This window comes from Amphibalanus amphitrite, unplaced genomic scaffold (assembly GCF_019059575.1).
Source record: "Amphibalanus amphitrite isolate SeventyFive unplaced genomic scaffold, NRLGWU_Aamphi_draft 000097F_arrow, whole genome shotgun sequence".
NCBI classification, from domain to species: Eukaryota; Metazoa; Arthropoda; class Thecostraca; order Balanomorpha; family Balanidae; genus Amphibalanus; species Amphibalanus amphitrite.
Window position 1 is genome coordinate 800,004 of NW_024881592.1, and position 120,817 is coordinate 920,820.

The 120,817-nt window shown below is 48.0% G+C and overlaps 6 protein-coding genes across 8 annotated transcripts; 4 read left to right on the forward strand and 2 right to left on the reverse strand.

Annotated features, from left to right (window-relative positions):
• Window positions 1-3,195: 3,195 nt before the first annotated feature.
• LOC122380380 lies at window positions 3,196-51,731 on the forward strand. 2 transcript variants are annotated; one of them, XM_043363497.1, is made up of 35 exons: window positions 3,196-3,345; window positions 11,445-11,512; window positions 12,217-12,315; window positions 12,616-12,722; window positions 13,202-13,345; window positions 13,743-14,876; window positions 15,237-15,434; window positions 15,967-16,124; window positions 16,529-16,665; window positions 17,597-17,795; window positions 18,389-18,768; window positions 19,098-19,211; window positions 19,439-19,605; window positions 23,028-23,172; window positions 23,591-23,715; window positions 24,031-24,169; window positions 24,662-24,735; window positions 25,164-25,272; window positions 25,706-25,875; window positions 26,842-26,955; window positions 27,167-27,260; window positions 27,609-27,704; window positions 28,095-28,431; window positions 29,030-29,144; window positions 29,666-29,783; window positions 30,233-30,421; window positions 30,972-31,116; window positions 31,491-31,711; window positions 32,101-32,182; window positions 33,290-33,383; window positions 33,788-33,920; window positions 34,549-34,650; window positions 35,172-35,339; window positions 36,203-36,329; window positions 51,186-51,731. In XM_043363497.1, the coding sequence occupies exons 1-35, from the start codon at window positions 3,271-3,273 to the stop codon at window positions 51,258-51,260; spliced, it is 5,952 nt and encodes a 1,983-aa protein (XP_043219432.1). In that variant the 5' UTR covers window positions 3,196-3,270; the 3' UTR covers window positions 51,261-51,731. The 2 variants fall into 2 exon arrangements, with proteins under 2 accessions (XP_043219432.1, XP_043219431.1); XM_043363496.1 differs by having other exon boundaries at window positions 3,242-3,345; window positions 12,616-12,782.
• Window positions 51,732-70,252: 18,521 nt separating this feature from the next.
• On the forward strand, window positions 70,253-73,619 carry LOC122380381 (keratin-associated protein 19-2-like). 2 transcript variants are annotated; one of them, XM_043363499.1, is made up of 5 exons: window positions 70,253-70,404; window positions 70,753-70,856; window positions 72,708-72,721; window positions 72,752-72,902; window positions 73,267-73,619. In XM_043363499.1, exons 1-5 carry the CDS (start codon window positions 70,396-70,398, stop codon window positions 73,283-73,285), a joined length of 297 nt encoding a protein of 98 aa, XP_043219434.1. In that variant the 5' UTR covers window positions 70,253-70,395; the 3' UTR covers window positions 73,286-73,619. The 2 variants fall into 2 exon arrangements, with proteins under 2 accessions (XP_043219434.1, XP_043219433.1); XM_043363498.1 differs by having other exon boundaries at window positions 70,259-70,404; window positions 72,708-72,902.
• A 6,753-nt stretch (window positions 73,620-80,372) lies between these two features.
• LOC122380382 (keratin-associated protein 19-2-like) lies at window positions 80,373-82,005 on the reverse strand. The gene is made up of 4 exons (XM_043363500.1): window positions 81,974-82,005; window positions 81,629-81,732; window positions 80,971-81,264; window positions 80,373-80,605 (listed from the first exon to the last, which is right to left on the reverse strand). The coding sequence occupies exons 1-4, from the start codon at window positions 81,980-81,982 to the stop codon at window positions 80,581-80,583; spliced, it is 432 nt and encodes a 143-aa protein (XP_043219435.1). The 5' UTR covers window positions 81,983-82,005; the 3' UTR covers window positions 80,373-80,580.
• Window positions 82,006-87,351: 5,346 nt separating this feature from the next.
• On the reverse strand, window positions 87,352-89,264 carry LOC122380383 (keratin-associated protein 19-2-like). The gene is made up of 4 exons (XM_043363502.1): window positions 89,161-89,264; window positions 88,672-88,775; window positions 88,041-88,337; window positions 87,352-87,660 (listed from the first exon to the last, which is right to left on the reverse strand). Exons 1-4 carry the CDS (start codon window positions 89,167-89,169, stop codon window positions 87,636-87,638), a joined length of 435 nt encoding a protein of 144 aa, XP_043219437.1. The 5' UTR covers window positions 89,170-89,264; the 3' UTR covers window positions 87,352-87,635.
• A 4,777-nt stretch (window positions 89,265-94,041) lies between these two features.
• Window positions 94,042-98,969, forward strand: LOC122380384 (transient receptor potential channel pyrexia-like). Its single transcript, XM_043363503.1, has 2 exons — window positions 94,042-94,179; window positions 95,945-98,969. The coding sequence occupies exons 1-2, from the start codon at window positions 94,143-94,145 to the stop codon at window positions 98,548-98,550; spliced, it is 2,643 nt and encodes an 880-aa protein (XP_043219438.1). The 5' UTR covers window positions 94,042-94,142; the 3' UTR covers window positions 98,551-98,969.
• A 3,126-nt stretch (window positions 98,970-102,095) lies between these two features.
• LOC122380385 (C-type lectin domain family 17, member A-like) lies at window positions 102,096-105,790 on the forward strand. Its single transcript, XM_043363504.1, has 2 exons — window positions 102,096-102,226; window positions 104,877-105,790. Exon 2 carries the CDS (start codon window positions 104,884-104,886, stop codon window positions 105,547-105,549), a length of 666 nt encoding a protein of 221 aa, XP_043219439.1. The 5' UTR covers window positions 102,096-102,226; window positions 104,877-104,883; the 3' UTR covers window positions 105,550-105,790.
• The last annotated feature ends 15,027 nt before the right edge of the window (window positions 105,791-120,817 follow it).

The window sequence follows — 120,817 nt, forward strand, 5'->3', positions numbered from 1 at the left end:
CCCAATTTCGTTGACCTAGGTCAAACTGATGACGTCACAGGTCAGGTCAAGTGTCGGATTTTCACCGTTTACAGGCATTTCAAGAAATGCGTTATAAAATCGGGTAAAATGCATTTCGTTGAAAAGTATCGATGGGAAAATGTTCGTCAAACGCATATTTTGCTTTTTGAGGTCACCGATACCAGGTCAGATCACAGAGGCCAGGTCACTGAGGGTCACAATATGAAAGTATTATGTGAGGCATGTTTTATGGTCCATTTTATATGCCAAATACGATTATGTGGGTCAGGCAGCCTTTGGGGTCAGTTAAGATTATGCTCCGGTGAAGGTCAGGTCAAGGTCAGGTCAAATTAGGTCAAATTTTAAAGTTGATATTTTTGCATAAGATGGGTATCGATTTGATGCAGCTCGTCACGGGGAGTTCAATGGTGGCTTTTGTTTTGCGCTACGTGGTCTAAAATTGCTAAAAGTTGAATTTAACTATATGACGTCATTAATTTTGAAGTTTTCGCTATAACTTGGCCAAAAAAGGAGGTATTGATCTAAAATTTGGTATGTATTGGTAAAGAAGAGCACAGGGGCTATCACAAATATTCCGTTTTTTTTAGAAATTCGGAAACACTGATTTTTTAGTTTTTCTAAAAAAATCAGTTTTTTGAATTTTCGGGGGTCAAAATCCAATAATTTTGAAAATCCAAGATGGCAGTTTTGTAGCGCTATTTTTTCTACATTACCATATAAAGAACTTTGAAATTGCTAGGTAACTGTAGCTTTTGTGAGCGTTTCAACATTTCATTTTTTTTGCTCATTTTTGCTCGAACATGACCTCAGTTTGACCTCAATAACTCCTGGCCTAAGGTGACCTAAGACTTGAAATATGGTTTGAAGGTGTCAAATTGATGCCCGGAAATGTACTGAAAATTTGGCGTCTTGCTATTTCGGAAAAACCACAAGGGGGGCCAAATTGCCCCCCCCCCAGCGGGGCGAGGGCTATAACATCGAGAAAAACACATTTTATCGAAAATCAGCGATAGGGCGTCAGTTGCCTGGTACACATACTGATTAGAGGTCACTGATAATACCAGGTCAGATCACAGGTCAGGTCACCAAGGGTCAGCACATTAACCCAATTTTACTAGGGCTGTGCGATGCATGTCTTATGGCCAAAATTGTTCATTTCCAACTCAATGGTGCTGGTTATATAACCATCAGAAACGGTTTAGGTCACTTCCTGGACCCTGGTGGAGGTCAGGTCAATAGGTCAATGTTAGGTAAAAAAAAACGGTCAAAGCATCGGACCTTGTAAAGAGTACCTACATGAAATCACGATTCCGTGTGCTTTACATAGTTCGAGATCGTTCCCGTCACTAAAATGGCAGATTTCACTTTTCCCCGTTGACTTGTAATGGTGAGGTCACCTGACCAATCTGACCTTATGTGACCTTTGGGAACAATCCGAGATATACAAGGTGTGAGACCCCAGGGGGTTACTACATCCTGTAAGTTTCATCTCCCTGTGAAAGCTCCCCTGGCACTTCGAGGGCGCCTCGAGGGCGTTGCGAAGTTGTGACATCTGAGGACCGTGCAGAGGTTCACTTATGACGTCAGATGTCAGTGACATGGACTGACCTGAAAATGCAGTTGGTATCACAAGATGCGCCTTGGATCTGTATGCCAGCCAAGAAAAAAAAATGCTGATATGCTTACTTTGAGCTGACCTGTGACGTCATCGGGGACCTTGAGTTCAATGAAATTAGGCATCGTTAAACAGTTTTTCCAGGGCTATCAGACGCCTTTTGAATTTTGACGATCGGACCAGTTTCAGAGAAAAGAGGAGGGGGGCTCTGTAGACCCCCCCCCCCCAGTCACTCGCGTTATTACGAGCGAGCGAGCGAAGCGAGCGAAGCGAAGTCTTTTCAATATAACGGAAAAATCTTAGTATGAGCGGCCCGGCCCGGCCCGGCCTGTAACGCTTTTGAGAGGCTTATATCTCAGCAACCGCTGGACCGATTGGCCTGCGGTCTTTTTTGCTGGGTAGCCCCATCCCTTCTACCCCGTAATTGACTACTTTTGACACATCTCAGTGACCGTCGTGGCACGTGGCACGTGAAAAGTCAAGGGTGTTCAAGCTGTTTTGAAAAAGTAGTGATTTTGAGAGGCTCATATCTCAGCAGCTGCTTGGGCGATTGCCTTGCGGTAATTTTTGTAGGGTACCTGCATCCCTTCTACCAAAGGTCGGATACTCTTGATCTATGTGAGTGACCCCCACTGCACGTGCAAAATACAAAAAGAAGAGGTGCCAAATTTGTTCCCATTTCAATAACTCGGTAATTACTGGGGCAATTTCGCTGAAACTTGGCATACAGGTAGGCACCCACCAGGCAATGCATTCCCATGTGTTGCGGTTAGGGTGCTACTGCACGTGCGCACGTGCAGGGGGCGCTTCCAGATCTCGAGAACGGCTGGGCCGACTGCGCTCAAATTTGGTAGACGGTTGGGGACCGGTTAGTAGGGTGCCGTGCAAAAGTCAGTTTGGACCCCGTTTGCACGTGCGCACGTGCAGAATGCCGCTTCCAGATCTCAGGAACGGCTGGGCCGATTGCGTTCAAATTTGGCACACCGCTAGCGACCGGTTAGAAGGGTGCTTTGCACAAGCCCCGTTGGAAGACCCTCTCGCCCTTCCGCACGTGCAGGGCCCACTATCTCGCTCGCTCGTTCTTCGCCCAAAAGGCGTTTTACTGGTGGAAAATACGTCAGTCAATAGTTATGCGCGGAGTTGGGTCGTTAGGTCATAGACCCAAGGTCACAAAGCTGGTCGAAGGAGGTAATATCGCATTCGGTTACCATGAGATTGCGAAAAAACTATGGGGCCGGCACCCGCCCCCCTCCCCCCTCGACCGTCGGGGTAAACTGAATGTCCGACTCTGTACTGGTATGCTGATGCAGTCTGCAACTTAAAGGTTTTACAGTTGTGTTCATACATTAGTCAAGACTACGATTGCTGCAACTTTTCTCACTTATGTCACTCATCTCACCAGACCTATTGGTTTTCTACATAAGCGCCGGCCGAGGGGGGGGGGGTACGCCACTCTGTTTCGCCCCTGACGGAGCTAGAACCTCCCAGAAATGGCGAGCGTGCGCGTCCGACCGTAGTTATGTATGACGCGGTCCTGACCGGCTGACCCCGGCTAGCCTGGGGCGGTGGGCGGCGGCTGGCGGGCGGCCGGCCGCCGGCAGTCTGCAGCGGTCAGGCCGGTGGCGCGGTGCGTGATGTCTGTCCGTGAGTCCCCCGATCATGGATCCAGCGGCAGCTATGACGTCCAGGAGGCCGAGAGGAGGGAAAGGGTGAGTGCCCGGAATGGGGGTCATGGAATGGGTGAGTTCGCGGAATGAGTGAGTTTTTTTTAGATTGGCGAATTCGAGGAATGGACGAGTTTTGGAATGGTTGGGTGATGTGTTGTAGAACGGGTGAACTTTAACCCGCGCGGGGCTGGGGGGGGGGTAAATTTTACCCCCCCCCCTCGCGAACTTTTGCGATATCTCAAAAACGGCGGCGCGCAGCGCCGCCAAACTTTCAGTACCTTTTCTTACATCAATTTGACACATTCCCTGAAAATTTGAGCGAAATCCGTCGGAAAATTTTTGAGAAATTGACGTTTTAGTGACGTCATGTTCGCCATTTTCGCCTCAAAAACGGCAAAAGTTCAAACGCCGCTAACATCTTCATTTTTAAAGGAATCAAGACGTAACAAAAAAGGTTAAACGTAATTTTACTTTGTCTATCAAATGGCTATCTCGGTTTTTTGAAAATTTTGGATTTTGGCCTAAATTTTTTTCAAAAAACTGACTTTTTTGGGAAAAGCATTATAAAATCCGAAATTTTGAGTCTATCGAAAAAACCGGAATATATGTCAGAGAAGTGGTCTATGTGCACCTACATACCAAATTTTAGAAGAATCGGTTCAAAAATGTGGGAGTTATTTAAAATTTTATGACGTCACGACACACAAATTTTTTGAAAAATGACTTTTTAAGAAGTTCTAGACCTCGTACGGAAACAAAATTAGCACCATTCGATTCGCCGTGAAAAACTGCATCAGATAGACACCTTTTTAGGCCTTAACAACCAACTTCAAAATTTGACCTCACTTGACCTGACCTTGACCTGACCTCGACCTGAAATTCATCCAGAGGTGGTCCATGTCACTTATTGAGTGTGCCTATTGAATTCTATGAGTAAAATGACCCATAAAACATGTGTCGCACATGCCCTTTTCTATATTTTGTTTTTTGGTGACCTGACCTGACCTGACCTGACCTTGACCTTGACCTCTGAATGATATTGTATGCAACGAATATTGTCTTGGTAGCCTAAGAACACGTTTTGGGCGATCAGTCTCAGTCCATGACTCCATTCTTCGGCAACTACGGTGCAAGGCCGATACTGTAGAAACTTGCAATTTGTACCCTTGACCTGACCTTGACCTTGACCTCAAACTTTAAATTAAGTACATGTTTTTAGTAGTTCGTGATGAGAGCTTTTGATTGGCGTTTGAATTTTCCAAATCGGACCATTAGTTCGGGAGATAACAGGGGGGTAAAATTTACCCCCCCCCCCAGCCCCGCGCGTTCGGCTGGAGACCCCAGCCCCGCGCGGGTTAAGGGATGGTTGAGTGATGTGCTGTGGAATGAGCGAGGAATGATTATGTGGAATTTTTGTGGAATGGGTGAGCTCGGAAGAAGGATGAATCGTGAAATGTTTTAGTCGCATGCACTTGAATCATTATGGTTAACCCGGCAGGCGGTGGGCCTCCCGGCCACCTTCCGCGCGGGGGGGCATTCCCCCCTCCCGTATCTCCGAAACTACTAGACGGATCCGTTAAATTCAAAAAGCGTTCGATAGCCCTGTCACATTTGTCGAAGGAAATTAAATTTCATTGAACTCTGGGTCACCGATGACGTCACAGGTCAGTAGGCGGAAATATGGTCAAGCGTGCCCGATTCTGGAGATATATCGAAACTTAACCCGCGCACCGACGGGGCGGGGGGCGGATATCCGCCCCCCCTGAGGTTTTTCGTGAATAGCGGGAAAACCGCGGCGCGTAGCGCCGCGAAATTTGGTATGACTATTCCCTTATCAATTTTACACATGGTGTGCAAGTTTGAACCTCCTACCTTTCAAGGTCAGGTCACCAGGTCACTTTGAATGACCCAACCTCAAGTCACTTTTTTGCAACTTTGTCACCGTGCCAGACCTACAGTAGATGTCGGAGGCCTTTGAAAGTCGCAGGATGTTATTAGGTCATTAGTAGCTACAACTTGTATATCTCGGAATTTTGATATCGGTGACCTAAGGTCAGGTCAATTTCGCGACCTCCCCATTATAAGTCAATGGGGGAAAAATCAACTCCCTGTTTTTACCACTAAAACGGGTCGGAATGGCCCCATATACCATACATGACTTCATATACGATCAACCTTCACTACCTTGAGGTCTGTTTTGCTGTTGGGCAGCTGTGAGGTCATGTGACGTCATCAAAGGTCACCAAAGGTTTTTGGCCAATAACTCCGTACAGGAACAAGATACAGACGCGTGGATGGTCTCATTGTGTTCAGCTCGTCAAGACGCATCGAATGATATACATGATGACCTCGAGGTCACGTGACCTGAGGTCAACCTTTGACCTTGACCTTTCGAGGTCAACATATATATCATTCGATGCGGATTGACGAGAGGATCACGATGATGCCCTTAGTTTGTTCCTATCTTGACTAATTCGAAAGTTATTCGAGAAAAACTCTCTCCATATTTAGCGCCGCCATTTTGACTTTTTCGACCCCTGTGACGTCATCTTTGACCTGACCTGAAAATGACCTTAGTAAAAATTGTAGATCTTGACCGTGCGTATCCGATGCCGTTTACCGCTTGTCGCTATCTTGCTTCGTTCTCGAGATCTCAGGGGGGGGCGGTCATCCGCCCCCCCCCGTCGGTACTAAGTTGGCGCAGACCCCCGTCGGTGCGCGGGTTAACCCTCGCCGGCCGAGGGGGGGGCGGGTGCCGCCCCCCCCCCCATAGGGTTTTTTCGCGATAGCTCCGAACACGCTGGCGATAGAGAGCTGAAACTTGGCATACCTGACCTTTGATCCAAGCCGCATCTTTTGACACCAACCGCATTTTTGGGTCAGGTCAGGTCACTGACCTATGACGTCATAAGTGAACCTCTGCACGGTCTTCAGATGTCGCAACTTCGCAACGCCCTCACTGCCAGAGGAGATGTCACAGGGAAATGAAACTTGCAGGATCTAGTATCCATTATGAGTCTCACAACTTGTATATCTCGGATTTTTCCTAAAGGTCATATGAGGTCAGGTCATTTTCGTGACCTCACCATTATAAGTCAATGGGGAAAAATTCAAACTGCTATTCTGGCGCCGGGAACGATCTCCAACTATCTCAAGCACACTGAATCGTGATTTTATGCACTCCTCGCAAGGTTAGATGCGTCTTTTTTGCAATGTTGACCTTGCGTGACGTCATTTATGACGTCATCAAGGTCATATTAGTTTTTCGTCAATAACTCTTGATCAAATTGAGCTAGCGAGCCGGGAAAGCCACCAATGGACTCAGGAAGACCTGCCGAATCGAATGATATGCGACATGACCCCTTTCGACCAACTTCGTGACCTGGGGGTGCTGACCTGACCTTGACCTGAGGTCAACACCCCAAGTTGACCTGACCCGGACAAAAAGTATATCATTCGACGCGCCTGAGCGAGACGAACACGATGCTGCCAAAATCGGCGCTCTGCGGCCGTTTTTTGCGAAGTTATTCACCAAAAACTGAACCGTACCTTGGGGCACTTGACCTGACCTCAGAGGTCACCGGTTGACCTAGGACCTTAAAATCGGGTACCAATCTCTGCGTCTCGTAACGGCGCACACGCTCGTTTTTTCCGCGACGCGCTAGCTCCACCAGGGGCGAAACGGCGAGGGGGGGTCGTACCCGCCCCCCCCCCTCGGCCGGCGCGTATGTAGAAAACCAATAGGTCCGGCGAGGGTTAAACTAAAGGGGGGGGGGGGCAAAAAATGCCCTCCCCCACCGCCTGGAAGGTAAACACTCGCGGGCTCGAAGGAGGGCTTTTGATCTAGATTGATCTAGAAAAAATACTAAAGTAACTTTGGTGCCCTGAGGTTAGAATTCAGGTTGATGCCCCCAAGCTGGGGCTACGGAAAACGCAGACCAGCACGGCGCGGGTTTATATCAGTGTAGGGCAGTATGGTGCATATGATAAAACATGATACAATACGATTCCCTTCCCGTGTAAATATGAGCAGTAGGGTTACTTTTACGTGCTAATAATCACTTTAAACCTCGCCCTGGCAGGGCATTTTTCATAACACGGCCTGGCAGGGGGGGGGGGGTCGATGCGACCCCCCCCTCGCGATTGGCTCCTATGGCACCTAGAAACACCAAATTTGGTAGGTAGGTGGGCCCCCTGGAGTTCTCGCCCCTGTGCAAATTTGGTTGCTCTAGGTCAATATTTAGGGGGGTTTTGGGGGTATAAATGTAAAAATTTCGCTAAAAACAGGTCAAAAGTTTTTCGCTTATAACTTTTGATCTAATTCAGATAGAGCAAAAAGAAAAGCACCAGTGAACTCAGCATGTCAAGGCGCGTCGAATGATACACTTCTTAGCTTGCTCAAGTGTACTTAAAGTTTTTCTTAAATTTTAAGTAAACTTAAATTAATAAATTAAGTTCAAGTTAACCAAATTGCATCATATTGCATATCATTCGATTCGGCTGATCACCAGGAACACAATGATACCATTTTTTAAGCTTTAGCGTCATTATGTGCCAAGTTATTGGCAAAAACGTCATTTGACCTCAGTTGACCTCATTTGACCTGACCCATGGATAAGTACACCAAACAAAGAAGCACCAAGTGACCTGCTGTTAATTACTGTGGTTTCAAAGCACAAAAGTGATAGAACGAAGCGGATATCTCCAGTATTTTCCGAATTTAGTATTTTCCCATAGGCTTAACATTATGACGTAATGACCTCTAACTGACCTCAGGTCAGTGACCTCAAAAAAACCCGAACTATATGTTATACAACTCGGTGAACCTAGCACATCCTGAAAGTTTGAAGGAAATCAGTCCAAAACTGTGAGTTGGACAGGTGCAAAAAGAAAATTGAAATTTGACCATGACCTTGTACCGGTTTTTCTGACCTGGTGACCTGACCCAAGGTCACCCGGACCTGAAATTTTCAGGTCACATGTAAAAAGGTTGCCCCATAGGCTGTGCCAAATTTGGCGGCGCTGCACGCCGCCGTTTTTACGCTATCTTCGAAAAACCTTAGGGGGGGGGGGTCGCATCGAACCCCCCCTGCCAGGGCGAGGGTTAAACCCTCGCCGGCACAGGCCATTTTGCGTCCTTCGACGGCACAGGGGAGGGGGGGGGTACGACCCCCCTCGCATTTGGCCCCTGTTCGAGCTAGAGCTTCGCCGAAAAAAGAAGCATGTATGTATGTATGTATGCATTGACATCAAAACAAAATCCCTCCACATATCATATGGCGTGGCGAGCGTGTTGCCCGTGACAAGAGGAAGCCGATGATACCCCATTTTAGGGTCCTAGGTCATAGGTTGGCCTTCTAGGTCAGGTAATGGTTGCTTAATTCGAATTCAGCTCCAAAAACTGGCCTAGAAACATGCAAAACTCGAATAAGTGGACCGTGGTCGCCAAACGTCAGTGACCTGACCTGACCTTCAGGTGACCTTGACATCCTCCCTGATGCATGGGAGCAACATCAAATCGCATGTTTGAACGCTTGAAACCACGAAAAGACTGCAAACGCGCGGCTAATGCGAGCCGACAAGCGCCGAATTGCGATTCCGGCCAAACATGGTCTCGGAAAGTAAGTCAAAGGGCAATTGGGTGTGGGTCATGAAATTTTCAGAGTGGTTGTAAAATTGATCAACGCGAGGGTACTGAAAATGGCGTCGCAATCGGCCGTTTTTTACGCAAGTTATTTGCGGAAAAAAACTTAGGGGGGGGGGGTGTTGCATCAACCCCGCTGTGCCGGCGAGGGTTAAAGGTAGTGTGCCACCTTTGAAAGATTTCCCATTTTATTTTTCCTAGGATAAGAAGCTTCTGTTTTTACCTAATATCGCAAAAAAAATCAAAAACCTGGAATAGGTGCCTTTTTCGCCTAAAAGTTTATCGGTTTTTAGATATGTATAACAACTGTAGCGGGCTCACCTGCAAACAGGCGTCGGGCAACATTCGCGAATGCGGCGCACTTGTGACAATAAGCAAAGGTCATTATAGTGTTACGACCATACGACGTACGGGAATGAGTTATCAGCTGTCTAATCGTAGACAACACAATGTCGAGCCTTAAACTGTAAGCCCGTATTGGTATTGTTTCTTTTATTTGGCTGTCGAACATTATTTATGGTTTGAAATATGATTTTATGTAAAATAATTGATATGAAAAAGCCGTCTTATAAGTTATGACCCCATTTCACCACACGCAAGTGGCAGAAATGACAATGATCAGCTGACGCATTTTTCTTGGCCGAAGTCAGAGCGCGCGGCCCGACGCACCACGCGTATTTGGAAATTCCGACCTCGACGAGCATCAGAAGCCAACTAACAGGCGTGTTCGAAACCGCAGGAGCTGATGATGAACGGGTTTATCGAAACTTGATTGGATGAGCATATCGGTAATAGCGATTTCAGTGTGTGCATTTATTGTTCATAGTGGTGTGAAATGTGGTTGGGGTACGACCGACAACCCGTCGGGGCGAATTTCGCACTGGGGTACTCAAAATTTGAAGAATTTAAGACGTTTCCATGAGTTTTGAAGGTATGGATAAGTTCTAAAAATCCGGTTCTCCTTATCTGGGCCATTAACTCCATACGGTCCAAGAAAGCTGGCACACTACCTTTAAGTAAATGTTTTTTTCATTTTATACTTTTACAATATGACCTTTTCCGACCTTCCTGTGGCGTCATAGGTCAAAGTAAGTTGGTCAAGGAGGTTTCTATGGCGGCATATAAATGACATGCCTTCATAAAGACTTGAATATTCACAATTCAGATCTCGTTCCATACGATTCCCGCAAGTGTCATCTGATCTGTTTGCGGAGGCTGACCTCTTGTGACGTCACAGGTCATAATACATTCAGATGACTATCCATATGCCAGGTCTAGGATCCATAATCAGGTCCATAATCATATTCAAACTCATTTTGGAAACATGAACTTCTTTTTACGACCGACTTCTATTCATTGTGAATTAGACAATTTGTCCTTGTTTGACCGCCCTTTGACATCACGGGTCAAATTTCGAGGTCATCTTGCAGCATCTTGATAGGACTTTCGAGCGCCGTATGAATTTTCCGATCCGACTGGTTCTGGAGATACGACGGAAGGCGTTTGCCCCCTCCCCCCCCTCCCCACACGCACAGGACCTGGAACCGGCCAGACTTCAACGGAGCGCGGGTTAACCCTATTAGTGGCAGGCTCCTGGCTACCCCCTATTAGTGGCAGGGGGGGGGGGCTGTTTACGACCCCCCCTTGATATCTCGAGATCTAACGGGCCGATTTTCAAAATTCAAACGGCATTCGATTTCGCTCAACGTGATCTACATTTCTAAAAAATAAAAATTAAAAAATGTCAATAGGGGGGATAGAGGGGGGTAAAAACGGGCAAATTGCAGATACATTTTAGACTGTTTATCACGGCCAGGTTTCTGAACCAATCTTAACGCAACTTTTGCCGATCGATAGAGAATAAACCAGGAATTCACATGGATCCTAAAAATATGCATTTGCAAAAATCATAGGCGGATACAGATCATTGAGATTGGGGGTGCACAAAAAGTATAGTAAATAAGGTTTTTGTTGGTACTGTTTCTAAAAAGGGTGGTAATGGTCTTGTTATGTTACAATTTTCTTATGAGAGAACGACTACAATTGTATTGGTCATGCATAGGCGGTGTCAGGGCACCTATGTTGGGAGGTAAAACATAACCCCCCTTTTTGGACGCCTGGATCCGCCTATTATAGCAAAAACGTGTCAAAAGAGGATGTACAATAACTGTATATGTTATCACATGATACCTTTCATTCACTGTTCGTAAAACTGGTGCAGCATCGTGATCTTCGCCCAAATGACTCGCTTCACGAATAGGACCCCCAATTCCCAGTGCTCTGGAGCCGCCCCTGGTAAAGTTATGAACTTGAAATTTTCAGGGAATGTGCCCAATTTAGTTTTAGGAAAAGTCAGAAAATTTCAGCATCGTAGCTTCAGCGGTTTTGGAGATATTCCCGAAAAACCAGAGGGGTGGATAAAAACAACCCCCCCCCCCTGCCACTAATAGGGTTAATAGTTTCACGTGCGTGTTCACGTTTTCCGGTTGGTTTTCAGGCCGCTCAGAGAGTACTGGTGAACTCCCCCGCTATACCGTCCGGCCCGCTGCGGGTACACCCCAGATGGTAAGCGTGCTCAGCAGGTAGTAAGTGTACTAACCACCGGGTAAGAGTACTACTCGAATTACCGGCCTACTGGTGTGAATTAGCCGCAGTGCAATATATGGCAATTTTATCCTTTGACACTTCAGTAAAGCCTGGCATAGGTGATGTATTCGTGGTATTCGTGGTATACCTAATATGTAGTTCGTGATGAGCTTCTGTGCAGTTTATCGAAGCGACAAAATGTAACACTCGTATCCACATAAAACAGCATCTGAGCTTTCTTGTCCTGGCCTGAGCTTTCCTGCCCTGATCTTGCCTTTCCTGCCCTCACATTACCTTTCCTGCCCTGACACGAGCTTTCCTGCCCCTGCCCTGCACTGCCCAGCACTTGTCCGGAACTCCAGTCCCTGGCCTGACATGTCATTGAGCTGGTGTGACCTCTCCTACCCTGACCTTAACGCCCTCCCTGCCTTGACTTATCCTGCTGTCCGGACTTTTTCTGAGCCACTCCTACCTAATTCTGACCTAACCTGTCCTGTCCAGACCAATCCTGACCCAGACATGAGTCTTGACCGTGACCTGACCTGACCTTGATCTGACATTGATCTGACATTGATCTGACCCTGACCTGAGCCTGACCTGAGCCTGACCTGACCCTGACCCTGACCTGACCCTGACCTGACCCTGACCTGACCCTGACCTGACCCTGACCTGACCTGCCCCAGGCTGCAGCAGCAGCGGCTGGTCTCCGACGAGTCGCGGACGGACTCCACACCCACCTCGGACGTCTTTGAGCCCATCAAATCGTCCGGAAAGAAAACCAGGTAGGTGTCTTCAGAGAAATGAAACATTTCCCAAACATTCATTCCACTAGCCCATCCGAGATTAAAACTAATAAATACAGGAATACAGGAAATATCAGGACTATTTTCCAATAACCTGCATATCAGAGGCTGCTAACATGCATTTCACATTTATCCCTAGGTTGCATTTGCTCCTTATTATCTCCCAGGCTTTGGATGCCCGATTTTTTTTTCTCAGGGTCCGTATATATTTTCCTCAGGTTCCATATAATCCCCTATTTCTCCCAGGGGCAGGTCTCAGATGCCCCCTATTTCTTCCAGGTTTCAGATGACCCCGCACCCTATCACGGGACAACATCTCATCATACCGCCGGGGAGGACTCGCTCCAGCAGCCGCACCACGCCGCGCGCCCTACGCACCGGTCAAGGTCAGGGGGGCTGTCTCATAAATAGACGCCTCACGCCGCGCGCCCTGCGCACCGGTCAAGGTCAGGTGACCGGTCACTGGGGCTGTATCATAAATAGACGCACCACGCCGCGCGCTGTGCACCGGTCAAGGTCAGGTCACCGAGTCCATGTCATTAGAACAAATTACGTCAAATGTGGCTACAGTGGGCGATTCCTTCAGCGATTTTCTACGTTAATCTGAATAAAAGATTGCTTATAAACCAATGTTGCAAGTGATAACTATTTTCATTCATCCATTTTTTTTACTTGCTCGGTATCTGTTGTAAGATATTTTTGCCATAAATCAAACAGTGTTATTAATCACGACTCCTTTATTTTGCACTTTTTATTGAACAGTGCAGTCTAAAAAACTTTCTTGTAGTTTTCGTACAACCCCTTTTCTGCCACTTCTCATCATGGGCCTACTCATGACACCGAGACACTCACCGCCCTCCCACAGGTGATGACACTGACTGCAGCCCCGCCGCGGCGGGGGCGGGGGCGGGGGCGGACCCGCGCGGCCGCCGCCTCTGCTGCGTTGGCCTGGTGCTCGTCTCCGTCCTCCTACTGGTTGCACTGTGCGTCGGAATTTTGGCCAGCCACTGTGAGTCTGGGTGACACTGTGCGTTGTGATTTCGTGCAGCACAACTTGTAGAACGAGTTTATTAAAAGTCATGTCAGGTGAGGCCATGCTAGGTGACCTCGCCTGAAAAAGGAAATGCCTTACCCTAACCAACAGCTACACCGCCTTCTGAATTGCTTTGAAACCCAGCGGTTGATGAGGGAAAAGGCTGTATCAAATTGGAAAATAGGATATATCGTATTGTTCGTTATATCGGTGACCTAAGTTCAAGTCAGGTCAAGTTAGGTAACTGTAAAACGGTGTATAGTATGTAATTGAAATGTAGCTTTGCGTAATATCTGAGTACCTATGTGCAAACTTACTTTTCTTACTATCATTAAAAGTCTGTCAATATGATAAGATTTTCCGTTATTTTCAGTAAATAACGACGGCAGTCGGGCGTCCCATAGCGCGGCCTCTACCAATGAATCGGATATCCTGCTACCACTGCCTGCTGCGCCATCTGGCGTCAACGCAGTGCCGCCACCTACCGCCGACTCCGGGAAACCATCGACCGTCACCGTAACAACCGAGAGTGAGACAACTGAAAATGTGATCGCTGATGGCGTCTTGCCTAGGAATGGAGCCGGAAGGAAACTCGACGATACTTCCACAACTGAAACGAGCGTGTCAGATGCAGAGAAAAACTCGGAAGAGACCCCGAGGACGGCAAAGCCGGAACCAGAAACAACAAAGGAGGCGGAAAGGCAGACGCCGGCGCCAACCCGCTCCTGGGTAGACCACAGACCTCCGGGAGGATGGTCCAACGGTGATACCGACATCCCACTGATGCCCAGTCGGCCTCCGTGGATCGGGGTGACGTCACCGGCAACAGCCAATCAGAGTCCGGCACCAGCTCCAGCGGCCAATCAGAGGCCAGCCGAGAGCGTGAAGGCCAACGAAGGAACAGCTCAAGTAGTGGGAGCCAATGAAAGAGCTCAAGCGGAAATTGCATCCAATGAGAGTCTAGACACCCAACCGCAAACCAATCAGAGCCCTGATCATCGGCCGGGAGCCAATCAACAGCCAGCTCAGCGCCAGCTGTCAGCCAATGGTGATGTAGCTTTGACACCAACGCCTCCTGACGATGTTGTCGAGTTTTTCCCCGCTGCCGACTGGTCAAAGCAGCCTCCTCCTTTGGAGTTCCAGCCTTGGCTCAACGAGTACAATGTGTCGAGGGACACTGACACCCAACCTGACTCTGCACCGTCGGAGATCCCTGTGGTTTTAGACGTGATCCCACTAAATGCCACCGTCGGCCCTCCAAAGCCGGACTCCTACCGCACCGTCCGCCACACGGTGCCGGAGGGTGACCTTGACCCGCGGTCGGGGTCACTGACCGCCCTGGACCCGTGGTTGGGTGTCAGCGGTGGCCTTGATCCGGTGTTTGACCGAGCTCTGATCAAGGCGCGGAGTTCAGATTGGGAACTGTTTTATGACCCGGAGTGGCTGCCCAAGTCGATGAGGAAGACCGCGGACAGCGCCAAAAGGATGCTGGAAACGGAGGAAAGAGGTGAGGGCGGGTTCAATTCTCATTGAGGGCAGACATTTGTTATATTTTAATCGATAAAAATATGAGATTAGCTGCCTTTTTCAACTTTATTCGACAATATCCTATTTTGTGCCACACCTATAGAACATATCAAACAAACAAAGCCTGTAGTTATAAAACTTTTCATTGATACATCATGTGCATTGTGCAACATGCACGGTAGCTATTTTTCGTAACCAATTTGTGTTTGACAAGTTAACAGATTACTTGATTGATTACATAGTAAATATTTAAGGGGATAATCAAATGTTTAATCAGAGCATCATTATAAAACTGCCTCGTAGTATACCAGTGTTATTGCCCCCCCCCCCCCCCCGGCAGTATCATCGTGTTTCGAGGCACGCTCGATGACCTGCCCGGGGGAGCAGCGGCGCTGCGCTGCCCGCTGTGACGGGGTCGCAGAGTGTCCCGACCTCTCCGACGAGCGCGACTGCGCCTGCGCCGAGCGTCTGCTGCCCGTACTGCAGTGCGACGGCTACTTCGACTGCCCAGACGAGAGCGATGAGATGTCCTGCGACGGTGAGTGACGTCACGTCAGTCCGTGACGTGTGACGGCGGGTGCCTATCAACATTTGCATGGAAGTAGAATCAACAGTAGACATGTCAATCGGATACCAATTTTTTGGTATACCGATGCCTATCAAACCGATACCGACTTCGTATTTGGTATTTCGAGGCTAACAGATTTGGTATTTTGTTGGTATTGTATTGTGAATCCTTGCTAATGTAAAAGAGGCTGTGAATTTGGTAAGAAGTTGGTGTTTCCCTGAAATTTCCAAGTCTGTTCGGTTTCGGTATTTTCCCGCGGTTCCTGTTGGCGTTTGGTTTGGTATCGGTATCACAATTTTCTTTAATTGACATCACTTATCAACAGTTGCGTAACGTTTATGCTCCCTCTTCTTTCCCCGCCTTTTCCCCAGACTGCGCTGTTTGGTGGCTTATCGTGCTCCAGCCTGTCCCAGACTTCACCTCCCCTCCCCATTCCTCCAGACTGCTCGGTGGGCGATATCTCGTGCTCCAGACTCCCAAACCTCACCCCCTTTTCTTCCAGGCTGTGCGGTGGGCGAATTCTCGTGCTCCAGCCTGCCCCACCTGCGCGGTGGCCGCTGCGTCCCCCGGCGACACCGATGTGACGGAGTAGAACACTGTGACAACGGACGGGACGAGCTGGCCTGTCTGCACCTCAGCGATGACGTCACTCCTCTCCAGGTGAGAGGGGAGAGAGGCAGGGAGGAGGGAGTGATAACAATAAGCTGGTAAGCGAGAGTGAGTTACAGGTTCAGGAATTTCTTTATCGGCCTGCCGCCATTTGCGATTTCGGTCGCGGCGAGAGTGAGAGAAAAGAAGCAACAATTTATACTTAACGACGACGGGAGAGAATTGTCTTCGGAATTACGTACAAGCCAAGGTGCTGCTGAAGCTAAGGTTTTTATGTGGCTATCGTGAGCTGAATCGCCAACCTAATCCTTTCACATCACCTGCAGGCTCACCTAGTGCCCTTTCTTTTATCATTTCCCAGTTAACCACCCTCAGGTCAACCCCACCCCCTATTACCCTCTATCACCCACTTGCGTGCGCCTGATGACCAGCTTTCCCCCCTCTGCTACCCCCAGGTGTACCCCCTGGTCACCAGTCACGGATTCCTGCACCGAATGGTCTCCGGCGAGTGGCTACCCGTCTGTCACAATGGCAGAGACATGACTCAGCAGGCTAGCGAGGCGTGCGAGGGCATCGTCGGACAGTATACCATGTGAGTTGAGGTGTCAAACAGCGGGAGGACAGAGTCCCTGATATGTGCAGTCTGTAGCTAGTTTACCTTGTTGGCAACATCAGATGGGAGCCAACAGCTGGCAGGAGAATAATGGTTTGTCTGTCGGTGTTTTTTCTTCTTTTTTTCTAAGGTATACCTTTACCTATAAGAATGCCATCCGGGAGCATACCTATACATGTACATGTATGTGTTCCAATTTAGATAAAGCAAGCAAAAAGACTTGCAGTTTCGAAATGGCAAGCTGCTGACACTTTTTATTAACGCGTCAACGACGAAAACCCGTGCAGTAATTGTTCTGTATCCGGCGCCATGCGGCACAGTCTACCATCAGGCGTCGACAGCTCCTGCCACCTAGCGCCAGTATCAATAACCAGCGCTTGAATTGGCTGCCGTAAGAGTATACGACAAATCTGCATTATGCCTTTATTCTGAAAGTGCGTTTGACGACATAAGAAGAGACTTCTCTCGTTATGGTATTTAGAAAAAAAAAATGCCAAAGTTGCGAATGCATCGCATGCTGTGACTACTGACTTGTTGACTCATAAATGCATTCTGACGAGGGCGATGATTCGATGAACTGGGGACTTGGGGAGCTCTTCCGACCAAAGCGCCAACTGCTAATAGATACTTCTCTCGCTAGGTGGCAGCAGAAGTCTGCGCCTGAAGCTAGACTGTGCCGCATATCCCTGACTGGGAAGCCAACGATATGACAAAACTGTAACGTTGCTTTGATTTGATATTTGATTATCCTGCATTTTGTTTGCATACACGGAGGTACATTAACTATTTGCCAAAGAGTTCATCAGTCTGCAGCAAGCCTTTACCGTTTACCTCTAGTTTACCGGACGACATCCCTAATCCAATGTTGGCCCGCATAACCGCTTCACTTCTCCTCCCCCCCCCTCCCCAGCGGCGTGGCCACGGCCGGTTCGCGGGCGGTCCCTGGCAGCTACGGCGGCCCGTTCGCCGTGCTCGAGGGGACGTTCTCGGCCACGGCGGCGTGCTCCAGCGGCACGGCCGTCTACGTCCGCTGTCCGCCTCCAGCCTGCGGTCACAGCTCGCGGCAGCTGACCTCGGGCAGGGAGGCCAGCCGACGGCCGCGCAGTCAGGTACGTGGGGAGGGGCACTGGGCACGGGTCCAGTGACCTGACGTCCGGGCGGGACGTGGGACCAGTGACGGCAGTGAGAAAGGCTGGGGATGAGCTAGACAAGGGGTCGTAACTGTAGACGGATAAAGAGATTTTAGAGCCACAGACTAACAAGGTACACGGGAACTGTCTCTAGCTTGAAAATCACTATTCGTTAGCAATTTTAATCTGCTGTAACAACCCAAAACCAACATATAGCGGCATGACTTCTTCAGCGCCGTTGTATCGAAACAAGAAACAAGAAAGGAAACAAGGCACAATAAAGTTTTCTTTTTCCTTGTTTCGATACAACGGCGCTGAAGAAGTCAATAGACGAATATAGCGGCATCTTTGGTGACGGACCTTATACACGATACGACACATAATAAAATGATATAACCGGGATAAAAAATGTAATTCATCTGCAGACTGACAGGCTCCTCCCCCTCTCTCTCTCGCTCTTTTTTTTTTCTCTCTCTCTCTCTCTCTCTCTCTCTCTCTCTCTCTCTCTCTCTCTCTCTCTCTCTCTCTCTCTCTCTCTCTCTCTCTCTCTCTCTCTCTCCCCCCGTCCACAGAACTCTGCCGCGCAATCAGCCCCCTCTACCCTCCCTCCTCCTCCCCTCTCCCCGCTCTCCTCCCTACAGGACCGCTCTGCTCTCTCCCTGGACGCCTCCGAGTGGGACCTGTGGCGTCCCGGCCCTCCCGCCCCGCTCCCTCCGGTCCCCTCCCCTCTCCCCGCGGACGTGGAGCTGGTACCCGTGTACCACAGCCGGCCCGACGGAGTACACCACCGCCTGCTGGTACCTGAACATGACGGAAAGATAGTGGGCGGCGCCCGCAGCGCTCCGGGGAGGCACCCCTGGCTGGTGGCAATCTACAAGGATGGTGTGTTTAACTGTGGAGGCACCGTGCTCACGGCCAGATGGGTGCTCTCGGCGGCGCACTGCTTCGAGAGGTGAGGGGGGGTGGAGGGATGGAGGGAGCGAGGGGTGAGGTGGAGGTGAGGGGAGTACCTAGAGGGATGATAGGAGATTATGATTACACTGATAAAAAATTAGCATGGAGACAAAAGGAAGATGAATGCCGAGGTGGATAAAGGGTGCGTGATGATCCACTCTTCTTTAGATTTGAATTCGAAAACAGTACCTACTTACCTATATTTTTTATCATTGATTACCAGCAGTTTTTTACGTTTAGTGACTATATTTCTGTCGTCGCCTATTCGCACAAATGCAGTGTAAGTGTTTCCATTACACATTCATATAATTAATTTCCTCTACTCAGGTTCGAGAAGTACCGGTACGAGGTGCAGGCAGGGATGCTGCGGAGGCACAGTTTCGCGCCGTACGAACAGTCGCGGTTGGTGACGCACATCATCATACACCCCGACTACAACAGGTAAATTAACTGATTCAGACGACCCTATTGCACGTATCATGTGCAGGTGAAGAGGTTTCAGTTTGATTCTCATTACAATAACTCGGTTCTTACTTGGTGACGAAAACTGATCATTTATGCCGTTTTGTTACAGTTGTTTCATGTTTTATACGCCCACGATATATCGTCAGTAGTCAGTACGTCTCTCGCTGGTATACTGACCGGGGGTTACCCCCGTTTTGTTACAGTCGTGTGTACGCCCACGACCTGGCGCTGGTGCGTCTCTCTCGGCCGTTGGTTCTCACTCAGTGGGTTACCCCCGTCTGCCTGCCGGGACAGGAGGAGCCCCTGCTGGAGCCGGGCTCTCAGTGTACCGTGGTCGGATGGGGGCAGACCAGACAAGATGGGCCCGAAGGTAAGGCAGAGAGATGGAGATGAGAAGGAGAGGAGAAGGAGAGGAGAAGGAGAGGAGAAGGAGAGGAGAAGGAGAGGATAAGGAGAGGATAAGGAGAGGATAAGGAGAGGATAAGGAGAGGGGAAGGAGTGGGAAGGAGTGGGAAAGGAGAGTCGCGGAAAAAACGCGCGTGTGCGCCGTTACGAGATGCAGAGATTGATATCCGATTTTAAGGTCCTAGATCAACCGGTGACCTCTGAGGCCAGGTCAAGTGTCCCAAGGTACGGTTCCGTTTTTGGTGAATAACTTCGCAAAAACGGCCGCAGAGCCGCGTTTTTGACGGCATCGTGTTCGTCTTGCTCAGGCGCGTCGAATGATATACTCTTTGTTTGGATGAGGTCAACGTAGGGTGTTGACCAGGTCACGGTCAGGTCAGCGTCCCCAGGTCACGGCATTTGTCGAAGGAGGTCATGTCCCAATCATTCGATTCGGCAGGTCTTCGTGAGTCCATTGGTGGATTTCCCGACTCGCTAACTCAATTCGATCGGGAGTTATTCGATAGGCGTTATCACAAGTGTATTCGCGGCCATTGGGGCGCGTAATTCTTTTTTCCACCCAAAGGAAGGCGCTATACGGAGAATATCCCATTGCGTCATTGAAAAGTGACTTAAGGCCTGGCTACACTATGCGTTTTCTTCGTGCGTTTTTTGCGTGTTTGCGTGTTTTGCGTTATATCGTTCTAGAAAAAAGAGCGATATTACGTTTTTGTGATGTTTTTCACCTTAAATTCTAGTTAAATAAGAGTTATATTAGCTTTTGTATATAACCAAAGTAAAAATTATATTGTTTATAACATTTTTCCTAGAACGATATTACGCAAAACACGCAAACCTGCAAAAACGCACGCAGAAAACGCATAGTGTAGCCAGGCCTTTACACCTAGAGCCGATCAGCCGGCTGAGTGGTGTAGTGGATAGCGTACTCGCCTCATGGTTTGATAACTAGGGTTCGAATCCCGCTGCCGGCCGAAGTTTTTGGCGCGTTGTAGGTTAGGTTGTAGGTTTGTAGGTTGTAGGTTTGTAGGTTGTTAGGTCAGGTTAGGTTAGGTTATGTTAGTTTTTGTTTGGTTTGGTTACAAAGAAGCATCTTCGGGTACAGCGCCTTCCTTTGGTTGGAAAAAAGAAACACGCCATTGGGGCGACGTAAGAAAAGAAGAAAACAACTGACCCCAAGAACTTTAAATTATCAGTTAGCATGCACATTTTCCTTGATATGTAGAGAATTTACCATTAGGGGAAAGCGGGGCCAGTTGAACCACTTTTTATATATTGACATGCACAGCGAGATTTAGTTGTCATATCGAAAAATGCACAATGCCATTAAAAAATATGCTCTTTTGGCTTTATTTTAAGATATGTAAAATTATGTTTCATACATATTTTGCTGCCAAACGCAAGCTTATAAAACAGCTCTACGCCCGTTTCAAATGACCCCGATTCGAGGGTCAATTGAACCAGCCCATGGGGTCAATTGCACCTATCCTTAACAATGGGATGTTTTCCTCTTTAAGGCCACTTTATTAAGGAGATATTTTGTCCGGTTTACTTTTCTAAATGCTACATTCAATAGGTCGTTGAAAAGCTTAGAGTGCAAGGTTCCTCATAATAAGTGACATAAAGTACATAGACTATGGTAAAATGGGCGGATGAGAAAAAATGAGAAATATCTCAGGCTATAGTGTGCTTTCAAGCAAAAGGCTGGAGAAAAAGGGGTCAAAAATTGGGCTATTAAACTACTATTTCAGTTTAAAAGCTCATTTCAAAGGTGGACTATTTCCTTTAATGTTTACAGCCCCTGAACAATAACCATTGCAAGGGTCACCGGGGTCCATTGAAACGGCCTGTGGCCCTGTTTCAACTGACCCTCAGAGAAGCGTTTCAATTGACCCCATCCGCTCCCGCCATCTCGCACGCGCCGTAAAGCACATGTCAAACGAGCTGGAGGGACGGCATCATGCTGAATGAAGGGCCAAATAAGGTTTATTCCGGAGCCAGGAGTTCTTCTTTCAGCAAACAAAGGTATATGAGATATCACAAAATATTCATAAAAACGATTTCTCCCAAACGCCCCTCAAAAACACAAAAACAAGTGTCAAATCAAAATTACCGTCCGTTCGCCGCCCAAACGCCGTTGACAAAGGAAGTGGTCGAGCGCGGATGTGCAGTGGTGTCGGCAACGCCATATGTTGCATACTGTTAAAAATAAAGCCATGTTTCATCTGACCCCGTGTTTCAACCGGCCCCGCTCTCCCCTACTTGTTAGAGAAAATTGCATTTAAAATCTTCCATTTATGCTTTTTTCATCGTTTGCACAGTATGTTCTTTTACTAAGCTAGAAACACTAATTAGAAATAGTTCCCGCATCATCAAGAACAATAGGGAAGGCTTGAAGTGAATACAATAATCTAAACGGTTTTGTAATCCATGTGAAGACACTTCTAAAATTGCCTGTAGAAATATTAAAGGCAAAAGTTCAACTTTTTCACAAGACGGATGGCTATAAACCTATTCAACGTGTGACAACTCAGCCGGTATTTCGTCGCCTACAGCCCAGCTTTCCCTAGTGACCGATAGAGGCGCTGCTATCGATGTCCGCCCGTGCCGCCTAACGTGACGAAAAACTAATATGACCCACATGACATCATAAATGACGTCACGCAAGGTCAATATTGCAAAAGTGACGCATAGAACTTTGCAAGGAATGCATCAAATCACGATTCTGTGTGCTTGAGATAGTTGGAGATCGTTCCCGGTGCAAGAATAGCAGTTTTCATTTTCCCCCATTGACTTATAATGGTGAGGTCACGAAAATGACCTGACCTCATTTGACCTTTAGGAAAAAATCCGAGATATACAAGTTGTCAGACCCGTAATGGATACTAGATCCTGCAAGTTTCATTTCGCTGTGAAAGCTCCTCTGGCAGTGAGGGGGTTACGAAATTGCGACATCTGAAGACCGTGCAGATGTTCGCATATGCAGACGTCATAGGTCAGTGACCTGACCTGACCCGAACATGCAGTTTATGTCAAAAGATCCGGCTTCAATCAAAGGTCAGGTATGCCAAGTTTCAGCTGTCTATCGCCAGCTTGTTTGGAGCTATCGCGAAAAAATATGGGGGCGGCACCCGCCTCCCCCCCCCCCCCTCGGCCGGCGAGGGATAAAGTACTTTTTTAGCGATCGACCGCTTTTTGAGCGAATTATTAGCGAAAAACGAGGGAGCGTCCATCCGACCACTGCACCTACACGTGCGAGGGTGAAGATCAACCTGGGGCAGCAAGCTGTGAATGCCTGCTACCACGCTCGCACACTAAACGCTACAGGATTCTGCCCCGTCATGCGACTGACCAAGCTATACTGACAATGTTCACCTGCCCTCCCCACAGTCCAGGACCTGATGGAGGTGGAGATCCCGGTGCTCTCCTTCTGCCCGGAACATTACGACAACATCACGATCCAGATCTGCGCTGGACCGCTGCAGGGAGGCAAGGACTCCTGTCAGGGCGACAGCGGCGGACCGCTGCTCTGTAGGTGAGACAATGAGATAAAGACCCCCGAGGCAGGGAGGCAAGGACTCCTGTCAGGGCGACAGCGGCGGACCGCTGCTCTGTAGGTGAGACAATTACCTGGGCTACATATTTTGGTGCATAGTTCTGCGCGGCTTTGCAGTTTCGTAATTACAACGAACACGAGCTTGCTGCTTACTTTTTTCGCATTACTCTTTGTCAGGCAAACTTGTGTACATGAGCCAATGAAAAGACAATCAGTATGGTTATTTATCCTAGTCTCGTTACCAATAGGATAACACTATGTGACAAATGAGATGAATTCCGATGACCCTTGACTCCGTAACCGATCTCTGGCTACACTTAAACTGCCCCCTGGTTGTCCTAACACGGCAGCACAAACCATTGACCTGGCCCCTGACCTGACCTCTGACCTCCCGCAGCACGGGAGACGGTCACTGGACACAGTATGGCATCGTATCCCACGGACGGGGCTGCGCGCTGCCCAACTCCCCCGGGGTGTACACCAGGGTATCGTACTTTCTCCACTGGATTCTCCCCCTGATAGGTGAGTGGGGTGATTGTGTACACCAGGAGTCGCAATTATGATTACCACGTGTTACTAGAATCCTCGGCGGTCGACACTGTCTGGTCGAACCGGCGTTACACCGTGTTACCGTTACCCTTTCCCGTGATTGTGTTTGTATAATGTTTCCCAGCATTGTGGGCTCCGACCGGCTCCGGATTCCCCGTCCAGCGGTGTTACATTGTGTTACTCTGTGTTACTCGGTGTTACTATGTGTTTCCCCAGCGGTGGACACGGTCGGCTCTGACCGTTTCCCCGTCCAGCGGTGTTACCCTAAGTAACCCCATGTTTCCCCAGCGGTGGACACGGTCGGCTCTGACCGTTTCCCTGTCCAGCGCTGTACCACTCGTCTATGTCGTCTCCGCGGGGGGATGTGTCTCAAAGAGTCTCAGCTCTGCGACAAGCATGTGGACTGCCTCGACCTAGAGGATGAACGGTGAGTGAGGAGTGGGGAGTTTTTTATTAGCGGTATTGAGTCACCGATGCACCTATTGTCGCACAAAGGAGGGGTCAAGTGCCTCCCCTGACGCAGGAATGGCCTCTGTCATTAGATCACACGCACGCGCATCCGGATAACTATTTCTCCGTTCACACGATGGCCTCGACAAAGTAGGCGCTTCAGTTGGAGCCACAGATCCAATAAAACTAAGTCAACTCATCCATGCAGTGTCTTTTTCGTCAGCCCATTGGTATTTGTTTCGTTACGAAGCTAGCTCATATGATATGAGTAAAAAGTTTTGTTGACTTTTTTATATGACGGTTTTCCTTTCTATCAAATATCGCTAAAAATATGTCCCACTTATTTTAGTCTTTGTAACAAATTATACATCACTAAGCAAATGACACGATAATAGCGATGCTTTTATTCTCCGTTTGTTGCATTGCATTGCATTGATGAATCACGAGGTTCTCCCATTCCTTTTTCCAGGTTTTGCGGGCCGAACGGTGACGAAATTCTCCCAGTGAACAGACCGACAACGCCGACCACCACCACTACGCCGAGTAAGGAATAAGTTATAACTGATCTGGCAAAACCTTTAGCGGCATTTTCATAATAAAAATGGTCTCTTTAGTCATTAGTGTATGTATTTTCATTGCGCAATGGAGATTTCTGATGCGATGTATTATTTTGAGATGCAAATACACTAATATTTGTACTCTTGAGCATCAAATGAACATCTTCTCCGATTTTGTCATCGGTCATTATGTTTTGCATAGTGATTTTTTTTTCATCACACTCACTTCTTCAGTTGCCATTCAGGGTAGCTAATGGTCACTCTGGTGACGGCTGCTGGCGGTTATTAGTCTGTCGTTCAGCTGACACTGTCTCCGCTGACAGCCTGCTGCTGTCTCCAGTGACAGTCTGTTGTGTTGTCTCCAGCGAGACCTTGCTGTCTCCACTGAGACGCGGTCTCTGTCTCCTCCCACAGAGCCGTCTCCGTCTCCATCTCCGTCCCCGTCTCTCCCTTCGCCCGTCGGACCGCCTCCGTACAACGGATCGGCAGCGGGCTGTACGGACGACGAGTTCCAGTGTCTCAGGTGTGTTACAGGGATCTATATTAGGGCCCATAGTCAATACCCTATAACGGATCGGCAGTGGGCTATACTGTACTGACAACGAATTCCACTGTGTCAGGTATGTAAAAGGGCTATGCATTAGGTCAAATAGGTACTAACATAATGTTTATGCCGTGGGCTATATTTGTGATGCAATGTGAAATAGTTCAGCGGTTTTCAATGTAGCAGGTGATAATATAATGCATTTTGTGACTGTGTGAGCGAGTTTTCCTCTGAACAATAACAATTTGCACGTTTTGCACGGGTCAACTATTTCGCTTGGCGTCACAAACTACCTTTTTGGGCGACTTAAACACGCCAGTGGGGCTTATGTCTTCTTCGTTTTTTTGGACTTCCCACAGTGTCCTCCCATTCAATCACTAATTGCCACAATTTCCCCCCATTTCGCCACCAGTGTGTCTCAGTGCGTGCCGGCCTCCCAGCGGTGCGACACCCGGCCGCAGTGTGGGGACTACTCTGACGAGGCCTCCTGCTCTCTGCTCGATTACCTGGTGAAACACCACCCGGACAGGGTCTGTGACCGCCATATCGACCTGCCAGAGGCAGCCGACGAGGAGCTCTGCTGTGAGTTAATGTCGACCGTTAATATTTCAGCGTCAATATTTCAGCGCTAATATTTATCTGCTGAGTATTTCAGCGATTGCCGTCGCTGTCTCCGTCGTCGTTGCCGGTCGGAAGTATCGGTCGTCACTTGGGGGCATTTCATGCAATGCCTAGGCAACGAATATATGTACTCAGTTAATTTCGAACATATTTCAGCAATTGCCTAATGCCTGGTCTCCGCCTGCGCATTTCGTGAAGTAGCTTACATTTTCAGACGTTCGCTGTAACGCGCGTATATTTACGAAAGTTTCAGCATTTGCCAGCATTCCACGTAATTTAATTGAGTAGGAAAATACAAGTATATTTCATAAGACGGATACAGCACATTCGGGCGGACGCGTTTCCGCAGAGACTTTTCGATGCCCCTTCAAAAATAGAAAAGATACAAGTCTGATGAAATACGTCCACCCGAATATCTTGTATCCGTCTCATAATATTCCACGTAATGCTTAGCCATTTCATGAACAGCCGGATTTTTGCCGATGTTTACGATGCATACATGCACTAGCACATCTCGAATGATTTTGGTATGCTGGCGTACCACATCATACAATGTAATTGTAAATAACATGGGCTTGAGCTCGTATGCGTTCGATACGTGCTGAGAAGCAACGTTATTAATTACTTTTTTGCAGTTTAGAATGAAGTCAAATGTATTTCGCTAAGCACTGATCGAGGCTGCCTCGGTTTTCACTGACCTGCTCTCCGCTCGCTCCCAGGTCCGCCGGACGCCGGCCAGTTCCACTGTTCATATCGATTTGAACTGAGCCCCTGTCTACTGATACCCACCAGGTCCGCCGAACCCGTATCGGCTTGTACTGAGCCTCTGTCTACTGATACCCATTACCCACCAGGTCCGCCGTACGCCGGTCAGTTCTACTGTCCGTATCGGTTTGTAGTGACCCTCTGTCTACTGATACCCACCAGGTCCGCCGGATGCCGGTCAGTTCTACTGTCCGTACAGCCAGCGGAGTATCCCGCTGAAATGGTGCTGCGATCGCCAGGCCGACTGCGAGTTTGGCGAGGACGAGGCCAATTGCGGTGAGTTGGGAGTTAGACACTGGGAGTTACTGGAAGTTTGGCGAGGACGAAGTTTACTGCGGTCAGTTGGGAGTTAATTGAGTCATTGCGAGTTTGGCGTGGACGAGGCCAAGTGTGGTGAGTCAATAGTTAGGCACCGGGAGTTACTGCAAGTCTGCCCACGGGTTCGCATCAGTCACCCATTGTAATACTTTTGTTCCTTCTCTTTCAGTGGCGCTGGTGGACCAGAACTCGGGCGCGGTCGACCTGGACCGGCTCGGAAGACCGCTGAAGAGACGGACGGGGGTCGTGGCCATTAAATCCGAGTGAGTTATGTGAAACGCTGGGGATGTGTTGACTTGATGATAAGTGATGTGTATACGTTCTTGTAGTTTTGCACCATCTGTCGCTACTTCAGTTTTAACAAATTGGCAATAGTTATGCTTTCATTTAACTTTGCCCATATTCTACAAATTGAGCATTGCTTATCGATCCTTGCTTTGTATGGCCTAGTGGTTGATTTGTTACTCATTTATACCATTTCCAATGATTATCTTTATTGTAACTTTCCATAAAATTGTTTAACATTACTCCAATGCTGCCGCTAAGCCGACTGAACTGTTTTCTCGCTGGCACGTACGGCGTGCGGGTCTCATGTTCTTGTCATTCCCCAGTTACGCCTCTGGCGCCACGTGGTCTCCGATCTGCACAGAGTCCCACTCCTGGGTGCGGAGGTACTCTGACGTCATCTGTAACTACCTCCATCAGGGGTGGGTAAATCAACGAATTATATCTCCATTAGGGGTGGGCAGCTTAATATCCCCACCAGGGATGGGTAGCGAACCTAGCTTACAGAATCATTACCGTTATCTCCCGTACTAAAACTGTCACGTTTAAATCGGATGCCACTTCTGGTCAAATGTTTTTTTTTATAGTGTGACGCTTTCACTTCAATTGTCTTCTGTGATGATAACTCACCGTATAGAAATAGACACGTACCGTAAATAATACACTTGGCAATTGGCATTACATTTGGCATTACATTTGCATTTGGTTTCAATTGGCCTCACTCACCACTGATTTTTCTTTTTTACCTACATAAACGATTCGATCGTCATCGTCTAGCCTAGCACCGTCACCGTCTCACCGTCTCCCCACAGCGGCACAATTGTGGAGCGCAACGTACCGGTGGCGGCGGGTCTGCTGCAGCCCCGCTACCCCCTGGGACCTCCTCTGTACGACTGCGGGAGGGCCGAGCCCGGTAACCACGAAATCAGGAAGGAGAGCAACACTCCAGAGGCAGCAGGGGTGACGTATGAAGCAGACGCGGTGTTTGGAGGGCAGGCGTTTGAGGAGGACGCCGTGTTGTTTGGAGAGAGGAGCGCCGGAGCGGCTGAGGAGGGACGGAGGGTCGCCCGCGAGCTGAAAGGTGTCGGACTCAGCTCCTGGTCGGCGCATCCTCTGCTGGCTGTGCTACAGCAGCTGGATAAGGCACAGGTAAACACGGGGATAGGTGCTGATGTAGGGGCAGGAGGTTTAGAAATTCAGATGTGTTTGACTGATTGATGTTGGGGTACCAACACTCATGACCTTGGGGCAATGTAAAGATGGATTGGCTGCCTTTCATCTGTGTTATTGAACGGAAAATTGGTGAATGGTGGCATTGCAGTTATCTGATGCTTTTAGTTTGCAATACCTATGTTCAAAGATGTTTTAAAACGGGATTAAACTATGAATTAGATATTTCTTAACAATTGTGAGATAGCGTTGTTGGATGGATGCTGCCGTAAGAAATCAATTTATCATTTTTTAACTCGAGCATTTTTGAAGTATTTTTCCCACTCGGCTCGTAAGACCCTTCGGTAATTTTAATGCGGTGTGTTTGCATGTCCAGTTCCCACCCACTGTCGCTGTTTGACCGTGTGTCCCGCCCACCCAGCCGACCGGGTCCCAGCTCCCACCCACTGTCGCTGTTTGACCGTGTGTCCCACCCACCCAGCCGACCGGGTCCCAGCTCCCACCCACTGTCGCTGTTTGACCGTGTGCCCCACCCACCGAGTCTGTCGCTGTTTGACCGTGTGTCCCACCCACCCAGCCGGGCGGCCGGTCGGCCTGCACCGGCGTGCAGCTGACCTGTGGTGACCCGGAGCCCGTCTGTGGCCACCGGCCCGCCCTCAAACAGCTGAGGAACCTGGCCGGGCCCAGCTCAGGTCAGTGTAGAGCCCGTCCTCAAACAGCTGAGGAACCTGGCGAGGCCCAGCTCAGGTCATTGCACTAGAGAGGGATCAGGGACATGCTAACATTCATGAGGGTCAGCTGTTTTAGCTGAGCGGATTCAGGTCTCAAACAAACTGATGCAACTCTGATGAACCTCGCAGGCCTCATCTCTGGTCTGTAAGTGAGGGGACGTGGGTCCGGGAGCTCCACAGGTCTCAATTCAGGTCGGTGAGAAAAAATCAACGGCCAATTGAGAGGTCCAGTAATATTTATTGAAGCAATGCTGTGAATGTTGTTGTGAACAATGTAGAAGGCAATGTTGTAAGCGATGTTGTAAGCTGAAATGGGGTTGCAGATTGGTTGTGGTGTTGCAATGTAACAACACTTCGGAAAAGCTCGTTGCACCTAAAGCTTTCTTTGAGTGATAAGCAAATTGCTCTCCTCATGGCAACTGTAGTCAACCCCTCAGCATAGAACCTTTATCCGCAGAGTAACCCTTCGTTGACGTTTCCAGGTCGCGGAGTGTGGCCGATGTACGTCACCGTCTACGTCAACGGCGTGGAGGCCGGCGGAGGGACTCTGATCAGCGCCAGCTGGGTGATCCTCTCGCCGGAGGTGCTGGCCGGCATCAGGTCAGGTCACTGGAGGTGCAAGTTCAGCGCCATATCGATACCATTTGTCAGTGCCCGCATCGGTGAGAGCTAGATATGAGGTTGGGACTGCAGGTCCTGTCTCACGGGCCAGGGTCTCGTCACTAAAGCTGAAAAAATATTTGGAGGCAACTTGTACACTGCATTGGCCAATTACATACATAGACAGTGTGGTATTGAACATGAACATAAAACAAAATTTGGTTGCATATTTGTCTCATCCAACCCCTTCGCTCCGTTTCACAACCCCTCCACAGACTACATGTCGGTCCGCACGGGCCAATACCGGCAGATATATCGAACGCCCTCCGTTCTCCACTGAAAATATCCTGAGCTCCCTCGCATATTTTCACAGCGCCTCCACAGACTACGTCTCAGTCCGCGCTCTGGCCAGTGTCGTAAGATGCCCTATCTTCCTCTCTGTTCTACAGCCCCTCGACAGACTACGTCTCTGTCCGCGCCGGCCAGTACCGCCGTCAGCTGTTCACCACTGGTGACCAACAAACAGTGCGGGTCGACTTCCAGTCCCGGGACGGTCGGGTCACACTGCTCCATCTGAGCCGGCCGCTGGAGATCGGCGAGGACGTCTATCCAGCCTGTCTGCCGCCGGCAACAGCCAGGTGGGAACCGGGCTTTAGTGGGGATGGGGAGAGATGTAGGTACCCGGCCTGTCTGCCGCCGGGAACAGACGCGTGGGAACCGAGCTCTAGTGAAGATAAGCTCTCGCGTTGATAGCCGTGTCTGCTGCCCAAAACGGACAGGTCGTACCCGGGCTTTAGTGGAGGTATGATTGAGTAGGTACTTACCCAGTCTGTCTGCCGCCGAAAGCGTACAGGTGGGAACCGAGCCTTAGTGTGTTCACTAAAGACGTGCATACCGCCGGAGATGCCAGGTGGAAGCCATCCCTTACAGAGCCCGACTCGGGCGCTTCATTGGCTCTATAATATGGTCAGGTGCGAATCACGTCTTAGAAGAATACGACTCGGGGCGCTAATCGCGGTTACTTTTTTACAGTGCGTTCATAATCAAAGTACATATATCCTGATGTGGTGCGAGACACATGCGATGTTTTGCTGATATTCCATAATATGTTTTTACTTTAAGGCTACATTATCTTTCGTAACTTTTTATTGTTTTTTTTTTTGCATGGAACCCTGCCTTTCCCCACAGCGGCTCCCCGTCGCCGGACACGCTGCAGAAGTGTTACGCCGTCGGCTGGGACGGGGATGCGGTGACCAGCGTCAAACTCACCGTAAAGGAGGTGTGCCCCGAACACCACCTCTGCGTGATGCCCTCCACAGCGGCCAGCTGTAAGGTAAGGATAGAACAGGGTAGTGTAACGACCGTACGGCCGTACGGGGCAGGTGAAAACAAAGTGTGAAAGACAGGGACCATTCATTGTGTGCGTGCGTGCGTGCGTGTGTGTAAATAGTATAGTTGTGTAACGTCCGTAAGTTTGTGGGTGTAAATAGAAATAGGTGTACGAGATTACCTTTATATGTGAATACAAATAGGTGTGTAAGAACTAAGATGAGGACTCAAACCGCGCTAAACTGGAGTATGTATTGTAGCTCAATCATATGTCCACCATTTCCGACAGACGAGCGGTGTGTGGTCGGGCGCCATCTTGTGCCAGTCCTCTGGCCATCTGTCCCCTAGTTATTGCCTTGCTGTCCCCATTTCCGACAGACGAGCGGTGTGTGGTCGGGCGCCATCTTGTGCCAGTCGGCGGACCGTCTGTGGCACGCGATGGCCGTGTTCCGTGAGCAGGGCCCGCACTGTTTCCGCCGGCCGTCCAGCTGGCCGCGGCTGTCTCCGCACCACCTGCAGCGTCAGCTGACCTGTCTGAACATCTCGCTGACTGCGCCGCCAGAAATCGGAGAGATCTTCAGGGTCGAGCTCCTCGAGAGGTACGGAGGGAGGGTGCGGGATTCAGCTGCCACACGTACTGGAGCACGGAAATCTGAATGTCCTTTACAACAAGAGGTTTTGTATTGAGGTATCCACTTTGATCTCATTTTAAATATGAATGGAGCTTATTCACGTCACATTTTTGTTTATTACGAGTACCTACATTAGGAGTTGTAGGCAAAGAAATCGGTAACCTTACGGACTCGTGTATCCCTAGCATGTCAGCTGTTTGCAGCGAGGACTGATTGACACATCGTCGGATGCATGCTTGCCGGATGACACATGCATCGGTGTCGTTGCTGCTGCGGCCAGCGTTCTGAGTTTGCCGCACTTTGAGCTCGTTTTCATTGTCTGATTCCCTAACTGGCGTCTGTCTGTGTGTTGTCAGCTGCCCGCCGGCAGTGGCCATGTCGGAGCCGCTGTGTACTGGGCACCGGTGTCACCTGGGACAGTGTCTGCACCCCACCCAGGTGAGATAGTCTGGGACATTACATCCCACCCAGGTGAGATAGTCTCTGGGACATAACACCCCACATTACACCCCACATTACACCCCACTCAGGCGAGATATAGTCTGGGACAGTGTGTGCACCCCACCCCGGTGAGATAGTCTCTGGGACATTACACCCCACATACACCCACATTACACTCCACATTACACCCCACATTACACCCCACATTACACCCCACATTACACCCCACATTACACCCCACATTACACCCCACATTACACCCCACATTACACCCCACATTATACCCCACATTACACCCCATATTACGCTATACATTACACCCCACATTACACACCACACCGGTGTCAGCTGGGACAGTGTCTTCACCCGACCCAGGTGAGAAAGTCTGGGACGTTACACCCCACACAGGTGAGATAGTCTGGGACATTACACCCCGCATTCCACCCCACATTACACCCTGCATTACACCCCACATAACACCCCACAACGGTGTCAGCTGGGACAGTGTCTTCACCCGACTCAGGTGAGATAGTCTGCGACATTACACCCCACCCAGGTGAGATACCTAGTCTGGGACATTACACCCCACATACATCCACAATACACCCCAAATTACACCCCACACAGGTGAGATAGTCTGGGACATTACACCCCACATTACACCCACATTACACTCCACATTATACCCCGCCCAGGTGAGATAGTCTGCGACATTACACCCACATTACACCCCACCCAGGTGAGATAATGTGGGACGCTACACCCCACATCTGTACCTATCTTTTGGGCCTTGTCCCCATCCTTCACCAGTGAACCGATTTTCAAACGCTGGTAGTATGTGACTGACAAACACAGCGTTTGAGTAGAATGACTGTTGTCAACTTGTTCGTCTTATAAAGTCAGTATCTTACGTCTGTTCGTCTTATAAAGTCATTATCTTATGTCTGTTCGTCTTATAAAGTTATTATCTTACGTCTGTTCGTCTTATAAAGTCATTATCTTATGTTTGCTTTTTTATTTCATCGACAGGTAACGGCGTGCCCGCGTGTAATTCAGCCTTGGTCCTATGACGTCATCTAACATTTGTTTTCGTTCCTTCCACAGGTGTGTAACGGCGTGCCGGAGTGTGACGATGGCTCGGATGAGGTGGACTGCGACTTCAACATCACATCCTGTGACGTCACAGACGGGCAGTGCGGTCAGTAACTGACGTCATCACATTATTGTGACGTCACAGACAAACAGTGGTCACTGGACAGCTACGATGATGTCATTTGTCACCCACTCTATGATTTTGCGTATACGGGTGGTAAATCTGACACTCGCGATTTGACGTCAGGACTAGATGCAGTGTATCATGTAGCCTTTGTAAGCTATATCCTATGCGACCCCTTTGACCTCTGGCTGGCTCAGGTGTGCCCTGTGACCTCTGAATGACCTCTGCGACCTCACTTCTGACTGAGTTATGTGACCCCTATGACCTCAATGGTCTCTGACTGACTTATGTGACATCTGACTGACCCCTGTGACATCTGACTGACCCCTGTGTCCTCTGTGACCTCTGTGACCTTTGTGACCTCTGTGACCTCTGTGACCTCTCAGAGTGTGCCGAGGACCAGATCCAGTGCTCGGAGAGCGGCACCTGCTGGCACTACCGGGCGTTCTGTGACGGCCGCGCAGGCTGTCTGTCCGGTGCAGACGAGCCGGACGTCTGCACTTGCCGAGGCTTCCTCTGGTGAGATAGTAGTGGGAATAGTAGGGGTTCAGCTGTTGATATATCAGGGGAGGGAAATATCCACTAGTAAGCGTCCAGTGACGGATGGATTCCTCTGGTGGGAGGGTAGCGGAGGGGAGGACATCGGAGATATTCTGGACGGGGAGATATTCTGGACTTTGCAAGGCCTTTGATGGGATAGGGCGGAAGAGCAAGGTGGAAAAGAAAACGAGAATTCACGCAAGGAACTTTTGTTTTGGCTGGGTACGAGGTTACTGATCAGCACTGAACACTATAAGAAAGGCTTCAAGGATGGTTTTGATGTCAGTGTCACGGCAAATGCATTTGCCGTGACATGATAACGAGAAGGCAAACATACCACATTTGTTTGCATTACATGCATCCCTTCTTCGACCAGTCTTCTCTTTCCCGTTCAGACATCGGCTTCGGCCATTTCTGGCCTCATATAACTATTCCATTTGTATCCACCTATGTACGCCGTTTGTACTCCATGTATGTGCGTTTACACTTATCCAGTGTTAATGCCCTTCGTTGTTCACCCCTCCATAGAGAATGGCAGCCCCGGAACTGACCTCTGGCCTGACTGTAACCCCTCCCCTGCATCCCCTCCCATCCCCTCCCCTCTCAGGCTGGCGGCTCCGGAGCTCATTTGTGACCGAAAGGTGGACTGTAAGACCGGGGATGACGAGTTCGACTGCCAGTACGAGGTCGACCAGTTCCGGTGCTATAGGTGGGTCGGTGCTAACAGTGCTATGTGCTAATACGAGGTCGACCAGTTCCAGTGCTATAGGTGGGTCGGTGCTGACAGTTATATGTGCTAATTTTGGGTGCTATGGGTGTCCGGTGTTTATATTGGTTGCTATAGGGAAGTCAGTGACAGTGCTAACAGTGGAATGTGCTAATACGAGATCAGCCAGTTTCCATGCTATCAGAATGTTGGTGCTAACAATGTTGTGTACTAATACGAGGTGGATCAGTTTCCATGCTACTAAAAAGTATGTGCTGGCAATGACTAGTGCTAATGGACATTCATGGGCTTCTTGGATCATACGCTCTTGCTCTGTAGGCTGTCATTTTTGTTACCGCAGCCATATTACCGCAGGCATAAACCGTGGGAATCCCAGTCAAAGGTAACTATGCTAACCACCATAATGACTGTAACGGTAACGTTAATAGCAACGTTAATAGCGTGAAAGTGAGCGTCCCAGCTGTGCGCCGTCCCCTGCTGACGTCATATATGTGACGTCACAGGGACGCCACGGTGCACCTGATTGAGCGCTCGCAGGTGTGTGACGTCACGTACCAGTGCGCCGGTGGTGAGGACGAGGAGCACTGTCTGTGTCTTCTGGAACACCTGCCGCCGCTCACCCCCGATCACACCGGCAAACTGAGCTTCAACGTGTCCGAGAACCACTTCGGGTGAGCAGAGGGAGAGGGGAGGGAGGGGGAGGGGGAGGGAGGGAGAGAGAGAGAGAGGAGAGAGAGAGAGAGAGAGAGAGAGAGAGAGAGAGAGAGAGAGAGAGAGAGAGAGAGAGAGAGAGAGAGAGAGAGAGAGAGAGAGAGAGAGAGAGAGAGAGAGAGAGAGAGAGAGAGAGAGAGAGAGAGAGAGAGAGAGAGAGAGAGAGAGAGAGAAAGAGAGAAGGGGACCGGGAATGGAACAGCTGGGCAAGATAGGGAGGTAAGGTGGCTATAACAGAAGGTGCTAAGTAACTGAAAATATAAAATAAGGGGTGTCTGAGCCATGAGATTTCAAAACCCTTTTGAGGGGTATTTGGAGAATGTGAAGAATGAGAAGAGGTTGTACTAATAATAAACATGACTTGAAAAAAAAAAACACCAGGAATGAGAGACGTTTGAAGTCTGCATGATGCCATGATGCCTATTCCACTATCATTCTGACCTCTACCTGGCTTTTGTGCGACATTTAGCTAGTATCTGATACCCAACTGACTCCTGTGACCCGTGTTCTGCCCCTCTGGCTTGCCTCTGTCTACCCTTGTGTGACCCCTGCGTGACTTCTGTCTGACCCCTGTTTGACCCCTGTTTGACCCCTGTCTTACCCCTGTCTTACCCCTGTCTGACCCCTGTCTGACCCCTGTCTGACCCCTGCCTGGCCCCTGCCTGACCGCTCCGTGACCCCTATCTGACCCCTATCTGACCCCTGTCTTACCCCTCTGTGACCCCACAGCGGCACCCCGTTGTGATGCCTCCGGCCATCTTCTGGTCCGTGTTCTCTCTGTGACCTCTCTATGACCTCTGTGACCGGGCTCTGTGACCCTCAGCGCGCCCCGCTGTGATGCCTCTGGCCATCTTCTAGTCCGTGTGCGTGGACGATGGGTCGCCGTCCCTCAGGGAATGTGGAACGAGCAGAAATCGCGCCAGGTGTGCGCCAAACTCGGCTATAGAGAGGTGGGTGAGACAGACGGAAGGTATTACCGTATTACCATGGTAACCAGTACGTGTGGGCTAGACAAAAGGGTTTGGCCAATTACTGGTATGTACAGGTCTCGCGGGTTTTAGCGGTAGGTCGTTCGGCGAGCGGGAGGGCAACCAGTTCCGCCTCTGTATCGGTGACCATTTGCTCCGCCCAGTTACTCGCGAGCGCGTACTACGGCACATAGTAAAGTGGGGAGGGAAGAGTTATAGTGGCAGCCTGCGTAGAGGCTAAAATCGGTTTCTATCGTCTGGGCCGGCGACACGGCATGCGGTCAGGGGACGGGGAAAGGTCAGAGGTCACTCACAATGTGCAGTACCGCATCCCGTCCTCTCTGCGTGCTGACCAGCGCACGACCTCGGCCGTTGGCCAATCGGCATTGAAGGGTCAAGGTCACCCGTAGCCAGCGGGCGGGGTAGGCCGGCATCGTGCCGATTCATAGGCAGTCGTCAAAAGTTTTAGTCGAGGTCGGGAGACGACTGTAATGTTTATCTTGGGAACAGTTCTGTCATTTAACCCGCGCCCCCTTAGGGTCTCCCGAGCGTCGGTCCCATTGGGGGGGAGCATTTTGCCCCCCCCCCCCCTAAGATCTCGAGAACCACGCAAAATAACAACAAGCAGCAAACGGTGTTGGATGGCCCCAACGAGGAACTACCTTTTGGCTCAATTTCATTGACCTCGGTCAAACCGATGACGTCACAGGTCAGGTCAAATGTCGAATTTTCACCGTTTACAGGCAATTTCAAGAAATGTGTTGTAAAATCGAGTAAAATGCATGCCATTCATCGATAAGGAATCAATGAATGACAATTTTCGATGGGGCATTGTTCGTCAAACACATATTGTGCTATTTGGGGTCACTGATACCAAGTCAGGTCACAAAGGTCAGGTCACTGAAGGTCACAATATGAAGATAACTATTATGCGATGCATGTTTTCTGGTCCATTTTACATGACAAATGCGATTATGTGGGTCAGGCAACCTTTGGGGCCAGTTTAGGTTATGTTCTGGTGAAGGTCAGGTAAAGGTCAGGTCAAATAAGGTCAAATTTCTAATTTGATATTTTTGCATGAAATGAGTATCGATTCGATCCAGCTCGTCACGGGGAGTCTAATGGTCGTCTTTGTTTTGCGTTATGTGGTCTAGAATTGCTAAAAATTGAGTTAAAAAATTGACGTCATCAATTTTGAACAGCTTTTTCGCTATAACCAGGCCAAAAAGAGGTATCGATCTACAATTTGTTATGTAGCTCGAAGAGAGCAGGGACTATCATATATATTCCGTTTTTTAACTCGAAAAACTTTTTTTGTTATTTCATACCAATTTTTTTTTAATTTGGGGGGTCAAAAGCTCAAAAGTTTGAAAATCACAGATTGCAGTTTTGTAGCACCGTCTTTTCTACACGATCAGATAGAGAGATTGGAAATTGCTTGTTAACTGTAGCTTTTGTGAGCGTTTCAATATTTAATGTTTTTTGCTCATTTTTGCTCGAACATGACCTCAGTTCGACCTCAATAACTCCTGACCTAAGGTAACCTAAGACTTGAAGTTGTGTGTGAAGGTGTCAAATTGATGCCCGGGAAGCTATTGAAAATTTGGCGGGGCTGCGCGCCGCCGTTTTCCTGCTATTCAGGAAAATACACATTACACAGGGGCTATATTGCCAACCCCCAACGGGACGAGGGTTGACCGTGACCTGCTGAGGCTGGAGGTTGTTTCAAAACAAAGTTTTGTGTTCTGCCGCACTATATTTCCAAAACTTTGTCACAATACTGACCAAGAAATATGTTGCATGAATGAAATTGCAGTATTATCAAAAAGGAAACTAGGCGTAAAAGTTTAAGTAACATCACTGTATGCTTATTTTTGCGTTATTTTTAGAACAAAATCGATGTAAGCCACTAAAAAGCAAAACATAACATTGTTTGTATAGGAATATGCCATTACTCGCACCCATACCGGCGTTTTCGCAGGCGCTAACGTTTGGGCGGGGATGGATCAGACCCCACAGTTGATCGGCTTTTGATCAAACTAGAGCTTCTTGAAAAGAAGGAGCATGTTGCACGTGACGAGAGGAAGCCGATGATACCCAATTTATAGATAATTGGTCATTCGTTGATCATAGGTCATACGTTGACCTTCCAAGTCAGTTTAATAACCCAATATTCGGAAGGGTCTAGACCTGCCTGGAAGTTTTTGTCGTGAGCTTTTATGAAGCTTTCGGTATAAGATAGAGAGAGAGAGAGAGAGAGAGAGAGAGAGAGAGAGAGGGAGAGAGAGAGAGAGAGAGAGAGAGAGAGAGAGAGAGAGAGAGAGAGAGAGAGAGAGAGAGAGAGAGACAGACAGACAGACAGAGAGAGAGAGAGAGACAGACAGACAGAGAGAGAGAGACAGAGAGAGAGAGACAGAGAGAGAGAGAGAGAGAGAGAGAGAGAGAGAGAGAGAGAGAGAGAGAGAGAGAGAGAGAGAGAGAGAGAGAGAGAGAGAGAGAGTGAGTGAGAGACGAGAGAGAGAGCGAGAGCGAGAGCGAGAGCGAGAGCGAGAGCGAGAGCGAGAGCGAGAGCGAGAAAGAGAGAAAGAGAGAAAGAGAGAAAGAGAGAAAGAGAGAAAGAGAGAAGAGAGAGAAGAGAGAGAGAGAGAGAAGAGAGAGAGAGAGAGAAATTAGCCTTTTTAGAAAACGGTCGGTAAATATAGGTATTAAGCGACAATGCACGGATTTAAAATGAACGTTCATCCTTCTCACAGCTAGCCTGTTCAACGTGTTTCCAGTTCCATCGCTAGTGACCTCGCCTTTAGGCCATGTGACCGGAAACCGGCCTAGCTAAACAGCAGATATTCTATGGGCGCGGTCCGCGGAAACCTTGAAAATTGGCTGTGCCGCATTGCCATTCCTAGTGGTTTTAAACCTGGCTAGATTGGCTCCATGCGCTCCGCAGATCGGCAAATTTGTAGTTAAGCAGCCCTGAAGGCACTGGCCGAGTTGCTCCGCTGGTCCCGGCCAAATAAGACACAAGGGACCAAACACAATTTCACATGTTGCGGACGTTTCTAATCTTAAGTCTAGAAACGAACGGTTAATGAGACCTGACTCGCCGAATTTTGGGCTATAATGGGCTCTATGTAGAAACTGGTCACAGACCAAAGATCATTTTGGTCAAGGTCATGAAATTTTCAGGGTAGGTGTAAACTTTCAATTGCAGATGGCCTGAACTTATCCGACTCCTGACCGCATGGGTATTTATTTACTTATGGTGAGAAAAATAACTCACGGCACTGAAAGCTTCGCTGCTATCCGCCACTTTAAACGCAAGTTATTCAGGAAAACCAAGGAGAGGGGTTCATTTTATCACCCCTAATAAGAAGAAGGGTTTCCATTAAAAGAAAACGGTAACATCGATAAAAAACATCTCCTGTATATTTCTCAATTTAATGTGGTGAGTTTTCCGTAATGTTAATAAATGCTTATTAGGTAAACAATATTGTAAGTTGACATGGCACGTCATTTCCATTCTATTTTATCCCGTTCGTTCTAGCCCCTCTCGCCTGCCGCCCCCCCCCCCCCCCACACCACCACCACTACCACCACACCGGCTAAGTTGGCTGAGGCGAGGCTGGCGGAGGCGAGCGCCTTCCCTCCCTTCATGCCAAACAGCGCCTGGCTGTCGTGACCTCTGGCCTCACCGCCCGAAGGCTCGTCCGCTGTCCAAGGACGCCCTGCGCGGGCCGCAGTGATAGCCTCTGCCGCGTCCCGCCTCTATCCACCGTTCACCACGCGCTGGATTCATTCATGCCTCTGTGTTTCAGCGTCCTACCCGTTGGGTGGCACCACTGTAGTCATAGGCGACTGCAGGGAAGCCGCGGTCAGAATGCCCCAAACGGCGAATTTTGATGTTTTCTTTTAATTTCTCCGAAACTAGCCGGCATACGATCAAACCTTTTTCCATGATCATGGAAGGGAGCTATACGAATAAATAGGTCACATCTTCAAGCCTACAAAGCTGAAGACCAAAAAGATATAGCCGGAAAGGCAAAACCTACGCTTAAAACCCGCGGGACCTGTACCTAAATGAGCACGAGTTTTCAGGTTTTGCCAACCTTGCGATGTTCTAGTCAAATAGTAAAAGAGTTAACCCTCGCACGACCAGGCCATTTCTCATAACCCGCGACCTGGTGGGGGGGGGGGGCTATTTTTTGCCCCCCCCCCTCCAGACTTTTCGATATATCTCCAGAACCGCTGCGCCGACGATCGTCACCAAACTTTCAGTACCCTCCCGGACATCAATTTTACACATTGTGACCAAAAGTTTTCCAAAGGCTATGATAGGTTGGCCGGAAATGACGTCAGAGTGACGTCATGTTCTGCCGTTTTCGACCCAAAAAAGGGTTTGGCGGGAAGAGCTGTCAGGCCTATAGCTTTGCAAATACAGAAAAATGATTAAGACATAAAAGATTTAGAATGAACAGGGCTACAAAACTGCTATCTCGGATTTTTGAAATTTTTGGATTTTGACCCCCAAAAATCAAAAAATATTTTTTTTGGATATAATAATCGAAAAATCCAAAAAGTTTTTTGAATTTCGCAAAAACCGGAATATATGTGATAGTCCTTACCGTCTTCCATCCACATAACAAATTTGAGATTGATACCTCTCTTTTTGGCGAAGTTATAGCGAAAAAACTGTTCAAAATTGATGACGTCAAATTTTCAAACTCAATTTTTAGCAATTCTAGACCCCGTAGCGCAAAACAAAGACCACCATTAGACTCCCCGTGACGAGCTGCATCGAATCATTACCCATTTTATGCAAAACTATCAACTTTAAAATTTGACCTTTTTTGGCCTGACCTTGACCTGACCTTGACCTGCACTTCGCCAGAAAGTGACCTAAGCCGTACCTGATAGTCTTATAACCAACACCATTGAGTTGGAAATGAAAAATTGGCCATAAAACATGCATCACACAACCTTAGTAAAGTTGGGCTCATGTGACCTGACCCGTGACCCTTGGTGACCTGACCTGTGACCTGACCTGGTATTGTCAGTGACCTCTAATAGCAACATATCTACTAGGCAACTGACGCCCTATCGCTGATTCTCGACAAAATGCGTTTTCCTCGGTGTTATAGCGCATACCCTAGAAGACCCGTGAACGGTGAAACATTTCATCTTTGACCTGACCTGTGACGTCATCGGTGACCCTGAGGTCAATGAAATTTGGTTTCCTTCGACAAATTTGACAGGCCTTTCGAACGCCGTTTGAATTTTGCGGATCCGTCCAGTAGTTTCGGAGATACGAGGGGGGGGGGGGCAAAAAATAGCCCCCCCCCCCCCCACCAGGGCCCGATTCCACCAAGTGAATATATTCCATTACGGCGGCGTACATATTCACTTTTGGCATATTACGACATATTCAGTTTCACCAAACTCCGTACAGGGATACTTATTCAAGACAAAGACAAAGTATGACTGCATAATTCCGTCGTTTTCTGGCATACTATTACATTTGAGGTACCTCTGGTACGCCGATCTGCTTTTTCAACAGCTGTTTGCCGAGTTTGCTGGCATTGAAAGTATGCTACTTTTTGTGGCATACTTTGAGAAACAGCTTGGCATACATCAATTTTTTGTATGATAATGTTACAAATTTAATGACTTCGTCGATGCAACGTATGATAAAACATGCCACAGGCTACGCAAGAAGTTTTTGATGTCATAATGGTTATTTCTTGCTGGATATATAGGGTATCGTGTGTCAGGGCTTATATTGAAATTAAACCCCAGAACAGCTATTTTTATAAGGCTTATCTCATCGTGGCATCACTGCGATTAAAATCACCCCATCATGCAGAAACACAACAGGGAATTCCTTTTTTTCATTCGCATTCCCGATTACATTGAGTTTTCCACTTAAAAAAAAACGACAGTTCACATTGTATTTTGATAACACAAAAGGCCAAAAGCGTTTCAAATCTTTCTCACCGTGATTATTACACCGTGCTCTTTATACAGCGCTTTACCCAGGGGTGGATTTTTATATTAAGTTGGGGTTGCACGTGCAACCCCAACTTTGAATTGTGCAACCCCAACATCGGTTTGTGCAACCCCAACTTTACAACTGAAATAAATCGGCGGGCGACTCGAATGGCGCCGCCCCCATAACCCTGAGCCATCCCAAAACTCTATGCCACCCGTTGACTTGGCACCATCTTTCAAAAGAGTCCTACCCACCCCTCAACTATCTAGTGTAGTTGCCGCCTCCTCAGACCTCAAATATAGGTGCCGCCCCCTCTAAGTGTAGGCGCTGCCGCCTCAAGTGCAAATGCCATCGTCGCCCCCTCTAAGGTAAGTACTACCCTCCTCTCAAGAGCTTGAGCTGTCACAAGGCCGTACAGAGCTGTCGGACATGCAAAAATGACCAGTTAAAAAATCGTGGATTTCGATTCCTGGTGCGCCGCTCACCGCTCAGTGGGGAGTGGGGGTGGTACCCAGTGGAGGTCGCAGGGGGGCATCAGGGCCATGCCCCCCCAAAGACAAATCAGGGGCCATCATATAATTTGCCCCCTTAAGCAACCGATGGGCCCCGATGGGCGTAGGGGCCCTGGCTCTTACCCGATTGTCACGAGGCTCAAGAAACCAACGCCACGTATTATGTAACAGCCCTCATACCTGTCTTTGAGTATCCTGACTTCTGAGGGCGCTTCAGTGGCCTTCAAGGGCCCACCTTGACCGATGAGGGCCCATATCAACCTCTCAGGGCCCTCCACTGGCCCTTGAGGGCCCTAAAGCGGCATCAGGAGTCCCCCAACCGGCCTTTGAGGGCCCCACACTGATCTCTTGATGGCCTCATTTCTATCTCTGGGGTTCATGACTGACCTTTGGGTGCCGGTCATTAAGAGCCCGCATCGACCTCTGAGGGCCTCAAACTGGCCTTTGAGGGCCCTGTATTGGTCTCGAGGGCTCCCAAACTGGTCTCTGGGGGTCCACACCTCTAATGGCCTCAATTCTTTTTCTGGGGGCCCAAGACTGGCCTTTGGGTGTCCCCGAGGGCCCGTACTGACTTCTGAAGGTCCGATGCCGGTCTCTAAGGGTCCACATCGGCCTCTGAGGGCCCTATACTGACCTCTGGGGTCCAACACCGACCCATGCTGGTCTTTTAGGGCCCCACACTGACCTCTGAGGGCTCCACGCTGGCCTGTAAAATACCACACCGGCATGTGAGGGCCCACGTGAGGGCCCCATAGCAGTCACACTTTACGACGTTCTAACAGGTCCCGATTTTCCCGACTTTTTGGTCATTGACCTGACCTGCAAGGTCAACCAATGACCTAGGACCTTAAAATTAGGTATCATCGGCTTCCTCTCGTCACGGGCAACACGCTCGTTTTTTCCGCGAAGCTCTAGCTCGATCAGGGGCGAAACGGCAAGGGGGGGTCCAACGGACCCCCCCCCCCTTATACGTTCGCGGCTGGAAAAACACCAATACGGGCGAGGGTTAAGCTAACACACCGCCCCCCAGCGAGGGTCTACAGGGGCCCCTTTGCCAATTCGCCCCCCCCCCCCCACGCCAAGTTTACGACCGTACCTGGTGGCGCCCACTTCCGGACTATTGCGCCCCTCGGAACCGCTTTGGGCGCCCTTTCAGGGCTGTGCAACCCCAATAAAAAACAAATAAATCCACCCCTGGCTTTACCGAAGAGAAAGTAGGCGAGGGCTACTAAATAGCTGGCGAGGGCGAGAGGAAGGACTGAAGTCCAGTCCAGCAACGCCTTGATTGACATGCCCAGCATGTTGCATCACAAGTCACAACGCGTTTACATTCGTTTTCATCGCCCACTTTTGCTATTTCTTTGCAGTACCCATATGCTGTCCAATGTCCATATTTTTTTTTGTGTTGTGGCCAAATGATTCAATTTATCACCGGCTTCCCGCTTCCGTTCAGGTTTAGTCTGCCGAATGATTCCGAAATATTCTCCATATTTGAAGTCGTCGGTAGACCCTTCGATTATTTAAAAAACTTGATACAAGTAATATTTCAGATAACTTGTCGGCTAGTCGGCCGTGCTCCTTGCTATCGTCAGTGATCGGTAGTTAGATATAAGATAGGTGCCTCAAGTAATGCCATTTCTTGTTCGACTTTATTTATATTTGCTTTGAACCACTCCAGAATTGCGTAGAAGATGTGAACAAATATTGAAGCAATATCTAATGAGAAGTAGCTTGGAAGAAAAAATTAATATCAATTCAAAATCCAATAAAACCCACACACGCCAGTAACGTCAACTGTGCTGCGCGGCTTGCTGCCGATTGTTTACATTTTTGGCTTTGGAATGTCATGCTCCCAGCAAAAATCAAGAGCATTATTAGCAATATTTGTTTAGGTACTTCCTCTTGTATGATCAGCAAATTTAATTCTTATTAGTGTAGCTAGAAATTTTTTCCATAATATTGTATATCTGAGCATTTAAGCTCGTCGACTTTAAATACGGAAAAATATAGTGACTGCATGTCCCCGACAAGAAAAGATATATGCATGCGCGCCGGTGGCTCTCAAAGTACGTAAAGCGGGCGTATTGAATATATTCCTGTGGCGAAACCGAATAGTATTATCGTCGTACTTTGTCGGTGTACTTTTCCAAAGTACACCAAGAATATATTCACTTGGTGAAATCGGGCCCAGGTCGCGTTATGAACAGACCCCACTGGGCCCGATTTCACCAAGTGAATATATTCTTGGTGTACTTTGGAAAAGTACACCGACAAAGTACGACAACAATACTATTCTGTTTCACCACAGGAATATATTCACTACGCCCGCTTTACGTAGTTTGAGAGCCACCGGCGCGCATGCATACATCTTGTCGGGGACATGCATTCACTATGTATATTTTTCCGTATTTAAAGTCGACGAGCTTAAATGCTCAGATATACAATATTATGAAAAAAAAAATTCTGGCTACGCTAATAAGAATTAAATTTGCTGATCATACAAGAGGAAGTGTCTAAGGAAATATCCGGTTGTTTTTCAATAGAAAAACACAATTCTAACGAATAGTGTTTGTCTTTTCAAACAACCTGCGGTTATTGCTAATAATGCTCTTGATTTTTGCTCGGAGCATGACATTCCAAAGCCAAAATTGTAAACAATCGGCAGCAAGCCGCGCGGCACAGTTGAAGTTACTGGCGTGTGTGGGTTTTATTGGATTTTTAATTAATATTAATTTTTTTCTTCCAAGTTACTTCTCATTAAATATTGCTTTAATATTTGTTCACATCTTCTACGCAATTCTGGAGTGGTTTAGAGCAAATATAAATAAAGCCGAACAAGAAATGGCATTACTTGAGGCACCTATCTAACTACCGATCACTGATGGTAGCAAGGAGCACGGCCGACTAGCCGACAAGTTATCTGAAATATTACCTGAATCAAGTTTTTAAATAATCGAAGGGTCTACCGACGACTTCAAATATGGAGAATATTTCGGAATCATTCTCTGAACCTAAACGGAAGCGGGAAGCCGGTGATAAATTGAATCATTTGGCCACAACACAAAAGAAATAAGGACATTGGACAGCATATGGATACTGCAAAGAAATAGTAAAAGTGGGCGATGAAAACGAATGTAATGAAGCGTTGTGACTTGTGATGCAACATGCTGGGCATGTCAATCAAGGCGTTGCTAGACTGGACTTCAGTTCTTCCTCTCGCCCTCGCCAGCTATTTACTTGCTCTTCGGTAAAACGCTGTATAAAGAGCACGGTGTAATAATCACGGTGAGAAAGATTTGAAACGCTTTTGGCCTTTTGTGTTATCAAAATACAATGTGAACTGTCGTTTTTTGGAAGTGGAAAACTCAATAATGTAATCGGGAATGCGAATGAAAAAGGGAATTCCCTGTTGTGTTTCTGCATGATGGGGTGATTTTAATCGCAGTGATGCCACGATGAGATAAGCCTTATAAAAATAGCTGTTTTGGGGTTTAATTTCAATATAAGCCCTGACACACGATACCCTATATATCCAGCAAGAAATAACCATTATGACCTCTAAAACTTTTTGCGTAGCCAGTGGCATGTTTTTATCATACGTTGCATCGATGAAGTCATTAAATTTGTAACATTATCATACAAAAAAATTGATGTATGCCAAGCTGTTTCTCAAAGTATGCCACAAAAAGTAGCATACTTTCAATGCCAGCAAACTCGGCAAACAGCTGTTGAAAAAGCAGATCGGCGTACCAGAAGTACCTCAAACGTAATAGTATGCCAAAAAACGACGGACTTCTGCAGTCATACTTTGTCTTTGTCTTGAATAAGTATCCCTGTACGGAGTTTGGTGAAACTGAATATGTCATAATATGCCAAAAGTGAATATGTACGCCGCCGTAATGGAATATATTCACTTGGTGAAATCGGGCCGGCGCGGGATAACACGAACGACCAGGGCCCGATTTAACCAAGTGAATATATTCCATTACGGCGGCGTACATATTCACTTTTGGCATATTATGACCACTGAACTCTAATATTCAGTTTCACCAAACTCCGTACAGGGATACTTATTCAAGACAAAGACAAAGTATGACTGCATAAGTCCGTCGTTTTCTGGCATACCATTACATTTGAGGTACCTCTGGTACGCCGATCTGCTTTTTCAACAGCTGTTTGCCGAGTTTGCTGGCATTGAAAGTATGCTACTTTTTGTGGCATACTTTGAGAAACAGCTTGGCATACATCAATTTTTTGTATGATAATGTTACAAATTTAATGACTTCGTCGATGCAACGTATGATAAAAACATGCCACAGGCTACGCAAAAAGTTTTTGATGTCATAATGGTTATTTCTTGCTGGATATATAGGGTATCGTGTGTCAGGGCTTATATTGAAATTAAACCCCAGAACAGCTATTCTTATAAGGCTTATCTCATCGTGGCATCACTGCGATTAACCCTCGCCCCGTTGGGGGGGGGGCATTTTTGGCCCCCCCTGTGGTTTTTCCTAAATAGCAAGAAAACGGCGGCGCGCAGCGCCGCCAAATTTTCAGTACCTTCCCGGGCATCAATTTGACACCTTCACACCAAATTTCAAGTCTTAGGTCACCTTAGGTCAGGAGTTATTGAGGTCAAACTGAGGTCATGTTCGAGCGAAAATGAGCAAAAAACATGCAATCTTGAAACGCTCACCAAATATACAGTTATCAAGCAATTTCAAAGTTCTTTATATGGTCTAGTAGAAAAAAGCGGCGCTACAAAACTGCTATCTTGGATTTTCAAAATTTTTGGTTTTTGACCAAAAAAATTCAAAAAATTAATTTTTTTAGAAAAACTTTAAAAAAATCCAAAATTTTTCCGAATTTCGAAAAAACCGGAATATTTGTGATAGTCCTAGCGCTCTTCTATATACATACCAAATTTCAGATCGATATCTCGTTTTTTGGCCAAGGTATAGCGAAAAAACTGTTCAAAAATGATGACGTCAAATTTTTGAACTCAATTTTTAGCGATTCTAGACTACGTACGGCAAAACAAAGACCACCATTGAACTCCCCGTGACGAGCTGCATCGATTCGATACCCATTTTATGCAAAAATATTAACTTTGAAATTTGACCTAATTTGACCTGACATTGACCTGACCTTGACCTGACCTTTACCAAAACGTGACCAAAGCTGGCCCCAAAGGCTGCCTGACCCACATAATCGCATTTGTCATGTAAAATGGACCATAAAACATGTATCACACGACACTTTCATATTGAGACCCCCCGGCCCCGTGACCTGACCTCTGTGACCTGACCTGGTATCAGTGACCTCAAATAGCAAAATATGTGTTTGAAGAACATTTCCCCATCGATGATTTTCAATGAAATGCATTTTACTCGATTTTACAACGCATTTCTTGAAATGCCTGTAAACGGTGAAAATTGGACCTTTGACCTGACCTGTGACGTCATCGGTTTGACCTAGGTCAATAAAATTGGGTCACAAGGTAGTTCCCTGTTGGGGCTATCCAACGCCGTTTACCGCTTGTCGCTATGTTGCGTGGTTCTCGAGATCTTAGGGGGGGGCCAAAATGCCCCCCCCCCCAACCGGGCGCGTTGCTCGGCAGAGCCCAACGGGGCGCGGGTTAAAATCACCCCATCATGCAGAAACACAACAGGGAATTCCTTTTTTCATTCGCATTCCCGATTACATTGAGTTTTCCACTTAAAAAAAACGACAGTTCACATTGTATTTTGATAACACAAAAGGCCAAAAGCGTTTCAAATCTTTCTCACCGTGATTATTACACCGTGCTCTTTATACAGCGTTTTACCGAAGAGGAAGTAAATAACTGGCGAGGGCGAGAGTAAAGACTGAAGTCCAGTCCAGCAACGCCTTGATTGACATGCCCAGCATGTTGCATCACAAGTCACAACGCATTCGTTTACATTCGTTTTCATCGCCCACTTTTGCTATTTCTTTGCAGTACCCATATGCTGTCCAATGTCCATATTTTTGTGTTGTGGCCAAATGATTCAATTTATCACCGGCTTCCCGCTTCCGTTCAGGTTCAGTCTGCCGAATGATTCCGAAATATTCTCCATATTTGAAGTCGTCGGTAGACCCTTCGATTATTTAAAAACTTGATTCAAGTAATATTTCAGATAACTTGTCGGCTATTCGGCCGTGCTCCTTGCTATCGTCAGTGATCGGTAGTTAGATATAAGATAGGTGCCTCAAGTAATGCCATTTCTTGTTCGATTTTATTTATATTTGCTTTGAGCCACTCCACCGTAGAAGATGTGAACAAATATTGAAGCAATATCTAATGAGAAGTAACTTGGAAGAAAAAATTAATATCAATTCAAAATCCAATAAAACCCACACACGCCAGTAACGTCAACTGTGCTGCGCGGCTTGCTGCCGATTGTTTACATTTTTGGCTTTGGAATGTCATGCTCCCAGCAAAAATCAAGAGCATTATTAGCAATATTTGTTTAGGTACTCCCTCTTGTATGATCAGCAAATTTAATTCTTATTAGCGTAGCTAGAAATTTTTTCCATAATATTGTATATCTGAGCATTTAAGCTCGTCGACTTTAAATACGGAAAAATATAGTGACTGCATGTCCCCGACAAGAAAAGATATATGCATGCGCGCCGGTGGCTCTCAAAGTACATACGTAAAGCGGGCGTATTGAATATATTCCTGTGGCGAAACCGAATAGTATTATCGTCGTACTTTGTCGGTGTACTTTTCCAAAGTACACCAATAATATATTCACTTGGTGAAATCGGGCCCAGGGGGGGTTGTTACGACCCCCCCCCCTGGCGTTTCGAAACGGAAGGTCGTAGAGCTTAGCGGAAAACACCAACGGATTGCTCTCAACGAGATCTCGCGATTGGTGGTATATTTTTTGGTCCTAGGTCAACATTTGACCTACTTATGACCGGTCAAAGGTCAAATTTTTCGAAAAAAAAATCAAACTTTTTCAACTTTCCGCGGCGATTGCGGCAAAACGGTGGGAGATATCGACTTGAAACCTTCACTATCGTGTTCCTTGATCAATTCTCTATCGTTTGGTATGTATTTCGTTTCCCTAGCTCTAAAAATGGCGCGTTGGGAGCGCCGGAAGTCGGCAAGGTCACAGTCGGCGGCAGAAATTCGAAAAATCAAAATTTAAATTTTTGAAATCTGATTGTATTTTTGGATTTGGGAGGTCCATTTGCTCCCTATAGAAGCTAATATTGCTGCATATTCCCATTGAGGTGACAAGAATTAGCAAAATAGTGGTTCGGGCGCTTTTCAAAAATAGTACCGGACGCTGTTCCTCTTGTGACGTCATAGCTCCGTGACCTGACCTGACCCGGTCAATTTTCTTGCACCACACGATAGCCAATGCTTGCCCCAACATGCATGGGAAGTTTCATCATGATCCATCAAACAATGTGGGTATCACCGGCAGAAAACCTAGGGATTCGGCGCACACGTTTGGTAACTGTCGGCCGGAGGCTGTACCTCTTATGACGTCATAACTCCGTGACCTGACATGACCCGATCAATTTTTTTTCGGCAAAAAATGCGCAAAAGGTTGCCCCAGAGGGTATTGAAAATTTCAGCCCGCTACGACAAGCCGTCTAGCGTGCACTTCGAAAAAACCTCAGGGGGGGTTGATACAACCCCCCCCCCCTAGGCGTTCTAGGGTTAAGCGCAAAGGCATGCTGTATTCAATCAATAAAGCTGAGTTGTGTGTGTAAATCAGTAATATGGATAGCGACTCTTGCTATGGGAACAAACATACACCGAATGTCTGTCAATCACTGCTTTAAAATACCATGACGACTAGATAAGCTACCAGCCTGCTCCGCAGAAAGGTGCAATGCTGTCTCCAAGCTTCAACTCTCTGTCGTGACGAGACGTCCCCACTCAGACACAGCTCGCCTGTTGCCTCGGCGCTCTGTGGCACAGGTAGGCTGTGCCGCAGAACAGCCCCGTATTGCGGCACAGTCTACCCACGCCAGACGGCCATGAGCCGGCTGGTGCGGCTGCCAGGCTGTCAGAGTTTGAACACGCTGGAATCGGCTGGTTTTATTGAATTTGAATGTTTCGCTGGTAGGCTCAGGCGTATGGCTTGAGTGTTGAAGCGTGACAGGTTCAAAAGATACTGGCCGCAGACAACTCTGTCATCCAAAACAAGGTTGCTATGCCTGAAAAGGTGGTGACTCTACATATGTTTTGCTGTAACAGCGTTGGTGACTGATCATTTGGGTAGTTGTCACAGAGTCAATGCTGAAGTACATCTGTCTTGTATGTAACTGTCTTCTGACGTCATGTTGACGTCATTCCAGATGACCAGCTCGGAGATGCGTCCAATGCACGGCCACGGTAGTCACAAGTCGGCCATCTATATAGCGTGCGAGTGACGTCACCAAATGTCGAGCGACGCCATCAGACACCAGACCTGCCCCCTCTCTCCCTCTACCTCTGTGCTCCGTCCTCTGTCGCGAAGTGGGGACCTGTTGTGTTTAAATCCGTGCTTGGATTGTGGTGACGCATTGTTGTTAATCTGAGGCTGCTCCATGAGTTGTTGTGAGACCCGATAGTCTGTTGAGTTGACAATGTCTGGTAGTCCGTCAGCCTGTTACTGGTGGTGTTAAGTTGTTACTCTCTGTCTGATGTTGTTACGTGCACTGCACGAATGTAAAAACTATAGCAGTTTTGTACTGCGTTGACTATTGTTATTAATTTTGGTAATGTGAATGCTCCTTTCCATAATGTGATTGTGCAAATGCATAGACTTGCCACCAATAGTCATCAATTGTATTGTGATCAAAATGTATTTTTGTGAGGAATGTACACAATATGTGCGTCCAAATATATGCAGAGGATTGTTACAACAGCTATTTCGAATGGCAGTTCGACAGTTCACACGGACAAATACACAATACACATCATTCAAATGTGTGGTTGAGCTGATTATATCCCAAGGGTTGCATTGCTCTAGCATGCATTGATCAAAAGTTATTCTAAATAAGTGCTGGAAGTGGAGACCTTTCATAACATTAGATTTTTTTTATAAATTTAGTCCGAATCTTCTGATTGGAAGGATTCACAAGGACAGAGCTCCCGCTAAGCGAAGCTTGTTGCTTGTGTTGCCCCTGCCCTCTACCCTCCGATCGCGCAATTCCAGCTCTATGGCAGAATTTGGAGTCCAAAGTTTAACGTGTGCACATAGCCGCGCGCCGCCGGTCCCCTCATTGACTTCGACTGGCTACGGCCTGCCACTAACCGCAGCCATACCTGTCGGGAGGTCCATAAACGTCAAGCGTCGGTTGCGCTTCGAACCCGGACTGTTATAACCGGGAAAGCGTGCTCTCACCACGCGAAGTCCAACGCTCCACCGACTGAGCGACGTGTAACACCCACTTTGATTTTACCGTCTTCATCCGCTTGTAATGTCAATGATTATGTTACCGCCTCTTTTCGTTTTCATATCGCATTGCCATGTCTCTCGTTCAGCGCCGGCCGCGCGGGGCCGACTTTGCCGACTTTGCCGGCTCTCCCGAGCTCCGGTTGAGCTGCGCCAACCCCGCGTGCCGCGCCGCCGCCCAAGGCACGTCAGTCACGATGCCACGCATGCCCGTCTTAGGAGGATTTAGCGGCGCGCGCTATTCAACTATCTCGACTCCGGCGGTTACTGTGCAAAGCCTTAGATGTACCGTTTACATACCGGTACATCTAAGGCTACTTAGATGTACCGGTACTTGTCCATCATATTTAGTCACATTTAGCTAATGCCAGGTGCGCCTCGGGCAGTACATCGGTGTAAACTCCGCCCAGTACCCATTTTTCTAGCCACTAGCGTACTGTAACGTTTTATTTCCGTCCATCGCTAACCACTAGGATCGTAGGGCGTGGGATGCCCGAGGCTAGCCCGGGACATTCCCGGGAGTGCAGAGGCAGTCTCCGGCTGGCTCTCAAACTGTGCACTTACAGTGAAACTCAACTCTTGTGACCAGTGGCCCAGTGACTGTTTACTGCTCTTCAACCTGATCTTCGCTCTGCTCTGCTGTCGACAAGAAAATACAAGAAAATATAACTCTCAGTTCAACGTCTTTTCTTCGCGGGTCAAACACACGTCGGCCGAGCCCGACCCAGCACGATAAAACCGGCCGCCGTTACACACGGAACTGGCTACGGGACCTAGATGACCTCAGGGATAAGTAAAGAGAGGTAATGGGTACAATTATCCGATTCGATGTGTCATTATATTGCTACCCGATGCTTGAGTGTTTCGTATGATTTTTTCCCGAATAGCAGAGCTCAGTTTAATCCCATTGACGATGCGGGCATAATGGAGATCAGAGACTTCGCAAGATCAGAGACTTCGCAAAAAAAATGACATGACAATCTATCACCGGTCACTTGTCACAAAGTCACCAATATCGACAATCTGATATACACCGTGTAATACACCTCACCACTCTGATGAGAGCTGATGGTGTTAGCTCTGATCAACAAAGGGCATGCTGGTCTGATCAAAAGAGGGCTGTTGGCTCTGATCAATAGAGGGCCGAGGTGTTAGCTCCGACCAAGAGAGTGCCAGGGTGCTAGCTCCTATCAATAAGAGGGCCGGGAGTACACAGCATAGGTACACTCGGGGGCAGATTGATGTTCTACAACTCTTTATCCACCGGGTTCCTATGGCTCAGCATTGGCAGCAGCCGCCTGGTACCGGTAGACTGTGCCGCTTCACTTACTTGTCAAGCGGCACAGCCTACCCACACCGTATGCCACCGGTCTGGGTCGGTGGCTGGAAGGCGATGTGGGCCGCCTGTGACGTCAGCGCAACGGTGAGGGCCGAGCCCGGAGGCATGGCTCGGGTCGGCGCGGCGCGGCGGCTGGCGAGGGCTGGGGAGTGAGGTGGGGTGGGAGCACGGACCATCGCGCGGCTGAGCGAGTGTAGTTAACTTTCGCGTCTCAAGGCGCCAATTATTCTACCTAACAATTGTGCTAAAGCAGTTGTTAAAATGTGAAATGTCCTATACCCAAGACAGCGCCTATCATCATACTTGCCATGCACATTACGGCACACTTAAACGTGGCATTGGGACAGCCGATAGAATTTATATCACACGTGCATCGAGTTGCGGAGCTACATTGTTTTTAACAGATAAGTGTTAAGGCCTTGATTGAGCTCATTTTTTTTTCTACGCCGCCACCCATGAATAGGTGACCAGGAGTGCGCCCTCCCTCTATCCCAGCGACACACAGAACCTTACGTTAACACCAGACCAAACTTAATATGACAAGTCGCGGCACTCCCTGCTAAGAGTAAGGAAAAAAAAACAAAAGAAAGCAAATAGCTGTGGAGTGAGCATGCTGTTAATATGTTAACATAAGAGAAGCAAAGTGGTCACAACTGCAAACAGTTAGTGACTGCCCTCCTACACCCCTGAAACGCCCACAGATATACACTCATACAGGGTAATGTTAGTGGGAGGAAGGTGATAGAGGGGGAGCAGTCATACAAATAAAGTGGATGGTTGAAGGTGATCTTTCTGGTCAAATTCGAGCAGGATCAGTTACTGAACCCCTGCAGGGCCGTCCAACTAAGCAAGACTTGTTGTCGGACAGCCCACAGAGGCCAGTTCCGAGGTGACAAGTGTAGAAATAAAATTTAATTAAAATAAATAAGTAAGTAAAATAAATCATTGGTGTCTATTATTTCGCACAGCAATCGCCCAGAGACGTGGGAACTGGGGTTTTTGGATAGCGCGGCGTCCCAACTTTAAGCAACTCTTACTGTTCCTCTAATGTGTGGTCGCAGCCACCAATAGCAAACCGGTCCATCTAGGAACAAATAAGTCGTGCACCTGGGACGGTTCGAACCGGGTTTCTCCAACCGGTCACCCTACGACGCTAGCGTGTATCCACTGAGCTGCCGAAACCAGCGACCACCCGCCGCGGTCAAACGCGATCAAATGTCACAATACTGTCATTGGCGGTCAGCGGGTGAATGTCATTTTGTGTTGTGCAGATGAGGACCATTCTCGGTAGCTCAGTGGATGAACGCTCGTGTCGTGAATTGGCCGGTGGGAGAAGCCCGCTTCGAACCCCCCTGAGTGGCCGACTTTTTGGCTCCTAGTTGGAACGGTTTGCTATTGGGGGCTGCGACCACATATTAGAGCAACACAACAGTAATAATCGCTTTAAATTGGGGCGTTGGCTGCGGCACTACTCATAACCCCCAGTTCCCACGTCTCTGGACGATTGCCGTGCGAAACAATAGACACCAATCTGCTCAATCAAGGCCTTAATACTAATATGTTATACAAAATATAGCTCCGCACCTCGATGCACGAGTGACATAAGTTCTATCGGCTGTCCCATTGCCACGCTTAAGTGTGTCGTAATGTGCATTGCAAGTATGATGCTAGGCGCTGTCTTGGGGATAGGACATTTCACATTTTAACAACTGCTTTAGCACAATTGTTAGGTAGAATAATTGGCGCCTTGAGACGCGAAAGTTAACTACACTCGCTCAGCCGCGCGATGTCCGTGCTCCCACCCCACCTCACTCCCCAGCCCTCGCCAGCCGCCGCGCCGCGCCGACCCGAGCCATGCCTCCGGGCTCGGCCCTCACCGCTGCGCTGACGTCACAGGCGGCCCACATCACCTTCCAGCCACCGACCCAGACCGGTGTCATACGGGTGGGTAGGCTGTGCCGCTTGACAAGTAAGTGAAGCGGCACAGTCTACCGGTACCAGGCGGCTGCTGCCAATGCTGAGCCATAGGAACCCGGTGGATAAAGAGTTGTAGAACATCAATCTGCCCCCGAGTGTACCGTGCCGGGGCCGTGCGTGAGCAGTGTTTGTTGTGAGCGTCAAAAGCTGCTGCACCTAAACAAGCCGCAAGTAAATGACCATTTGTTATTTTATTGCAAGTACCTAAGTGAGCATAAAGAGCAGTATACTAGCAGTATATTTATATAGTAACAATGAACCTGTGTGGAATTGTTAATGCAGTTACATATAGGAGAGCAAAGCGTGAAGAATCCGGGTGCCTTTTCCGAACCCACCCACAAGAAGAAAATACATATAATCGACCTATGGGCTCTGCGGACTCAATCAGGCGGACTTCACCTCGACGGGCTGGACGGCGCCTGCCCACCGCTGCAGTCGATCTGCCAAACGCAGTGGGGGGGAGCTGGCATATTCTACCCCCGGAACAGTCGTCGATGTAAATTTAACGGAATGGTGTTTCGGTAAACGTTTAAAGTATAAAAATATATTTCAAAATAAATGATTATCACATAATTATACCCTCACCGCGCATGTGTCGTGTTTCGTGAACGGGTGGCTCCACTACGGGTGGCAGGGTCCGCCGACAGGATAGCCCTATAGGCCGCGACTGCGTCTCTTCTGCAGTACACCAAACACACCCCCTGTCTGATGAAGGTTTCACTGAATGTTGCACAAAGAAGCAGCTATGTTGAGATTCAACTTAATTGGTCAGAGCAACCCATTGAACATCATCTAATGATTTTTCACAGAGCTGGGTTCTCGATTCCATCCACTTAGAAGCCCAGAAAATGACTCTGTTTTTACTATTTTGTCGGGCTAATGCGGCAGCCCGACCATTTGTAAGGTGTCGTGAAGCCGTTTTAGAGTTCGCTCGCTCTGTTATTCTTATTATGTCTCTGAAGTCCGAATGTTATACTGTACTTCTGGCACCACTTCACTTTACAGTTCCCTTCACCTCCTCGCTGTGTCACTGTGTCAGTATGTTCCCGCTTCCCGCTGTGTCACTCTGCATCCCCGCTGTATCACTGTGTCACTGTATCCCCGCTGTGTCACTGTGTATCCCCGCTGTGTCACTGTATCCCCGCTGTGTCATATGTGCCCCGCTGTGTCACTGTGTCCCCGCTGTGCCACTGTGTATCCCCGCTGTGTCACTGTGTACCGCTGTGTCATATGTGTCCCCGCTGTGTCACATGTGTCCTCGCTGTGTCACTGTGTACCGTTGTGTCATATGTGTCCCCGTTGTGTCATATGTGTCCCGCTGTGTCACTGTGTATCCCCGCTGTGCCACACTGTATCCTCGCTGTGTTACTGTGTCCCGCTGTGTCACTGTGTCCCGCTGTGTCACTGTGTCGGTGTGTTCCCGTTGTGTCATATGTGTACCCGCTGTGTCAGATGTGTCACCGCTGTGTCACTGTGTATCCCCGCTGTGTCATATGTGTCGGTGTGTGTCCCGTTGTGTCACTGTGATGATTGGTGGGGCATGATGCGCCAAAACACAGCGCAGCATCGGAGCCGGTTGTGCTGGCTGATATCGACATGTGTGCCGAATCCTATCGGCCTGTAATTGACTTGGATTGAAATGTGCCTTGTCTCATGTTGACCAGTGTATTGACACTTCTCCATGACACAATACACTCCATAGCACAATGACACAATTGACATACAGCAGTACCTGCAAACCAACAAAAGCTGATTGGCGGCAACAATAGACAACACCATCCCCGGGTCCTACCGGGGGGACCTGTCATCTCCACCGCCATGAGGACCTGCCATATCCCTCCGGGGGATTTGCCGGAGCCCGTCAGGCGGACTTGCCGGATCTCGCCAAAAGGACCTTCCGGATCTTGCCAAAGGGGAAGCTATCGGCGGGCGGTGATTGCGACAAGCATATGGGGATGTTTAATAATGCTGCTGACTCGGCTCACGGCTTGAGGAGTAGGTACCAAGCGCTGTCTGGGGAACTATGCGCAGTGACAGCGAGGAACATTGCACAGTGACGACATTCTGTCAGCGGCGAAAGGAGAGGACGTGCTTGATGGCCCTCGGAGGAACATGGCACTGTGATAGCATTATGCTAACGGAGAGAGGAGGGAACACACTTAGTGACTCGTTCGAAGGAACATAGCACAGTGCTGACATTCTGCTAACAGTGGGTGGAGAGACACTTGATGACGCTTCCGGAGTGGCAAATGGCACAGTGATGACATTCTGCTTACGGAGAGAGGAGAGAACACACTTGATGACTCTTCCGGAGGAGTATAGCACAACGATGACATTCTGCCAGAGAAAAAAAAAACACTTAATGACTCCTCCGGGGGAACACGGCACATTGATGATATTTTGATAACGGAGAGCGGAGAGAGCAGCCTAATCACGTCAGCATCGTCTATGACGCAGATGATCAAACCATCGACCGGCGACTGCAGAATGGCAAACCACCCTGGACCAGTAGCGGCGGAACATCTTCAATTAAGGGGGGGGGGCGGGGCACTGCCGACTTTTGGTCCCATTCTTTCCATGAAACGCCCATAGGGCTAATGTTAAAATGCCAAAATCAAGGGGCACGGTGCCCCGGTGCCCCCCCCCCCCCGTTCCGCCGCCTATGCCCTGGACTCTTTCCCACCAAGCAAAGATCACGCGTCCCAACATCCAGCACATCACGGATGCTTTAAGCGCCCCCACATAAACCATAACGGGCTCCTCTAAGGTCCTTACCAAACATCACGGACTGGTCACCATCATCAGCATCACGGTTCATTTAGCGCCGTACCTACCATCACGGGCTCTTCTAGCGCCCCCAAGGTAAGCCATCTTGGGTTTCTTTAGCATTCCTATCAACCATCATGTTCTTCTTTAGCCGTTAGCGTCCCTCACAGGGACCTTCTCCTCTGGCTCCTTTAGCGTCCCTAAGGCAGGACGTATCGATCCCAGTACATCTGACCATATACGCTACAACAGCCCGGTGTGAGACTGTCTCTGCACACCAAGTGCCCATCTAAGTATAACATCTAACATCTACATACTAAACAAGGACAGAAAACACCCAACATTGACATCGAATGCGGGAGCGCGACACGGCTTAGACGTAGTCGATTCTGAGTAGTCCGGACAGAATGACGCTCCAATTGCTGCAACTCATTTCTAATAATACTTTTTCAAATAAAGTTAAATCTAGCATTCATATGGACGACTGACAGATCCGGAGACGCCGCTAGGCAGTGCGTATTGAACAGACTCCGAAACTTACCGTCCGATCGAGCCACCCAAGATAACCGGAGAATTTAGATGCCAAAGTTTAAGGTGCCAAATGCCAATCAGAACCGGACACGGTCTGTCCCTCTCAGCAGCATCCACTGGCCGCGGCAGCTGCCAGATGAAGTTGCCCGACTGTCCGCTGCCTGCCTAGCGACTCGCGACGGGCGGGTCGCCGCCACGCAGAGGAGGCGGACACGCAGAGGAGGCGGACACGCAGAGGGCAGCGTGGTGTCGGCCTTGGCTGCCGGCTTCCGTTCCCATCTGAGCCGACTGGCAACTGAAACAACAACAACAACAACAACAACAACAACAACAACAACAACAACAACAACAACAACAACAACGTGCCAAAGCCGAGCTCTCGACACCGGGGCCCAATCTTATAAAGGTTGTGCTACCAAATGGCGTACTATCATTCCACCCCACTCTATTTACGGCACCCTATTCACGCAATCTTATAAAGAGAATAGTATGGTAATTCTATTCACGCCATTTTGCCCACAGTACAAATCAACGCCAGCAGGAAACACGCAACGTGATTGGTCAATGCCTTGTCGCCGTCGCTATTGGAAATTATGCGTACTGTTTGCGAACAGCAAAAGTTATGTGTTTTAATTTTTATGGGGCATTTATTTCTTTTAGAGACACACATATGTGTAATGAATAAGTTATTTATGGAAAACGTGATAGCAAACTATGGAAAACACAAACATGCTTGAAGAATTCTCCTGAAAAGTGGATTGCCGACCAAATAAATTTCAGCGAGGGCATTCTCGCGCTCAGAAATTCGAGTGAATAAAGTGTTTCTTCTACTTATCATTTGCATTTATTTGCTGTTAAGGCATTGCAGTAAATTTGTTAAAGAATTATTTAAATAGTCATTTAATTATAGCTCGGCTACTGTTTCAGTAATTTAAGTAATGCCGTTGACAATGAAGCTCCTACAATTTGAGCATAAGGATACGTACATTAACTGGATCAATTCAAGATATAGCTTATTTTCCTTCTTGTCATAAGCTCTTGACATTTTCCTTCTTGAAGATAAACTACTAAAATTCGAAGACTACGTACATGAACTGAATTAGGTCAAGTTACAGCTTATTTTCCTTCTTATTCAAGCATAGGTACCTGTTACCTAACCTAAAGCTAAAAAGCAATTCCTCAAAAGATTGAAGAACCCAGTCTACATATCAAAGCATATCAAGAAAAATACTCGGCTCAGAAGTCAGATCGAGATGCAGGAAGAGAAGAAACAACACATTGATCCGTAACTGTGCCAGACAGAAAGTGAGGAGATACGAATAGTGAGTAGGAATTAACAATTTTTTGACAAACTAAGGTATATCATCATTAATTTAAATATCTAATCAGAAGCCATGAAGTGCCCGTTATTTGTGTCATACGTGAGACGTGAGAATAGGCTAAAGACCCATACCGATTCTATAATGCAGTGGCTGCCGAAAATCTATGATGGTTACTGGTGCTAAAATCCTCTTAAAAATCCCCTTTTAATTTGAAAAATAAATCCATATAACGATGAACACTCGTTTTTATGTGTTTTAGTGTGCATTTAGTTCCTGAAAATACGTATTTTGAAATTGATCGTTGTCTGTATAATAAGCATCATTATAATGAACCTGAGTCAATATGTGGAGGATGTTTTAATCTTAAAAATATCATAACGTAAAATATTGCATACTTATATCATAAAAACATTGAATTTATCTTAAATGAATTAAACTGTCTGAGAAGCTCGTCAAAGTACGCCACAAATTCTGGCGTGAAATAGGTGCCGACGATGCCGCAATCAGCTGATTATTGTTTGTGTTTTGAGATGTGCACAGCTGCTCACGGCTGAAATCATTCTACGGCACATCCAAAACTGGCGGTTACCAAAACCGTAAAGAGCGTGCCGTGTTTTCGATTTCACAGAGCTTTATAAGATTGCGTACTATATATCCAGCCTTAGAGTGCTGCCATATCCATTTCACGGCGTTTATAAGATTGGGCCCTGGTGTCCAAAGCTTTGCCTTATTCCAAGGAAAGTGACGGGCCATAAGCATCTGTTCTCAGTCCACACCAGATCTCTTTCCCTGTTCCAGAGCTGAGAGCACCTTCCAGAAGAGCAGGGTTTACAGCCCTTATCTTTTACCTGTCTCTTCGATCCTCCCGGCTATATCAAAGCACTCTGTCCAGTGCATGAGGAACAAAGAAGTGATAACGGGAATGGTTGGTGGCTACTGACACTTTTCTGATAACCTCATCTTCTTGTTCACTCCATTGACGTTGAAGGATCTGGACGTGAAGAGCTGTTGGTGGTGACGTGCACCTCAGCGAATACTGCATTGGGCCAGGGGATTGCAGGCTACAGTGGTATCACCGTGACATCCTGCTGCTGCTGCTGCTGCTGCCACTGCTGGGCATCCTCCTCCTCCTGCTCCTGCCGTCCTTCTTGTTGTTCCTGCTGCTCCTGCTGTCCCTGTTGTTCCTGCTGCTGCTGCTGCTGTCCTTGTTGTTCCTGCTGCTGCTGCTGCTGCTCCTGTTCCCGCTGTCCCTGTTGTTCCTGCTGTTCCTCCTCCTCCTGCTGCTCCTGCTGTCCTTCCTGCTGTTCCTGCTGCTCCTGCTGCTGCTGTTACTGCTGTTCCTGCTGTTCCCGCTGTCCCTGTTGTTCCTGCTGTCCCTGTTGTTCCTCCTGCTGCTGCTGCTGCTGCTCCTGCTCCCGCTGTCCCCGCTGTCCCTGTGGTTCCTGCTGCTGTATTTCCCCGCTGGCAGTCGTGGCAGCCGGCCACACTTTGTTGCTGGCGCAGCCGCACAGCAGGGTTCTCCTGTAGGCGGCCCGCAGCTTCCCGTTCAGCAGTCCGTAAGCCCACCCCTCGAAGGTGAATCCCAACAGGCGCAGCAGGTGCAGAATGCCGGAGAGCTGCGGCGCCGTGTGCCAGTAGGAGGCCAGCCGCAGGATCGGGCTCACCACGTCCAGCGTCACCGTCAGAGAAAACACCAGCGCCACCCGCTTGAAGACGCGGTAGCTGTGCAGGAAGTGGCGGCCCTGCTGCTGCCGCTCCTCGCTCTGCGGCTCGGGTCCGCGCCGGGAGAGCTGGCGGCTGGTGCGGTACCCCACCCAGAAGGTGTACGAGAAGAGGGCGATGGTAGCCAGTGAGAAGGACACTAGCTCCATCTCGACGATCATGGCGAACACCACCGAGTAGTGTGTCTCCCAGCGGCAGTCGGGGTAGACGACCGAGCCGTTTCCGCGGCCGTGCACGCTGTCGGCGACCGTCACCAGGTCCAGAGCTCCGGTCAGCGACGACAGGACGAACTGGACGGCCCAGGTGGCCCAGGTGGCCGCCACCAGCCAGCAGCGCGCGCGGACCATCAGCGACAGGTGCTGCAGCGGCCGCGAGATGGCCACAAACTGGTCTACGGCCATACAGAGCTGGGCCATCTTGGAGGCGACTCCAAACCCTATACCGGTGTACTGCAGGGTCCGACACAGAGCTACCGTGTCCAGCTGCAGGAGGTCGTAGGCGCCGATCAGGGACAGGTTGACACCCATAAAGAGGCAGACGAAGGACATGTTGCCGGCCAGGACGGCCACCGGCTCTTCCCAGAGACGACGGTCACTGAGGATGGTGTACAGCGGAAGGACGTAGTTGATGGTGAGCAGCAGCCCCACCACGGTCTTCAACCAGTTGTACAACATGACGACGTTGAGGGAACCGGGGCACAGCGTCACGACGCCTGAACTATCTCCTGAACCGGGGTGCCAGGTCACGGCAGTGAGGTATCTCCGGAACCGGGGTGCCAGGTCACGACACTACCATAGGAATATCTTTGGGTCACCGGTGCCTGGCTCCACGTCATGGTTATCTCCGGAATGACAGAGCTACCACGGTACAACAGTGTTCTTAGTCTCCCGGAGCGGCGGCGCGTTTGCACCCTCGGCACGATTTCGCCCGGTATTTAATGCTTCCTGTGCAGTGGTTGCCATGGTTCCGGCGCCGCACAACGTCGGTCGCGTCGACCCGACAGCGTGAAACTGATTGACTGCACCGAAAAACGATAAGGTCATAATAATGCTTGATGGAGCCGGAGCAGGAGATTGCAGATAATGTGGGGAAGGAGTCAGCGGACCGGACCATGTCACAGACTGTGATACAACTGACGTCAGTTACACCAAACAGCTGTGAAGTATTGGAAGTATTTATTTACACTCATCCCCGAAATGGACAAAACTTTGCTTAAAATAATAATCTTAGAATGGTCGGTGATGGAGTCAAGTCGACCATACATGAACAGGGGAGCATTCATTCTGCCCAGGGCTCATAATGTCCAGGATACGATATGCCCAGTGTCGAAATGGCCAGTGCCTTGAATGGGCCAGAGTTCATAATGTCCAGGGATTACATAGTCACTGAAAGTGACGTTATTATGTAAAAACACACGGAACCAGCTCAATGCAAAGCAGTGCAGTGCCGAAGGCAATACCTTAGGAGATATTACAGGCAATAGTAAATCAAATATTTTAAGGTTAAGTGGTTAGGTATCTGGCTTCAGGCCGAAGGCCTGAAGCCTGATGCATAACCATTTAACCTAAAAATATTTGATTTACTATTGCTTGCAATCTATTCATGCGAGAAGCGATTTCCTTATCCCCGGTAGGCAAATATCAATATCTTAGGTTAGGTTAGGTTAGGTTAGGTTAAGTTAGGCTAGGTTAGGTTAGGTTTGGCTGACTATGTAATCCCTGGACACTATGAACTCTGGCCCATTCAAGGCACTGGCCATTTTGAACTCTGGACACATCGTGCCCTGGACATTATGAACCCTGGTCTAAATAATACGCACACCATGAATATGATTTTCGGTGGAAAAGTCCTTCATCATTCCCTGACCTGATGAGATCTGGGCAACCGAAAATAAAAACCTCTACGGCCGTTCTATTTGAGCCTGGCCGGCCAAGGGGGTGGGTGCCCCCCCCCCCCCCCCCCTAGGGTTTTCTCGCGATAGATCCGAACACGCTGGCGATAGAGAGCTGAAACTTAACCCAGATCTGCCCAGAACAAAAATGTTTTCGGATTTTTTTGTTACGCTGGTTTTGGGGTACTTTTGAATCACATTGCTTACCAGCATGTGTCATTTGTTGTTGGCTGTACTCGTTTTGTCGGAAATTGCCGTATCATATATGATACGCTGGGCATTTTCGCACTTTTATGGCACCTTAACGAGCCTTTGCATTTGCCTATAATTTTACTTGTGAAAACGTCTCAGAATTGCCAGCTTTGAGTTTATTTGTAATAATGACACCAAGGAAACGGTAAATCGTAATTGATCAGACCCATAGATACCTATAGGTGAGTATGTCAACAAGTGCTTTCTGACATAATGCTTACTTTTGGGGCTGGAAGGTATCAAATACAAATTCCGTGGCCAGTTCTTCACTAGTAGACAGTAACTTACCAATTAACGTCTGTCTTCAAGTCACTGGGACTTACCTTGGCAGAGAATCTAGGCATTCCAGTGGTGGATGACCATGTTGATGGAGATGATGTCTTCGTAAAAACCACCGGAGGCGTCCTAAGACACGTACGAATACTCTGGTGATGGCAAGGAAGTCACAAGAAAACGTGATATCAACCGTCATCCTGCCCGGCAGCTGAACTTGCTCGGGCCGAAATGCGAGGAAGAGAAAACTTTCCGGGGCACTATTCCGACGGAAAAAGTCTCGGAGACCTTCAGAGATGCGAGGTAAAGCGGAAACGTTGCTGGCCCAGCGTCAGAGCTCGGGAAGGTCCTTGAAGCAAAGAGACGAAAGGTCTGAAATGGAAGCAAGGGCACTGCCCCTGTCTTCACCGGTACGCATCTTTCAGGCTTCGAGTCACATAAATACCGCGATTCCTCTCTAAATGAGACATCCCTTCCTTTATACATGACGAAGTCCTCGAGCACGTCCGGAAGGTCATGGTGTTTCACGCTTTTGACATCGTCGAAGTCTGACCTCGAGTTCCCTGACACTATAAACAAGAAGGACACTGATATCCTCCTTCGTGAACACTGCACTCGACATCAGACTTCAGGCACGTGCTCCATCTCCTATGGATGTGTTCCCTTTTGTCCACTTTTCATGTCGCTTCAAGGACCTTCTCTACTTATGTTGCTGGGATGCAACAACGTCGCTGCTGAACCTTACATCTCTGAAGGTCTCCGAGACGTCTTCTTTCTCGGAATCGCGTTTCGGAAAGTATATTCTTCCTTGCACATTGGCCATAACACACAGCTGCCGAGCAGGATGCCGGTTGAGGTCATGTTCTTCCTTGACATCCTCATCATCACCAGAGTACTCATCCGTGTCGTAGGACGCCTCCGATGGTTTTACCAAGACGTCACCTCCATCAACATCGTCATCCACCACTAGAATGCCTAGAATTTGCGCCAAGGTGACCGGAAAACATACGGTTTAGGGGCAAGTAATTGTGTAGGCTAATGTGAGAAACTGCCCACCGTATCATATATGATACGAATATGTTGTTATCATTCCTGACACGCCAGCTTTGGCGCAAGAATGAATTCAACCACCTGGTGTGTGAGCTTGAACATTTGGTACTATGCTGCCACAAAATTGAGCAGTTTGGCAGAAAGCACTAGTTAGCATACTAACGTCGGCATTATTGGGTTTGGTAAATTACGACTTCTGTGGGCAGCTGTTTTTGTTTAATCATGCTACACGGAAAATATATGAAATATAGAAAAGGTTACCCACTCTAGAAATAGTACACACGACTGACAACACAACATCACAAAATAAAGTTTCGGCGTCTTTCGGATGGAAGTCGGTTGCCTAGCAACGGTCGAGCGACTCATCGTATCATAAATGATACGATGGGCAGATCTGGGTTAACCCGCGCCGTGCTGGGGGGGGGCGTTTTTACGCCCCCCCCTCAGGTTTTCGCGAATATCTCAAAAACGGCTGCGCGCAGCGCCGCCGTTTTTGGTACACGTGTTTCTACATCATTTCCGCACATGTTGTGAAAATTTCAGACCTAGGCCGTTCAAGGTCAGGTCACCAGGTCACGTCAAGTGACCTTACCTCAGAAAAAGTTCAAAGGCTCGCTATAGCTACACCGACTGAACGATCACTTTGAAACTTTCAGCGATTGATATGAGTAACAGTATGTATAAAATGTATATCTCGGATTTTTGATATCTGTGACCTAAGGTCAGGTCAATTTTGCGACCTCTCCATTATAAGTCAATGGGAGAAAATTGAAATGCGCCTCTTTTGGACGAATATCGTTCAAAACGCTCTCAAACATCGGTTCATAGGTAAACATGACACACTGAATAGGAAAAATGCACCTGTGACCCCTCTGTGTGCCCCTGAGGTCATCTCAGGTCATGAACGGTCGCCAGCAGTTTTTTGGCTATAACTTTTGATAGAGACGTGCTAGAGCGGTGAAAACACGTCAGATGTGTTCAGCTCGACGATACGGATCGACTGATATGCAACATGACCCTTTTCGGTCAGGTCATGACCTTGACCTGAGGTCAAATTTTCAAAATGACCTTTCAAGGTCAACAAATAGTTCATTCGACGCGTCTCGACGAGAGGAACACGATGCTGGCAAAAGTAATGTCATGGCGCTTATGAGTCAAAAGTTATTGACGAAAAAACGTTTTTCGTAAAAACGGCTATTTTTGGAGTTTTTGCCCTCTGGAGGCTAAACCGTTGACCTGAGGTCAAATCTGAGAACATTATTCAGAAAGGTCTGTAAAAGGGCTATCGAATGCGCTTTTCTGCGGCGCTGTAGCTCTATCGGTTCCCGAGATAGCCGTTGGCAGTTTCCAAAATGTTGAAATAGTCAACATTTTACCTTTGGTGACCTCTGGTGACCTGACCTTTGACCTGACCCAAAAAATGACCGAAGTGTTTTCGTCCTTATTTTTGACGCTCTTTCGATTGCCGCTTACCGCGTGTCGCTACGTGGCCCAGGAGCCGAGTTAGACGGGGGGGGCGTGAAAACGCCCCCCCCCCCCCCAGCACTCGGCGGAAAGTTCAGGCCACCAGCACGGCGCGGGTTAACATACCTGGCGCTTGATTCAAGCCAGGTCTTTCGACACCAACTGCATTTTCGGGTCAGGTCAGGTCACTGACCTTTGACTTCATAAGTCAACCTCTGCACGGTCTTCAGATGTCGCAACTTCGCAACGCCCTCACTGCCAGAGGAGCTTTCACAGGGAAATGAAAGTTGCAGGATCTAGTATCCATTACGAGTCTCACAACTTGTATATCTCGGTTTTTTCCTTTTGGGTCATACGAGGTCAGGTCATTTTCGTGACCTCACCATTATAAGTCAATGGGGAAAAATAAAAAAAAACTGTTATTCCTGCGCCGAGAACGATCTCCAGCTATCACAAGCACACAGAATCGTAATTTAATGCACTCCTTGCAAGGTTAGATGCGTCACTTTTGCAATTCTAACCTTGCGTGACGTCATTAATGACGTCATTAGGGTCATATTAGTTTTTCGTCAATAACTCCCAATCAAATTGAGCTAGCGAGTCGGGAAAGCCACCAATGGACTCAGGCAGACCTGCCAAATCAAATGATATGCAACATGACCTCCTCCGACGAATTTCGTGACCTGGGGCGCTGACCTGACCGTGACCTAAGGTCAACACCCTAAGTTGATCTCACCCAAATTCAACTCTTAGAGAGGGTCCGTCATTAAAACAAAGGGTAAATACCGCCCAGTTTTCGGCCCTAAGCAGACCCTATCAGCTCGCCCTATCTCTGAACTCATGCATAGTTTCGCCTCAACCGGTAAAACGTCAGAAAAAGGTATAATGTACGCACAGGGCATGTATACTTAGCCACCTGTGCTTCGAGGTCCTGAGGACGACAGCGGGAATCGGGTGACAATAAATCAAGAGAGGTGGCCGAGAGTCCTCCCAGTGGTTCTTCCGCTCGTCGCAACGCAGCTGTGCCGACACCATCAGCCAGCAGTGGTTTCAGCAGGATGGAGACTATGCTTGCACCGTCCTGAAGATCATGCATTGTCTCCGAGAGTGGATGTGAGATCCCGTAATTTTCAGTCAGGGCAACGCCATTGAATGGCCTCCGCGGTCACCTGACGTTACACCTTCATATTTTTATTCTCTGGATACACAACAGAAAGATTGTCTTTTAGGACAACCCAACGAGCCGGGAAGAACTAAAGGATGATCCCTTCGAGCAAACCTAGGCGGCATCTCACCAGAGAATCGCTCCAGAATAGTGGAGGAAGTCAAACGTAGTCTATTCATGCACGCGGCCCGAAATGGTAGCCATGTAGAAAAGCAGCAAATGTGGGGCTACGAGCCAATGTATTGACTCATATATGTCAGAATAAAATTTTATAAAATGCTCTTTCATATGATGTCCTATTTATATCTATCCATCGCGTATTTTTGGCAGTGTGGCCAAAACAAATGATGACCTTACTTTTGGGACACCCTGTATATATATGTTTCGATGCGGATCGACGAGATCGACAACGAGATCACGATGGTGCTATTAGTTTGTCCCTAGCTTGGCTACTTCGAAATTTATTCGAGAAAAACTCTATTTATCTAGTGCCGCTATTTTGACTTTTGGTCCATTTTTGACCTGAACTGAAAATGACCTCAGTGAAAAGTGTAGACCTTGTCCGTGTGTGCCCTATGTCGTTTACCGCTTGTCGCTATCTTACTTCGTTCTCAAGGTCGCGGGGGCGGATATCCACCCCCCGGCCCTCCCGTCGGTGCTAAGTTGGCGCGGACCCACGTCGGTGCGCGGGAAAGGGTCCTATAACCTATCTAATGTTAATTCAATCACGGGGTACACGGTAACCCCTCAGATATTTACGAAAACAACTGGTTAGAGAGATTTCACGGTCCTGATTACGAATACCGGCTGGGCTGAGCCCTAAAATATAAAGGATCGAGAAGGATCGATGGGCTGTGGATGAGCTGGGCCAAGGACTGTAAAGTAGAGTCAGGGGTTCGCGGCTGAGACAAAGCTGGGGCATAAACTTCTCTGTCGGTGGGGATAGAGGGTAGCGGGGAGGGGGGAAGAAAGGGTTACGTCGGCGCCGACGATTGGCTGTTTTGCCACGGGCTTTCCGTGCGCAGCCGCCAGCCGGCGCCACCGTCGGAAGGCCGGCCATGCTGACCGACAGAGGCGTCGCCAGGTGAGAAGCAGTGGAGAGTCGTTCAGCCGACGCTGGACCTGAGGGTGTAACGCTCTTATGGTAGGTGAATACCACCGCTGAAAGTTTTGCAGCATGTTGCAAGGGCTCAGAAAGTCGTATTCTAATGAAGAAACGAATGAGCCTATGTTTTGAGCCTAACATAGTTACAGGTAACGCAGATTAATGAAACTTTGGTCACATATTTTGCCAGTATTTAATGTGACAAGTTTGAATGTGTTATCGTCAGTATGTAATAACACAGAAGCTATGCCCAACTAATCATTACTTATTGAACGACCTAATAATAAAGATCTCAACGTAACTGAATAGACCTCACCCGACCCATGTTGCAAATACAGGGCCCGGCGAAAGTTTAGTCCTCTTCCTATGACAACAGTTAAAAACCATAACTTGACATCGCTTACTACTGTGCAAGACTCAAAAACGAGTAAAGCACGTTTGCAATGTCCATTGTGCATGCTGATCGCGAAAGATTGTTTCTTTGCCACCTTTGGATACCTGTGTGGTGTCAATAATTTCTGTGGAGTGGTGTGGTATCAACCATTCATTTTTGACCGGCTGGGCCAGACTGGGCTTTGACGCTAATACCATGAATGGGCTCGGGCTGGGCCGGGCTGTGAACCCATGGGCCTGGGCTGGGCTGGACTGGGATATTGCGGCCCGTGGCAGACACTGCTCTGCACCACAAGTCATAAGTTTTATGCCAATTCATTAACTTTTTGAAGGTGGGAGGGCCCCTTTCAGTCTTGAAATTATTCTGTGAATGAGAGAGTACGTTACAATTTGAACTATTGCAGTTTAGCACACCTTTTATTTTATTTTATTTTTTTTTTTTGACAATAAGATATATGAAATCTACATTTTTGCTAACCACATACCGTCGAGAAAACAATGGGTACCGCACATAATCATACTCGGAGGCGCCGAAGTGACAGGCACATGAGCGGCGCCGGGCGCTACCAAGTCCGAACAGAGCCGTTGGAGAGAGAAGGGGGGGGGGGTAATTGCCCGTGACCAAGCTGACATACAGGCAACGCTAATTAAGACGGCTGGTAATGTGTAGGTATGGGTTTTACGTCACACCACCCGGACTGGTGGCCGGACCAGTATTTGTATCGTCCACGCCTCTGGTGTGCCGGTGGCACTGTCCGGACCGGTGGGAAAGTGACCCCGCGCCAGACATCGCCGCCGGTCACCACCCAGCCGGGAGACCGGTATAAATAGGCAACGCCACAGCTGCACGGCACAGTGACACTCAAACAGCCTCAGCCATGAACAAGGTGAGCCTAGCCTACCTTGGTGGCAGTTCGACAATGTCAGCCACCTTTGCAGTAGAGTGCACATGGGGTTTTCAATTCAACGTAATAGAATATGTTTGGCAGTAATAAGTGCATAGTGCACAATTCTTTATTGAAACATCACTCATTCAAAACTCGGTAACGAAAACGTATATTCGGACGCGATTGTTTAGTGGTCAGAAAATATGTTTGTGACCACTGTGCATGCATTAGCCCTAATTATTCAGAGATTGCTTTAACGCCCACTTCAATCGCTCAATAAATGAAATAAATGCCTAGCAGTTTTGTAGACTTCTTTTCTAACACAGCTTTGTCTGCTTTTTCTCGCAGTGGATCGCTCTGGCGCTGCTGGCCTGTGTGGCCGCCGTCTGTGCCGAGGAGACCCCGGCCGCCGAGAACCAGGACCTCGAGCAGGAGGAGTCCATCGTTCACGGGTAAGACACTCAAGGCCACCGCACACTATCCATTCGGCCGGTTCATTCGGTCGTTACAGCGGCGATTTTCTCGCGCAAGTGTCTATATTGGCCGAATGGCCGAATCGCTTAGAGCAGAAATATCGTCGTTGAAATATCGCCTAAACTGTTGTAACCGAATTCCAAGAGCGCAAGTAATGAATGTTTTATAATGAATATTGGAAAAGACCAAATAGAATCCAGCTTCATATATTTAGTGCATCGTTCAAAAAAGAAACAAAATTATAGGTTAATTGCAGTTTGAGTAGGTAGCTTGCTTGATAATGAAAACAAATTGGCTGTTAACCCGCGCCCCACTGGGGGGGGGCTATTTATAGCCCCCCCTCCCGTTTTTCTGCAATAACTTCCAAACCGCTTGACGTATCGACGCCAAACTTTCAGTACCTTCGGCTGCATCAATTTGACACCTTGTGTCAAAATTTGAACTTCGTAGCTACCATAGGTCGGCCGGAAATGACGTCAGAGTGACGTCATGTTCGTCCGATTTCGACGCAAAACATTGAACCACGGCAATCGCTCCCAAGAGCTCAGTTTTTAAGCCAGATCCAATTTCTTTGCATGAAAGGACTCAGAATTGACCGCGCTATCAAACTGCTATCTCGGATTTTCAAAATTTTGAAAATTTCGAAAATTGTATATAATAATATTCAAAATTTATATTTTTATATTTTTTTTCAAAAAGTTTTTGACTTTTCGAAAAAACCGGAATATATGTGACAGAACGCATGATTATGACTAACTCTAGCAAGTTTTAGCTAAATATCTTCAAAAATGGCCAAGTTATACGCATTATTGCAAAAAAATTCACAATTATTAATTTTTCAAATCACCTTTTCAGTACGTATTTGACATCGTACACCAATAATCACATATGCAATTGACAAAATACACAACACAGATATTCATTCGAATACTTACTTCATTTCCATCGCAAACAACTCCACACCACACGAGCCCCTCACATCGAAAATGATTGGAATGTAAACAACACTTGTCAAGGTTGTATGAAAACAATATGGCGGCTGTTGATTTTCGGCCGCTAAATGACTGCTTCGGCGAGAAAAGTTCAACCGGTCGAACTTTTTTTCGGTCGTCGCGTGAACATCGCTTGGGCCGAATGCCTGAATAATATGGGCCGAATGCACCGTCGTTGGTTCGTTGTTTCGGCCGATATAAAGACTCGCGCGAGAAAATCGCTGCTGTAACGGCCGAATGAACCGGCCGAATGGCTAGTGTGCGGAGGCCTTCAGACAGCTTCAGCGTGAAATCATGTAAAACGGAAAATGAGCTGAAAAAAATGTCTCAGAAAATCTAGTAGAGCATTAGCAAGGAAGTGCTTACTCCTCGATGGATCGATCAGATGTTTATCTTCTGATTGTACTCAGATGGCGCTCTCACTCTGTTCTCACTCTCTATTACACACAGTAACCTATGATTCATATGGTATTGAAAAATGACGATTAAAATAACATGAGCTTCTTTAGTGAAATGCTATTGTGGTAAAAGCGCTTGCGTATAGGTAATATAGCGACGTAATTGAAGTTTTATGCATATATTAGAACTGTAAATAGCTATTCAATCGTCTATGATGAAAGCTGTAAGTAAGGGGGGTCGTCTTAGCATGTCAAACAGTCAAAAGGAAACCATTTCCTACATGCATGCATGCATGCTTGTAACATTCTCTGACTTTGATGCTATTGTGCTTCGCTAACATGTCGGCATTATTGCTCAAATCGGGATCAAATAGAAAGCAAATGCAAAAACAAATATAATTTAATGCATTTCAATGACTTTCTTTTTTGACCATTTCAGATACGGCCTTGGAGGCTACGGCGGCTACGGCTATGGCCTCGGAGGCTACGGAGGTTATGGCTATGGCCGTGGTCTGATCGGCTATGGCGGCTACGGCCTCGGAGGCTATGGCGGATACGGCTATGGCCGCGGTCTGGGAGGCTACGGTCTGGTTGGCATTGGCGGAGGATACGGCGGCTACGGACTCGGATATGGGTAAGATATAGAAGGGAGAGAGAGAGAGAGAGAGAGAGAGAGAGAGAGAGAGAGAGAGAGAGAGAGAGAGAGAGAGAGAGAGAGAGAGAGAGAGAGGGAGAGAGAGGGAGGGAGGGAGGGAGGGAAGGAGGGAGGGAGAGAGGGGAAGGAGGGAAAAGGAGGGAAAAGGAGATAGGGAGAGAAACAGAGCTAAAACAATGCAGTGGCATGTTTCGTGCTATGGTCATAAAAGTGACTCTTATTTCCTACAACAGAATTTCACTTTGTATTGTTACTTTCGATCTATGCCTTTGGAAAGGGTTATTTTACCTAGCTAAGCGGGCCGCCACCCCGTGTGACTTACGCCACGCTGCCTGTGTTTCAGTTACGGCGGCCTGCACTAAGGGGCTGCGGCCGTGCTGCAGCTGTCCATCCCGCTGGCCTCAACCTCCAGCAGAGGCTCCTCTCAGGTTTCTCAGGAATGGGTGTGGTGTTTCGATGTGTCACGAAACACCCGACATCAAATGATGCTTTTGGTGACATTTACAACTTGTGTTCCTGCGATAGGTTGTTCATGTGAATCGTTTGGCGGATGTAAATGTTAAATTACCGGCCGATATCTCGCATACCTGTTCTGGGGAATGAATTGAATGCACCACCCATGCAATGTTAGTTACGAATTTACCGTTTAGTGTTCCTCTGGTATTAAGTGTTTTAAATAAACCAGAAGTGGTGTTATCTGTTATGTTTCTCTTGTGAGTGAAGTTATTATTGGTACACTGTACAGTGTACAGATCCCAGCACTTGCTACCAGTCACCTCGTTTTCGGTCACGATTTTGAAGACTGGTCCATTCTCGCATCAATTTTACAGCTTGTGTTAAAACTTCAACTTTCTAGTTTCCATAGTTTGGCCAGAAATGACGTCAGAGTGACGTCATGTCGGCCGATTTTGATGCAAATTATTGAAATACGGCAAACGCTCTCAAGAGCTTAGTTTTAAAGCCAGATCCAATTTCTTTACATCAATGGACAATGCATACACGTAGCTATCATACTGCAATCTCGAATTTTCGAAATAATGAAAATTTTGAAAAAAAAAATTGTTTTTACAATTTAAAAAAATATATTAATTGATTTTTTCAAAAGAATTTGGATTTTTTGCAAAAACCGGAATATATATGATAGAGCACACACTGATGAACTACTCTAGCAAGTTTTAGCGCAAGATCTTCAAAAATAGCCAAGTTATTTGCATTATTGTCAAAATTTTACAATTATATAATTTTCCAAACCATTTTTTAGTACGTTTTTGACATCAAACAGCAATATACATGGCACCATCGTGTTGCTGAGCTTAAACTGCATCTGATACGCACCTTATTCGTCGAAAAAAAAATCATTTTCAAAATTTGACCTTTTCTGACCTGAAATTGACCTAACCTCCGGTACATTCAGCTGAAAATGACCTCAAATGACACAGACGACATTATTTTCGAAATCTACGTGTAAAATTGACCATAAAATATGCGTCACGTGACCGATACATGGTATACAAATTTCGTGACCTAGGATGACCTGGCCTTGACCTGACAAATTTGAAGTAAGAGTTCGGTGCCATCAGGATATCTAAGGCATATATCAAGCAGTGCGTACACCAAAAATGAGCTTGATCGGACTTGTCAGCCGGCGGCCAGAGCCTAAATTGTAAACAAGCAAAATGCCAATAATTTTTATTTTGACCTGACCTGTGACGTCATCGGTAACCTCGAGGTCAGTGAAAGTAGGTTTCGCTCGACAGTTTTTCTAGGGCTATTAGACACCGTTTTAATTTTGACGATCGGCCCAGTAGTTTCGGAGATAAGAGGGGGGAGCCCCCCCCCCCTCAGTCACTCGCGTTATGGAAAATACCCCAGTCATGCGCGGGTTAACGCTCTTTCCAAAATGTGCCCTCAGAATTGACCTAAGATCGCAGTTTAGAAGTTTAGCTTCCAGATTGCAATAACTGTATAAAAAGCTGTTGTTACGAAAATATTTTTCGATGATAACTTTTGACCCAAATAAAGCACGACATCTATTTTGCCGGCAACGTGTTCCTCTCGTTGGGACTAGTCGAATGAACTATAATTTGACCTTTTGGTTGGGCGGTTGGGCCGTGCGTGCTGGGGTCGGCGGAATGGGGTGTGCCTGGTCCTGTCTGGAAGCAAGCCCTGGAAGCCCTCTACAACGCTTCGCTTGTTGCGAAAGTTGGGAGGGTGGAAAGAGGAAGAAAAAAAAGAGAGATGGAAAGACATGGAGAAAGAGGGAAAAGGGGGGCGAGAATAACCCGGTTTACATAGCATTTTTGACGAGGCTCTAGCTTGTTAATTTGGCGATAATTTCGATGCAGTGGTCTTCAAATATTTAGAGGGGACCATTTTGTAAATTGTTAAGCACCATTGGCATCTTTTGCAACATCACGGACAGAGATATAAGCTTGCAACAAACCCTATGTAAACCGGGTTAACGAGAGAAAAAAAGGGGGAGAAGGGAGAATAGGAATGAGAGAGAGAAAAAAAAAGCCGGAGGGAAAAGTGATAGAGATAGTGAAACAGAAGTAAAAGAGCAGAAAAAGGGCAGGACTAAGGCGAAGCGAGAGACAAGAGAGAGAGAGAGAGAGAGAGAGAGAGAGAGAGAGAGAGAGAGAGAGAGAGAGAGAGGAGAGAGAGAGAGAGAGAGAGAGAGAGAGAGGGAGAGAGAGAGAGAGAGAGAGAGAGGAGAGAGAGAGAGAGAGAGAGAGAGAGAGAGAGAGAGAGAGAGAGAGAGAGAGAGAAAAAAAAGGGGTGTTGGTGTATGCATGACAGGGCACAAAAGGAAAGTAAGGGAGGTACATATAAGGACGGTGTGATGGACAGGAAGAGAAACCGGAAAAGAAAAAACAGCGGTAAAGAAGGATTTGAAAGGTAGCGAGATGAAACCCAAAAGAGGAAAAGCGAAATGGAATATAACGCAAACATTTAAACATCCTGGGCTTCCCAAACCAAATGATTCTAAGACGAAAAGAGCCGAGGCGTAATGCTATTTTGTGCTGCTATAACTTGCAATTAAACTCAACAAGTTATCACGGATAGCCCACGTCTTCTTTTCTACCGTTATAGTATCTCAATAGATATTATTAATTGCATCGTTCTCCCGTATTTGTTAACACTCATCGATGCTTCCTCAGCGTAAAGTACAGGTCTCGCGAGATTAAGCGGTAGGTTTTGCACTTTTACGTTTCCGGTTATATCTCAGAAACTAATCGATCTACGATGAAGCTATTTTACACGATCATGGCCGGCTTGTTACCCAACAAGTTGATCGCATCTTCAACACTTAGAAGCTTAAGACGACGAAGATATAGCCTAAAGTACACTAAATTTTCTAGGTGCAAAACCTACCGTTAAAACCCGCGAGACCTGCCTACATATCTGAAACCCAATAACCACTACATCAACTCATTCTTTGTCGACGATGAATGAGACATGCCGGCTTTCAAACGCCGCCTCGCGGGGCGGCTCGACACGTCTCGATACGATATTGGTTCCCAAGATGACAAAGGGGTGGATCCGTACCCCCCCCCCCCCGCTGTCGTGGGTAGAGGAATAGCTTATAGCCCAGGCGGTGCCGGGTTAAGTCTCACAGCCGCTTAGCTCCGTCTTAGGAGATGAATCGGTGAGTGGTAAGGCACTGCGTTCTAACAGGTTTGAAAAAGTTGCAGCGAAGCTCCCGTACTAGTTAGCCAGCTCCTGACAACTAGCGCATGTCTAGATCCAAGACCGTGTGGCTGCTACCGTTGCGCCGCGGTAACACTTGCTGACCTGAGCGGCCGAAACGCACACCTTGACCTGTGCCAGTAGGTAGCTATTGCAAGCAGAGCAGCACCATAGCAGGATGAACCCAATAAAAGTTACGCTGCACCATTTGTTGTGCAGGGTTTAGACTCTAAACCCTGCACAGCAAATGGTGCAGGGTTTAAAAAAAAACTCCGGAACCTGGCAAAGAGCCTCTAAACTTTAGAGGCTCTTTGCCAGGTTCCGGAGTCCCTCCAAGCAACAAAGAAAGCTCCTTTCCTTCCTACTATATCCCTCGCATGTGTGCGGCGTTTTCCAGCTTCTAATGTTTAGGGGGGGGGGGGGTCGGTTGGACCCCCCCTTGCCGTTTGGCCCCTGATCGAGCTAGAGCTTCGCGGAAAAAACGAGCGTGTTGCCCGTGACGAGAGGAAGCCGATGATACCCAATTTTAACCCTCGCCCGCACATGGGGGGGGGGTGGTTGCCACCCCCCCCAGGTAGTCTTTTTGCTCTGCACTCAACATTTTTAGAGCTAGAAGGCTGATTTTTCGTATAGCTGCTCCTCTATCCTTTCTTGATGTCCACTGAAAATTTCAAGTTTCTGTGATTTTTGGTTTCGGAGATATGACCTTGTTTTTCAGGTCATGTCATGACCCAAATGGCCAATTCTCAACATCTTGCGCTGGCTATGGGCCTTGTGAGCTTTTGACACCTTGATTTCGGCCTTTTTTGCCAGTCTTACCTCCCAACTATCATGGAACATGTTGTTCGACGATGTACAGATGTCAAGGTCAAGGTCAAGGTCAACCTAGGTCATCTAAGATAATTGCGTTTTAGGCAAGCTGAATTTACTTTTTGTGAAGTTTTTTTACTGCATTTTTCGTAATAGCTTCTCAGATCATGATTTCATGTAATATGGACACAAAAACAATCGGTGCACACATCAGTATACACACAGACACACACAGACATACAAACACACATAATTGACCTTGACCTAACTTGACCTGACATGACCTCAGCAGCAAAAATCTGGTCGGGTAGTGTGACAAAGAGGTTCTAGCTGGCTTGGCACCAGAAAACAGCATCGTCATCGGTATATGGTAAGCAGCGCACTTGATATCCAACGGTGACCCAAAACAGCAACATTTTTTAGTTTGACCTGACCTGGAAGGTCAATGACTGACCTGAGAAGGTAAAACTGGGTATCATTGGATTCGTCTCTTCCCAAAGAATCTTTTTGGTCTTTACCGCTAAGCTCTATCTCCAACAGGAACGAAATGGCGCGGGGGGGGGGTGGCAACCACCCCCCCCCCCCCATGTGCGTTCTAGGATGGGAAAATGGCATGTGCGGGCGAGGGTTAAGGTCCTAGGTCATTAGTTGACCTTCCAGGTCAGGTCAATGACTCAAGGTCGGGAAAATCGGGACCTGTTAGAAAGTCGTAAAGTGTGGCTGCTAAGGGGTTTTTCGGGGTGCTGATCACGAATATCGTGTTAGTTTTGATCACAGATGATGTCTTTAAGCATTTAGACCAGGTCGGGTCAGGTCAGGTCAGGTCAACCAGTAGGCGTCGTGACGGGTATTAGTATTACGTGTCAACCGCCTCTGACAGCTTCGTAACATGTTACGAAGTCACCAAAACTACTTCGTAAATGTTCAAATGGTTGCTAAATTCGAATTCAGCTCCAAAAACTAGCCTAGAAACATGTAAAACTCGAAAAAGTGAACCGAGGTCACCAAAGGTCAATGACCTGACCTTACCTTCAGGTGACCTTGACACCCACCCTAATGCATGGGAGCAACATCAAATCACATGTTTGAACGTTTGAAACCACGAAAAGCTTGCAAACGCGCGGCTAATGCGAGCCGACATACGCGGAATCGCGATTCCGGCCAAACATGGTCTCGGAAAAGAGGTCACAGGTCAAAGGTCATTGGGGTCAGGGTCATGAAATTTTCAGGGTAGGTGTACAATTGATAAATGCGAGGGTACTGAAAGTTTCGTGGCGATCGGCCGCTTTTTACGCGAGTTATTCGCGAAAAACCATGGGGGGTCCATCCGACCCCCCCCCCCCCTCCCCTACACATGCGAGGGATATAAACATGTTGTGTGTTGCTTTGACCAAGGTACTAGTAGAAGGTAAGAAAAAGGCTGAGTCGGTGTTTACGTCACAAAGTCTAAAGGGGCATTCAAATGCATCAGTCCCTCAGAATTTGAGCGCTGCAGACTTTGAAATACAATTATTTCCGAATTAAGGATTTTCTCGATGTTGCGAGTGCTCAAACCAGTATTTGGGAGTCAGGGACCCCAACTTGACTGTCTCAGCTCAAAACTAATTCTAAGGCAGGATGGCCACTTTAACCATCGCCAGCACAGGGGGGGGGAGACACACACCCCCCCCCCCCTGTTTTTCGCGCATAACTCGCGCAAAAAGCGGCTGATTGCCACGAAACTTTTCGTACCCTCGCGATGACTAATTTTACACCTACCCTAAAAATTTCATTATCCTGACCCAAATGACCTTTGACCTGTGGGCTGTGACCTAATTTTCGAGACCATGTTTGGCCGAAATCGTGATTCGGTGTACCTATGTCAGCGCGCATTAGCCGCGCGTTTGCAGTCTTTTCGTGGTTTCAAGCCTTCAAACATGTCAGTTGATGTTGCTCCCATGCATTAGGATGGATGTCAAGGTCACCTGAAGGCTGAAGGTCTAGTCAGGTCATTGACCTTTGATGACCTTGGGACGCTTTTTTCGAGTTTTTTATGTTTCTAGGCTAGTTTTTGGAGCTGAATTCGAATTTAGCAACCATTTTATCATTTAGGAAGTAGTTTTCGGTGCGTTCGTATACCATGCTACGAAGCTGTCAGAGGCGGTTGACACGTACTACGAATACCCGGCAAGACCCGTACTGACTACTGGTTGACCTGACCTGACCTGACCCGACCTGGTCTACATGCACAAAGAAATCATCTTTGATCAAAACGAACATGATATTCGTGATCATCACCCCGAAAAACCCCATAGCAGCCACACTTTACGACGTTCTAACAGGTCCCGATTTTCCCGACTTTTGGGTCATTGACCTGACCTGGAAGGTCAACCGATGACCTAGGAGCTTAAATCATCGGCATCCTCTCGTCACGGGCAACAAGCTCGTTTTTTCCGCGAAGCTCTAGCTCATTCAGGGGCCTAAGGCGAGGGGGTCGTATACCCCCCCCCCCCTCCTTGTGCCGTCGAAGGACGCAAAATGGCCTCTGCCGGCGAGGGTTTAGTTTGTACTGAAGATGGTGTAACTTGATCTCAAGGATGAAACTTGTTTTGTTTGTTTTTTTCGCTGCTGAGATCATTTGATATCATCGGCATCGTCGGTCAATGATTTTCGACGACAATGGGATTATGCGTCGGGAAAGTTCCAAAAAACGTATTCACTCTGACGCGTTCAGCTCTTTAGTCAAATAGCCTACATTCGCTACTATCTCGTGTGCAAGAACGAACATTGTAAAGTTGAAGGTCAATTGTCATTCAGGTAGGCATACTCGATAATTCGCACCCATATTGTTCTCCATATTCCATGAAGAAAGAAGTTGTCTTTCAGGTAATAGGTATTTATTTACAGCTTAACACATTCAAATAACGCTGGTCGACGCGGCGGCCACAGGAAGCTCGCCTCAATGCTCGATGTTTCCGAACACCCGTTGGGGTTACTGACAATACCACTATTGGAATTACCAGTTCAAAACCAAATATGCTTGTGCAGACACATTTTGTGGACCCACTGGTGGGGTGGATCTTCTGGTTGAAAGACTGGCCCTTAGTGTTCTTATCGCGCCACATTCTGTTTGTCAGCGAGGCAGTTCCAGCGACGCCGGCGGTCGCCATCAGAGCATTTAGTGATATCCGTAACCACCATATCTGAAACAAAAACAGAAATAACTTATTTGGTACACATTTCTGCAGATGCCATTAGCGATACCGGAAAAGGCGTCAGAATAGGGCAAATCTTACCGACAAATTAAAACAAAACGTCACGACATATGTAAATGGACCTGAGTCTTACAACAAAATCCACCAGCATCACATCTACTAACAACTGATTGAAAATCTCTGATGACATACATATATGCCAATATTGCGATTATCTTGTCAAAATGTCAGCTACACGAAAGTGTCGCGACAAAGATTCGGTAGACGGAAGTAATGCAAGCATTAGGGGCGTAACCTAGGGGTACACTAAGTCATTGTGAATTTGTAGTTAAAATAATTTCTGAGTTGCTTACCCGTAGCCACCATAGCCGTAGCCGAGTCCATAGCCTCCGTAGCCACGGCCATAGCCGTAGCCGCGGCCATAGCCGTATCCGCCATAGCCTCCGAGGCCGTAGCCACCATAGCCGATCAGACCACGGCCGTAGCCATAGCCTCCGTAGCCCCGGCCGTAGCCGTAGCCGCCGTAGCCTCCGAGACCATAGCCGTAGCCTCCGTAGCCTCCTAGGCGGTAGCCCCTGTAGCCAGCGTAGCCGCGGCCGTATCCGTAGCCTCCGTAGCCTCCGTAGCCTCCGTAGCCCAGACCGTATCTGAAGTGACGAAAAGCACGGCATTAGCTTTGTCGGGTAATGACTCCAACGACTATACAACGTGCTGAGTATACGTGGAGCATCCACGCCGAAATGCAAGGAGGTCAGCCCACTTCAGTGTTTGCGGAATTTCTTTGAATCTTTTGGGTGAATGAACTGATATCAGTTTCATTGCTTTGTTACTGGTGGGCACTAGAAATAGCACATGTGTGATTGCATTCAAGGACCATGGTCAATGATCATTGTAATTTTTTATTGTTGACTTTCAAAGGCTCCTAAGAGGTGATCGTTGAAAACGATTCTTTTAAAAATTTACAAGCATAGGCATTATATTTGTAAAGAGGTTTGAGCGAACTGTTGTCACCCGTGAACGATGGACTCCTCCTGCTCGAGGTCCTGGTTTTCGGCGGCCGGGGTCTCCTCGGCACAGACGGCGGCCACACAGGCCAGCAGCGCCAGAGCGATCCACTGTGAGAAAAAGGAATAGAATGGGTCATTGCAAAGAACCAGATGGCACATGTCTTTACGAAGTCATTAACTTGTATAGCTAAAACAATTATAAATAACATGTAATGCACAACGTAAAATCACTCCATCAATTAAAATGGAATAAAGAATTGCCTAGAGGGCTGTGTTTGAATAGAAAACTTTATTCACAGATCGACAAAGCAATGATGACAATGGAAGGGCTACACCCTCGTCATGCTACCTTGTTCATGGTTGAGGCTGTTGGTAGCACTGTATGACCAGTCAGTGTCCGGTCGGTATTTATACGCGCCTTACGCATGTGACTGACCGTGACAGTGACACGCCACTTTCACACACTCCCTGTGACACCCCCCCCCCCCCCGTGGGGTCAGACCCCCCCCCCCTACCGGTCACCGGACGGTGATAAGGCTAGCGTGAACCGGAGGCGTGGCTGACTGGTCTGCCTCTCTGGTAACCGGCTCAGCGGCGGCTTCGCAAACTTTAACGCAATCACGGGGAGCTACGTAAGGGTGCAAAGAAAATTCGCTGGCAAATAATTCAGATTTTGCTGTTGAAGGAAATGCTGTTCACAGCTCAATTAGAGACCAAACGGCAGAATCCCCCCCCCCCCAAAAAAAAAAAACGTTAGGCGCCGTGGAAAGGCCAATACGAGCGATGGTTATGTAATATTTTCTAGAGAAAAGATCATTTTCACATTTTTCATGTGACTCGTCGAATTGTTTCCACCCAAGGATGATAGCTCCAATGTCATATTGGTGGTGTAGCGCTTTGGCGCAAGCCGGCCTCATAACGCGTCCGTTTTCCGTAATCTTCATAAAGAGCATCATGATTTAACCTCGCCGGACCTATTGGTTTTCTACATACGCGCCGGCCGAGGGGGGGGGGGGGGCGGTACGACCCCACTCGCCGTTTCGCCTCTGGTAGGGCTAGCGCGTCGCGAAAAAAACGAGCGTGTGCGCCGTTATGAGAGGCAGAGATTGGTACCCGATTTTAAGGTCCTAGGTCAACCGGTGACCTCTAAGGTCAGGTCAAGTGCCCCAAGGTACGGCTCAGTTTTTGGTGAATAGCTTCGCAAAAAACGGCCGCAGAGCGCCGATTTTGGCAGCATTGTGTTCGCCTTGCTCAGGCGCGTCGAATGATATACTATTTAATTAGGTCAGTTCAACTTGGGGTGTTGACCTCAGGTCAAGGTCAGGTCAGCGCCCCCAGATCACGAAGCTGGTCTAAAGAGGTCATGCCGCATTTCATTCGATTCGGCAGGTCTTCTTGAGTCTATTGGTGGCTTTCCCGACTCGCTAGCTCAATTTGATCGGGAGTTACTGACGAAAAACTAATATGACCTTGATGACGTCATAAATGACGTCACGCAAGGTCAACATTGCAAAAGTGACGCATCTAACCTTGCAAGGAGTGCATCAAATCACGATTCTGTGTGCTTGAGATAGTTGGAGATCGTTCCCGGCGCCAGAATAGCAGTTTTCATTTTTCCCCATTAACTTATAATGGGGAGGTCACGAAAATTACCTGACCTCATATGACCTTTAGGAAAAATCCGAGATAAGCAACTTGTGAGACTCGTAATGGATACTAGATCCTGCAAGTTTCATGTCCCTGTGAAAGCTCCTCTGGCAGTGAGGGCGTTGCGAAGTTGCGACATCTGAAGACCGTGCAGAGGTTCATTTATGACGTCATAGGTCAGTGACCTGACCTGACCCAAAAATGCGGTTCGTGTCAAAAGATCCGGCTTGAATCAAAGGTCAGGTATGCAAAGTTTCAGCTCTCTATCGCCAGCGTGTTTGGAGCTATCGCGAAAAAAAACTATGAGGGGGCGGCACCCGCCCCCCCTCGGCCGGCGAGGGTTAAGATAACAAAATGGATGATTTGACCAACGTTTTTTTTTCAGGCAGGACTTGCAAAAGCAAGTCCGGATCGGTCAGATTCAATCGCTAAGCTGAAAATAAGGTAACTGCGATATCCGTGTAGCTACGGGGTACCGCATAATAATGTAACACATCGCTTTTTAACATATAGGGTAGTTAGCTCAGGCATTTCCCGCAACCATGAGAAAAATAGGTGTCAAATGAAGCATCGCTTTCTGAAGATAGGTGTATTGGCAAGCAGTTTTGGCCTCATAAGTCATCGTCTTATACAAGTACAATTTCCGAGAGTATCCATTATCGGTTAATGGACGTGGCTTCGCACCGTGTAGTCTCCATTACTTTGAGAGCACATAATTCTCAGATGCTTTTTTTTTGCCGATCTGACATTATCATAACCTTCAGGCTGTGATAACTTCTGGATTGGACCACTGCAGTTTCTGGTTTGATCTAGCCTAGTATCTCAGCCCCTTTAGGTATCCCAGCATACACAAAATAACAGGGGTTTGCCCTCACCGGACCTATCGGTTTTTACATACGCCTCAGCCGAGGTGGGTACGTACCCCCTCGCCGTTTCACCCCTAAATGAGCTGCGGAAAAAACGAGCGTATGTGCTGCTAGGAGACGCAGCTATTGGTACCCGATTTGAAGGTCACATGTCAACCGGTGACCTCTGAGGTCAGATCAAGCTCCCCAGGGTGGGGATTCGGTTTTTAGCGAATAATTTCGCCAAAAATGGTCGCAGAGCCGTTAGTTTTGCCAAACTATTTATCATGCTCAGACGCGTTGAATGATATAATTCGTCTTTGGGCGAGAACACCTCAAGGTGTTCCGTGTTGAGCTCAGGTCATGGCCAGGTCAGAGCTACTAAGGTCACGAAGTTGATGGGAGAACGTCATGCCGCGTATCATTCGATACAGCATGTCTTCTTGGGCCCATTGGTGGCTGTCTCGACTCGTTGATCGAGAGTTATTGCCGATAAACTTCGATGACCTTAATGACGTAATTAATGACGTCACGCTAGGTCAACAGTGCAAATCTTAAACATCGGGGCCTGCAAGGAGTGCATGAAATCAAGCGTATGCGATTGAGGTAGTCTTATATCCTTTTCTACGGCAGTTCCAGTTTCATTTAACAGTTTCTATACATTTCCCACATTGACATATACCTACTGGTGAGGTGAGACCATGTGACCGACCTGACCTCAGATGACTCTTGGAGCAAATCCGAGTTTTAAGAACAACTGGTGAAGCATTGGGAAGTTACTAGGCTTTTCAGTTCCGTGCAAAAGTTGTCTGGCACTGAGAGCGTTGCACAAAGTTGCAACCGTGCCGTACCGTGCAGTAGGTACGTATGGCATAGGTAGGTCAGTGACCTGACTCTCCTGGAAATACGGTTGGTGTGACAAGATTGTGCTTGAATAAAAAGTCAGGTGTACTTACATTCAGCTCTCTGTCGCCATGGTGTTCCGAGCCATCGCGAAAAAAAAAATACTCTTGAGTATCAACTTCGGCTAGCGAGGGTTAGCTAGCGGAGAATGAGCCTACCTACCTACCTACGTACGGGCGGCGACCGGCCTTCACTAGCAGGTAAAGACGGCAGATGCTCTTCGTCGCGCTTAAGAAGCTAAACTTATGTTTTCGAACGCTTTGATAGCTGTTAAGCCGTTTATTGCGGGTATTTCTAGTTTCGTTGTCTTGGAACAGCTGGTGATTTCATGTCTCTCTTAGTTGCACATGCACATGCTACGTGTCATATCTAATAAGCACCGGACCCTTTGGCTTTACGTGGTGTGCTAAGTGTCCGCTTCCTGCTGGCCGAAATGATATTTTATTCTGAGCCTTTTTCCCTTCCGCGATTCTATACATAGTATTGAGGTAGAAACTATCGGGTCCCTGGTTCTTGCTCTTCATCAAGAAAGCTACCTCTAAATCTACATATTACTTGATTAAATATTCAAATTGGTGCAGAGAAAAATAACATTTGTTGTCATTTTTAATGTTGCTCTGCTTCCCCATAAATTAGGTAAAGCAATATATTATTGTATTTAATTTTTTTCTTTTTTGCCACGCCATGTCAGTCTTCCCACAAAACGCTGAGAAACTAATGCTCGTCAGATAAAAATTTAGCATTATCAAACTCACAAAAGTGCAATGTTTCGGAGGTATTTGTGCGCTCAAAACGTTCTCACAAATTTTGCTTCGTCAAGCCATATACCTAAAGCCGCTATTAGATTTGGCCTAAGAAACTACCAGATATCATGAAACATGATAAAGATTAAAACATGGGGAAAATTAACTTCATATAATATTTTGACCGAATCAATGAGAGGTTTAGCTTTGTAGAGAAATGCTTTTAATTGCGCTTTAACCCGGCCGGGCCCGGGGGGTAATCCCAACCACCGCAGCCCGGGGGGGGGGGCGTTTTTCGCCCCCCCCCCCCCCTGTGTAACTCCGTAAATAAGGGAGCTACGGAAACAAAAGCGATACCAAACGAAATGTCCTTACGAGACGATTCTAATGCACCTAAAATTTTTGACCTCAGGTCAATTTTCAAGGTCAGAGGTCAAGGTCAAAGGCCAAAACCGGCACATGTGTAGTGATCTCAAAGTAAGCTTTCTAGAGGACGGCAGGCTGCATCAAACCGGCAAAATTGGGTGTCAAACAAAAGAAGAGAATCTGAGAATTCTGAAAATGTGCTCCAAATCAAAGGTCAAGGTCAAGGTCACGCTCAAAATTGACCTCAAACTTGGCACTTTTTCGCACATCTTGCGTGCTAACTTCCAAGATGTTTTAAAATGTTTTGAGGCTTATCAGTTCCCTATTTGTGGTTCATCTTACGATACAAGGCTGCTCAAAGGTCAAGGTCACAGAAGAGTATCCCTGCTAGAGGCTATTTCACTGATTCAAGTTAGTAATAATAAATAAGACAATTTTGCCATCCGGAAGCTCTAAATGAAGGCTTAGAGGAGAATAGATGCCAGATTCGTGATCAGCGGGTACAAATCCATCATAAACGACCTTTCATGTGTCAAGGTCAACCAGAGGTCATTCGAGGTCACATGAGGTCAACATGAAACTTGACCTTTTCCGAACAAAATATATCATTCGACGCGGCTTGACAAAGCGAATGCGATGGTACCACTGCCGTAGCTCTAGGACCATTTTTGTCGAAGTTATTTGCGAAAAACTAAAACCACATTTCGGGGTCGTTGACCTGACCTCTGACCTCAGGTCACCAAAACTATTTTTCTATTTTTCTCTAGGTCAAACGCTACACAGCCGTGCTCGTAATTTGTCTTTATCTCTAAAACTCTATTTTTAGCAGCTATTTGAAGTTTGCGTCTGTGACGCCGAAGTTTGCCGTGCAGGGGTCTAGAAAAATGGATCTTGTGACGTCATCAAGGGGGCTAGGTCCAAATTTTTTACTTCAGAAGATGTCAAATTGATGGGAGAAAAGGTACCGAAAGTTTCGCCTTCCTATCCCTAAGCGTTCGGGAGTTATCGCAAATATTCGCCAGGGGGGGGGGGGCGAAAAACGCCCCCCCCGGGCCCGCGAGGGTTAAAGAGCAAATTTTGGGGGAGAATGTTGACAACTATATACTGTCGTCCTTATTAACTTCTTTCCGGGTTGCATTGCCTGAGAGTGGAAAGTATTTCGCTGTCATATTAAGCACGTCGTCTCCGTTACCGAATGTAATTGCTGTGGCGCTTCTTCCCGGATCCAGTTATGATACACAGTGGTTTTTTAGTAGTTCATTTATTTACGATGAGCTGTGCTGGTAATACTGTCAAATCATCACTAACGATGATTAAGCCCGTTTTCACGTAATAACAATCATCAAAACCTTGCATTGAATAGCTAACTCTAATTAAAGCTGTATAATCGATATAGCGAAAGCAGCACTCTGGCGTTGTGCAGGGTTCCTCCGTGTCGCAAATAATGTTCCTGAGGTCGGATCCTTGAACAGCATATGTGCGCCGCCGCCATCAGCCAACTTCAGATTTAGTGATATCCGTAGCCGCCATAGCTGAAAAAGTGTGCCATAAGTTAATAAAATTGGTCTGATGGTTTTACAGTGACGCTGAACGCCAAGAGGTGGTGACACAGGAAAATAAATTGATATGATTGAGCAAGAAATACGGAGCCGATGGCAAGGACAACTTCAGAATAAATACAAAGTATACGTTCTATTCTATGATATTATTATAATATTTGTGTGCGCTTTTTATTGAAATTATTCTGCTTGCTACTAATCATAAATTGTTTCGTCTTCTCTATTAATTATCTGATAGAAAAGCATGCAAAACAAATGTAAATTAAGCGAAGCTATCATAAAAGATATTAGAGCAGCAATTTCGGAATTGAAAACCCACGAGTCAATGTATTCCACTTTGTGCATTAACTTACCCATAGCCACCATAGCCGTAGCCACGACCATAGCCGTATCCGCCATAGCCTCCATAACCACGGCCGTAGCCGTATCCGCCATAGCCTCCAAGGCCGTAGCCGCCATAGCCGTAACCGCGGCCATATCCGTAACCGCCATAGCCTCCGTAACCACGGCCGTATCCGTAGCCTACAAGGCCGTAGCCGCCGTAGCCTCCGTAGCCGCGACCATAGCCGTACCCTCCGTAGCCACGACCATAGCCGTACCCTCCGTAACCACGGCCGTAGCCATAGCCTCCGTAGCCTCCAAGGCCGTAGCTGAAATGAAAATGAAGCGATGCCGTCATTTAGGCAGAAAAAAGCAGTGCAGCCGTAAGGGTAACAGAAAGTAGCAGGATTCATAGTTTAACTATTAAATACCCAGAAGTCACGTTATATCTTGCTGGTGCATTGTTCAAAAAGCGTCCTGTTTAAAGCTCTAATTTGCTTCAGCGTTCACGTGATCGGAGGAGTGATTCAATTTTTCATAAAAGTAAAAGCATACGAATGCATTACATTCAACTATATTTTAATTGCATAGGAAGTGATATCTCAACCTAGTGAAGATGGTGATGCAGCGTTGAATGCTATCATCGCAACACTGTTGTCTTACCCGTGAACGATGGACTCCTCCTGCTCGAGGTCCTGGTTTTCGGCGGCCGGGGTCTCCTCGGCACAGACGGCGGCCACACAGGCCAGCAGCGCCAGAGCGATCCACTGCAAGAAAAAGGAAAATGGTGCTATCTTTATAAACAAGTAGGATGACGTTCTTGGCACCAGCTGTATTATTAGCATTACTTCTCCGAATTAGAAAGAGTCAATACACCAGATGCTAAGAATTTTAGCTCCCTAATATATATCTCAAGAAAAAAGTTACATTACGGCAAAGTAACATCAGAATACCTCGGCAGTACCTAAATAGTAAACTGTATAAAATTGCACATACAGTGCATTTTATTAGTATACATTCCTTCAGCTTCATCTTGCTGCCTAGAATATATATCACACCACAACAACACTAGAAAATAAAATATTGGTTACAACTCCCCGTAAAGCCCATGAATGGACCGAAGCTGCCTTAGAAATGCTGCCAAGTGCCTACCTTGTTCATGGTTGAGGCTGTCTGTTCGACTGTATGCCCTAACAGGGTTCGGTGGGTATTTATACCAGTCTTGCGACGGTGACTGGCCCTGATGGTGACACGTCACATTCACAATCCCATGTGGGGGCGCACAGGGCGAGTGCAGGTTCCAGGCTCCAGGCTCGGCAAAGGCTCCAGATTAGTGTATACCTACGCTTGCGTGCATTCACACACCTAATAGAAGCTTCCGATGTGCTCATATTTATTCGGATGTTATGCGTAAATGACAAAGGCAGTTTGGTACCTATATACCCCTCTTAAATTAAATATACGCACTGACGTTCCTCCACCGCTAGGAATACAATAGCATATCGAAAGCATCGTAATTTATAACAGTTAAGCATTTGCCATTAACCCGCGCACCGACGGGGGTCTGCGCCAACTTCGCACCGGATGGAGAGAGTTTTTCTCGAATAACTTTCGAATTAGTCAAGATAAGAACAAACTAAGGGCAGCATCGTGATCCTCTCGTCAATCCGCATCGAATGATATATATGTTGACCTCGAAAGGTCAAGGTCAAAGGTTGACCTCAGGTCACGTGACCTCGAGGTCATCATGTATATCATTCGATGCGTCTTGACGAGCTGAACACAATGAGACCATCCACGCGTCTGTATCTTGTTCCTGTACGGAGTTATTGGCCAAAAACCTTTGGTGACCTTTGATGACGTCACATGACCTCACAGCTGCCCAACAGCAAAACAGACCTCAAGGTAGTGAAGGTTGATCGTATATGAAGTCATGTATGGTATATGGGGCCATTCCGACCCGTTTTAGTGGTAAAAACAGGGAGTTGATTTTTCCCCCATTGACTTATAATGGGGAGGTCGCGAAATTGACCTGACCTTAGGTCACCGATATCAAAATTCCGAGATATACAAATTGTAGCTACTAATGACCTAATAACATCCTGCGACTTTCAAAGGCCTCCGACATCTACTGTAGCTCTGGCACGGTGACAAAGTTGCAAAAAAGTGACTTGAGGTTGGGTCATTCAAAGTGACCTGGTGACCTGACCTTGAAAGGTAGGAGGTTCAAACTTGCACACCATGTGTAAAATTGATGAGGGAATAGTCATACCGAATTTCGCGGCGCTACGCGCCGTGGTTTTCCCGCTATTTGCGAAAAACCTCAGGGGGGCGGATATCCGCCCCCCCCCGTCGGTGCGCGGGTTAAGTGTACACTGTACAACAATGACTGATAATGATAATGATTATGATAATATTTTTTAATATAAGCGACTTTTACCCCGAGCGGGTTATGATATCACGTATTTTTTGCCATGAGCCTCACCATCCGTGTAAAATGAAAACAACGACTTTTGATGTTTGACTACTTCTGCGCACTGGACCATTTGGTCATAAATTTGCGATGTTTCCACTAGCTTTACCAGGGCACTGTAGCACTTGGAGCACGAAACGCAAGATATTTTTTTTTTCATTCGAGCAGCACATGCTAGCAAAGCTCACTCACTCTTTCAAAGCGCAATATGGTATACAAAATAAAGTAACAGAAAATACTTTGGCTAAAATTTCAGACAGCTGTTAGCTCTGGTCCATATTGTAGTTTTTTGGGAGGTCAACCGGAACCCCTCCCCGCCGTTCGACCCCTGAATAAGCTGGAGTTTCGAGGAAAAATAAGTGTATCGCTCGTGATGAGAGGAAGCGATGAGTGTCAATTCTAAGGTCATAGGCCACTGGCTGACCTTCCATCTCAGATCAATGGGCCAAATAACGGGAAAATCAGAGTCTTTTAATTCACGTGTTTCGTCACAGAATAAATGTTCCACTAGTTTACGTCCTCTCAACTTGTTGTCTAAAAAAAGACAAGTGGGAAGACTTTCCGCTCCCTAGCTCAGTTGATGTAGAATTGTAGAGCGTTGACTCCCGGTAGTGAGAGCCCAACTCATCCACTCCGGTGTTCCGATACTTGTTACTCCTGACGGGGATGGTCTGCGGTTGGTGGGAGCATCAGCAGCCAGTTGAGGTTGGCTGAGTGGGACAGGCCGTGTCCGGCTTTGATGAGCACGCTAAACTTCAGCACCCAAAAACTTCCGATGCCCGTAATTACTCGATCGGGCGATAGGAATCAGGGCCTGCCTAATAAGCTCAGTGCCTATCGTAGTATCGTGTGCTCCAACTCTGTCAGTCCATCCATTTATGCATTCAGCTAAATTGACAAAGAAAAATGAGGCTCCCCGGATAAACGCGGTGCTTTCAAAAACGACTTTTTGATGGTCATTCGAACACCGCTTTTTGCTTGTCGCTACGTCTCCCAGGAGCAAAAAAAAAAATGTCTTCTCATATTGAGGTATTAACTGCGATTGGACTACTCAGCCAGCACAGAGCGTGACAGTTCTTAAGTTTAAGTGGCTAACTTTCACTGTATATGTCAAGCTGCCCAACTATTTCTACTCTACCTGAACAGATAAAGCCATTGTCATGGTTCCAAAGTCAGCAGGATGTCAATGTGGTCCTCGATATTTCCCTTTCAAGTCTTATCCGCAGCTTATTTTCGCGCTAAAGAATAGACTGGCGCTCCCTAAACAAAACGTCAGCCATAAAGCACAGACGCAGTTTCCGACGGCCTTGTGATTTATCCACTGATATCACTCACAAATCCACCCGGTCTAGGGCTGACAGCGTCGGGCGTTACTCCTGTGTAAAAACTGCCAGCCAGTTACTCCAGGTGACCCGTTTGGTCAGCTGATTGGACCCGTTTGCTCGGCCGCCAATCACCAGACCTGACACACCCCCACCTGAGGTCAGCGGAGCCGGTTTGGTCGCGTACGGCTCGCAGGTGCCCGCCTGCGCCGGCCTCTGACCCTTGTTAGCAGAGGGTGTGTCACGCAAGGGGGTGTGACCACTGACCGCTGATCATTCGGGGGGGACACGCACGTCGGCTATATTTGACGCCCTATATTTCAGTCGCAGTTCTTTGCAGTAGCAAATTAACCGCTAGAGAGAATGGTGTGCCAGCATGACAGCGCACTGATATGCGATCGATGCGGACCGACATTTCCCAATGAGGCGGGAACAATGACCACTGTCACTTTACTGCCGCCAATGTCACTGGGCTGAGGCTTGGCATGTTTTGTTTAATGAGCAAAACATAGCTCTTATTACGAGCGAGCGAGCGCAGCGATCGAAGTGAGTCTTTTCAATATAACGGAAAAATCTCAGTATGAGCGGCCCGGCCCGGCCCGGCCCGGCCCGGCCCGGCCTGTAACGCTTTTGAGAGGCTTATGTATATCTCAGCAACCGCTGGACCGATTGGCCTGCGGTCTTTTTTGTTGGGTAGCCCCATCCCTTCTACCCCGTAATTGACTACTTTTGATGCATCTCAGTGACCGTCGTGGCACGTACCACGTGAAAAGTCAAGGGTGTTCAAGCTGTTTTGCAAAAGTAGTGATTTTGAGAGGCTCATATCTCAGCAGCCGCTTGGGCGATTGACTTGCGGTAATTTTTGTAGGGTAGCAGCATCCCTTCTACCCAAAATAGGATACTCTCGATGCATGTGGGTCACCCCCAGTGCACGTGCAAAATACAACAATAAGAGGTGTCAAATTTGTTCCCATTTCAGTAACTCGGTAATTACTGGGGTGATTTCGCTGAAACTTGGCATACAGGTAGGCACCCACCAGGCAATGCATTCCCATGTGTTGCGGTTAGGGTGCTACTGCACGTGCGCACGTGCAGGGGGCGTTTCCAGATCTCGAGAACGGCTGGGCCGATTGCGCTCAAATTTGGTACACGGTTGGGGACCAGTTAGTAGGGTGCCGTGCAAAAGCCATTTTGGACCCCGTTTGCACGTGCGCACGTGCAGAATGCCGCTTCCAGATCTCAGGAACGGCTGGGCCGATTGCGTTCAAATTTGGCACACCGCTAGCGACCAGTTAGAAGGGTGCTTTGCGCAAGCCCGTTGGAAGCACCCTCTTGCCCTTCCGCACGTGCAGGGCTCACTATCTCGCTCGCTCGTTCTTCGCCCAAAAGGCGTTTTACTGGTGGTAACACTGCCAATTACAGGATTGAACGCTAAGAGTATCCTTATCCAGCTTGTAGCTTTTTCTCTGGATGAGAGCATTGGCACAGATATTGAAGGTTGAAATGACGTTTGATTGGGGTTATTTGGCTACTTGTCCATGTGCACCTCATTTGTCCGTTGCCCGCTAAATGCTCTTTTTCTTCATTTTTTTGTTTGCCATGCTGCTACTTCTTTCTGTTTCTATTTTCCTACTGTCCTATGCAATAAATATTTACATGAGCAGTAAATCTTCTGACGTTTTGATCTTTTGAAATTGGTACAATAAACCTCTGAGCATAGGGTTTGTGTTTTACTTAGGTATTCTATGCGCGAAGAAAAAGACGAAGGATCCGCTCTTCTCTTCCTTTTTAAAAAGAACATTGTGTTGACCCAGTACGTCGACCAATCGGGCTTTGTTGTCCTAATCTGAGTAGCGCTCGGATAAACAGTTCCACTGATTGCCTCCTCCCCCCCCCCTCCCGACGCTCCCAACGCAGGAGTCCAAAGTGACTCACGTAGATATGACATCACGTCTTCATGAGCGTGTAAGTCGCGGCAAGAGACATAGGAGAGAGCAGAGACGTGGTACAGGGCATTACGCTCAGGTTTTCTTAAAAACCAAACATCCCCAGTGGTCATTCAAAGGTAAATACTAAGATATTGCATGCTATGTGTAGTTTTATGATATGCCTGCGAAACTAAACGAGCCTTCGTCCGCCTGACATAGGTACCGCCCATGCGTCGCGATTACCTTCTGCTATCAAGATCCGCGGTGAGGTGCCGCTATCTCACATACAGGGATTTGTGATAGTTTGTTCAGTTGGCGCTGTGATGCCGGCGCTCCCAGGCCTGCGGGGGCCGCCCACTCCACAGAGCTCTCTCTCGGAGGAGGGGGCACACAGAGCCGCCACTGGACAAGATGACGGGCACCGCGGACACCCCGTCCGGTCGACCAGGTACGTGATGACGTCAGAGGGGTCAGTTAAATATTGGTCTTTGTGGGGATGGATATGAGTGGGAGCATTCATATTGAGGCACGCAAGGGCGAAGAACTGCTTTCAGGCTGGGGGCACACCATAATAGAGATCAACCTAGGGTAGGTACCCCCAAATCTAATTTTGTCACCGGTTTTAGGCCACTTGTTTTTAATTCCATTGCTTTTTTCGACAAAAAAGAAAACATTTGCAAAAAAGTGCGGCATTCCGTCTCAAAGTTGTGGGGGGCACCGCCCCCACGGCCTCAGAGTTGGGGGGGGGGGGCAAGCTGCCGCCAATGCCCCCCCCCCCCCCGGTTCCCGCGCCTATGGAGACACGATTCCAATGTTTGGAGGACATACCTAGATACCTATACCTATGTGTGTGTGATTTTTGCAAGACCCTCCCTTTCGTGCTTCTTTTCCCTGTCACGCTGCGTGGGAGGGAGAGTTTTATTCCACAGCCCCTACCCCATTACCGTATACCGCAAAAATAATATTACGTGATACGAAGCACTGATGCATGTTACCTAATTGGCCCAAGTTAGACTTATAATGAAAAATAGTCAGAAGTAGCTAATTGCATCAGAAAAATTTGGACCCTACGCTGGGAGTCGCAGTAAAAAAAAAAAAAATACTTCGTAGGTATTACTCGCTGCACATGAACTCTGCATTCTGCAAATATGAATTTACGGTGGCAGATTATTTATTGCTGAATCACAAGGGTTGCATCCAATCTATGATTGTGGCAACGGGAAATCCATATAGGTATAGGTACAGATGGTGACGTTAGATAGAAAATACGTCAAAGTAGTTACAATGCATCGTAACCGTATTGTCATTTGTCATTTTAAGACGTGACGTGTTTCCCCCTGATTGTGGTCCACCTTGTGAGAGATTTGTCAGATAAGACGGGTGACATGCTTGAGGCAGGTAAGTAGGTACCTATTTGAAAATCTGCGACTTAAAGGGACCCTCCCACCTTAACATTAGATTTGAGTTGAGATAGCCAAAATGGGGTCCCTGGCTCACAATTACCGGTTTCGGCACTCACAACATCGAGAAATGCCTTAAATCGGAAATATTGAATTTCAAAATTGCAGCATTTTGATTCAGAGGGGCTAATGCTTAGGAATACCCCTCTGAATGTGTGACGTCAGCGCAGATATTTAACGATTTTTAAATGTTTGACTAAAACGTTTTGTAGCATGCGGTGGTATATGCTATTTGCGCGCAACATCTGCCGCAAACGCCGCACTTCTAAAATAAAGTCGCTAGAAACAGCGGAGATCCCAAAAAAGTAAACAAAAGTAAAAGTCTAATATCTTGAAAACCGGTGAATATTTTACGGTGAAATTTGGTAGATATTCGTTTTCGCTCTTTCTGAACCGAGCGACATCACTTTCATGCCAATTCATAAACTTTTTTGAAGGTGGGAGGGTCCCTTTAAGGTGACTGCCGACTGGGCTGCCCCAAACAGCAATTGAGCTGTCTCAAACGCTGCTTCGTTGAGCTATCATAATGAGTAGGTAGACCTACCTAGTGTTTGAAGGAGCAGAAGGCTCTCCTCCCATCCACCCAATGCTCTCGTCATACAGACGACATACTTCGTATATCAACGTCACAGTGCACGCATGCAAAAGGCTTCAGACTATCAAAGAACTTATTCTGTTTGCACACCAAGCACACTCCCATGTCTAAAAACAGAAATTTATAACTGACCATTTGCTTGCCGTTTCCATTTTCAGGACTGGCGGCCGGCATCGCATCCATCCAGCGGAGTGCAAACTCAGTTCTGACCCGCGTCTCACTGGGAAACATACACTCCAGCGCTACTGAACGAAAGACCGCGAATGTCGGCGGAGCCGCAGCCAGCACAATAGCAAAAACAGTGCTGGGCAGCTCGTTAGATTCAGACGTCAGTGATCCGCAAAATGCACCGTCCAGCGACACCATATCGCCGGGACATCCTCCTCCAGACGAAAACGATGACCAAGAGGACGGCCATGTCACCGTGATGTCCCCCTCCGTGCAGACGCAGTGCTGGAGTCCGATCTCTCTGCAACAGGCGTTGAAGACTGGCGACATCCAGCTGATCGTCAATATCCTGCAGAGTTCGTCGCTGACCGAGCTGAACGTTCACGACGCTGCTGGCCGGTCGCCACTGATGCTGGCCATCCATCACGACTCCCCTGAGGTGGTGACCCTGCTGTTGGAGCGAGGTGCGGACCCGAACGAGGACGGCCACGTGGGCGGCGCCTCGCCGCTGTACGCCGCTGTCGTCTGGCGCAGACTCGGCTGTGCGGAACGGCTCCTGCGCGGTGGAGCTCACGTCAACGCCTCGGGTGTTACGCGCACCGCGCTACACTACGCGTGCACTGCAGGAGACGAGCCGATGGTGGAGGTACTGCTGCGCTTCGGAGCAGACGCCAACCTCCTCGACGACAAGCGTCGTTCAGCACTGCATGCGGCGGCCGAGGCAGGTGCTGCCGGCTGTGTGCGTCTTCTGGTGCAGCATGGTGCGCGTGTGAACGTCACCGACCTCGAGGGCGTCACACCGCTGGACCTGGCGCACTGCACCGCATGTCAGCGCGACCTCGTCGACGTGGAGGCAGCGCTGAGTGCGGTGGGCTTTCGCCGCCTGGTGCGCCACAGTCCTGCAACGCTGATGCACATGCTCGATCTGGGCGTGCATCGCGCTGAGGGTGGCGGTGTTCAGGTGAGCTATAAGCCGTTCCGGGAGATCGGTGTCGAGTGTCCCTTCGAGGCCGCCCTGGTCAGCGAGGTACAGCGAATCGGTCGCTGGGAGCTAGTGCAACATCCCGCCGTGGAAGTGCTGCTGGAGCTCACCCGACAGGACAGCTACTTCAGGACCATCAGCTTCTCGCAGCTGTTCACCTGTATGCTGTTTGTGGTGACGCTCTTCACTGCAATGGTGGTCGAGGTGTACCATGAGGACGAGTGGGAGGTGTTCACCATTGTGCTGAAGGTGGTGTTGATTCTCTTTAATGTGCTGCGATTCTTCAAACACTTAGTAGAGCTGGCCTTCACCGGAAGGCAGTATTTTCGAGCGCTGAGAATCTGGCCAGGGGTAATGACGACCATGCTGACATTTGTAGCCGTGTTCCTGAAGGATGACTTGTCAAGGCGGATCACGTTTTCTGTCACGATCCTGATGGCCTTCGTCGAGCTGACCCTCGCTATTGAAGCGATTTCAGTGTGGAAAACGACCAGGGCGATCTCTTCGCTGCTTCACGTCACGCGCAGCATTGTTGAGTATTTGTTCATGTACTCTCCTCTTCTCATCGGGTTCTCCGTAGCTTTTTACGTGATATTCGGAAGCGAAGATCATAGTCAGGACAACATCTTCGGTGGTAAGCTGTTGGTGATGAATATGGCTGCTATGGCGCTGGGACAGGTGGACCCGGTCGAGGCTGAGCGCTTAGCTCCAAACTCATCCGTGGGGTTTGCAGTTGCGACGATCCTGTTCACTATCTTTGTCGTGATCGTGCCGATTGTGATGCTAAACCTGCTGCTCGCTTTGACAATCAGCGACACCGCAAAATTTCTCTCGAAGGGTGGCATAGAGTTCCTGAAGAACCTTGCAAGCACAATTGCGTGGAACCAGCACGCCATCTTTACGTTTGACATCTGGGTGCGGCGACTGAGTGGCCACCTTCCCCAGAGACTCTACGTCAGACTGGCTACGCTCTCCATGCGGCTGAAGTGGCGCAGCACGCTGCCGAGGCCCTCCTTCACCGAAAAGGACACTCCAGTGATCACCGTCGACACTGTCGCGCACGACGCGAGAACGATGCGAGCGCACGTCTCCGGCAGCAAGCGTCGCTTTAGCGTCAAGCGGCGCTTGCAACAGGGCCTCGGCAAGATCGTCGAGGCGACGGCGGAGGTCGACAGAAGTGGTAGCGTCGACACGCCATCACCACACCGACGTCGGCGTCACGCGGGCGGAGGCTACACCGACCTGAGCACCCAGCTGCGTGACCTCAGGGACGCGCTGGCCGAACAGCGTACCGCGCAGGAGGCCCTGAGTGAGGAACATCGCGCGCTTCACCTGCACCACTCTGAGCAGCGCCGGTGGATCCAGCAGGCGCTGGCCGAGCAGCAGCGCTGGACGCGGGAGGCGCTGGACGAGCTGCGCGGGGCGCTGGACGAGCTGCGGGAGGTCGCCGTCAACGCGGCCAGGGAGAGACAGGTCGGTGGGGAGGGCGGCGACCAGCAGCAGTCAGTGCGGGATGTCCTTGTGGAGCTGCCCAACACGCTGGAGAGGGTGGTGGCGGAACTCAGGCGGACAGTGGCGAACGCTAAGGCCGACGGCACAGTAACGCGGTTGTGATGTGTGCTTGATAGTTTTAGTGAATTTGTACGTATCGTACTTATCTGACTTCCTCACGGGCTAGAGGCGCCACTCCATTGCATATAGACTTTTAGCTTGAAAAGAAATGGCTAACATTTCATCTACTCACGGTGCTTGGACATGTTCATAGATTTTTCGTTCGTATAACTGCTCATAACGAAAACGTCTCTAATGAATTTAATTTTCCCTATCTCTACGTTTTTTTTTCTTCGCCTTCTCTTCGTGCGAAGACTAATTTTTAGATAACAACGTTTTGGCTAAGTTCATCTTTCACTCACGCTTTTTACATGTTGTGTTTAAGTATGTGTAAGGATGTTCATATTTTGACGTCCTGTTTTGAGATTGCCTGTATTAAAGTCATTACAATATATGCAATGTTTTCGCTCACTAAGGGTCAATGACGTAGTCATGAACAATTTTTGAAGAAATCGCTTAAAGAAATACAATGTGATTAACAAATAATGATAAAAAGTTAGCCCCACGGGAGGCTTATAATCTAAATCTTGATACACAAACAGCACCGTTAGAATGAAAAGTCTTGGACATTTGATATCACACAAGCGGAAATCACCTCGTTCGTCCACAGGAGGTGCTCGAAGTGCCCTCCCTTTCCCGCGAGACAGAGCTCGGCGATGACCTTCGCTCCGTGCACCTTCTGACATAGAATCAGCTTCTGTGGATTCGCCGGTGACCGGAGACTGCATTCTTCCTGTAGGTGCTTTCTGAAGCACAAACCACATCTCCTCACTCCAGCTCACTTGTTCGAAAAATCCTTCCGCAAAACTGGACCAGGAGGTGTACGTTTTCATCCTTGACTCACGCCAGGCTGTCAGCGGAGAGGACGGTCGTTAGGATCGGACGGTATGGTTTCCAGTACAGTTTCTTGCGAATATTTGTCCATACATTTCAAAAGGACATTCCCAGGTCTTCTGGGCCCTTGCGAAAGTGAATATTGGGCTGATTTTTTAAGAACTGTTTGACTCCAGCTTTAACCTGCGCCCTAGTGGGCCCCTCAGCCAACTTCGCCATGGCGGTCGTATTTAGCCACCCCAGGTTAGCTCGGAAAGCGTGAGGGCTCGAAAGACGCAAAAAATGCCTAGATAGCTCGCTATAAGACATTTCAGAATAACGCAAAGGTCATTTTCTATCAGGTCATCGCTGAGGTCACTGCAGGAAGTAAGTATCACGGGACTGGGCCGGGGCGGGGCGCTTATCCTGACATTTTTTTCTAAACCACAGATAAACTCGCCCACTCGCTGCCCTCGATCGATCGTTAAACATTCTTTATGTTTCTCTGTACCTACTCTATCCCACTCACAAATGGGTGTCGTGTGGGCAATAATGATGGTTCAAGCCGGTGTGCAGCACACAACGGAGCGCTTGGGCAGCAGCGGTGACATTTACACCGTGGAGTTACACCGGGTCTATAGATCATGGCATGCAGCGATTTGTTATGTTGATGAGCATTTCGGCACAGAAAAGCACCTCGCGAGGACCAAACATCCGCATGGTTGCTGCCAACACATCTGTGATATTGACTGTCTGGAACTAAACTCGCGTGTTGGGTTGAACTTTTCGTGGCGTCGAAAATACAGAACGAGGTGCCCTGGAGGAGACCCTCGTGATGATGCGTCATTTGCTGGGGTAATAACCGGGGTTGTCAGGTCATTGGAGAACCGGCCGAGCCCTTTGTAAGAATTTGGTACCAAGTTCTCTGTTGCGAGTATGTGAAGCGCACGCCGGACGTTGATATATTACTTTTATCATCACAAAAAGTTATATGGTAGTTCACTTTAAGGATATGCATTATGCATGTTGTATGTTTGTATGTAAGTAAATAATTTGTAAGTAAACGCATTTACATTCTGCAATCCGTGCAACTTGCAAATTAGGGAGGCATGTCCGACAACTTCTGCTACTCAGGGGTCCTAGCTATTCGTCAGTTGTCAAAGACCCAAAGATAATCTGGCTGTTGTCTTACTTGAATAGTTTCGTGTTTGCCAACACATTTTGTTCATTTCCTGTAATTACTCAGCAGCCTATGAAACGCAGTCAGTCGTGCTGTACCAAAACGTCTGAGTACCGTAAATACCAGTAGGTCACGAGAGGGTCATAAACTCTGTGCACCTTCCGGCGGGATATGACCACCGGAATGCCGTCTTTTCCGGCACACATTCGGACAGCTCCACAACAAACACAACCTCCAAAGAATGTGGTGTCTTACCTGACGTGCTTTCGACATCAGCATTAAAAGCAAAACGGCTAGTTTATTTCCACTAGCCATGAAGTATAGGAACATAGGCATGTTTTACTCTTTTACAGAGGATGATTTCATTGAGGAATCTAATGGCTATCTCTGATTTTGTACAGATCAGTAAAATATTCAGGGTTTTGTGTTTGTTTAAATTTTCAAATAAACAGACGACAACAAACTTCACGAACAAATCTGTTCGCGAACAAGTGATGTCATCGGCCAACTTTTGCTAAACAAACAACGAACAGTTCGTGAACGTTCATGAACTGTTCGCGAACACGGCAAAGAGGGGGTAGATAAGACCCTCTCTTAAGCCCTTTCGCTCCTAATTGAGATAGTAGTAACCTCGCGGAAAAAGCGAGCGCGTGCGTCATTACGAGGCACAGCGACTGGTATCCGATTTTAAGGTCTTCGACCAACCGGTGAACCCTGAGGTCAGGTCAAGTGTCATAGAGTAGGGGTTTGTTTTGGTAAATAACTTCGCCACAAATGGGGCAGAGCCGCGAATATGGCACCATCGTGCTCGCCTTGGCCAGATGAGTCGAATGATATACTTTTTGCTTGGGTTAGGTCACCTTAGGACGTTAACCTCAGGTCAAGGTCAGGACTCAGGTCAAAACAACTCGGGTCACAAGCCGCTTGGATGATGTCATGTTGCACATCATTCGATGTGGCGGTTCTTTCTGAGTAAATTGATGGATCAACCGACTCACTAGCTCAATTTGATCGGGAGTTAGTTTTCTGAATTCTCGAATATTTTTGGAAAAGCTGGGATCATAAGACAGGTGGCATCTTTTAACTTGGTAATACCTACCTACCAACTAAGAAGCCATTTTCATTTACCTACTGATCATTGATAAGGGGCAAAGGCGATTTTCATTTGAAACTGTTGACATCTCAGGGACGAATAGACGTAGCAAAACACAAAGAAACGTAACGGCTGCATCCCCTTACAACCACAGAATAGGTATATATTTATTTCATGGCCTAGAAATGCACGCGCTGATGGCGCACCCCTGGACCATAGGCGGCGGAACGGGGAGGGCACCGGGGCACCGTGCCCTCCTTTGATTTTGGCATTTTAACATTAGCCCTATGGGCGTTGCATGGAAAGAATGGGACCAAAAGTCGGCAGTGCCCCCCCCCCCCCTTATTTGAAGGTGTTCCGCCGCTACTGCCCTGGGGCTGGACCAATCAAATCACTCCCAAATTTTAATACAGAGGTCGCTTCAACCCACAGATTCGACATGGCAAATTTCACGCCGATAAGCGGCGACGTTCCGGCGCATTGAGACACATGAGGCATGACAGTCGGACGGACAACTTATAAATCATAATTCCAGCGCCGTGTGGATGGGCTGCACCCAGCCAGTGCAGCCGCGTCCATAGCCAGTCGTCAAGGTAACCGCCGTGTACTGCCCCCCGGGCAGCAGTCGTACACCGTCTGAGTCGGGTGCACTCGACCGTCGACTCGGGCCCGAGCTGCAGCAGTCTGTGCCATCTCAACTCCCTGTGCAGACTTCCGTCCGGGACGGTGGGTATTGATGAAGTGCGACTTGACACAGTACCAGGTGGAGGGATATCAAGGGATATAGGGATATGTATTGCTCTCAGCAGTTGTCAGTGGTCACTGCTGCTGCAACTGACTCGGGGATGGGATTTTTTTTTAGTCACAAACGCTCTCCCTCTCTCTCTCTCTCTCTCTCTCTCTCTCTCTCTCTCTCTCTCTCTCTCTCGCTTATTTCTTTATTTCTTTTTTAGTATTTCATTTTCATTTGTTCATTGATATTTTTATTTTCATTTCAATATTTAAATGTTAAGTTATTAATTTCCTTGCCGGCAAGAGCGGTTATTACACCGATAGAGTTCATTCTGCAGTTTGTTATTGCTGGCCCGTCGCTACCGTTTTTTTTTTTTAGGTTGTCTTGGAAACAGACCACCTAACGAAAAGTATTGTTGAAACGTCCCACTAGCATGGTGCGGTTGGAATAACCGAATCCAAAATAAGTCAACTGGGTTTATCTATCTGCATAGTTGCAAATATTCCACTCCGGATCAAAAACCGCAAACCAATGGGGGGGGGGGGCTGCTTAAACGGCCACCCGTTGTGGTTTTTCTCAGCTATCTAAAAAACGGCCGCGAAGTTTGACTCGCCGTTTTCAATACCTTTCTAGACAGCGCATCTCCTGCAAAAATTAGTTCCAAGGCTGTCTAAGGTCGTGAACCTGAGCAACTAGCAGCCCTGTTCGTCGCTAATAGCGCTATCCGCGAGAGACCATCCAGACAAGATCACTTCTTCCATCTTCCCCGTCCACGGCTGGAAACGGGCAAGCGGCGGTTTGGCTATCGAGCTGCAGCTCTGCTGAACAGCCTGCCACCTCACCTGTCGCAGCTGCCTCCCGCCCGCTTCGCCCGCGCTGTTAAAGCCGCAATCGTGGACGATGAATCAGCACATCGTCGCTGACCAATAGGATAGGGGTGGGTAAAAGCGATGAGGCTGTCCTGAGAGTGTTTTGTCCTAGTTTTGACGTGAGTGAATGTGCAACTGTTTTGAATGATTAGATTAGCAACCGCGGATACGGATTCTGAGCAGTAATCGCCACGCACTTTGTATGTGGATCGCTCTTAAATGTAAATACAAATACAAATACAAATACAAATACAAATGAGTTGTAGAGGTCAAACTGAGTCAAACTTTCGTCCATTTACGGTCTAAAAGCCTGTCCACGGAAAAGAAAATAGTAGAAAATCAGCTTATCAATCTTGAAACTCCAAATCGAACCATGTCTATAAATGCATGGAAAAGAAAAGCTGACTCGATACTTCCAAATTATAAGAATATCAAAATATTTTTAGAGACCAATTTAATGTCCCATATTCACCTGTATCCCGACGTTCGAGAGTGTCAAGTAGCTCAAACGAAAGGATAGTTCAATGTTCTCCGACATTTTTTACGTTCTTTGAAACAATTACCCCAACAAAAAAAAAACACCTAAAAATCACAATTTTGTGTTTCAAGTCTCAAGACATAAATTTTATCATATTTTAGAAACATCGAGTTACGGGGCCGTATTCACGTCGACTTCGTAAGTCGATTTTCTTTCGTAAGTATAATTTGGTATTCACGTCGACACTTAAGTGTCGACGTGAATACCAAATTATACTTACGAAAGAAAATCGACTTACGAAGTCGACGTGAATACGGCCCCGTAACTCGATGTTTCTAAAATATGATAAAATTTATGTCTTGAGACTTGAAACACAAAATTGTGATTTTTAGGTGTTTTTTTTTTTGTTGGGGTAATTGTTTCAAAGAACGTAAAAAATGTCGGAGAACATTGAACTATCCTTTCGTTTGAGCTACTTGACACTCTCGAACGTCGGGATACAGGTGAATATGGGACATTAAATTGGTCTCTAAAAATATTTTGATATTCTTATAATTTGGAAGTATCGAGTCAGCTTTTCTTTTCCATGCATTTATAGACATGGTTCGATTTGGAGTTTCAAGATTGATAAGCTGATTTTCTACGATTTTCTTTTCCGTGAACTGAACCTGAGCTTTTTTCGACCGTAACTCGACGAAAACGGCCTCAGTTTAATCGCTACAACCCATTACCTCAGACAACCTTGGACCTAATTTTTGCAGGAGATGCGCGGCATTGCCGTCCAGAAAGGTATTGAAAACGGTAAGTCAAAGTTCGCAGCCGTTTTTTTTAGATACGAGTACCTGCGAAAAACCACAGGGTCTCTAACAGCTTTTTTACGATAAATTTAGCTAGAAACCTGTCAGAACGACAAAAACGCCTTAGTTGCGTTCAGCTCAACGACGCAAGTTGGCTGACATGCAGCATGACCTTTTCCGTGACCTTGAACTGAGGTCAAATTTTGAAGCTGACCTTTTCATGTCAAGCTATAGGTTTCATTTCATTTAAACTCCCCCCCCCCCAAAAAAAAACTTCACTTACCCTGTATCTATGTTCTCGGTTCAGGCAGCGCGACGAGTGGCGCATCCTGTCATCCGTGCCGCCTGGACCTAACTCCGTTCCAGGTGCGGCATGCCCAGTCTATGGGTGTACCTGCTGTTGCTGCTGCTGGTGACGGCAGTGGCGGTGCCGCCGACCCTGTCGTCGCCAGTACCGGCGGCACGCGTCTGGATGCTCGCCTGGTCCGACCACAAGATGACCGTGCTGGCCTCGGTGCCGGCCTCCTCGAGGACCGAGTGCGGCGTCCGCTGCGCCCGCCGCCAGGGCTGCGCGGCCGCCTCCTTCGACCCAAGCAGCGCGTCTCTGCCGTGTCGCCTGCTGGCCTGCCAGACCGGCTGGGTGCCCCTGGAGGCCAACTGCTACGCGCTGTTCTCCAACATCCTCTCATGGACGGACGCCAGTGTGGCGTGCGTCAACGCCGCCGGGGGTCACCTCGTCTCCATCCACTCCGAGGTGGAGAACCTGTTCGTGGACCTGCTGGCCGACCTGCACGGCGTGCCACGACTTCACCTGGGCCTCATCAACGACGGCAGCGGCCAGCATTGGGTGGACGGGTCTCCGCTCGATTTCACCAAGTGGTCCGCCGGGGAGGGATCCGACGTACCCGGCGCAGAGAATGGCTTCCTGCCGGTGACGGCATCCCTGCTGGCGGCGGAAGGCACTGCCTGGGCCGACAACAGTGCCGGTGACGCCTACCACTTCATGTGCAAGCGGGAGAGGGTGCTGCCGGCCGCCTAAACAGGCTGAACACGCTCCCGCTGCTGCAGAAGAAGGGTGTGCTCATTGCTCGTGGGATGCCGTCCGTGGGGATTTCATGGGAGCGTTTTTTCCCCATAGCAGAAGGGACTGGTGGAAGGAAGAGTTGAAGCATCAAGACACCGTCGAGCAGTGTGTGATGGTTAGATATATCAGGCAGCGACATGAATTGATACTGATAGGTGATTGTGCTGTTTTCAAGTGATCTGAATAATGAGCTATCCAAAGGAAATGAGTCTTATACGAACCGCGCTAGGTCGCACTGGCATGTTCCATGTGCCAGGCGGGCGAGTGAAATCCTTGCGTAACGGCTTCCTATCGCGGTTACCGGAAACATGCAACGCGCTTCTAAAAAAAGCGTCAGGGACTGATTTCTTTTACTCACCATCTTCTTTTAGATCTCAGGTTTTACATAACCCTATTCCTGGCGGGGGGGCCTCAGGAGCCCCCCCCCCCTGAGGTTTTTTGGTTATATCTCCCAAACGCGTTGAGCTAGGAAGCTCAAATTTTCTGACTTTTCCTAAAAGGCTTCTACGCAACATGTCTGAAAAATTTTGAGTTGATCTGACCTCAGGTCAGGTCACCAGAGGCGGTTTGGTGACCCTACCTCAGAAAAGTTTGCAATCACGCCAGAGCTAGAGTTTTTGACCGATCAATTTCTTCTCTTCAGGGTTTAGTTAGGGTACCAGTATGTGCAATTTGTATATCTCGGAATTTTGATATCGGTGACCTAAGGTCAGGTCAATTTCGCGACCTCCCCATTATAAGTCAATGGGGGAAAAATCAACTCCCTGTTTTTACCACTAAAACGGGTCGGAATGGCCCCATATACCATAAATGACTTCATATACGATCAACCTTCACTACCTTGAGGTCTGTTTTGCTGTTGGGCAGCTGTGAGGTCATGTGACGTCATCAAAGGTCACCAAAGGTTTTTGGCCAATAACTCCGTACAGGAACAAGATACAGACGCGTGGATGGTCTCATTGTGTTCAGCTCGTCAAGACGCATCGAATGATATACATGATGACCTCGAGGTCACGTGACCTGAGGTCAACCTTTGACCTTGACCTTTCGAGGTCAACATATATATCATTCGATGCGGATTGACGAGAGGATCACGATGATGCCCTTAGTTTGTTCCTATCTTGACTAATTCGAAAGTTATTCGAGAAAAAACTCTCTCCATATCTAGTGCCGCTATTTTGACTTTTTCGACCCCTGTGACGTCATCTTTGACCTGACCTGAAAATGACCTTCGTAAAAATTGTAGATCTTGGCCGTGCGTATCCGATGCCGTTTACCGCTTGTCGCTATCTTGCTTCGTTCTCGAGATCTCAGGGGGGGGGGCCGAATCGGCCCCCCCCCCGCCAGTTTCTTGTCCCGGCGGAGCCCGCCAGGAATAGGGTTAAGCTCGCAAACAGTGAGGGTTCCTACTGATGTCCATGGTTGGGGCAGCGGTGCTATCTACCATATTCTTAAAGGGACTATCCCACCTTTAACATGGGGTTTGAGTTGAGATAGCCAAGTTTGCGGCGAGGTTCAGAAACCACTATCTATCTAGGTTGCAACCCCCGCGGCCTCTTGGTGTTGAAGAAATTCGTTCCCTTCATTTGAAAATGGGCCTTGTACATTTAGTACAAGGCCCTATCTTCAACATGGAGCGACCGTTAGTGTGACGTCACCTCGTTTAGTCATTCTGGTTTAAATGGGTTTGTTCGTTGAAAAATCGCTTAAAACTTGGTCTGAACTTTGTTGTGGTGCCTACAGAGTAAAAATAATCAGCTTTATGACAGTAATGTGGCCTGGGGAAGGAGGTAATTTTGGGCTGTGACGTCACATATTTGAAAGTTTGTGTTTGGAATATGGGAAGTCTAAGATGTTTAATGAAAAATAAATGCCAGAACCGTGTTCCTGGTCATCCAATCTATAAAGTTGGGCACAATTTAACTGGTTTTAACAACATTTTAGAAGGTGGGATAGTCCCTTTGCGCCCCACTGGGGTCTGCGTATAACACGCCCTACTGGGGGGGGGGCTATTCATAGCCCCCCTCCTAACTCCGAAACTACTGGGCCGATCGTCAAAATTCAAACGGCGTCTAATAGCCCCGGAAAAAAACTGTCGAGCGAAACCTAATTTCATTGACCTCGAGGTCACCGATGACGTCACAGGTCAGGTCAAAGTAAAGATTATTAGCATTTTGGCTTCTTCACGTTTTGGGCTCTGGCCGCCGTCTTACAAGTCAGATCAGGCTCATTTTTGGTTCAAACACTCGTGAACAGATGCTCTAGATACTCTGAGGGTACCAAACTTGTACTTTGATTTTCAGGTCAAGGTCAGGTCATCACAGGTCACGAAAATATTATATCATCCGTCGGTCACGTGACACATGTTTTATGGTCCATTTAGGCCAAAAATTTCGAATTTGATGTCGTCTGTGTCATTTGAGGTCATTTTGAGTCAAGTTTAGCTTAGGTCAGGTCACTTTCAGGTCCAAAAAGGTCAAATGCCGATTTCAGCGAGTTGGAGGCGCAGTATCAGCGTGTCTCTATGACCTACCCGGGCTCGAAGGTGTTCATCTGCGGCGATTTAAACTGTTGTTGGCTCAAACCGGACTCCACCCCATCGAAACGCGCTCTGTGTGAGTTTATCTCTGACAATGTCCTAACTCAATGTGTCAGTTCACCGACATATTTTACCGGCTCCTCACTCGATGTTTTTATTACCAACTGTCCTAACGTCGTAAAAGCTTGTTTTACTAAGGCGTGCCATTTTAGTACTCATAAGATCGTTCGCACAATAGTTGACATGCCTCGCTTTAAATTGCCGAGTAGGGGAAGGTGGGGTAAGACGGCCCAGCGGGGCAAGACGGACCACCAGCCCTCCCGGCTGAACCGCTGCTGGTATCTACTGCTTTATGCTCTCACTATGTTTGTTTTCCTTCGTAACAATGGCCACCTTGAGCTCATGCTGCTAGGATGCATAGCTTTTGAGTTATTGAGAAAAATGTTGTTTTTCGTCAAACCGATCTAATATAAGAGGTCTACGGGTGATTCAATTACGGCGCCTTTCTTGCATGATTAGTTTCTATTTTGCACTTAACTGTGAAGAACAAAGTTATAAACTTAGTTATAGTCACACTTTAGGAAAGGCAAGGTTTTGCAATGTTGGGCTATTTGGCATATACGTCATGATAATGACAGAATTTAGATTTGGGGCAAGACGGACCACTGTGGTCCATCTTACCCTGCTGTGGTCCATTGTACCCTGCATATGGAAAGCTCTTTTCCAAAACATTGACACAAGTTTAAGTAAGCTAATTTTTCAGGAAGGAGTCTTTGTTGCATGTGAGCCATGCATGCAAGTGCTCAGTTAGCATGTATTCATGTTAAACGACAAGCAACACACATGTTCCCAGCTTTTAGCTGCACTTCCATCACACATGAGTAAAGAATAAAGGCTCATTTTGTTATTTTACCATTCTGGTTACTTTTTCTTACAAGAGTACAGAACAGAAGTGTAACACACATGAACGGATAGCAGGCACTGCTGGGTGGTCCGTCTTACCCCACGTTTTTTCTTGTCTGAGTTTTTGACATGTCCCTCTTTAAGAGCATCCACCACCTAGATGTCTTTAATTTGAAATTTAGTCTTTACACATATCAACAGAGGAAGGATTGAGCATTCCGAAGACTATAAATAATATGAATTACGAGAGCAGTGTAGCAAGATATGCGGCCTCAAACCTTAGCTGGTCCGTCTTACCCCACCTTCCCCTACCAGGGTTCGTACGCGCTGCCTTCGTCGTGTGAATGTGGAACTTTTACACACTGATCTCGCTCAGGCCGACTGGAGTGCTGTTTTTAACGCCACTTCGGTATCAGAGAAGTGGGATAGCTTTCTTGCGGCGTTTCTACCTGTGGTGGATGCCCACGCCCCTATTAGGTCTGTTCGGGCCCGGAACCCTAATGCTCCCCCAGTGTCAGACTCAACTAAAGCTTTGATGAGTCGCCGTCGGGGGGCGCTGGCGGTGTACGGACACGGGTCCACCGAGTACCGTGACGCGAACCGAGCCGTGCGCGCTGCCATCAGGCGGGACAGCCGTAATGATGTTGAGCGACGCATCAAGGAGGCCGGGCGTAGCTCAATGTGGAAAGTGATCAGGTCTTTTGTTTCTGACAAGCGACAACAGGGAACGATGCCCACGATCTCAGCGGATGACTTGAACACCTATTTTGTTAGCGTCGGACCGCGCGTGACTGGGGAGATCGCCGGGCTCGGTGACGTGCCGGAAGTAGCCTGCCGCCTGCCGCGCGTCGGAGCCTGCGCGCTCCAGCTGTCCCCGCTCTCACTAGGCGAACTGCGAGCCATCGTTTTTGGCCTCAGCAGCTCGTCGGCCTGTGGAGATGATGGGATCAGCATCCACATGTTTCGCATGTCCTTCGACTCTATTGGTGAGGTGATTTTGCACTTGGTCAACTCCAGCATCACCCAATCCGACGTTCCTGCATCCTGGAAACACTCACTAGTACACCCAATCCTCAAATCCGGTGATCCATCCGATCCGTCCAACTTCCGTCCCATCTCAATTGTCCCAGTCATTTCTAAAATCCTCGAAAGAGCCGTCCACCAGCAGCTCTATGCGTATCTATCCGAAAACCACCTCCTTTCCCCAAACCAGCATGGTTTCCGTCCCCGTCACTCCACCGAAACCGCGCTAACATCCGTATCTGACCATATCCTCTCCTCGTTCGACCATGGAGAAGTGTCCCTTCTCTGCCTGCTGGACTTGACCAAGTGCTTTGATGTGATAGACCACTCAAGACTCCTTTCAAAATTACAGGCTCACGGCATTCATACGTCCTGGTTTTCAGCCTACCTTAGAGGTCATACTCAAAGCGTCAGCTTCACTGGCGCACGGGGGGAGGTTAAAACATCCCGTCCGCTGCCCAACAACATCGGCGTGTTTCAAGGTTCGGCCTTAGGGCCTCTTTTATACTGTGTGTTTGCCAACGATCTACCTCAATTTGCACAGGACGCATTTGTAGTTCAGTATGCGGACGACACTCAAATTTTAGTCAGTGGTAAAAAATCTCAACTTTACACAGTCGTCGCCCGTATGGAAAACGTTCTTAGCTCACTCGACATCTGGTTCCGCTCGAACGGGCTCAAAGTTAACGCCACTAAAACACAGCTGATGTTGTTGGGCAGCCCCCAAAATTTGCGATCTTTGCCTGACATTAACCCGCGCACCGACGGGGGTCTGCGCCAACTTAGTACCGACGGGGGGGGGGGGGCGGATGACCGCCCCCCCCCCTGAGATCTCGAGAACGAAGCAAGATAGCGACAAGCGGTAAACGGCATCGGATACGCACGGACAAGGTCTACAATTTTTACTAAGGTCATTTTCAGGTCAGGTCAAAGATGACGTCACAGGGGTCGAAAAAGTCAAAATGGCGGCGCTAGATATGGAGAGGGTTTTTCTCGAATAACTTTCGAAGTAGTCAAGATAGGAACAAACTAAGGGCATCATCGTGATCCTCTCGTCAATCCGCATCGAATGATATATATGTTGACCTCGAAAGGTCAAGGTCAAAGGTTGACCTCAGGTCACGTGACCTCGAGGTCATCATGTATATCATTCGATGCGTCTTGACGAGCTGAACACAATGAGACCATCCGCGCGGCTGTATCTTGTTCCTGTAAGGAGTTATTGGCAAAAAACCTTTGGTGACCTTTGATGACGTCACATGACCTTACAGCTGCCCAACAGCAAAACAGACCTCAAGGTAGTGAAGGTTGATCGTATGTGAAGTCATGTATGATATATGGGGCCATTCCGACCCGTTTTAGTGGTAAAAACAGGGAGTTGATTTTTCCCCCATTGACTTATAATGGGGAGGTCGCGAAATTGACCTGACCTTAGGTCACCGACATCAAAATTCCGAGATATGCGAATTGTAGCTACTAATGACCTAATAACATCCTGCGACTTTCAAAGGCCTCCGACATCTACTGTAGCTCTGGCACGGTGACAAAGTTGCAAAAAAGTGACTTGAGGTTGGGTCATTCAAAGTGACCTGGTGACCTGACCTTAAAATTTAGGAGGTTCAAACTTCCACACCATGTGTAAAATTGATGAGAGAATAGTCATACCAAATTTCGCGGCGCTACGCGCCGCGGTTTTCCCGCTATCCGCGAAAAACCTCAGGGGGGGCGGATATCCGCCCCCCCGTCGGTGCGCGGGTTAAAGTAGTATTTCGCGATCATCCTTTACTCCCCGTACCAGAAGCAAAAAATCTCGGCCTGGTATTTGATCGTTCGCTCAACTGGACAGCACACATTTCCGCCGTCACTAGACGCTGCTTCGGAGTCTTGAGTGGTCTGTCGCATCTGAGAGGACATCTACCACCCAGCGTTATCCTGACCAGGGGCGGATCTAGGATTTCGATAGGGTGGGGGCAGTCAAGCACAGGGGCGGCACATTTTCCGCCTAAGGGGGCGGCATTTATAGGGTCTGTTCCAGTCCAGTGGAAAAAAACGAGCTTGACGGCCGTCACGAGACGCAGCGATTGATATTCAAATTTAGGGTCTCAGGTCAACTGGTGACCTCTGGTCAGGTAAATTACCCTAAAGTCGGGTTTTTGTTTTTGGCAAATAATTTTGCAAACAAATGGCCATAGAGCAAAAATTTAGGTATAATCGTATTCCTCTCAAGCTGCGTCAAATGTTGTGGGTACTTTTTGTTCGGTAAAGGTCACAATCAAGATTGACACAAAGGTCGTCAGGTCAAGCCCCCTCAGGACACTGTTCGGAATAGGTCAGGTTACATATCAATCGATTTGGAAGCTCATTGCAATCACAATGGTGCCTTTCCCGACTCTAGCTTAATTTGGTCGAAAGTTATTAACGAAAAACGATTATGACCCAAAAGAACGTCCTCTGTGACGTTCTCTGTGGCGTCATACAAGTAGGTACAAAATGCCAAAATAAGGCACGGAATCCTTTGACGAGCGTATGAAAACACATTTATTTGCGTCTTCGGGCGGATTATATAACAACTATATGTTCCAAAAAGAGCAAGTTCAGTAGTTCCCCCATAGGTTTATAATGGGGGAGGTCAAGTGACTGACCTGACCCAAGATGAATTGTACGAACAATCCAAGATATACGAAGTATGAGTACCCGGGAGCTTGTTACTTTCTGAAAGTGTCATCATCCTCGCCGACACTTTGCCTGGCGTTGGCGGCGTTGCGAAGTTGCAACATTTTTTTGACAGTGCAGACTGCAGAGTGCAGAGGCTTACTTATAACCTTTAGAGGTTTATGCATCGGTCAGTGACCTGACCATAGTTGGAGAATTGTACTGAACTGTGGGTGCACGAGCTCTCCCAATTCCACGCCGGCTTGGCTTTGGAGCCGCAACAGACTGTGGAGGTCAAGGTCACCGCTAGGGCGGCGGCGGATTTGCTGCGCCCGAGCACCCACCGTTCGGCACAATTATCCACCTATGGACCTGAACTAACCAGGAAATGAATCAGGTGTCATAAGGTCTGGTTTGGATGGGGGCTCACGTAGGCCAAGTTTCAGCTCTCTATCGAAAACGGCTCCGGAGCAGTCACGAAAAAATCGTAAGGGGTGCCCCCCTCCTCCCTCGGCCCGCGAGGGTTAAAGGTAGTGTGCCACCTTTCAAAGATTTCCCATTTTATTTTTCCTAGGATAAGAAGCTTCTGTTTTTACCTAATATCGCAAAAAAAGGGCCTGGAATAGTGCTTTTTCGCCGAAAAGTTTATCGGTTTTTCGATATGTATAACAACTGTAGTGGGCTGACCTGCAAACAGGCGTCGGCAACAATCGCGAATGCGGCGCACATGTGACAATAAGCAAAGGTCATTATAGAGTTACGACGTACGGGAATGAGTTATCAGCTGTCTAATGTAGACAACACAATGTCGAATTTAAACTGTAAGCCTGTATTGGTATTGTTTCTTTAATTTGGCTGTCGAACATAAATTTATGGTTTGAAATATTATTTTATGTAAAATAATTGATATGAAACAGCCGTCACTAAAGTTATGACCCCATCTTACCACATGAAAGTGGCAGAAATGACAATGATAAGCTGACGCATTTTTCTTGGCCGAAGTCAGAGCGCGCGGCCACCACCACGGCACCACCGCACCACAAAGTATGAGCAGAAGCCATCTGCGGTAGACAGCGCCCAAAGCCAGGGCCCCGGTATAAACGTGAGGTAGCCGAGTCGAGGCAGCGTGCGCTGACCCAAGCCGGGGCTGCGACTTTGGGCGCGGTCTACCGCATCCCCGGGCAGCCCCGGGGCAATCACATGACACCGGGAGGACGCGCGGCCCCGGCTTGGGTCAGCGCACGCTGCCCCGACTCGGCAACCTCACGTTACCGGGGCCCTGGCTTTGGGCGCGGTCTACCGCACCACCTAACAGGCGTGTTCGAAACCGCAGGAGATGATGATGAACGGGTTTATCGAAACTTGATTGGATGAGCCTATCGGTAATAGCGATTTCAGTGTGTGCATTTATTGTTCATAGTGGTGTGAAATGTGGTTGGGGTACGACCGACAACCCATCGGGGCGAATTTCGCACTGGGGTACTCAAAACTTGAAGAATTTAAGACGTTTCCATGAGTTTTGAAGGTATGGATAAGTTCTAAAAATCCGGTTCTCCTTATCTGGGCCATTAACTCCATACGGTCCAGGAAAGCTGGCACACTACCTTTAAGAAGGGGGTAAACTGGCTTCAGGGACGTCGCTACGAGTTCAGAGGGAGCTACTTTCATTTTAGAGGGCGGCACTGTATCTCAGGGTCTTGGCTAATGAATTTCGACTAAGGGGCAAACCAGACGAACCAGACCTCAGAAGCCAGAATGACACCACGTAACATACATATACCGTATACACCGCATGTAACATGCACAGGCTAGGATACAAAATTTCTGCCCAAACATAAGTATTCGTACACCTACTTCTACCGAGGGGTTAAGACTTAAGAGGCCAGCGTAAGGCGCTCGAAGGCCCAGGACGAGCCGTCGGAGGATAGCATGGGGCACTCAGAGGCCGCTTTGGGGACCCTAAAAGGCCAAATGTGAGGGGGGCGTGTGGCGTTAAAAAGCCCGCACGTAGGCCTTGTAAGACCAACGGGGTAGGGCCTTCTGAGGCCATATAGGGCCCTATGATGACAATTTGGGCCCTCTTAGGCCATGGGCCTGGTGCCTTCTTTGGTCGGTGTTCTGTGGACAGCGTTGGACACTCTGAGGCCAGCGTGGGGCCCTCTGTCTTCTGAAAACTGAGATTGGTGCTGACTGCTGAGTCCTCAGAAGCCAGCGCGGGGTCTTCATAGACTGGTGCTGGGCCATCAGACGCCACATTGAAGGCCTCGAAGGCAGAATTCAGCACTTATGCATGATTGGGCCTTAGAGGTCGGACTGAGGCCCTGGAGGGCGACATGGAGCCATCAGAGGAATTCATAGCCCGAGTTGGACCCTCCTAAAGCTTAAGGTATCAGCCCTCAACCAGCGCAAGACTCTATGCAGATCGATATCTGCTCTTTGAGGCTGACGTGGGGCTCTCGGGGACCATCTTGAGCCCTCAAGGATCTAAGACCGGAGATAGGATATACAGGGTCCGATGTGGAGCCTCCAAAGCATGTGCAGGGTCCTCAGAGGTCGACGACATGGAGCTCTTAGAGACCGACCTATGACAAGGGTGACCTCTCAGTGACCAGCGTGGCCTCTACCGGTCTGTGCAGGAGCCTGTAGAAGTCACAAGAAAGGTCACCAAAGGCACCAAGAAATTCAACAATAACTTTAAAAGAAGACATAGTAGAGTGATTAAAGAGTGTATTATGTAATGCCTTCAGCCCAACAACACAGATCAGTTTATGTACAGCATGACCTTTTTCGGTTAGAGCATGCAACTGACTATAGGTCATACTATAGATAATTTAACGCCTCTCGATACGAGAGACACAATTACGGTAAAAACTGTGCCTACCATACGTGGAGTGAGTAGATATATGTATAATTGTATAGTACGTAAAGAAATGGAACAAATGCTTCTGCAAGATCCGTCTATTTTGGCAGTTTTTGCTCTCAGTGTGGGCCAAATTGTCGAACTGAGCTCGAATCTAAGGACAACGCAGTGGAAGCTTCCAAGGATCTATCAAATGCATTGTTCCGTGACGCTGTAACACTTACGGTTCACGAGCTATGCGCCCGGATGCGAGGGGAAAAATTGGCAAAGTTGGCTAGGAACCGCACCCGGTCTCGGGTAAAGTAGGTTACCACTGGGGCCCCTAAAGTTAAGATAGGACCCCTTCTTAATTCCCATGTTTGGCCTCCTCCCCTTTCCAACATATTAATACGCCACTTGATGACCTGCCCTACTATAGGTATTAGACGAATGGCTATTGGCCGTGTAAACACTGGCGCCAAAATGAGAAAGTGAAACAGTAAATTTGTCAGGCACCGGGTTCAACAACTAATTTTATGCTGGATAATATTTGAAGTGCCTTATTTACTCCGACTGGGTGGGAAATACGAGGGGGTATCGAAAAGTTCTGATCATCACCATGAATTAGATGTGATAGAAATTTGATTTTTTTACATGATGTTCATTACTCCTTTACAAGTCACCACACACGACCGCAAACTTATTGCATCGTTTCTTGAGCTGCCTCAGGCGGTCATTGTAGGACCTTCGCACTGTCCCGTAAATCACTGCTCCACCTCATCAATGACGTCATTTCTGTCCTTAAATCACCGGCCATACTGTGGATTCTTCATCTCCCGTAACAATCAAAAGTCAGTTAATACCCGGTCAGGTGAATTTCTTAGATGCGGTAGGATTTAATGTCCACATCATGTTGTTTCTTCAATCGCAGCTCAGGACGAATGGGCGGGGGCGCTGTCGGTGCGGATAAAACATCTTTCTTGCGCTTTTTGGCGGCGATTCTGCTTGAGGCCATCTCGCAACTTCTTCAAAAGTGTGCAGTAGTGCTTGCTTATCATTATCCGACCATCATCAAGACAGTTGGTAATGACTATCCTACGCCAGATCCAGAACACTGATAGCATTGACCTTCCATATCGGCTTCTGCATCTTCGCCTTTTAAGGACAGATGTGCCGTGCTTAAACTTCTTAAGATCGTCTTTTTGTCTCTGAATCATACACATAGACCCAGCATTCGTTACAAGTCATCAAATGATCGAAGATGTCTTCAATTTTCTTAAAAAAAGCCTAAATTTCATTTCGAAAGGCCAAGACGCATTTTTCTCTTGAACAAAGTAGGCACACGAACTTCTAAGCGGCCTGACTCTTTTATCGTCCGTAGTTCTTCGCTGATAATATTTTCAGGCACTGCCAGCATTGCGACCTTTCTGTTGCACAATCATCTGAAAGGTCAGACGACGATCTGTAAGGATGAGGTCCTCCACTTCCTTCACAGTCACCACCTTGTCAGTCACTGGTAGTCACCCACTTCTTGACTCCCCTACAAGTGCCATGCAACCAAGTTGAAAATTATTTCTTCATTTTCGGTAAGTGCATGAGATGGGCTTTCCTCGACATAAACTAATTTCACGTTTTTGATGTATTGTGTCAGTGTGATACCGTTTCAAATGCGTTAGTTGGATGACGATTCGGTCCTCAATGGGCCCAATACTCATCTTTTTTACTTCTAAGTCTCTCCTACATAAGATAAAACCACTTCTCAGGACTCTCTTTGCGGGAGCATTGTTCTTAAGAACCAAATATAATACCAACCAAAAATCATCAAAATTGGTCTATATCTTCTATGTGATGATCAGGACTTTTCGATACCCCCTCGTATCTCGTCACTTCGGGACAACCGGAGGGCGGCACTATGACTTCAGAGGCGGCACTTGACTTCAGAGGGCGGCACTATGTCTTCAGAGGGCGGCATTATGACTTCAGAGGGCGGCGCAATGACTTCAAGGACCTTCACGAAGACTGGAGGGCGGCGCTATGACTTCAGAGGGCGGCACTATGACTTCAGAGGGCGGCGCTATGACTTCAGAGGGCGTCGCAATGACTTCAAGGAGCTTTACGAAGACTGCGGAGGGCGGCACTATGACTTCAGAGGGCGGCACTATGACTTCAGAGGGCAGCACTATGCTTCAGAGGGCGGCACTATGACTTCAGAGGGCGGCACTATGACTTCAGAGGGCGGCGCTATGACTTTAGAGGGTGGCACTATGACTCCAGAGAGCGGCGCTATGACTTCAGAGGGCGGCGCAATGACCTCAAGGAGCTTCACGAAGACTGCGGAGGGCGGCACTATGACTTCAGAGGGCGGCACTACGAGTACAGAGGGCGGCACTACGACTTCCGAGGGCGGCATTTCGACTTCCGAGAGCGGCACTACTACTTCAAAGGGTAGCAATATGACTTTAAGTAGCGGTACTTCGAATTAAGGGGCGGCACTCTGACTTCAGGGAGAGAAGCGACATACTCTGAGGGTGAAATATAAATTCAGATAGTTACTACCAGAGATTATTATGAAATGAGCTTCAAAGAAATGCGGGTCATTTCCGTAAAATGCACTTCATCACGTATGGAAAAATGCCGCCCTCCGCCGCCTTCGGCGGCGGAGGGGCGGCATTTTTCGATAGGCTAGGGGCATCGGCCCCCAGATGCCCCCCCCTGGATCCGCCCCTGATCCTGACGCTTGTGAACGCCCTGGTCATATCACAGGTCAGATACTGTTTATCGGTGTACGGCGGCACTAGTAAGGAGAACTTATGTCGTGTTCAAAAGGTGCTGAACTACGCTGCCAAGGTTGTATTCGGTCGCAGGAAGTATGACCACGCATCTGACCTGCTGCGGCGGCTGGAGTGGCTCAGCGCAGATCAGCTAGTGTCGTACCACACTCTCAGCCTGCTGCACAAGGTACGCCGCAGCGGGGAACCCGAGGAGCTGGCAGCCGGTCTCGCCACTGTGGCCGAGGCCCGCGGCCGCGACCGGGACGTGGTCACGCGACAGGACCACCTGCTCCACGTGCCGCGGTGCCGCACCGAGATGGGGAGGAGGCGGTTTCAGTGCCGCGGGCCGGCCGCTTATAACGCGCTGCCGCCCGACCTGCCGCGGCTACCTCCGCACCTGTTTGGCTGCCGCCTCAGGCTGCACCTCAGAGTTGGAACCGATTTAAGACGCGACTGAGTTTTTGTGTGTATGTGTGTGCGTGCGTGTGACAGTTGTATGTTTGATCGTTGTCATTTTGTGCCTACTCTCCCATTGCCGATTGACGTTCATTTGTTTTATCACGTGACGAAAGGCAGTAATAGCCGCAAGTATATTGCGGATGTCCTTAATACAGTATGAGATGAGATGAGAGAGATGAGAAATTTGTAAGTTAAAATTTTTAACAAAAAAGGTGTCTATTGGATGCAGTTTGAGCTCAGGAACACGATGGTGCTATTTATATTGGCGTACGATGTCAAATTCGTGCTGAAAATTGATTTGAAAAATTAATAATTGTTAATTTTTTGCAATAATGCGTATAATTTGGCCATTTTTGAAGATATTTAGCTAAAACTAGCCAGAGTTAGTCATAATAATGCGTTCTATCACATACAGGAACATACGGTTTTATATTCCGGTTCCGGTTTTTTATATTCCGGTTCCGGTTTTATATTCCGGTTCCGGTTTTCGGAATATTCCGGTTTTTTCGAAAAGTAAAAAAAAAAATTGAAACAATGTAAAAATATAAATTTTGAATTTTGTTATAATTTTTTCTCGAAATTTTCAAAATTTCGAAAATCCGAGATAGCAGTTGCTATTTTGCTACCGCGCAGGCTATTTTGAGTCCTCTCATGCAAAGAAATTGGATCTAGCGTAGCCAGGAGCCTGCCACCACCTAATAGGGTTAAAAACTGAGCTCTTGGGAGCGATTGCCGTGGTTCAATGTTTTGCGTCGAAATCGGCCGAACATGACGTCACTCTGACGTCATTTCTGGCCGACCTATGGTAGGTACGAAGTTCAAATTTTGACACAAGGTGTCAAATGGATGCAGCCGAAGGTACTGAAAGTTTGGCGTCGATACGTCAAGCGGTTTGGAAGTTATTGTAGAAAAACGGGAGGGGGCTATAAATAGCCCCCCCCCCCCCCCCCCAGTGGGGCGCGGGTAAATTAAACTACGCTGTCAAGTCATTCATCTTTTATGATCGTGTTTCTTTTATGTGCCCCATGTATGTTATATGACTGCAGCCGTAAGTGGTCCTGGAGCCTGTGGTTGTTTCGAGCGTACCTAATAAATAAACAATAAACATAAACTCTTCTTGAGCCGCTGTGTAAACTTAAATGCGCGGGCTTCTTGCCTTGTCATACTCTTAGTTGTCACCTGACAACATAAATTATGCATACCACCGATAACAGTAGGTAGTACCTAGTTACCTACTACTGTTATCTGTGTGCATTGACTACTTCTGTGTGCATGTAAATGCAGCTAGGCATTTGAATCGAATCGTAGTCAATGATTTACTGTAGTGCAAAAATCGCAGGAGTTGTCATCCGTGCCCAAATACCCGACCACGCAGCTACCTTACATTTGGAGGACAGCCGAGACTCGCCGCAGACCAGTCTAGGCTACCTCAGGGTCTGCTCACAGCCCATTAGGGTAAGGTGCCTAATTAGCGACCCCCTTAATTTGAACCGTCGTTGCTCACGCTCTGTGGGTGCCACTGTATTACTGGCTTGATTTTCGGAGAGATCGTTCATTTTTCTATTAAAATATAGTCATTTTCTGCCCCAATATTCACTACCTTATGATCTTATCTGTAGTGAGCATTCTGGCAAACCATTGCAAAAAACGCTAATAGGGAACTCTTCCCGATTAGCGACCGGGGAGGGTCGCTAATAAGTCTATGGGTTTCCCCATATAAAAAATGGCAAAAAATGCGACGCCTGAAAAGATGAAATATGATCTCAAAAAGGTAACCTATACGCAAAGCACTCAATCACTCGAACAGGAACGTCTATCCAACACATTTTCCGTAAGTAAAAACTGATCACGTGATGCACCGAAGGCGAAACGAAGGCGGAAACCCAAATTTTGCGGGCTATCTCGTATGATATTCGAGGTCCGCGCTGAATTCGGCACCCCTGCAGTCGGTGACGACATTTGGCATTCCCTGCCACACATTGCAAACTTCAGCAACACCTCATTTTCCTTTCTCTCTTTTCCCCTTTCTTTCCCTTC

Excerpts from the sequence above, each read along its gene's own strand:
- LOC122380381 (XM_043363498.1), top strand. Across the intron at positions 70,857-72,707 it reads GAGGAGTCCATCGTTCACGG|ATACGGCCTTGGAGGCTACG; the intron begins GTAAGACACTCA and ends TGACCATTTCAG.
- LOC122380380 (XM_043363496.1), top strand. The coding sequence starts at position 3,271 with ATGTCTGTCCGTGAGTCCCCCGATCATGGATCCAGCGGCAGCTATGAC. Across the intron at positions 11,513-12,216 it reads CTGCGGGTACACCCCAGATG|GCTGCAGCAGCAGCGGCTGG; the intron begins GTAAGCGTGCTC and ends GACCTGCCCCAG. Across the intron at positions 31,117-31,490 it reads CCACAGCGGCCAGCTGTAAG|ACGAGCGGTGTGTGGTCGGG; the intron begins GTAAGGATAGAA and ends CATTTCCGACAG.
- LOC122380383 (XM_043363502.1), bottom strand. Across the intron at positions 88,338-88,671 it reads GAGGAGTCCATCGTTCACGG|CTACGGCCTTGGAGGCTACG; the intron begins GTAAGACAACAG and ends TTTTCATTTCAG. Across the intron at positions 87,661-88,040 it reads TACGGCTATGGTGGCTATGG|CTATGGCGGCTACGGATATC; the intron begins GTAAGTTAATGC and ends ACACTTTTTCAG.
- LOC122380385 (XM_043363504.1), top strand. The coding sequence starts at position 104,884 with ATGCCCAGTCTATGGGTGTACCTGCTGTTGCTGCTGCTGGTGACGGCA.
- LOC122380382 (XM_043363500.1), bottom strand. Across the intron at positions 81,265-81,628 it reads GAGGAGTCCATCGTTCACGG|ATACGGTCTGGGCTACGGAG; the intron begins GTGACAACAGTT and ends TCGTCACTTCAG. Across the intron at positions 80,606-80,970 it reads TACGGCTATGGTGGCTACGG|ATATGGTGGTTACGGATATC; the intron begins GTAAGCAACTCA and ends TTTTTGTTTCAG.
- LOC122380384 (XM_043363503.1), top strand. The coding sequence starts at position 94,143 with ATGACGGGCACCGCGGACACCCCGTCCGGTCGACCAG. Across the intron at positions 94,180-95,944 it reads CACCCCGTCCGGTCGACCAG|GACTGGCGGCCGGCATCGCA; the intron begins GTACGTGATGAC and ends TTCCATTTTCAG.